Genomic DNA, 144,179 nt, shown 5'->3' with positions numbered 1-144,179 from the left:
GCGGCGCTTACCCAGGCTAGTTTATGTCCCTGTGATAGGGTGAATCGAAAGCTTGCTGCTCTCCCCAATTAAAGCAGGTATTCCGTAATTATTACCACTTCAGTTCCGCATTCTCTTTCGTGTCTGTGGTAGACTGCTTTATTTTTTTCTTTTTTACAAGAGGTGGAGCCCCTTCACGCCCACACTGGTATAATGATCAACTCAATAGATCTACTTCCATCTCTGCATAAGGGTAGGTTTTCATTAAAGTGAGGTAAGCAGGTTGTGGGTAGTGCAATGTTTGCGTACGTCTGGTTAAAGTTTACCATTAATACGCGCTCATCTGGAGATAGGAGCTGCATATCCCCAGACGGGAGCCACGTACGTCATCAGATGTCGAATCAGTGCCATGTATCGGGTGATCAAAAAGTCAGTGTAAATTTGAAAACTTAATAAACCACGGAATAATGTAGAAAGGGAGGTAAAAATTGACACACATTCTTGGAATGACATTTGATTTTATTAGAACCAACAAAAAAAAAACAAAGTTCACAAAATATCCGATCGATGGCTCTGGACAGCAAAACGTCAGTAACTGCTACCATGACGGGTGAGAGGTACGCCTATATGTTACAGAATCGCATCATCGCCAGCCTGGCTGAAAAACATCTCCTGGAGCGTGTGATGTTTATGTAGGATGGCGCTCCACCCCATATTGCTAGACGCGTTAAAGTTCTCTTGCGCGCGTCGTTTGGTGATGATCGTGTGCTCAGCCGCCATGCTTGGCCTCCCAGGTCCCCAGACCTCAGTCCGTGCGATTGTTGGCTTTGGGGTTACCTGAAGTCGCAAGTGTATAGTGATCGACCGACATCTCTAGAGATGCTGAAAGACAACATCCGACGCCAATGCCTCGCCATAACTCCGGACATGCTTTACAGTGCATTATTCCTCGACTGTTACTATTGTAGAGGAATGATGGTGGCCATATTGAGCATTTCCTGTAAAGAGCATCATCTTTGCTTTGTCTTACTTTGTTATGCTAATTATTGCTATTCTGATGAGATGAAGCGCCATCTGTCGGACATTTTTGGGATTTTTTTTTTTTATTTTTTGGATCTAATGAAACCCCATGTCATTCCAAGCATGTGTGTCAGTATGTGTACCTATCTATCTACATTATTCCGTTATTTATTTTCTTTTCAAATTTATACTGAATTTTTGATCACCTGGTATATGGACCTCAACACCCTCCTATTCAGTGTGCTTTCCCTGTTGATCATTGGGTAGAGTTGTCTGAGCCTCGCGCGCGGTGGTGGTGACGTATTCAATGAAGTCCCCCATGTAAGTTTCTCTCGGAAACGTATTAGGTGTTTATCTAGTATTTTCTGTCTACTGTGTTGATGTTTGCGCAGTAGTTTTCGTCTGCGTGTAAACAGAACTGCTTCGCTCTTGTCGACGTTTACTTTAGTAAACCATTGTTCCAATCAAGGCTCGGTAGTTCTGAGTGCCGCCTGTATTCGTGAATTAATGTTCACGGTTTCCAGTCATGCGCGTAGATGAATAACGTCGTGTTTTGTGTTGCTGGGAAGCCGTTAATGTACACATTGAACAAAATGGGCCGCGGTTTAGGATGCCATGAGGCCCAGCTGGTTTCCTAGCGTTGGTATGCTTGATAGAGACTGTCGTTCCAATGTGTTTTTCAACATATTACTCAGAATTTCATAAATTTCGTAAAATACGACCATAAAACGAAAAATTACCTCCAACTTGCTGCTTCACGAAATATTATTTTAAATTAAATGCTCATGAAATGCGCGAATTTTGACAATTTGGTTTCACTCACAATAAAAATAAAAACTTATATTTGCAGTCAATAAAAGATCTTAGAAGTTTTTTTCCCTGACCGGAGGGAGGTATTTAATGTAAAAAATGTTGGTGTAAAACGAGGAATTTGAAACTTCGAGCTCTTGCTAAAGTGGTGCCTACACCCATGAACCATGGACCTTGCGTTGGTGGGGAGGCTTACGTGCCTCAGCGATACAGATGGCCGTACCGTCGGTGCAACCACAACGGAGGGCTATCTGTTGAGAGGCCAGACAAACGTGTGGTTATTGAAGATGGGCAGCAGCCTTTTCAGTAGTTGCAGGGGCAACAGTCTGGATGATTGACTGATCTGGCCTTGTACCACTAAACAAAATGGCCTTGCTGTGCTGGTAATGCAAACGACTGAAAGCAAAGGAAACTACAGCCGTAATTTTTCCCGAGGGCTTGCAGCTTTAGTGTATGGTTAAATGACAATGGCGTCCTCTTGCGTAAAATATTCCAGATGTAAAGTAGTCCCCCATTCGGAAATAGGGGTAATGCAGGAGTAGGTTTAATAATGAATATAAAATAGGAGGGCGGGTAAGCTCCTACAAACAGCATAGTGAACGCATTTTTGTGGCAAAGATAGAAACGAAGCCCATGCCTTCTTCAGTAGTACAAGTACATATGCCAACTAGCTCTGCAGATTCTGAAGAAATTGATTAAATGTATGATGAGATAAAAGAAATTATTCAGGTAGTGAAGGGAGGCGAAAATTTAATAGTCATGGGTGACTGGAATTCGAGAGTAGGAAAAGGGAGAGGAGGAAACATAGTAGGTGAATATGGATTGGGGGAGAGAAATGAAAGCGGAAACCGCCTAGTAGAATTTTGCACACAGCATAACTTAATCATAGCTAACACTTGGTTCAAGAATCATAAAAGAAGGTTGTATACATGGAAGAATCCTGGAGATACCTTCTAGTATCACATAGATTATATAATGGTAATACAGAGATTTAGGAACCAGGTTTTAAATTGTAAGACATTTCGAGGGGCAGATGTGGACTCTGACCACAATCTATTGGTTATGAACTGTATATTAAAACTGAAGAAACTGCAAAAAGGTGAGAATTTAAGGAAAAGGGACCTGCATAAACTGACTAAACCAGAGGTTATACAGAGTTTCAGGGAGAGCATAAGAGAACAATTGACAGGTATGGGGAAAGAAATACAGTAGAAGAAGAATGGGTAGCTCTGAGGAATGAAGTAGTGAAGGCTGAAGGGCATCAAGTAGGTAAAAAGACGAGGGCTAGTAGAAATCCTTGGGTAACAGAAGAAATATTGAATTTAATTGATGAAAGAAGAAAATATAAAAATGCAGTAAATGAAGCAAGCAAAAAGGAATACAAACGTCTCAAAAATGAGATCGACAGGAAGCGCAAAATGGCTAAGCAGGGATGGCTAGAGGAAAAATTTAAGGATGTAGAAGCTTATCTCACGAGGGGTAAGATAGATACAGCCTACAGGAAAATTAAAGATACCTTTGGAGAAAAGAGACCACTTGTATGAATATCAAGAGCTCAGATGGAAACCCAGTTCTAAGCAAAGAAGGGACAGCAGAAAGGTGGAAGGAGTATATAGAGGGTCTATACAAGGGCGATGTACTTGAGGACAATAATATGGAAATGGAAGAGGATGTAGATGGAGATGAAATGAGGATACGATACTGCTTGAAGAGTTTTACAGAGCACTGAAAGACCCGAGTCGAAACAAGACCCCGGTAGTATACAACATTCCACTGGAACTACTGACGGCCTTGGGAGAGCCAGTCGTGACAAAAGCAGGTGTTAACAGATATGAAAATTACCGACTATCAGTTTAATAAGTCACAGCTGCAAAATTCTAACGCGAATTCTTTACAGACGAATGGAAAAACTGGTAGAAGCAGTCCTCGGGGAAGATCAGTTTGGATTCCGCAGAAATGTTGGAACACGTGAGGTAATACTGACACTACGACTTATCTTAAAAATAAATTAAGGAAAGGCAAACCTATATTTCTAGCATTTGTAGACTTAGAGAAAGCTTTTGACAATGTTGACTGGAATACTCTCTTTCAAATTCTAAAGGTGGCAGGGGTAAAATACAGGGAGCGAAAGGCTATTTACAATTTGTACAGAAACCAGATGGCAAGTATAAGCGTCGAGGGGCTTGTAAATGACGCAGTGGTTGGGAAGGGAGTGAGACAGGGTTGTAGCCTGTCCCCGATGTTTTTCAATCTGTGCATTGAGCAAGCAGTAAAGGAAACAAAAGAAAAATTCGGAGTAGTTATTAAAATCCATGGAGATGAAATAAAAACGTTGAGGTTCGCCGATGACATTGTAATTCTGTCAGAGACAGCTAAGGACTAGGAAGAGCAGTTGAACGAAATGACAGTGTCTTGAAAGGAGCATATAAGACGAACATCAATAAAAGCAAAACGAGGATAATGGAATGTAGTCGAATTAAGTCGGGTGATGCTGAGGAATTTGGATTAGGAAATGAGACACTTAAAGTAGTAAAGAAGTTTGCCTATTTGCGGAGCAAAATAACTGATGACGGTCGAAGTAGAGAGGATATAAAATGTAGACTGGCAATGGCAAGGAAAGCGTTTCTGAAGAAGAGAAATTTGTTAACATCGAGTATAGATTTAAGTGTCAGGAAGCCATTTCTGAAAGTATTTGTATGAATTGTAGCCATGTGTGGAAGTGAATCATGGACGATAAATAGTTTGAACAAGAAGAGAATAGAAGCTTTCGAAATGTGGTGCTACAGAAGAATGCTGAAGATTAGATGGGTAGATCACATTACTAATGTGTAGGTACTGAATAGAATTGGGGAGAAGAGGAGTTTGTGGCACAACTTGACAAGAAAAAGGGATCGGTTGGTAAGACATGTTCTGAGGCATCAAGGGATCACAAATTTAACATTGGAGGTCAGCGTGGAGGGTAAAAATCGTAGAGGGAGCCCAACACATGAATACACTAAGCAGATTCAGAAGGACGTAGGTTACAGTAAGTACAGGGAGATGAAGAAGCTTGCACAGGATAGAGTAGCATGGAGAGCTGCATCAAACCAGTCTCAGGACTGAAGACAACAACAACAACTAAAGTGGTGGCTCTAAGCACTATGGGACTTAACATCTGAGGTAATAATTCCCGTAGACTTAGAACTACTTAAACCTAACTAACCTAAGGACATCAAACACATCCATCCCCGAGGCAGGATTCGAACCTGCAACCGTAGCAGCTGCGCGATTCCGGAGATAAGCGCGTAGAACCGCTCGATTCCTAAAGTGGTCCACGAAAGCTTTTCATATTAAGCAGAGAAACAAAAATCAATTGAAAAAGAAATCAACACTGCTTAAGAAAATTTGGAAACAATGCAGAGGCATTACAACTACGGAATTTGGTGTAGCTGCAACATTTATTTCCACAAGTTGTAAAATAGAGAGACATTTTTACATTGCGTGAGAAGCAGTGAAGTAACGTTACGGTTTGACCCAGTAACAGCGTATCAGAATATTCGTGCTGTCCTAAACTGTCTTCTGTTTGGAACAACGAAGAAGAAAAATACTAAAACAATTTGTGTATTTTTAGGGATACAAGATAGTCTTGGCCACTGGCAACGACACAGACCGAGTTCTTGAGCTCATGCAGCGGACTTTCTTCAAGGACGAGCCGGCGCTCGCTGGATGCGGAATAAACCCGAGTAATCTCAGTGAGTCGCTCCAGCGTTATATGGTACGTCTGAATAAATTTAGTCCTAATATTCCAAGTAAACTATTCGTCCAATGATATTATCCTGTGAAACAGCTTTACCCATACTAGTTAGAGAAAAAGTCTTCCAGATCGTATTATGTATTTCGTTTTGAGAGCGTAGTGGTGGCTTTCATTAGCGTTTTATAGAACTGTTCTCTCTCTCTCTCTCTCTTTCTCTAAGCGGCTGATATTGTTAAGGACCGACAACGCAACAGAACTCAGTCAATTGTCAGAAGAGTATCCACGAAACACTGAAGAGTAACGTTCAAAATTCTTATATATTTCTACCTTTAAATGCTGTTTCACGATATAAGAGCTTCTCTGCCTCTCCTTCTACAGCGCCACTGTTACAACTTCGCTCCTGGGGGCAGGAGTAGCGCCATGATGTCACAGCTTCAGTTTCGTTCCCCCTGCTGCGGTGATACATTTAGCCAGAAGGGTAAAAAACTGAGGCTACGAGGTGTTTCAACTGTGAGCGCAGTAGGCACGGCTAGTCGTGAAGTTCCTCCTCTCTCTAGTAGAGGGGAAATGTTGATTTATCGATGAGGAGGACGGATACAGAAACCTGTACGTCAGAAAAGTAATCAGACACGATCAGATAATTGTAATGTACTTCACTATTCACGTCCACAGGCAGCGCATCACAAATAGGCAGAGGGACACTGAGTTAGTAGCCATACTGAATGACAACATACGAGTACCTGCAGCGAAACTTTTAAGCAAACTCTTCCTATAGAAGTCCTAGAAATACACCCCAGAAGTTCACGCGCGATACAATGTTCATAAATTACCGATTTCGAGGTGAACCCTTACCTGCTGCGATGCTGGAGCCGCGAGAAATTTGCTAACTTCCCTTCTTTGTCTGATTGCGAGTGATGCTAGTTGTGGTCGCATATTCTCACATTCTAACCTTTCTAAGACATTTGCGAAGCTCACCCGCCTTAGAAATAATAGATTAGCGTAATATAACTTCTCTGAAATACAGAAATTACAGGACGCTGGTATTCGCTGCAGCAAGAAACGCTTTCCAAGCTACAGAGAAGAGTGACATAGATTAAGACCCTAGTTTGATAGACATACTGTTATGAGCATTTTTTTTGCACCTGTGGAAAGAATGAAAAGCAAAGGAACATTTTTATGCTGCCACAATCTGCATCAAAATTTTCATACATGTTCTGCATGATGAAGTGTAACTGAATTATTAAATGATATTCCATTTTTTTGTTTCATCTGCAAACGGAGCAATGACAAATAACTATATAAGTCCGTATGAACTCTTAATTTCTCTTCTCTTGTCTTCGCAATCTCTACACGATACGTACTCTGGTGATCACAGAATACTTCTATAGTCAGACACATATGCCGGTTTTCCCAAATTTCTCGATATAGTGTTCCGCCAAAAGAATACCGTCTTCCCTTCAGAATTGTCCATTTGAGTTCACGATGCATTTCCGTTAAACTCGTGTGTTGATGGAACCTACCAATAACAAACCTACCATCTTCTCAGAAATAACCAACATTACGTTGTTGACATAGCAGTCAGAGGTCACAGATGAATGGAAAAAAGTCGCTCTAATGAAACAAATTCAGCAGTGCCACAACTCAGAGAATTAGTGATAAAAATCCCCACCGAGTCATAGTGTTTCGGAAATCTGTTAGGAACACTAAATCTCCTCTTGTGAATGGCTTATACAGCTCATTCAACTAATATTTTAACCTTAAATCCTTCCAAAACCGTTTAAAGGAACGCAGTTCCTTTTATCGCCAAAATAAATTATGAGAAAGTCCTCACTACACATCGAATAGGCTCTTTTCAACTTCGTATCAGTCATAGCGATATTGGTATGACCATCGCTTTTGCTAATGGAGGTATAGAAACTTCTTCTGATAACATCGCACTTCTAAACGTGACAAATTTGGCTCATCAAAATCCGATTGCTAGTTTCGGAGTGATTGCAGTATTTACTTCTTAAAAGATACGTGTTTTGAACAGATTGTTGTTTGCTACGGAAGATTGTGATTTTCGTTCCAAGTAAGGAAGGACGTATATATATGCATCTCCACACATACTCCACAGGCTACCGTATGGTGCTTGGCGGAGGGAAGCCTGCAACAGTACTTGTCTTAATGCCTCCTTATGGCCGTAATTTCTCGTATCTTATCTTCACGATCCCTTCGTGAAATGTATTTGACGGCAGTAGGATCATTCTGCAGTCAGCTTCCAATGCCGGTCTTATTAAGTTTTCTCATTAGTGTTTAACGAGAACAACGCCTTCCCTCCAAAGACTCCTATCCGAGTTTCCGAAGCATCCCCGCAACACTTGCCTGTTGTTCGAAGCCACCGGTAACTAACCCAGTAGCCCGCCTCTGAATTGTTTCGATATCTTCCTTTAACCCAGCCTGGTGTGGATCCCAAACACTCAAGCAGTAGTCAAGAATAGGTCGCACTTGTGTCCTATATACGGATTACAGTCCAGATGAACCACATTTTTCAACAGTGCTCCCAATAAACCTACGTTGGCCATACACCTACTCGACCACACTAGTCACATTTTCGTTCCATCTCATAGTGCTAAGCGTCACCCCCAGGAATTTAAACGAGATGACTGTGTGTGTCAGGACACTAGTAGTGCTGTACCCGAACATTACAGGTTTTTGCTTCCAACTCATCGGCATTAACTTACATTTTCCTACATTTAGAGTCAGGTGCTATTCATCACACCAACTAAACTGTTTGTCTATGCCATCTTGCCAAGTCACACATCTTCTACCCCTTCCCGCACACTACATCATTATCAGTAAACAACCGAAGATTCCTGCCCACCCTGCCCACCTGATGATTTGTGAACATAGAAAATGATATCGCTCTAATCACACTTTCCTGGGGCACTCCTGACGATACCATTGTGTGTAATGAATACTTGCTGTCGAGAAAAACGTCACCTGGCATAACAAGGAAACACTGTTGCAACAGCACAATACAGTTATAAGAGGGGTATAGAAGAAACGTAACTTCTACTTCACTCAGTTATGTAGAGTGAAGGTTAGATTGAGAATCATACATGTTACATAAACCTGAGAAACTGGTTGTGATACTCCATTATGGAGCATGGAAAGGAAATGTGAAGAGAACAGTTGAGTAGTATACACATAGGTTCTCACCCAGTAGACGCTGTCATTCCTGAATGACAGTTCAGCAAATGTACAAAAAAAATCATGATTTAAAGGGCACTGGAATACTACACAGAAGGTAAGGAGAAGCCTGCAGAGAACACACCGAAGAATATTATAGCTGAATCAGTGGACAACCTGGGGCAGGTACATTGTCAGGCGGCTCGGTGGCCAAGTAGTGAGGCTGGATGACAAGGTGATGAGGGACAGGAAGAAGTGGCTGTCCAAATTAACACTTTATTTCCAAGTTACACCTTTGTCCTACAGTATAGTAGGGAGGTGATCACGCTGCTGCCCCACACAAGCAGGCTGTTAGTCGGCTGGCAGCTAGTGTCCATTCACCTGGCCGTAATACGTGCTTTGCTGATGTCCACTCTGGGCCGACTCCTTGGCCATGTTGTGTGAACCACAGCACAATGACAGCGGCGAGTACTACAATATTGCAGGAGCAGGCCCGTTTCGATGAATGGCTGCAGCCAGGTGGCCAAAGCGAGTAGCAAGAGGCACACATTCTGTGTTGTTGGAAGCCGACGGCTGCGCCCAGAGTGCAGCAGTCCAGCTGCTACTAGAGTGGACCTGCAGGCCTAATGTGCTGTGGCACCAAACCATTATGTGGACTTACTGCAGGTTTGCCTCCTTATTGTACTGTCAGACCGAGAGTGAATCTGCTACAGAATCAACTGTCACTTGTACCAGATAGCATTGTATATGCTGCTGTTCTGGCACAGTGATCTAGGGTTCAAACACAACCATCAGTGTACATTACATTTGCAGACAGTCCACACAAGCCTTGACAAGGTAGGAAGGGGTTCACGCGTTAGTTAGTTACTGTAGTTGCCATGGTTATGAATGCTGGACTCAATTTGCGATCTTCAAGTGGTGCAGAGCTGTGTCGCTACAGCTGAACATTCCATGGTCTTCCATTCGAAAAGTGCTGCGAATAGTTGTGGAATGGTATCTCTAGTGCGTTTCTAGGATGCCGTGGATGCAGACAGTCGTCAAGCAAATAACAAATGTTTCCCTCTCATAGTGGAAATTGGAATGTGTTTCTTTCAATGGTTCATTCGTTATTTCTCTTCCGCAATGCCTTATAATTGTTTTCACAAAGTTTCATTGCCCTACAATCACCTGTGAATCATGGGTACTCTCCCAAGTACGAAAGTTTACCTGTAACTAACCTGTATAAACACGTCAATTCGACGATTTTTCCCAAAGTTGAGTGACTTGGGAAAAACGTCAATTGTGGATATCCGTATATTTAGGCTGTCCAGGAAACGTTGCACCACGAAATACACCTGATCATTACCTTAGGAATGCTTCCAAGTTAAGGAAATTGGAAATTTGTGGTAAGGTCTTATGGGACCAAACTGGTGAGGTCATCGGTCCCTAAGCTTACACACTATTTAATCTAACTCAAACTAACTTCGCTAAGGACAACACACACACACACATGCCCGAGGGAGGAATCGAACCTCCGACGGAGGAAGGCTTCGCGGACCGACAAGTTGCGGTGTCTTTGTCAGATTGAAGGGGAAGAAGCCACTAGGGGTCACGTCAGGAAAATACGGAAGCTGATGGAAGATATTATAACACAAAGAAACAGTGTTGATCTTTTTCGTGTACCGTGTGGACAGTGTTATCAACACTTGGCACAATTTGAAAAGGGCCTGACTGTGGATCCCCATTTGGCCTCCTGATTGAGTAGTCAAATGTCCATACTTGTGACGCTTTCGGAAGTGACTGAGGGCCAATTGTGGACAGCGTGGGGATACGAGGTAAGAGATAACCGTCGTCTAGGTTCCAGTCGACTATGTCTGACCACCAGACGGCAGAACAGCCGCGTTACCACGCACACAGTAAATACTTCACGTCTGCAAGTGCCTTCTAAAGTCAGGTAATTGCGAAATTACGCAGCATTGGTCGGAGACTAGCAGCAGCCGTGATCGGAAAGCGTGGGCTGCTGACGAATGATGTTGATACGGACCTGCACTACCCTGCTACTCTCGCCTAGTATGGTGGCAACCTGAGATTATGTCCCTTTCTGGCAATAATTTGGACACTCCCTGGGTGTTCTTCCTGGAGCTATGGTGTGGGGAACCATCGGCTATGTCTTCAAGTCAAAGTTGATAGGGTGCCTGAGGGAAATTTGGTGGAGCCGGCCGCGCGGTTCTAGGCGCTTCAGTCTGGAACCGCTACGGTCGTAGGTTTGAATCATGCCTTGGGCATGGATGTGTGTGATGTCCTTTGGTTATTTAGGTTTAAGTAGTTCTAAGTTATAGGGGACTGATAACCACAGATGTTAAGTGTCATAGTGCTCAGAGCCATTTGAACCATTTGAACTGTGGTGGCAGAACAGTGGGTCATGGACATCGTGCATGCTCATGTGCTGCCGATCGTGCGACAGTATTGTGATAACACGTTTCAACAGCAAAATGGTGGTCCAAACATGGCACGTGCCTCTGAGAACTGTTTGCGTGATGCTGACATACTCCCTTACCCAATGAGGTCGCCATAATGGTCTCGACAAAATATGTATGGGATCAGCTCAGAAATCAACTGCCAATATCCACGATGTGAAGGACCTGTTATAACTGCTGGGCGCCAACTTACTTCCCACACGTATGAGCTGAAATGTGCCTGCTTATTTATCACATTAATTTTCCACACATTATATCCTATTTTCTGATGGTCCTGATGCTTATAATTGCTATATGCTCTAATCATTTTCGTTCAATCGATACAACCGCTGCTGGAAACTCTTTGTTTATAGTCACTGTGACTATTTTAAGTCTTTAGCGAGTCGGTTTGCTCTTGTTCAGTAAAAGCCGCTTGTGGCCGCCACCCATGTAGGCTCCGTCATTTGAAGGGAATCAGGTAGTCTTTTCCACTTGGTTACTTTCCTGAAAGTCGATGGAGAAGTCGAAGGGGCTTCGTGCTGTGCTCTGATGGGGAGAAGAATGCTGCCTTTTATCTAATGCGTGTCCGTATGTTGAGTGGCTACTACAACGCATAAGGAAATGGCTGAGATCATTACAGCTTATTTGCTGCGGTGCTGTTCAGTTTTCATCACGAGATTAATTTGGCACTATTCAGCGAAGATTATTCCACGAGCAGATATCCGGTCGTGTTCTTCTGTGCAGTGAAATAAGCGCTTACTGGTCGCTAATCTATAACTGTTTGGATTGGCTGTTGATTCTCTAATACATTATTTTGCCCGTAATATTGTAAATTGAAATTCGTACTCTCTTCTTAAGAACTAAGACTAGTTTTATCGATCAGTTAGAATTACATGTTACAAAGACGATTATGTTCTTCCCGCTCGTGCGTTCAGATCTTGTGATTATGGGTTGAAATATTCCTATCAAGCTGTAAAGTTGTCAGTATGCTTTTACTGACAGTGTATTGACTTCTAACTCACTTCTCTCGGATTCATATGCAAACAAACCTTGTAATTTTTTGTATCTGGGTCACTTAAGTGTGCCACTCGGCTCTGTCGTCACGTTTTAGTTTAAGTGGGCCAGTGTCATGGTTCACAAGCATTCGAAAGAATGGCACTCAATCTCGAGCTGCCACTATACAATGTTAATAATAAGCAACCCCTCTCAGCATGCTGTTTGGTTACGGACGACGAGAAATGAACGTCGAGGTGCGTTGCATTGCTAACTGCTGTTTATGGAGTATTTGCATAGGTGAACTCACGTAGTGATTTTGTATACAAAACTATTCCCTACACCATTTGAGAGTCATCTTAATTGCTCATTTGAATACTATAAGCAGAAAGCTAACAAATGTTCAGTGCGTGCCATCGCCTTTGCTAACTAATGTATCCACTACGTTTCTCGAATTTTTCGGCCGAATCGAATATTTCATCATTTTTCGGACTTGCGATCAGGATATTTTAAATTCATATTCGAATAATTCGGCTAAGAACCTTTAGCCGTTCCCAAGCTGAGTCGTTTGCAAGTTTTTAAATCACTTTACGCTCTGTGGAATAGAAGCGCGAGCGTCAAAGATAACTCTGTTGATAAAAAAAAGTGTCGATCTTAAGTTAAACCTGATGTTTCTTAGTGTAAGACAAAGCAGGCCCAGAATCAACGAAACCACATTGCTTAGGAAATATGCTGTCTATAATTATGGATGACATGAAGGCTTAGAATATGTCCTTTGAGAGTGATTTTACTAAAGGCGGGAATATATGCATTTTTATGTGAGTGTGGTAAAAGTTACACAGGAGTATAAAACAACGTTGATTAAAAACATGCAAGTGACCCACGTTGAGAATGGCTGAGGAGTTCTCAGCCAGCGAAACACCCACCTTCTACAGGACTAAATCATGAGTGGCTCAACATAGTGTTTCTAAAGGCCATTCCATTTGTTACGGTAAAGGTAAGATCCTGGGCAGGTTCATCCAACTGGGATTCAGCGGGCAAGCAAGCTAAGGAAATACAATTAGCAAACAACCAGCTCACCTAAGACTAGGAGTTCCAGTGTGAGATCATGGAAGACCATCATTTTACGTCTGCGAAGTCAAAGGAAATACTGTAAGTATCCGAGCCATCCTTAATTATCAACGACACACCTCCTAAGTAGTCTGGATTAGTTGATTTGCGGTTGTTTTGTTTTATTGTTTGATGTATCAAGTTTACCATAAAACTGAAGGTATTTTATCAACGGCATTATCTCTGTCGCTAGCGCATTTACACCATGTTAATTTATTTAAAAATGGCGTGCGACTCACCTTAAGAATGGCCTGAAGAATTCTCAGCCGATACATCGGAAAGTGAATTAAAAATATCCCGGAAATATGCCAATATTATATAAGTAGGTCCATTTCCTTTGCTTTGTGCTAAATTTATAAAACGATATGTGTCGCGTGTCTATTTCGTTATTCAGTTCACGATTCAGGTAACGTTTCCGATTTGTGAATAAAATTATTCATTCTGCGTATCTTGAAAGTATGAGGGCTGGTTATCACTTCTTTGTGAATGGTCTATAACTTCCTAAGCACAAACGCGTCTTTAATGGTGCACCCAGGCCAGAGAGGGTTGTGACGTCGTACTCATAACTGGGCTCATACTTCCAAGTCCTTTGTAGATTTGGCTCTGCATCGAAATAATTGGAGTAACATCAGATTTGCACTCAAACCGTGAAGTATAATATCGTATCCTTACTGCCTTCTGTGTGTTCCGGTTTCTTATCAGGCACTGTAGATGGTCTGCTCTTCGTTCTGCGTCATTAGGTACTGTTCGACCACACTGGAAGCACGTAAGCTATCTAAACACGATGTCAATAATTGGTGTTTTTCCCTACACCTACACTACTTATCATCCACTACACGCGTTCTTACCATTTAAAAATGGGAAACGGATCTTACGATAGCCTGCAGTATCAGTCGGCTGTATTACTGTATTCTTGTTTGTCTACTGGCATCCTACGTTACAGCGGTAATTCAGTCTACATCTACTTCAGTACTCCGCGAACCACTTGACGGTGTATGGCGGCTGCTACTCCTCGTAACAACAATTGTTCTTCTCTTTCCTGTTCCATTCGAGAGTGGCACATATTGTGAATGATTGTTAATAAGCCTCTGTATTAGCTGAAACTTATTGGATTTTCTGTTTGTGATAATTTTGCGAGAGTTATGGGGGAGAAGGTAATACACTACTGGCCATTACAATTGCTACATGAAGAAGAAATGCAGAACATAAACGGGTATTCATTGGACAAATATATTATAATAGAATTGACATGTGATTACATTTTCACGCAATTTGGGTGCATAGGTTCTGAGAAATCAATACCCAGAATAACCACCTCTAGCCGTAATAATGGCCTTGATACGCCTTGGCATCGAATCAAACAGAGCTTGGATGGCGTGTACAGGTACAGCTGCCCGTGCAGCTTCAACACGATACCACAGTTCGTCAAGAGTAGTGGCTGGCGTACTGTGACGAGCCAGTTGCTCGGCCACCATTGAGCAGACGTTTACAATTGGTGAGAGATCTGGAAAATATGCTGGCAAGGGCACCAGTCGAACATTTTCTGTATCCAGAAAGGCCCGTACAGGACCTGCAACATGCGGTCCTGCATTATCCTACTGAAATGCAGTGTTTCGAAGGGGTCGAATGATGGGTAGAGCCAGGGGGCGCAACAGATCTGAAATGTAACATCCACAGTTCAAAGTGCTGTCAATGCGAACAAGAGGTGACCGAGACGTGTAACCAATGGCACCCCATACCATCACGCTGGGTGATACGCCAGTATGGCGATGACGAATACACGCTTCCAATTTGCGTTCACCGCGATGTCGCCGAACACAGATGCGACCGTCAGGATGCAGTAAAAAGAACCTGGATTCATCCGAAAAAAATAACGTTTTGCCATTCGTTCACTCAGGTTCGTCGTTGAGTACACCATCGCAGGTGCTCCTGTCTGTGATGCTGCGTCAAGGGTAACCGCAGCTACGGTTTCCGAGCTGATAATCCATGCTGCTGCAAACGTCGTCCTACTGTTTGTGCAGATGGTTGTTGTCTTGCAAACGTCCATATCTGTAGATTCTTGGATCTAGACGTGGCTGCACTATCCGTTACAGCCATACGGATAAGATGCCTGTAATCTCGACTGCGAGTGATACGAGGCCTTTGGGATCCAGCACGGCGTTCCGTATTACCCTCCTGAAACCACCGATACCATATTCTGGTAACAGTCATTGGATCTCGACCAACGCGAGTAGCAATGTCGCGATACGATAACCCGCATTCGCGATAGGCTACAATCCGACCTTTATCAAAGTCGGAAACGTGATGGTACGCATTTCTCCTCCTTACACGAGGCATCACAACAACGTTTCACCAGGCAACGTCAGTCAACTGCTGTTTGTGTATGAGAAATCGGTTGGAAACTTTCCTCATGCCAGCACGTTGTAGGTGTCCACAACGGCGTCAACCTTGTGTGAATACTCTGAAAAGCTAATCATTTGCATGTCACAGCATCTTCTTCCTGTCGGTTAAATTTCGCGTCCGTAGCTCGTCATCTTCGTGGTGTAGCAATTTTAATGCCCATTAGTGTATGTCGTTCGACTCTTGCCGGAAACACTCTGTCGAAATTTTAATAGTAAAACGCTTCTTGATGCTCAACGCCTCTCTTGTACAGTCTGCCACTGGAGTTTGTTGAGCATCTCTGCAACTCTCTCGCGCCATCTAAACGATCGAGTGACGAAATGTGAAGGTGTTTGTTGGATCTTTTCAATGTTTCCTACTGTCAATCATGGTAAAGGTCCTATCACGGGCAATACTCGAGAACGGATCGAACAAACGCCTTGCAAGCCACTTCTTTAGTGGATGCATTACATTTCCTTGAAAGGAGGATAAACTAAACATCAGTACATGTAGGATACCAATAATAGAATGTAGTCGAATTAAATCAGGTGATGCTGCAGGAGTTAGATTAGGAAACGAGACTCTAAAAGTAGTAGATGAGTTTTGCTATTTGAGCACCGAAATAACTGATGATGGCCGAAGGGCAGACGATAAAAATTTAGACTAGGTATAACAAGAAAACCATTTCTGAAGAAGATATATTTGTTTACATCGAATTTAAATCTAAATGGTAGAAGGCTTTTTCTGAAGGTATTTGTCTGGAGTGTAGCCACCTACGGAAGTAAAGCACGGGCGACAAACATTTTAGAGAAGAGGAGAATTGAGAATTTCAAATGTGGCGCAAAAGTAAAATGCTGAAGATCAGATGCGCAGGTCGCGGAAATAGTGAGAAGTGGCGAGATAATGCATTTGCGAGACAGCTTGACTAAAAGAAGGGATTGTTTGATAGGACACATTGCAAGACATCATAGTTTTGCTACATCTACATCTACATCATACTCCGCAAGCCACCTAATGGTGGGTGGCGCAGGGTACTTTCGGTACCACTGTCTGATCCCTCCAAACTCGTTCCACTCGCGAATAGTGCTTGGGAAGAATGATTGTCGGTAAGCCTCTGTATTGGTTCTTAATTTCTCGAATTTTCTCCTCGTGGTCAACTTGCGTGATATAGATGGGAGAAATTAATATGTTGTCTGACTACTTCTGAAAAGTTCTGTCATAAAATTTCAGTAGTAAATCTCTCCGTGATGTACAACGTCCCTCTTGTAACTTCCGCCAGTGGACTTCGTTTAGCATCTCCTTATATTGGCATCGGTATATTGGAGAGAAGTGTGTATGAGAGGCTATGGGGGAGGGTAAGGGGTTAAAACAGTAGAGGGAGACCAAGAGATGAAAACAGTAAGCAGATTCAGAAGTACACTACTGGACATTAAAATTACTACACCACGAAGATGACGTGCTACAGGCGCAAAATTTAACCGTCAGGAAGAAGATGCTGAGATATGCAAATGATTAGCTTTTCAGAGCATTCACGGAAGGTTGGCGCCGTTGGAGACACCTACACCGTGGCGACATGAGGAACGTTTCCAATCGATTTCTCACACACAAACAGCAGTTGACCGGCATGGCCTGGTGAAACGTTGTTGTGATGCACGTGTAAGGAGGAGAAATACGTACCATCACGTTTCCGACTTTGATAAAGGGAGGATTGTAGCGTATCGTGATTGCGGTTTATCGTATCGTGACATTTTTGCTCGCATTTGTTGAGATCCAATGATTGTTAGCAGAATACGGAATCGGTGGGTTCAGGAGAGTGATACGGAACGCCGTGCTGGATCCCAGCGGCCTCGTATCACTAGCAGTCGAGATTACTGGCATCAGGCATGGCTGTAACGGATCGTGCAGCCACGTCTCGATCCCTGAGTCAAGAGATCGGGTCCTTTGCAAGACAACAACCATCTGCACGAACAGTTCGACGACGTTTGCAGCAACATGCTCGGAGACAGGAGGACGACGTTTGCAGCAGCATGGGCTATCAGCTCGGAGACCATGGCTCTTTTAGCCTTGGCGCTGCATCATTATTTTTTTCGGATTAATCCAGGTTCTCTTTACAGCATCTTGATGGTCGCATCTGTGTTCGGCGACATCGCGGTGAACTCAAATTGGAAGCATGTATTCGTCATCGCCATACTGGCGTATCACCCAGCGTGATGATATGCGGTGCCATTGGTTACACGTCTCGGTCACCTCTGGTTCGCATTGACAGCACTTTGAACAGTGGACTTTACGTTTCAGATATGTTACAACCCGTGGCTCTACCCTTCATTCGATCCCTGCGAAACACTACATTTCAGCTGGATAATGCACGACCGCATGTTGCAAGTCCTGTACGGTCCTTTCTGGATACAGAAAATGTTTTACTGCTTCCCTGGCCAGCACATTCTCCAGATCTCTCACCAACTGAAAACGTCTGGTCAATAGTGGTCGAGCAACTGGCTCGTCACAATACGCAAGTCACTACTCTTGATGACCTGTAGTATCATGATGAAGCTGCATGGGCAGCTGTACCTGTACACGCCATCTAAGCTGCGTTTGACTCAATGCCCAGGCGTATCAAGGCCGTTATTACGGCCAGAGGTGGTTGTTCTGGGTATTGATTTCTCAGGATCCATGCGCCCAAATTGCGTGAAAATGTAATCCCATGTCAGTTCTAGTATAATATATTTGTCCAATGAATACCAATTTATCATCTGCATTTCTTCTTGGTGTAACAATTTTAATGGCCAGTATTGTATGGAGGTTGCAGTAGACATTCGGAGAGGAAGTGGCTTGCACAAGGTAGAGTAGCATGGAGATCAGTATGAAACCAGTCTTCGGACTGAAGACCACGAATGAAGTATCTCCTATGAGGCTGCATCGTATCTACTTTCCTTACTATTTTTTTATATAGTCATTCTACGTACGACTGCTCTGGATAGATACTCTTATATACTTTCCGGTGGTTACTGTTTCCATCAACATGTCATCAATAGTGTAGTTGTACAGTAGTAGACTTCCTTTCCTATGTATGTGCAATACATTGCATTTATTATGTTTTGGGGTCACCAGCCAGTCCCTACACCAACAATGAATGTTGTGTAAGAACTTCTACATTACGTTACTGTCTTTTCGTGTTCTACCTTCTTACGGACAACAGCGCCACTTGCCCACAGCTTCAAAGAGTATGTGTACCTTCACTCCAGACATGTACATGCACAGAAAAAATTGATTACGTGAAAGGTGATGCGTGCCTCCCTCACTCATGTGACAAGTGTTTAACCTTCGTGCATTGTCAGTCTCCTAACTCGGAATTTATAACAGCTCTGTTCACTCGATGGACTGGTAAGCTATCCATCGACGTTAATCGCGCACGTGCCGCCTCAGCTGAGGTCGGCCACAGAAACGCAGAGCCCCGGGCGCCGCTTGAAGCCTCTGGCGGCAGGCGGGCGGGCTCCTGGCGGTCAAACAGGCGACCAACTGCCGGCGGCTGTGCCGCTTATGTACATACGGCAACTATGCTCCAAGTTCGTGGGCTGCAACTGAGAAGCTCACAGGGCTGGAATTTAGCAGCCAGCCCTCCGGCGAAGCCAACGACTTAGTAGGTACGTGGCTCAGCCCGTAATTACCAGTGGATGGAACCGAGGAACACTCGACGTCTGCAATTTCCCGGTGCCCTGGAGCAAACGGTCGATATGAAAGTAACTTTCCGTCCCCTCTCAGTACAAAGATCACCGTCGTTGTACCATGTGCTTTACATACACGTTTTGTGTTTTGTATCAACACGTTACACGCCATGAGGTATCGATGCTTGCATAGAAACAATCCGTAGACAAAAGAAATTAACAGCTTTATAGTGCAACCAACTGCTTGTACCGTCACACATTAACTACATCTACATCTACATCTACATGACTACTCTGCAATTCACATTTAAGTGCTTGGCAGAGGGTTCATCGAACCACAATCATACTATCTCTCTACTATTCCACTCCCGAACAGCGAGCGGGAAAAACGAACACCTAAACCTTTCTGTTCGAGCTCTGATTTCTCTTATTTTATTTTGATGATCATTCCTACCTATGTAGGTTGGGCTCAACAAAATATTTTCGCGTTCGGAAGAGAAAGTTGGTGACTGAAATTTCATAAAAAGGTCTCGCCGCGACGAAAAACGTCTTTGCTTTAATGACTTACATCCCAACTCGTGTATCATATCTGCCACACACTCTCCCCTATAACGCAATAATACAAAACGAGCTGCCCTTTTTTGCACCCTTTCGATGTCCTCCGTCAATCCCACCTGGTAAGGATCCCACACCGCGCAGCAATATTCTAACAGAAGACGAACGAGTGTAGTGTAAGCTGTCTCTTTAGTGGACTTGTTGCATCTGCTAAGTGTCCTGCCAATGAAACGCAACCTTTGGCTCGCCTTCCCGACAATATTATCTATGTGGTCCTTCCAACTGAAGTTGTTCGTAATTTTAACACCCAGGTACTTAATTGAATTGACAGCCTTGAGAATTGTACTATTTATTGAGTAATCGAATTCCAACGGATTTCTTTTGGAACTCATGTGGATCATCTCACACTTTTCGTTATTTAGCGTCAACTGCCACCTGACACACCATACAGCAATCTTTTCTAAATCGCTTTGCAGCTGATACTGGTCTTCGGATGACCTTACTAGACGGTAAATTACAGCATCTTCTGCGAACAGTCTAAGAGAACTGCTCAGATTGTCACCCAGGTCATTTATATAGATCAGGAACAGTAGAGGTCCCAGGACGCTTCCCTGGGGAACACCTGATATCACCTCAGTTTTACTCGATGATTTGCCGTCTATTACTACGAACTGCGACCTTCCTGACAGGAAATCACGAATCCAGTCGCACAACTGAGACGATACCCCATAGCTCCGCAGCTTGATTAGAAGTCGCTTGTGAGGAACGGTGTCAAAAGCTTTCCGGAAATCTAGAAATACGGAATCAACTTGAGATCCCCTGTCGATAGCGGCCATTACTTCGTGCGAATAAAGAGCTAGCTGCGTTGCACAAGAGCGATGTTTTCTGAAGCCATGCTGATTACGTGTCAATAGATCGTTCCCTTCGAGGTGGTTTATAATGTTTGAATACAGTATATGCTCCAAAACCCTACTGCAAACCGACGTCAATGATATAGGTCTGTAGTTAAATGGATTACTCCTACTACCCTTCTTAAACACTGGTGCGACCTGCGCAATTTTCCAATCTGTAGGTACAGATCTATCGGTGAGCGAGCGGTTGTATATGAGTGCTAAGTAGGGAGCTATAGTATCAGCGTAATCTGAAAGGAACCTAATCGGTATACAATCTGGACCTGAAGACTTGCCCGTATTAAGCGATTTGAGTTGCTTCGCAACCCCTAAGGTATCTACTTCTAAGAAACTCATGCTAGCAGATGTTCGTGTTTCAAATTCTGGAATATTCCATTCGTCTTCCGTGGTGAAGGAATTTCGGAAAACTGCGTTCAATAACTCCGCTTTAGCGGCACAGTCGTCGATAACAGTACCATCGGCACTGCGCAGCGAAGGTATTGACTGCGTCTTGCCGCTTGTGTGTTTTACATACGACCAGAATTTCTTCGGATTTTCTACCAAATTTCGAGACAATGTTTCGTTGTGGAACCTATTAAAGTCATCTCGCATCGAAGTACGTGCCAAATTTCGCGCGTCTGTAAATTTTAGCCCATCTTCGGGATTTCGCGTTCTTCTGAACTTCGCATGCTTTTTCCGTTGCCTCTGCAACAGCGTTCGGACCTTTTTTGTGTACCACGGGGGATCCGTTCCATCTCTTACCAATTTATGAGGTATGAATCTCTCAATTGCTGCTGCTACTATATCTTTGAATTTGAGCCACATCTCGTCTACATTCGCATAGTCAGTTCGGAAGGAATGGAAATTGTCTTTTAGGAAGGCTTCTAGTGGCACTTTATCCGCTTTTTTAAATAAAATTATTTTGCGTTTGTTTCTGATGGGTTTGGAAGAAATGGTATTGAGCCTAGCTACAATGACCTTGTGATCACTAATCCCTGTATCAGTCATGATGCTCTGTATCAGCTCTGGATTGTTTGTGGCCAAGAGGTCAAGTGTGTTTTCGCAACCATTTACAATTCGCGTGGGTTCGTGGACTAACTGCTCGAAATAATTTTCGGAGAATGCATTTAGGACAATCTCGGAAGACGTTTTCTGCCAGCCACCGGTTTTGAACAAGTATTTTTGCCAACATACCGAGGGTAGGTTGAAGTCCCCACCAACTATAACCGTATGAGTGGGGTATTTATTTGTTACGAGACTCAAACTTTCTCTGAACTGTTCCGCAACTGTATCATCGGAGTCTGGGGGTCGGTAGAAGGAGCCAATTATTAACTTAATTCGGCTGTTAAGTATAACCTCCACCCACACCAATTCGCACGGAGTATCTACTTCGACTTCACTACAAGATAAACCACTACTGACAGACACAAACACTCCACCACCAATTCTGCCTAATCTATCTTTCCTGAACACAGTCTGAGACTTCGTAAAAATTTCTGCAGAACTTATTTCAGGCTTTAGCCAGTTTTCTGTACCTATAACGATATCAGCTTCTGTGCTTTCTATTAGCGCTTGAAGCTCAGGGACTTTTCCAGCGCAACTACAACAATTTACAACTATAATTCCGACTGTTCCTTGATCCAAGCACGTCCTGTAATTGCCAAGCACCCTTTGACATTGCAGCCCATCCCGCACTTTCCCGAGGCCTTCTAACCTAAAAAACCACCCAGTCCACGCCACACAGCCTCCGCTACCCGTGTAGCCGCCAGCTGAGTGTAGTGAACTCCTGACCTATTCAGCGGAACCCGAAACCCCACCACCCTATGGCGCAAGTCAAGGAATCTGCAGCCAATACGGTCGCAAAACCGTCTGAGCCTCTGATTCAGACCCTCCACCCGGCTCTGCACCAAAGGTCCGCAGTCGGTTCTGTCAACGATGCTGCAGATGGTGAGCTCTGCCTTCATCTCGTAAGCAAGACCGGCAGCCTTCACCAAATCAGATAGCCGCTGGAATCCAGAGAGAATTTCCTCAGATCCAAAGCGACACACGTCATTAGTGCCGACATGTGCCACCACCTGCAGCTGGCTGCACCCTGTGCTCTTCATGGCATCCGGAAGGACCCTTTCCACATCAGGAATGACTCCTCCCGGAATGCACACGGAGTGCACACTGGATTTCTTCCCCTCCTTAGCCGCCGTATCCCTAAGGGGCCCCATTACGCGCCTAACATTGGAGCTCCCAACTACCAGTAATCCCACCCTCTGCGATTGCCCGGACCTTGAAGGCTGAGAATGATCCTCTGAAACAGGACAGGCAGCTGCATCTGGCTCAGCCAGAGACAGTGCCTGAAACCTGTTTGTCAGACGCGCCGGGGACGCTTTCTGATCAGCCTCCGGGGACGCCTTTCGCTGCCTGCGGACAAGTGGAAGAAGGACTCAAGCTCTGTGGCTTCCGCACAAACTTAAGTATATAATAATTTTTATTATTACAATTTCGCTTGGTTCAACAGCCTAGTCCAGTCTTTCTTTTGTACGCCGCTTCAGCGACTTGCGTGTCCCTAACCCACCCCACTTATCCCTCCTGTGGAAGGAGACCTTATCACGGTATAAGTGTATATTTTTATTTTTATAATTATATATTTTATGATTTTGGTTGGGCTGGCTTTAAATATTGTGGTCTAGAACGAGACTTTTAATTAACTTATAGCGTGATAACACTGCCCCGAAGTACGTACGATATAATATGCGTATTTTTACGCAAACTGTAATTATTAATATGGGTCTCAGGCGCTATTGGTTATTTATGTACCAAATTACACAAAGATTAACTGAGATATTGCGGAATGTAATGCTTTTCAATATATCTTGTTCATGACGTGCAAGGCAAAACTGGAGAGAATCTCGTCTGCCGTTAGGCGGCCAAAATGAAAATAGTGAACTCATTCAGTGCTGCGAATTTTGGTAACTGATTTTGATTTTAACTTCGAAATTAATGAAAGATCAAAATTGAGAAGTCTCTCGCATTTACATTTAATATAATGACTTGAAATTTTGACTATATAATACAGTCATCGTAATGGCCGACTAAATCCTGCTATGGGAGATGAGCTCCCTGCATTAGGGCGAAGTCCTGTAAAAAACTTCCTTAATTATAATTAATGGTTGCGATCGTGATAGGTGACAACTAAGTCAATCATACACACTTTCTAATAACAATTTATATTGAATTTTCCAAAAATACAGATAAAACGTACGTTAATTATCAGACAGCACTACAATGGCGGCCTACCGCTAGACGAAACAAAACAGAAGAGCTAGTTCAATCAAAGCATTGTCTCTGATCTTCATGGCCTATGTTACACAGACATTATACCAAAAAAACTGTGTTTTGTTAATTACATCGATATTTGTGTTTTGATAATAATAATTTACTTTATTTACTATTTGTTATACATCGCGCACACGTACACAGTCTTGAAATAATTTATAGTTCACACGTCTCATAACTAAAACTTCCCTTCCCTTTCTCCAAATGTCCATTTATGTGACGTACCATCACAACCTACAGTTTAACCGTGACTCCTTATAACTATAGTATGTGATTTATTATACAAATTCGTGGTGTCTGTTCTTTCTGCGCCACCCGAACACAGTGTTAACCGGAAATGCGGAGACTGCTCGCCCGACTCACATTCCCACCTGCCGCCCGTTGTGGCCGAGCGGTTCTAGGCGCTTCAGTCCGGAAACGCTCTGCTGCTACGGTCGCAGGTTCGAATCTTGCCTCGGGCATGACTTTATGTGATGTCCTTAGGTTAGTTAGTTTTAAGTAGTTCTAACAATAGAGGACTGATGACCTCAGTTGGTAAGTCCCATAGTGATTAGAGCCATCTGAACCATTCCCACCTAGCACCACCTCTTATCTGCAGTCCCTGTCCATGTCCACCGTGCTAGCTTATTTTACATCCCCGCGAAAGTAGATGTGGATGCATCCATGTCTCAAAGAACAGGTACGTACATGTAACTGGTACGCCTTGATGGGCTGTGAATCCACAACCATCAGCAATTTATTTTAATCTTCCAGTGGGAATCCAAAATAAGCTAGCGAGCACACACGATATGGACTAGGACTGCGAATAAGTGGTAGCGCTAGTCTGCTGGGGAATGTACCAAGACAGTCTGCCCATTTGGGGTTAACACTGTGCCCGAGTGGCGCATTGGTTAACTCAACTGCCTACTAAGCAGGAGATCTCAGGTTCCAGTCCCGATCCGGCACACGTTTCCGCACGTCGCGTCTGATCTCGCATTAAGCCCCAATGAAACTGATATCATGGGTCTCTTCCCTTTCTCCCCCTCCACCTTAAGTTTTCACAACATTTCTCCCATCATTGAGAGTTGGAGACTCGGTTAAAAACGATGACTGAAAATTCCGTTGTATGACCGAGATTTGATCATACGAGCTGACGCTTTTCCATCAGGCGCTTTATCTCTGGACCACCTCTTTGTAATTTGTTAAATTTTTTTTCCCTCCTTCCGACCCCTTACACTCAACTTTCCTACATCGGTAGATTCAGCTGTGTTCCTGTATTATTCTTCTGTCGTTTCTGATTCTGAATCCGCCGCTGTTGCCATTGGGGGTATCATCGATTTAGTTTCGAGGCTTGGATCCGGAGCGACGTCCATGGTGTTGCGATCAACGGCCTCCATCGCGGACATATCCGAATTGGTAGTTGCAAACCGACCGATCTCGAGTGCATTGGCTCTCTGAAGGTCAGGTTGTTTACCATTTCGTACCTCCACACTACTAGTTTGACCTCTGCTTACATCTGCAGCTATATTACTGGGATGGCCATGACTGTCATATAATGGCGGGTAAACACATTCGTTTGAAGCACATGGAACGTACCTTCTGTGTTCAGATTTATTGTACACGGTCTCACGATCATTTCAGGAACTGTATTACTTTGAGAAACTGTTTGCAACCAGTGCACCACTGAATCCTGCTACGAGGGCAGAAAATATAAGTTTGCGTTTAGTTGGGTTGAGTTCAAGACAAGATCAGCGTCTGAGATTGTCTTGTTTAACTGATCCGTTTCAGTACATATGCTGAGAACTGGTATCTGCCCGACATAAATAATGTATGTTTCATAGCCCTCATAATCATTACAGCTGGGATAGGTTTTTCAGCTTCTATTTTGATAGAGTTTATTCCATTTGAGACGGGAAACTGATAGAAATAAGCCCAGATCTAGTTCCGAATTGCACGAAGTTTGCATGAGACTGCAATTATACATCTGTTAATTTGTTTGGAAGTTGCGTGGGGTTTGTAAAGAAACGCACTTTCGTCAACTTGTCTTCGACTAGACTAACAATAAATTTAGCGACATAATGCGTTCCTAACGTTAGTTCATGGTGACCTGTACACTTCTAGATTATTACAGACTCGTGCACTACGTTAGAGTAAATTTTGAAGCAGTAGATCTACTCGTTAGTACTAAGTTGCTCGCTGTATATTTGATCTCCTATTGGTTTCATGTCGGTAGTTACCCATCTCTGAATTTCGACAGCTGTTGGACGCTTGTTATCTGTGGTGAATTCGAGTTACACAGTATTTTTCCTGGGGTAAATATCCATGGCTATTTATACTCAATTCGTTTTCACACATTTAAGTAAGTGTCAAAGTTACCACATTCTGCGTAACGCAGCTATGTAATAGGCGCTACGCGAGAGAGCATCAGTAGCACGTGCCTAGCAAACATTGACTGCAGCGTACACAAGTAAACACCGCGTGACCCACCGCAACGACCGCCGGAGCGGAACTGAGCTCGAAATTCATATAGAGAGATTTTGGTGAGTCAATTTTCTGATATCAAAGAATGTGATGAATATAGCCGTATCTTTTGACTCAATTGACTTAAAAGCCTAAATTAGCATCGGACATAGATTTCAGTTTAATACGTAGAGCCGGTCCTGAGGGGAAAGGTCTTGGCAGCCGGACAGACAGACAGACAGGTACACTGACGGACATGAAAATGATGCTATAAAGTTTACGGCTTTACCGATTGAGGTACGAAACCATAACAGATATGAATCAAAAATATTTTTACGTGTAACTGAAGAGCAGTTTTGTTGATTAATGAACGCATTGTTTTGATTACGTTGGATTTCATTTTGTATGAAACTGTGCTTGCTATCCTCCAAATCTTCCACGGTACTAATACCAATTGTCCTCGTCCCTCACAACCACCTCTAGTCCTCCCTAAGAATTCTTACATCAAATAATAAAGGTCTCAAACTGGCACATACAATTCCGCAGTCAAGAGGACAAACAATGTAATCCGATTCCTGCAGTAGGCTTCTTGATACAGGGTGGAAAGCGCATAACACAGCCTATGCACTTCTCACAGTCCACACTATATGAAACCTTACAGTCTGACATAATGAGTATTCCTGCCCACCGTTGGAACATCTTAATGAATCACTGATTTCGTAGATATCGGGACTGGCACAATTTTTACTGTAGTGTTTTACTTTGTCTTATTCCGGTCACATCAACAGTATTTCTAAATTTTAAACCATACCGTATGTAACAGTTTTGTGAAGTTCTGAATGTTAGGGACGCGTAGTTAAGTGACACGTTAGTCTACACTTTAATTTCTTTCTGACTGTATAACACGTGGCTAAAGTGCTGATATGTCTGAATTTCTTTATCTGCTTACTCGCATTGTGCGAATACACGTCTGCCATTGTTTCTCAATGAACGATCTACTGTAACCAAACTTATATATAGCCCCGCCCCCCCCCCCCCAAAAAAAAAAAAAACCCTGAACACAGACACACACACTTACAGGTCGATAAAAATTCACACAGCGGCGCCAAAGAAACTGGTATAAGCATGCGTATTCAAATACAGATATATGTAATAGGCAAAAGATGGCCATGCCGTCGGCAACGTCTATACAAGACTCAACCGTGGATTTATTTTCAAAGAATATTCGTAAGAATTTACTTTATTTACTAGCGATTCGTCAAGAACATTAACACATTTAATCACAACATGTGAGCGTGGAAGTGTTGCCAGGGAGTAACTGATGAAATCATACTCAAATTGCTTTTAACAAATGGGAATTTTATTCCTAAAAACGTTTTTTTTAAGGAAACACATTTAAAATTATAATCAGAAAGTACACTCTAAATAACAAGTTACAATGTATTCAGAGGCAGAAAGAAATAAAATTTTAACTCTATGAGTTTTCGGGCTGAGAACCTTGCCGCTCCCTTTTGACACGGCCGTAGTCACGACCGCTCACAACAACCTCTGAAAGACTACACTGACGAAAATCTGCAACACACCAGATTATCTTAAACTAAAAGTTTTAACAATTCACACAAGCACAGAACTATGCACCCCGTAGGAGGCACGAAAAAGGTTCAAAACACTAAAATTAAAAATATTAACTTGTCACCGAAGGTGCAACTTGATTTTAACTTCTAAGAAAACTCTTACGGTGGAAGGGTGGCAACTTTATATACTAAAATGACAATTTAAATAAAAGCTCATGAGATTCAATCTTATAAAAAATTATACAGGGTTGTCCAAACAAGTTAACATGCTCTACAGTACACAGATACGGCCTCTCAAGATGATAGGCAAGATCGAAACATATTTCAGGAATTAGGCCGTTACACGCCAAGCAATAAATTCGTTAACACACCAAATCCGACAAACATGACAGATGCAGCTCCGAACGACAGACATACTAGCACTCCGACCGACAATCTGAACGATTTCCAACAGTCAGATCGAACTACACAAACAACAGAGAATATAGGCCGATGTCGAGTAAACCAAGATACCTACACCTTCTAACTCGGCCTCACCATCATCAAGGCATCAAACACCACTCAAGACAAGTTTAAAAGAATGCAGAAAACACAAGTCACAACTGTCAAATCACTACGGAAGAAGGCTGCGGGTTCTAGACAACAACACAAACCACTTGTTATCACTCGCGTGAACGACTGAGGACACAACAATCCACAAATAACGAACAAATCGTAACAGTCGAGATTTAAAAGGTAGTAACTAATTACTCAACTTGAGGATCCTGCTTCGGAGGAAAGCGAAAAATCGCTCTCGCAGCTAGCGACACCAAATGCAACAGCGCGTCCCCGCCGCCAAAAGCCCTGGCCTGGCTTCGCGCAGTGGAGACCACGTCGCTGCTCAGTTTCAACGACCCAACAAGGTCCAACCACATCCCGTCTCGGAAAATGGTGTTCATCCTGAGGATCCAAGACGTCTTCGTCTAAGACGACCGGCCGAGCAAACGACCAACGGCAGCCCGCATCCGTCGACAGCGGTCCCGGTAAATACTAAGACCATACGGATCCGACTGTTGCTTGCTACCAACTCTTCCCGACTGATACTGGTGTCAGTGCTCTGCAGACCACATGTCGCCATCCGACAACCAGCCGAACGATCGACCAACGGCCATCCGTCTGCGTTGACCACGGTCCCGGCGCGTACTTGCACCGTGCGGACCTGCTTACTGCTGGCTGCCAACTCGTCTAACAGCGGAGTAACGACGAACCCGACTCAGTTCACAACCCAACAGCGACTGAGACTTAGAGCCGACTGACTAACCTGCGAGTGTCTGCCTTCCGACTCACTCTGTCGACTCACTGCACCGACTCCCAGACTGACTCCGACTCACTGACTGGCGAGCTGATAGCGCCCCTTAAATGCACGTGAACAGGCAACCTTTCCCCTTTCCCACCAGTTGGAGACGCCAGCTGCGATTGCCACAGCGGATCCACTGCCAGAAACGGAGGGCGACTGCTTCACAGTACGCGCTGGAGCGCACCCTTCAAAACAGCTATTTTTACTACGGCTCAAAGACAACAAGTGTCTGTCCGTTTGGCAGTCTGTCTGAACAAGTCTGCAGGCGACTTGTACGTTCAGAAAGACAGTGCAGAGCTCCAACATTTATAAATTGTGTCAGGGTGATTTGGGAGACAGATCTGGATTCAAAACTGCTTGTAACCCACTTCTTCCATCTCCCTTATCAGCAGACTACCATCCAAATTAACACATCTATAAGCATTATTCCATTACTATGGTCTTCTCGGTGGCGAAATGGAAACCGCAGTGAAAATCCGATGAAGATTTGCACTGATGTGTTGAGCAGTGTCTCTGGTATGCCGTCGATCGGGTCACGTCGCTCATTTCGGTTCTGATCGCACATTGAGCACGTAAAAATGCCTAGAAAATAGTGGCTCCCGCTAAGTATGAATTCCTCCTGAGAGATTTCTCCTGATTTTATGCAACCTTCATGACGTAACTGTCATGATTTTCCTTCTTCATGAGAATTCTCGGCTTCACACTGAAAGAGCAATGAAGACGATCCTACAGAGTTTTCGATAACAGGGGTTTGATCACCCACCATACAGCTCAGACTTTTCTTCCTTTGATTTTCATCGCTTATTGCAAAAAATGCTCGCTAAGAAGACAACATTTTTGCATGGATATTTCCCTGCTGACTGACATATCGAATTGGCAGGAAACATAGATGAATGCCTACCATGATGAGGGTAGCGGAAAGTTGACCAAAGATACGATAAACGTAAAAGTTGGAGCAATTACTATGTAGAGAACCAGCTGGAAGGAAGAGCCCACTTTTGAAAATAAAACATTTTTCATTTCCGCTATGATTTCCATTTCGCGACGGATCGGGCATTAACAAACGAATAGCCCTTGAACAACACTATGTAATGTCTGGATAACAACTACACCAAAGTCACCACTTGAAAATGGCCAACGAGCACTTCTCCGAATTCTCATGTAAATGTTTAAACATTTGTCAGACTAGAAGGTCGATAAAAATTTGCATTGAAGTGACGAAGAAACTGGTATGGGCATGCGTATTCAAATATAGAGTTACACAAATAGGCAAAAGACGGCAGTGCGGTCGACAACGCCTATATAAGATAACAAGTGTCTGGTGAAAAAATCCTTTAAAGGTTTCAGAAGATGAATAATTTCAGTTGTTTTTGAAAAATCCTTCCTACTTACGATTCGGGAATTATGATATGTTCAAATCACCCCTCTCAAACGATATGGGTGTCACAAATAGGTAAGAACTGTGGTATGTACGAGGAGCATTCAGTAAGTAATGAAACACTTCTCTTATCGGCTGACTTCGGTTGAAAAAAATGTGAAATTTTCTGTGGAATATCGTGGAATATTCCCACTTCAGCGTCTATAATTTCATGAAGTACCGATTGGTGGCAGCGGTGTACGTAGTTTTCAAAATTGCATCTGTAACAGTGGTGCGTTCCAAGCAGAGAGCTCGCATTGAGTATCTCTTGGCGGAAAAGCAGAGTATCGCAGATATTCATAGAGGCTTTGAGAATATCTAAGGAGACCAGGCAGTGGACAAAAGCACGGTGAGACGTTGGCTATGACGTCTGTTGTCATCGCAACAAGGTCACCTAATCCTATCCGATCTCCCTCACAAAACACAGAGTCATGCAATGTCGGAACCTGCGGACACTGTCATTCGAGTTCACTGACGGATGTCAGTCAGACACCTCGCTGCTCAACTGGGCGTCTTTGTTGGTAGAGCTGACACACTCGACCACCAATTGAGGTGCTCAGATGTTTGTGCCACTGGGTTCCTCGCCGCCTAACAGAAGATCATAAAGACCGAAGAAGGACAATATGTGCGAAATGTGTTGGGCGTTGCGAGGCTGATCGTGGCAACATTTGGTCTAAAATCGTATCAGGCGATGAAACATGGGCTCATCACTCCGAACCACAAACAATACGGCAAATGATAAAGTTGCGTCTAACCACATCTCAAACAAAGAAAAAGTTCAGAGCTGCATTAACGTTATGGCTACGGTCTTCTGGGACTCTGAAGCAGATATTCAGTTTGATGTCCTGCAATCCTGAAGTGTACTGTGCTGCTCTCAGCAAATCCAAGATGTGACTTCAGCATGTTCGTCGCCAATGAAAATGGAAACGACCTGCTCCTTCTCCATGGCAACACAAGTCCTCACACAAGTCCGCGTACCCGAAAGGAGCTCACAAAACCAGACTGGCAGTTCTTCCTCATCCACTCTATAGCCCAGATTTCGAACCGTCCAGCTTACATCTGTTTGACCAGTGATGGATGCCTACTTGGGAAGTAGTACATGGATGATGGGGAGGTTATTAGAGAAGCAGGACGTTGGTTCCAACATCGACTAGTAGAGTAGAACGATGCGGCAGGCCCTCCCAATAAGGTGGCGTAACGCAGTAGCATTGACTGAAGATTATTTTGAAAAATAGGGTTTTCATTCAAAAGAGCGGTAAATAAGATTATGTATTGAAATCCTGAATACAACCAATCAGCTTTCGGAAAAAAGTGTCGCATTAATTATTAAACGCTCCTAGTAGTTTCATTCTGTGCTCATTGTCATCCCAATTTCCCAATTCCAACCACTCTTGAGAATCGATACCGAAGGACTCACATTGACTATCGTAAATATGAGACTTTTTATGTTTAAACGATTATGGTGCAGAGCCGCTAACATACCGATCGCTCAGATACACGGTTACTAATATTCCATTCCACAGAAACGTAGAAGGCCGTGTCAGACAATAAATGTGCGAGAAAATGTCAGACTGCGTATAGGAAGGTATAGGTTTTCGATCCCTAATCAGTCAGCTGTCGGATTTGTGTCTGTGACTTAGCATTTCTTTCAAGTCTTTTAACGTTTGTTTCGTGTAGAATCAAACCTGCTACTGTAATAGTGGATGAAATGGGTAAGAAAGCGTTTAAGAGACATGCGATCACGTCTTATAGAACGGAAATGGCTGGCGTTAGAACTGTCTGGACTATTGTAGTATCTCTCGGTTGATCTAGGATATACAGGTGCAAGTGTGGGTTAGTAGTAATGCAACCCTGTTTTACCCTCTTTTCAGTCCAAGTCTCTAGCTCTTGAAATTATATTCTTATTATTGCTTGTAGATTCTTCTAAACGCTTTTTAATACCTTTCTTTCCCAATAGTCTATACTTAATTTCTTTGAATTTCAAGCATCTGTTGGCCATATCCTCGGAAATCTACCTTTCTGACTGTCTAATGTGTCGCAGCTACCGGATAATGACCAAATGTTGGAAGAAACTGCGAGAAGCTGTACCAGAAAAGCTTACTCTTAGACCTTTCGTTTCGTGACAATACATATACCGTGTTCGTTTTGGATGTTATAATCAAAATACTTAGAGATTAGTTGTATAACATTACAAAACCGGCATGGTGCAAAGCCAGATATGCATCCCATCCGCTTTTTATATCTGTCGTGCTTCTACCCCAATACTGTTTAAAAACACGTTTTTCATTGATATGTTATGTAACACCGTAACTCACCTACGAGGGTAGCTGTATGTCCATGACGTTACCCTACAGTTAGTAACATGCAACAGACCTGTTTCATTTTTGCATGCTTTCTTGATGATATTAGCCTATATTCATACTGATATTACATTGTCACTCCCATGCAGAAGAAACGATTTGCAACCTTAACGCTATCCCTCACACAGATGGATGTGAAGAATTTACCATATTCAAGTGTTCAACAGAATGTAATGCACCGCATCGTTTTTCTCTACCGAAAACAACTCTACGAATGCGAAACGTTTCGTATGTATACTTGAAGTCTCCTGAGTGTGTGCGCCAAGTTTCCGTCACTTTTCACTGATAGCGTAGCTGCAAGACAGTTACAAACTGGCGTCTGTAGGTGATATAAGTTACAAACAACGTGCTGTAATTGAATGTCTCACTGCAGAAGAAGAAACTGTAGGGAATATTCACAAACGCTCGCGCAAAGTCTATGGTTCATATGTTGTCGACAAAAGTACACGTAGTCTCTGGGCACGGAGTGAGGTCATCAGAAGGCGGTTAGGCAGAGCTCCACCATTTGCAGCGGTCGGGGAGACCATCGACGGCTGTCACAACTGACACACTTGATGTAGACCCTTCAGACTTCCACTTGTTTGGGCCATTAAAGGATACCGTCCGTGGGAGACATGTTGAGGACAATGAGGAAGTTTTAATCTGCCAGGAAGTTTCATATCAGCGCACACTCCGCTGCAGAGTGAAAATCTCATTCTGGAAACATCCCCCAGGCTGTGGCTAAGCCATGTCTCCGCAATATCCTTTCTTTCAGGAGTGCTAGTTCTGCATGGTTCGCAGGAGAGCTTCTGTAAAGTTTGGAAGGTAGGAGACGAGGTACTGGCAGAAGTAAAGCTGTGAGTACCGGGCGTGAGTCGTGCTTCGGTAGCTCAGTTGGTAGAGCACTTCAGTCCGCCTTTAGCCGCGGAGCAGCTCGGACTTGTTTACGTCCCGGCTGCGAACGTTCGCGGAAGAAGCGGTGTTTACACCGTCGTCAATCGCGTTTGTTACTGTTTGAATCGAACGCCATGGCACATAATTTCCGAAAAACCACGATACAGTTCACGTTCTGTAACGAGTATGCACGACCGAAGGCTTTCGAAATCGAACGTTTCTTGAGGGACGAAGTGCAACTTAATTACACGGAGATCATTGGAATTCATTTATCAATCGTGAGCAGCACTCTTTACGTAAAGATGATTGACGACGCAGCATGCGATAGGATCATTGAAGCCGCCAAACGAGGATTCCAGTTCCGACACTCCGATGGTCATATTGGCGAAGTTTTAGTCGCTCATTCTGGCCTGGGCGTGCGTACGATTCGAGTCTTCGAGCTGCCTTTCGAAGTACCAGAATCATTGGTCACTGAATCGCTCCAGCCATATGGCAGAGTTATCAGTCATACGGCCGAACGTTGGGCAAGTTTTAGCACGTATCCAGTGCTCAATGGTGTCCGACAGGTGCGAATTGCCCTTACGAAACATGTGCCATCGTACATCAACATCGGCGGCTGTCTAGCTATTGTCATCTATGATGGACAGCCCCGGACATGCTCCGGGTGTGGTGGTAAAGGACATCTTCGATCTGCGTGTATGCAGAGGAGACTCGTGCAAATCCCTAGCGGAGACCTCCAGAATCCGACTACACCAACGTCACTGCCGATGATTTACGTGGCGGCGCTTCGTGGGGAGGTGACGCCGAGGTCGGAACGCACTATCGAACCGACGCCGCAGTTGATTGAGGCGCCTTCGGACCCCACTGACGAAGGAATGGCTCCGACAAACCTCCAATCCCAGACATTACAGGTGGTGCAAAAAGAGGTTGACAGCGTCACAACAGGCATGGAGGCAGAAGTGGAACGCCCCCAGGGCGTTGTGGCGACGGCGAGACTGCAGGAGATACAAGATTCACCGACACCAGAGGCCGAGGTGAGGGCCCGCAAACAACGCTCGCCAAAGCGCCGCAAGAAGCGCCGACTAAACTCTTCGGAGACGCTATCTTCTCTTCTTGGAAGCCCAGAGGAGACTAACACTATGGACCTGTCTGACTTGGAACCACAAGCTTCCGATGTCGCAGACCATATGAACTCGGACAGTGAAAAGATGTCATGTCGCTCAGACGACGCATCCGCTCAGGGGCCTGCTACCCCTTCTGCGGTGGAGTCTAAAGCTGCGAAAGAACAACAGTTGTCACTCATCAATGCTGCACAGGAAAATTTGGAGCACCACAATGATATCAGCTGGTATGAGCAGGACGATGAAATCACCGATGCGGACCATTCTACTGGTGGGGACTCGCATCCGTCTGCATCTCAAGAAACCTAATACCGCAGGGACTCGTCCGTCGGGCGACCCTCTGCGGATGTGCAAAGGGACTGTCGATACGGTGCAACTTTGTCATTTTAACGTCATGTGGAGATGACAGCTACTCGACCCCAGGCATACAGAATAGGGACAGTGAATGTAAATACCATTAGATCGCCCGTTAAACAGCAGTTGTTTAGGGACATGATATACGCGTCGGATGTGGATATACTGATGGTACAGGAACTCTACATTCCTGAGGTCCAGGAAGTCCATGGCTACATCTCCTACACCTCGCCGCACTCGAACAACGACAGTGGAACGGCAATATTGGTCCGGGACGGGATTCCGGTTCGCGACCTGGCTTATCTACCTTCGGCACGTGGACTGGCGATAACTGTTAATGGAATTCGCATTCTCAATGTTTATGCCCCTTCCTGCACCGACAACAGACGGGCGCGTGCGAGATATTATTCGGAAGAGATTGTGCCCTTATTTACCGGCAGATTCGATCATTTCATTATAGGTGGTGACTTCAATTGTGTTTTAGCCCAAAAAGACCAGACTCCACATTACAATACCTCTCGTGAATTGCATGTGCTATGCCGGGATCTGGAGTTAAGCGACACCTAGGACATGATTCATAGGAACCGTGAGGGATATACTTTTTATACCAGTCACTCAGCGAGCAGACTCGATCGAATAAATGTTTCGGTTGGCCTACAGGATAAGGTGATCGACGCGGAACGATGGCCTGCGGCATTTACTGATCATCTGGCTTACATTTGTACCATAGCACTCCCTAGGCAAAGTGTGTGGAGAAGCCGCGGGACATGGAAGCTCAATTCGTCACTTTTGGCACACACCGAATGTCGTCAGAGAGTCGAGCAGGTATGGGCCACATGTCAACGCCGTCTACCAACATATACCTCCGTGCTTCAATGGTGGCTCGAGTGTACTAAGCCGGCAATAAGAAGAGCGCTCATACAGTATGGTCGGGATAAGACGAGATGGCAAAGAGACACTCTTGATTATTATTACACCATGCTTCGTGAGCTGTCCTTCCAGGTGCCGTCTCCAGAACATCAAGCGGAAGTTCATCGTGTCAAGGCACAAATCCTATCGATCACGCGACGACGACTGGGTGGCATCCCAATACGGGCACGATGTCTCGACACCATCACTGGGGAACGTACCTCGATGCACCATGTGTCGCGGGAACATAAACGTTACCGCCGGTCATTGGTAACAGTGCTCCACGGTTTAGATGGCCGTCAACTGACAACACAACAGGACATTGAAAATGAATTTTTAGAGCATTTCCGCCACCTCTATGCCGGTACACCGACGGACCGTCTCGTGGGGGAAGAGATACTGCAACATCTGCAAACGACACTGACAGAGACGGATAAGGCAGCGCTTATGGAGACACTCACAGAAGACGATATAAAGGTGGCACTCAAAAAAGGAGCGGCCCATAAATCACCAGGGCCAGATGGGATTACGCTAGAGTTTTATCGAGAATTCGTGGACATGATGATGCCACAGTTGGTGTCGATGTACAATGAGGCGATGCGTCCGGACATGCGCCTACCGTCGGATTTTGTAACGGGCTTTCTTCTTCCCATCCCGAAGATGGCGAGGAGTCGCAATGTTAATCAATATCGGCCTCTCACTATGCTAAACACCGATTATAAAATCTTTGCGAGACTACTAGCGTCTCGTCTCAAGCTGGCGATATCCAGGACAATATCCCCTGATCAGGCTTGCCTAGGGGTGCGAAGCAACATCTCCTCGGCGTTAAGTGAATACCGTGACGTTATCGCCCTTGCGGAATCGTGTAAAATGCGAGCAGCGATGATATCTGTGGACTTTGATCGTGCGTTCGATAGGATAAACCATGACTTCTTGGCGTCAGTCATGAGCCGAATGGCGATTCCACCTGTTTTCATCTCCATCGTTATGAGGCTAATACGAGGGGCTACATCGAAGGTGATTGTAAACGGCCGGGAAGCGGGCTCGATTCCCATTAACAGCTCAGTCCGACAAGGGTGCCCACTCTCCATGATGCTGTTTGCGGTAGCGCTTGAGCCGCTGATGTGTGTTATGAGGCGCTCACTTACTGGGATAGTGCTTAATGAGAACTCTCGTTTGCCGCGCATATGCGGACGACATGATCCTCCTTGTCAGATCAGGACATGAAGTGCGTCAGGCTGTTGAACATCTAGACTCTTACGGGAAGGCGGCAGGCAGTGTCGTTAACATGACGAAATCCAAAATTATGCACACTGGAGGGGCTCTGGAAGACGTATCGGGACCGTTTCGGACGGTGGAATCGCTCAGATGTCTGGGGATTACATTTACCCGTTCACTACGGCGGTCGGCGGCGGCGAGTTCTCGGCGGCTTCTGCAGAATGTTCGTCTGACGATACGCAACAACTCACTGAGAGCCTTTGACATGATCCAACGTGTGGCATACACCAACGTTCACATAGCGTCACGACTGCCCCATTTAGCGCAGATCCTACCAATACCGAAGGGTATTGCAGATCGCCTCATGGCTGCCTTTGGTTACTATGTTAGTACTGGGATGTTATTTAAGATCAAATATGATACGTTAACGCTACAGTTCCGGAACGGTGGCCTCAACCTCACAAACGTGAGAAACAAAGCTCTGGCGCTTTAGATGCGAGCGATGATACGAAATTGGCAACAAAAAAGGCATACCATAACGTCAGCTCTGATAGAAGTACTTGTTCCGCCTTCGTACGAACCCCCTATTGCGATGGGCAATATTTCGCCTTCTCTTGCACACATTGCCTCGTTTCTTGTTGATTACAGTTATGTTCGTCTGAAAGTACCTTCGACGAGAATACCCACGACTCGGGAGATCTATAGATGCTTGATGGATCATCATGGCCGCAATATAATGGAATTCAAATACCCGTCGAGAACGTGGAACCACATTTGGTGTGCAGTGCATACTCCGTTACTGTCAACAGCAGCGAGATCGATGTGGTATATTCTTATAAACCGTAAACTTGTGACCAGGAGTCGATTACATACAATTCATATGGTCGATTCTCCTCTTTGCACCAACTGTGGACTGTTAGCAACGGAAGAACATGGTTTAATGTGTGGCGCAGCGAGGGACGTCTGGATGCTGACGCGTCGAATACTGGCCTTCCTTCAGCGCACTAACTACACAGAAATCACATCGGATGTACTTTTTCTACCGGACAAGACCTTTTTTCCCAAACAAAAGACATATGCGGTCAATTGGATCGCTGGACATGCGACGAAATATTTGTTTTCGTACGATATTAAGTCCGTGATGGATTATTGGCTGTATTTACAAGAACAACACGAGCTCATACGGAGTCATACGAAGTACAGGACTTACTTTTGCAATTTTTTAGGAAGTGTTTTTCACAATCCTCCCGATAGCTGGGGGGTCCGCCCGTGACTAGGATTGTCATTTACTTTATTGCTGTTACAAAAAAAATGAATAAATAAATAAATAAATAGAAAATAGGGCGGCCTTTGTGTTGATTTTTTGGTTTCTAAATTGTTTTTGCTGTCTCGATACTTTTCTTCTCCCTAGGACAGCACAATTGTACGAATAAAGAATGTTTGTTTACCCTGCCGTCCTAAAAAAAAAAAAGATGGATAAAGAAAACAAAAAAAAGTTGGTAGAGCACTTGCCCGCGAAAGGCAAAGGTCCCGAGTTCGAGTCTCGGTAGGGCACACAGTTTTAATCTGCCAGGAAGTTTCATATCAGCGCACACTCCGCTGCAGAGTGAAAATCTCATTCTGGAAACATCCCCCAGGCTGTGGCTAAGCCATGTCTCCGCAATATCCTTTCTTCCAGGAGTGCTAGTTCTGCATGGTTCGCAGGAGAGCTTCTGTAAAGTTTGGAAGGTAGGAGACGAGGTACTGGCAGAAGTAAAGCTGTGAGTACCGGGCGTGAGTCGTGCTTCGGTAGTTCAGTTGGTAGAGCACTTGCCCGCGAAAGGCAAAGGTCCCGAGTTCGAGTCTCCGTCGGGCACATAGTTTTAATCTGCCAGGAAGTTTCAATGAGGAAGTGATTCACATACTGAACCACTTGCTCCGCCACAAGGCAAGGACTGTTACCGGCGGGGCATACACGCCTTTGTTTCGCACTGAAGTAGGACCTCAGAACGGGATGGAGATTACGTGGAAAACTAGGGTGTGCAGATAATACATCATTATTTCCTGTGTGTAATTCTCATTATGTCCAATAAAAAACTGCCGAAGAATAAAAAACCAGGGGCATTACTTTCTGGGCAACCTTCGTAGACAGCTGTTAAATGTATCACACTCATTTCAAGAGATTTCGGACTCATTCCACCGAGAAAGGGAAGATTATGTATATCACGTGATACGATGAATCACGATCATGTATAACCGGAATTATAACATATTAGACCTTCTGGTGACAAACAGACCCGAACTATTTGAATCAGTTAATGCAGAACAGGGAATCAGCGATCATAAAGCGGTTATTGCATCGATGATTTCAGCCGTAAATAGAAATATTAAAAAAGGTAGGAAGATTTTTCTGTTTAGCAAAAGTGACAAAAAGCAGATTTCAGAGTACTTGATGGCTCAACACACAAGTTTTGTCTCAAGTACAGATAGTGTTGAGCATCAGTGGACGAAGTTCAAAACCATGGTACAATATGCGTTAGATGAGTATGTGCCAAGCAAGATCGTAAGAGATGGAAAAGAGCCACCGTGGTACAACAACCGAGTTAGAAAACTGCTGCGGAAGCAAAGGGAACTTCACAGCAAACATAAACATAGCCAAAGCCTTGCAGACAAACAAAAATTACGCGAAGCGAAATGTAGTGTGAGGAGGGCTATGCGAGAGGCTTTCAATGAATTCGAAAGTAAAGTTCTATGTACTGACTTGGCAGAAAATCCTAAGAAATTTTGGTCCTATGTCAAAGCGGTAGGTGGATCAAAACAAAATGTCCAGACACTCTGTGACCAAAATGGTAATGAAACAGAGGATGACAGACTAAAGGCCGAATTACTAAATGTCTTCTTCCAAAGCTGTTTCACAGAGGAAGACTGCACTGTGCTTCCTTCTCTAGATTGTCGCACAGTTGACAAAATGGTAGATATCGAAGTAGACGACAGAGGGATAGAGAAACAATTAAAATCGCTCAAAAGAGGAAAGGCCGCTGGTCCTGATGGGATACCAGTTCGATTTTACACAGAGTACGCGAAGGAACTTGCCCCCCTTCTTGCAGCGGTGTACCGTAGGTCTCTAGAAGAGCGAAGCGTTCCAAAGGATTGGAAAAGGGCACAGGTCATCCCCGTTCTCAAGAACGGACGTCGAACAGATGTGCAGAACTATAGACCTATATCTCTAACGTCGATCAGTTGTAGAATTTTGGAACACGTATTATGTTCGAGTATAATGTCTTTTCTGGAGACTAGAAATCTACTCTGGAGGAATCAGCATGGGTTTCGAAAAAGACGATCGTGTGAAACCCAGCTCGCGCTATTCGTCCACGAGACTCAGAGGGCCTTAGACACGGGTTCACAGGTAGATGCCGTGTTTCTTGACTTCCGCAAGGCGTTTGACACAGTTCCCCACAGTCGTTTAATGAACAAAGTAAGAGCATACGGACTATCAGATCAATTGTGTGATTGGATTGAGGAGTTCCTAGATAACAGAACGCAGCACGTCATTCTCAATGGAGAGAAGTCTTCCGAAGTAAGAGTGATTTCAGGTGTGCCGCAGGGGAGTGTCATAGGACCGTTGCTATTCACAATATACATAAATGACCTGGTGGATGACATCGGAAGTTCACTGAGGCTTTTTGCAGATGATGCTGTGGTGTATCGAAAGGTTGCAACAATGGAAAATTGTACTGAAATGCAGGAGGATCTGCAGCGAATTGACGCATGGTGCACGGAATGGCAATTGAATCTCAATGTAGCGAAGTGTAATGTGATGCGAATACATAGAAAGATAGGTCCCTTATCATTTAGCTACAAAATAGCAGGTCAGCAACTGGAAGCAGTTAATTCCATAAATTATCTGGGAGTACGCATTAGGAGTGATTTAAAATGGAATGATCATATAAAGTTGATCGTCGGTAAAGCAGATGCCAGACTGAGATTCATTGGAAGAATCCTAAGGAAATGCAATCCGACAACAAAGGAAGTAGGTTACAGTACGCTTGTTCGCCCAATGCTTGAATACTGCTCAGCAGTGTGGGATCCGCACCAGGTAGGGTTGATAGAAGAGATAGAGAAGATCCAACGGAGAGCAGCGCGCTTCGTTACAGGATCATTTAGTAATTGCGAAAGCGTTACGGAGATGATAGATAAACTCCAGTGGAAGACTCTGCAGGAGAGACGCTCAGTAACTCGGTACGGGCTTTTGTTAAAGTTTCGAGAACATACCTTCACCGAAGAGTCAAGCAGTATATTGCTCCCTCCTACGTATATCTCGCGAAGAGACCATGAGGATAAAATCAGAGAGATTAGAGCCCACACAGAAGCATACCGACAATCCTTCTTTCCACGTACAATACGAGACTGGAATAGAAGGGAGAACCGATAGAGGTACTCAGGGTACCCTCCGCCACACACCGTCAGGTGGCTTGCGGAGTACGGATGTAGATGTAGATGTAGATGTAGATATATTTGCTGAACAGGTGAACCACACAAAATGTTTGTTCCAAGGAGGGGACGAATAAATATGATTATGATTGATCATACCACATGGTATAGGGAGCTTTCATCTATTAGGTCCGTAGGACGGTAGCTTTGCTATGCTCTTGAACGTTCACTCTAACGGGTTATACCTACATGTTGTTTATTACAGTCATAAAAAATCTTTTCGCTGTCTCATCGGAAGTCTACCTGTTGACAGTCGAATGTTTCGCAGTCTTCCCACTATCACTGCCAAGCATAAGATAGGGAGATACCTGGCTAGGGTCATTTGTTGGAAGAAACTACGAGAAGATGCACCTGAAAATTTAAATCTTCGACGTTTCGTTTCATGATAGTACACATACTGTGACGGTTTCGAGTGTAATTTATCGAAGTATGTAAATATTTGTTCTATAACGTTACAAGAAGCACATGCGAATATTACCGATATAAGTACGATTTTCGGTAACTGACTTCTGCTGTCATTACAGTATAACGTATTTGACACTCCAGGCCCGTTGCAGGCCGCTACCTGTTTGATACCGTTGTTGTCATATCGCTATCCTGCTAAGTGGTTCCCTGCGTTATATTCCAGGCACGTCAATGGCATGTTTGTATCCTTGAAAGAGTATTGCGGGAAAGGGAAGCCGCCAGATGAAGAGTAGGATAGCTAGAAATAGGTGATAGGATGTGCTTCTACTTTAGAAATGTTCATGATGAATGTTGCGTGTAGGGTAACGCTAAGCCGAATGTAGACCTGAAATAGCATGCTTCGTCTAAGCGGTTTGCTGTGAAGGAATTTCGCATGTGACTGACTTGGTAGAAATTCATAGCAAAACCTTCTTCTGAATTGTCTAGATGAATTATCTCCATAATGCTTCAACATAGAGTTCCACAAAATGACTATACACGTAATGATATCACGTGCTGGATGGTTTTACTGACATAACGTCAGGTTTCTGATAGTACACTGTCCAGTATTCTTGTCCTCCACATACATTTCACTCTTCCTGGATAGTCTTCACAGATATTGTATGGTCATGCAGTAACACTATTGACATTTGGAAGTTGAATTTTGCAGTTACTTGTGCGGAATTCTGATATAACTGATATCAATCATAGTCTGTTAGCACTGTTTTCAAGTGGGCAAATAGTAGGTTTTCAAAAATTAACACTACATTGATCTCTCGATCTCATGACAATACTATAATGAGACGTCAACGTTGTAGAGAGTAACACCACATTCATCTGGGCACTATGCACAATGTGCGCTATAGACGTAGGAGGTGGTAACGACTCAAACTCCGGAACTTGCTCCTATGTATCATGGAGCTTGTCTGGAACCAGTTCTGCGTGCTGTTCCGACATAATAGACGCGGATTCCGGTTCTGTGGTGATTTCTGATTGTTGAGATACACTTTCTGTATTATGAACACCACGATCTATGTAAGTTACCCAACAGTAGATACAGTATCTCTATATGCTTCTAATAGATCTGTGACGACTGGCTCCTACTTTTCCGTCGTTAAAGTATGTTAGCTCTCATATTACGTATTTTTTAACGTACCTGACGCATGGACAGCTGTAGTATGAAGTGTGCGTCTAAATGACGATCTGAAATTACATTGCAGAAAGAGGTCAACTATTACAACACAGTGTATTCTATTAGTTACATACGCCAACATTAAAGATTTGACAATGTCTCTCAGTCATTCCGCACACAGCATACAAAGGACAATAGCATATGGTTGTTTCAGATCACACCCAAAGATTTCTTTCAACCTTATGTAGGGGATATCCACTTGAGTATACACTCTACTGATATGTTTGCTAACACTCTTGCATCTATAATTTGACAATGTATCCCCTCCTAGACAGATGACGCGTCGATCAACGACTTTTTCCTGCATGGGATGACTTCGTCTTCTGAGATCACCCATCGCTGGTCGCTCTGGTGTTTCGAAAATGACACATACCTCTCGAAAGAGTATGCAGTATGCAAATAGAATAGCTAATTCACATGATACAATTAAAACCATATGGTCAGTTGTGAAAGAAGTGTCTGGTCAGCAGCGCAAGTTCGAAGACATAAAGTCAGTTAGTAGTAAAAATATTTATGTTTCTGACAAATCAGATATATGGACACTATTTAACAATCATTTTCTGAGCATTGCTGGTAAATTAAATAAAAATTTAGTTTCTACAGAGAATCGTATTACTTTCTTGGGAAATGCTTTTCTGAGATTGGTGTCTGAAATTCTCCTCTGTGATACAGACAAGGGGAGACTGAGTCAATAAGGGACAAGGGACTCTCATGGTTATGGTTCAAATGGCTCTGAGCACTATGGGAATTAACTTCTGAGGTCATCAGTCCCCTAGAAGGTAGAACTACTTAAACCTAACTAACCAAAGGATATCACACACATCCATGCCATAGGCAGGACTCGAACCTGCGATTGTAGCGGTCGCGTGGTTCCACACTGTAGCGCTTAGAACCGCTTGGCCACTCTCATGGTTATGATGGAGTGTCTTGCATATTATTAAAGTACTGTGCTGCACCTGTATTTAGTCATATTTGTAATTTTTCCTTTAGGTATAATCAGTTTTCTGAACGATTAAAGTACTCAGTTGTAAAGCCGCTTTATAAAAAGGGAGAAAGAAATAATGTAGTTAATTTAGACCTATTTCTACGCCATCAGTGTTCGTTAAAGTTATCAAAACGTCATTAAAAATCATTTTGAATCACATGATTTGCTATCAAATTTACAGTTCGGGTTTAGAAGTAGTTTAACAACTGAAAATGCTATATTCTCTTTTCTCTGTTAGTTACTGGATGGTTTAAACAAAAGGTTTCGAACGATATGCATGGTTTTTTTTTCATTTAACTAAGGCATTTGATTTTGTTAATCACAAAATATTGCTCCACAAGTTGCATCATTACGAAATACGGGTTGGAGTCCATAATTGGTTCACCTGTTACTTTAGCAACAAACAGAAAAAGGTCATTATTCACGATGTTGAGAATGGCTGTGATGTGAGATCTGAGTGGTGTATGGTCAATGGTGGTTGCTCCAGGGATCAGTGTTGGGGCCACCCCTGTTCCATATTTATATAAATGATATGCCCTCAGTATTACGAATAACTCTAAAATATTTCTGTTTGCTGATGACACTAGCTTGGTAGTAAACGATGTTGTGTGCAACAATGGCTAGGTTTCAAATAGTTCACATCATGACCTAAGTTCATGACCTGTAAAAAAATATCATAAATTTGTTGTAAAATTCGCTGTATGTACTATACTGTGTTCGACGGTTTAGTTTTGGATGGTGAGAGTCACTTCTATCGGTGGTTTCTTACTTACTTCCTGATATTCACTTTCCTTTAACCAGCACTGTTTCTCGAGAACTACATTATTATTCTTCCGCTGAATTCAATTTAAGTGTCCAAAGCATATCTGTCTCACCTTCATACGGGTTGATGTAACAGCTATTGTCTTATATTATACCATTTGTTATCTGTTATTCTTTAAGACTTTCTTACGATTGTACTTCACTCTACACAACAGCATCGTCACCAAGCTATCTTTTAGTGCTACTTACCCTAACTGCTGAATCATATAGTGTATATTGAAATGTATGACATTTGCCGTCCAGTTTAACACACTGTGTTTGTTTAGTTAAATCTCCCTGAGATAATGACGTAAAATGATACAGATAGTACGGTTTCAGAATATCGAAAACTCTTCCTGTACTCTGTACACCAAAGAATATTTACATTAGATGTTCCAGACCACACCATAGGATTTTTACAGCTTTATGAATGATTAACACGGCGAGATTATGTTTACTGATATGTATGACAACTGCTCTTTGTATCAATGGCGGGTAGCATTACAAATATGAAAGCAGGTCAGAGAGTCATGTGAATGAAAGGTTTGTGGACTATATATACCGTGAGTCAGAGGTTGTGTTGGTGTACACAGCTCTCACAACAGTAACATAGGATTCCTTCCAGACAGTAGACTGCTATCCAAAAGAGCAACTCTTTCTAATAGTCATAGCTACCTATTCCACCCCATGTGGTTTGGTAAAAGTGACTGTTATGTAGGATCGACTCTTCCTGCCATCCGCCTAGGTGGCTTCAGTTCATAGGTGAATTTATAAAGTAAACTGACTAAGAAACATACAGTTAAGCTGCTACATCTACATCTACATGGCTATTTTGCAAATCACTCTTAAGTGGCTGGCAGAGGGTTCAACGAACCACCTTCCCACTAATTATTTACAATTCTACTCTCGAGCAGCGCGCGGAAAAAAACGAGCACCTGCGAGCTCTAATTTCCCTTATGTCATTATCAATATCGTCTCTCTCTATGCACGTCGGCGTCAACAAAATAAAAAGCTGGTGATAGTAATTATATGAGAAGATTCCACCGCAAAGAGAAATCAAATCCCAGAATCCTGTCCGTGACGCTCTCTCCCTATTTCTCGATAATACAAAACGTGCTGCCCACCTTTGAACTTCCTCATCTTATGTGGTAAGGATCCCATATTGCCCAGCAGTACTCCAAAAGTATCGTATAATCGAGGTTAACAGGTTTCTTTTTGCTTTCATGTGGATAACTTCACATATTTGTTAGTTAGGGTCAGTTGCCAATTTTGCCACTATACAGATATATTACCTAAATCGTTTAGCAAATTATTTTCTTCCTCCGATGAGTTTAATAGACGATAAAAGTCATCTGAAAACAACCTAAGTCGGCTGCTCCGTGATCAATTATACAGATAAGGAACAGGAGAGAGCCTATAACGTTACCTTGAGGAACGCCAGAAATCACTTCTGTTTTACTGGATGACGTTTGGTCAGTTACTACAACCTGTGCACTCTATGGCAAAAAGTAACGAAACCATTCACATAACTGAGACGATACTCCATCAGCACGCAGTTTTATTACTAGCCACTTTTGAGGTACGGTGTCAAAGGATTTCTGGAAATCTAGAGATACAGAATCAACTTCGTGTGACTGTGTGAGTAAAGAGATGGTTGTGTTTCACAAGAACGATATTTCTATATCTTTGATGGTTATGTGTCAATAGACCTTTCTCTCCGAAGTAATTCCTGATGTTCGGACACAATATATCTTCCTAAATCCTGCTGCATATCGATGTTCGCCACATGGGCATGTAATTTATTGGATTATTCCCATTGACTTTCTTGAGTAGCTTGTGTGACCTGTACAACATCCCAGTCTTTGGGTACGGATACTTCGTCGAGCGAGTGATTGCATCTAATTGTTAAGTACAGAGCTATTGCTTCAGCATACTCTGAAAGGAAGCGAACTGTTTTAAAATCTGGACCACCAGACTTGCGATTATTAAGTGATTTAACATGCCTCACTCCGCCAAGGATATATACCTCTAAGTTACTCATGTTGGCAGCTTTTCTTGATTCGAATTCTCGAATATTGTTTTATTCTTATTTCTTCTTTAGTAAAGGGATTTTGGAGGACTGTGTTTGTAACTCTTCTTTCGCAGCATTACCAACGACAGTTTTTCCATTGTTGTTCGAGCAGAAAAGACCTCGATTGTGTCTTGACGATGGCATACTTCACATACGACCAGAATCTCTTTGGATTTTCAGCCAGGTTTACTCATGGTTTCATTGTGGAAACTATTATAATCATCTCTCAGTAAAATGCGCGCTAAATTTCGAGCTTCTGTAAAAAATTGCCAAACTCGGGGATTTTGTGTTCATTTAAATTCGGCATGTTTCTTCCGCTGTTTCTGCAACAGTGTTCTGAACTGTTTTGTGTACCAATGGGGATCAGCTCTGTCTTTTGTTACTTTATTTGGTATAAATCTTTCTGCTTCTGTCTATAATATTTCTTTGAATTGAAGGGATGGCTTGTATTGTTGATTTAGAGTGAGTGGGGATTTTTTCTAAGGAAGGTGTCAAGCAAATTTTTATCTGCCTCTTTGGTAGCTATATTTTAGTTTTACTTTTGGTGATTTGGTAGTTACGATATTCAGTCTCGCTACAACAACCCTATTTTCACTAATCCTTGTATCAGTTATAATGCTCGTTGCTAAATCAGGATTATTTGTTGCTAAGAGGTAAAGCGTACCACAAACATTTACTATTCTAGTGGCCTCATGAATTAAATGTTCGAAATAATTTTCAAAGGAAGCGTTCAGCACAATTTCTGATAATGTGTTATCCTAACCTCCGGATGCATCAATTGTATCACCTCAGTTGTGATGTCGGTAAAAAGATCCAATTATTATCTTATTCCGGTTGCCAAGAATGACCTCTACCCGTACTGACTCAGATGAACTCTGTGTTTCAGTCTAGCTACAAGATAAAGTACTTCCAACAGCAACAATTACGCCACCGCCATTTGTACTTACTCTATCATTTCTGAACACCGTTAGGTCCTTCGCAAAAATCCCGGCTGAAATTATCTCTCCACAGTAATGATAGGCTTTTGTCGCACTATGAAACAGTGTACATAATGCATTGTATGTCATATGTTTCTGTATAATGGTGACAGTGTAACGATGTTCTACAATGTTTCAATGGGTTATAAGAATATAACTTGGTGAATGTAGAACCACTAAAGTATTTTAGTTATTAAAATGACGCAATACCTACTTTAACGACAATTCAATTAGTACAGTGATTATCCTGCATGTGGGCTAAGTCGAATTCGATAAAACAGCAACCTTACTGAATTTTATAAAGCGCCTCGCTAAAGAAGAAGGTACCGTTACGTCCTACCGTGGCTGACAGGGGCACAGTGGTGGATACAGCTAATAGCGCCCCATAGCCTCTGCGCCGTGCCACAACCCTGCGAAAGTAGGTTCATGGTGACGTTGGCTCTCTGCTAAATGTTGTCAGTCTACCCCTTCGTCGGCTCGCAGCGGCACAGTGGCGGAATAGGCTGACACCGGCACACATCCGTTGTAGCCCTGACACAGGTCGGCGAGTGTGCATGCGGGAACTCGTGGCTGGGATGACGTAGCGAAGGGGGTGGAGTGGAGTGGAAGGCTCTCCTGGTCTTTTAATTACAGCCGCAGTTGTTTCTGCTGGACATGATAGTAACAATCACACAGTTTTAATGTATTCTCCAAAACAACTTGTCTAAACTGTTGCCAGAAGGCAGTTGGTTCAACTTTCTTATGCTCATATATTTTGAACTGGAATAATGTGGTATGCACTGAAGCGCCAAAGAAACTGATATAAGCATCCGTATTCAAATACAGAGATACGTAAGCGGGCAGAATACGGCACTCCGGTCGGCAATGCCTATGTAAGACAACAAGCCTCCGGCGCAGTTGTTAGATCGGTTACTGCTGCTACAATAACAGATTACCAAGATTTAAGTGAGTCTGAACGTGGTGTAATAGTCGGCGCCCGAGCGATGGGACAGAGCATCTTCGAGGTAGCGATGAAGTAGGGATTTTACCGTACGACCATTTCACAAATGTACCGTGAATATCAGGAAACCGGTTAAACATCAAATCTGTGACATAGCAGCAGCCGGAAAAAGTTTACGCAAAAACGGGCCAACGACGAGTGAAGAAAATCGTTCTACGCGACAGAAGGGCAACCCTTCCGCAAACTGCTGCTGATTTCAATGCTGGGCCACAACAATTGTCAGCGTGCGAACCATTCAACGAAACATTATCGATATGGGCTTTCGGAACCGAAGGTGCATCGTGTAACCTTGGTGACTGCACGATACATGGCTTTCCGCGTCGCCTGGGCCCGTCAAGGCCGGCATTAGATGTTGATGACTATAAACATGTTGCCTGATCGGACGAGTCTCTTTGCAAATTGTATCTAGCGAGTGGACGTGTACGGGTTTGGAGATAACCTCATGAGTCCATGGACCCTGCATATCAGCAGGGGACTGTTCATGCTGGTGGACACTTTGAAATGGTGTGGGGCGTATGCAGTTTGAGTTATTTGAGACCCCTGATACCTCTAGATAAGACTCTGACGGGGGACCCGTACATAAGCATCCTGTCTGGTTACCTGCATCCATTCATGTACACTGTACATTCCAATGGACTTGGGCAATTCCAGCAGGGCAATGCGTCACTCCACACCTACAGAACTGCCAGAGAGTGGGTCCAGGAACACTGTTCTGAGCTTAAACACTTCCGCTGGTCATAAAACTCCCCGGACATGAACATTTGTGAGCATATCGGGGATACCTTGCAATGTTCTGTACAGAAGAGATGTTTCTCAAAACAGTAATAATTACGATGTGTGATGTAATTTATAGATAAAATTTCACTGTAGTGAAATGCAATGAAAAAAGAAAAGAAAACTGAAGAACATACTTGATTAATAAGCGACAGAAAATAAAACTGAATTTGGTAAAAAATTACAAAGAATTTACAAAGTAAAACGGTTTTTCCAATCCCCAAAAATACGTAACACAATGGACGCAGAGCAGAAATGAGAAAGAGAAAGAATTAATATGTTCAGGTCTGTACGTATTAAAACTGAAATAGACACAATTAAATTGAGGTAGCCGGCCGCTGTGACCGAGCAGTTGTAGGTGCTTTAGTCCGGAACCGCGCTGCTGCTACGGTCACAGGTTCGAATCCTGCCTCGGTCATGGATGTGTGTGATGTCCTTAGGTTAGTTAGGTTTAAGTAGTTCTAAGTCTAGGGGACTGATGACCTCAGAAGTTAAGTCCCATAGTGCACAGAGCCATTTGAACCATTTTTTGAAATAAGAAAAATAAATTACGATACATTGCCAAAAATATGACAGGATGACGAAATACATTAAGACTAGGATTCTAACACTGCCTTACATCACGTATTTACTGTTAATATAAAAATGTCGCGCTTAGACTCACAGAGGTGACCAAACATGAAAAGTCAAATTTTACCATTTATCAAAGAATCTGGTATGGAGAAATTATTTCATCTCTGATAAGAACACACCATGAAGAAAAGTCAATCATTGTGTGTTGGATCATCACAGCACAGACGTACGACGACTAGGCCAGTCTGTGTGTCTGTGGCCTGATTTATATGTGACGCAGTGGCTTCTCTAGTGCTGAGCTAACTACATCCTGTATCTTTGAACACAAAAGCATTTCATAACCCGTGAGCAGAACATTACCATGAGAATGTGTCAAGACCATTCCTCCAGGCCACGAACGCTACCGCGAAATTATTGGACACATAGGGCATACACAGCCTCTGTATTCATAGAAATGGTCAATTAATGTGTGCAAACACACGGCTTCTGAGAAACCATTACGTTCACCACAGTGTACTACCTTGTGTCAATGTTCACGGGCGACGGCAAAGGGGGTTATTAGGTTTTTCTCGTTTAGGACCGCATATCCGGAGGCACGTGCTTGTTTGAAACTGTCATAGCGTCATTAGAGGTATATCTGGCTCTCCTCGCTTGTGTTCTAGGAAGGCCTTCCACCAGAGTGCACTAAATTCTTCAACAAAGGGAACAGCGACGTAAATGCTTCTCTAAATATATCGTTTCGTTCTCAGTCGTCACCGTGGGGTGTTTTAATAATTTACCAGTGGTTTGAAACGGCTTTAAAATTACTGAATCACCATACATTCTACATTATTAACTAGAATTTCTTATACGCATTGCTGTTCACTGTTCGATGACTGTAATCAAGTGCATCAAAACGTATCACCTAGCTCTTGAAATCTGAACCACTAACATTATTTCATGGCTTGAATTACAGACTCCGCAGATTGTAATAATCTTGTCCTGTATCACAAAGAAACAGTTAACGTTCGTGCTTACTACGAAAACAACCTTTACCATCACTTTCTCACGCTGTTTTGTTGGTTAACAAAACAGCGTTAACATACAAAAGCAGTTACACATTGCGAGACCCTGTGCTCTGCATTAAGGTGTGTACTTCCCTTTACGCAACGTTGTGAGTTATGTTTGGTGAGATAATTTCTTGAATTTCAATTTTCTTGCATTTCTAGCGAGTGATACCCAATTTATCAGTGAATTGAGCAGTTCAATTTTACTGCTTTGGGAGTGCCTTTCCCCTGCTTTATTACACGATTCTACTTGGCACTGTTTTTGTATAACACATTAATTTTACCGGTATGTCCAGATATTGGCGCTGTACCGGAGCTGTAATTTTTGCAGTCCCCTAATAAAAGACCTTACTGCATTAAATTACGAAGGAACTACAGCCGCGTTTTCCGCAACATATGCTCTCTCAGTTCCTTAAAAACATCTCGAAGTTAACTTAGTTTTGGCATCAAGTGGGATAAAAAAAGTTATATTAAAATGCAGCAGTTGTTTTTCCCCGAGAGGTTACAGTGCCGTTTATTTTCTTCCACAGATTTTCTATGTGTCAAGGGGAGAACGTTCGTCCTGATAAGTAAATATCTGTCCATTATCATTTTAGTTTAGTTTATTGGTTATTTATAAGTTTTTGGCCTTTTCACCATACAACCATGTTCAACATACATTTTCAACAAAAACACACTGGGAGTAACAAGGTTAAGATACGGACGGAGCAGATTATATAACAGCCACTTGTGTGTAATTATTCTCGGCCGTATTTATGTGAACCGTGACTGTGTGGGAAAATTAATTTTTTCTAATTTCTGCCTCCACTTTTTAATTTAGTGTTTAGTCTAACATAATACAACGCGTTTCGAACATGTTCTGTTCATCTTCAGGCGTTTACACATACATACATACATACATACATACATACATACAGTGAAATGTTACTTAAAAACAAACAGTCTTGAACTAGATTAATCTAGAACTCTTTGTCCATTGTTTGTTACATCACTGATTTCGATTTCTATCCATCCACTACCCCCCTCCCCCCCAAATGTCACACCAGTTTTAGTTCAATCTAGTTTAAGACAGTTTATTTTTAAGTAATATTTGTCTGCATGTATGTATAAACACCTGAAGATGAACAGAACATGTTCGAAACGCGTTGTATTATGTTAGATTAAACATAAAATAAACATGTGACTGGTAGCAGAAATTAGAAAAAAATTATGAAAATGTGCGTAGAAAGGGCATTTACGGTAGTACCATAATAAGTACTGTTAAAACACCCTGTGGCATCATAAACACTACAGTCGTAGTCTTTCATTAATTGATTATAAATTATTTTCCATATAAGCACATGAGCTTAACATTGGGAACCTGTAGCAAGTATATTAATGCCTTTTGATGAGATAAGTTGTTACTAAAGAATAGATGCCAACTACTCTGATCCCAAGAAAGTACTACTGGACGCTGAATGAGGTGCATTTCCTGCATTAGAGAATTCATTGGCTCTTCTTGGTGAATCCTTAATAGCGTATAAGGAAACAGGAAGTTGCTCATATAGACAACAGCTTCATTTCCACCCCCAATATTATGTCACAAGGAAACCAGGACGGCACATATCGCTTGGAAGTGCCCATGGTCTTTTCTCGCTATTATTAAACTTCAGCTGCTTCTTCCGCTGAAGTCAATTTTGTGAAATCATAGACTTCAACTGCTGCGTAGTGACTGTCCTATAAATGCCTTGATGAGTTCCAGGCTCCTTTCCTTTCAATGACTTAAATTTCCAAATTCCTTTAGTTAACTGACCGGATCTGATTTGGTATATAACCTTAGATAATACATTGTCCTCTGTTTTAGGCAGATGAGTCTTGTGGTTATGCTGGTTGAAATATGGCAACAGTTTTCCCATTATACCTGTCGCCGTCTTGGTGCATGGAAGCTAGGAAAATATACGTGATTGAAACAAAGGACTGTCAGTCTCTGTCTAAAAACTCAATACGGATACCCTTCTTGCTCTTATTTTACATATTCACTTTCAACTGATAAGTAATTACAATAACAGCTCAAAAGCAATTGAACATGGATAAAAGATTAGTTCTTTCATTTCAGTTTCGCAACAATAAAAGAAGACAGTCTGTCGATAAGGCAGTCAATCGCCTTCCAATCGCGGACTTCCACCACGAATTCATACAATGACCAGCCACATGACCGTCTTTGATTTAAGCAGGATAGACTTCACTCGTCAGCAATTTCGTTCGCTGGAATTTATTTGTAAGAAAACACAACGAGAAATGTGTTCTTATGATTTACGATGTTTAATGAAATTATGAAATAAATATTCTTTTCTCTCATTATTAACAGGAGTTGAAGATGGTGAAATGTTAGTGCAGTAGACTACATTTTGTAACACCATACTCTCCGAATAAATCAGCCCATAAACCGTATCTACTTCTCCCCTCTTAGTTGTTCCAAGAAATCTGCTCATAGCTGGTTAAGACGATACCACGAAACACTTGTGCTTCCGTAGAAACTGTTCCCCTGTCAACAGTAAGTGACTAACATAGCAGTCCACTGGATGGACAATGTATAATGGCTGGCCCATGCTAATCGATTGGTTTAGTGAAGCTGCGAGTAAATTACCGGTGGGAAGTTCGTATGGGACCAAACTACTGAGGTCATCGGTTGCTAGGCTTACACACTGCATAATCGTACTTACACCAACTTGCACTAGGGACAACACACACACACACACACACACACACACACACACACACACACGCCCGAAGGAGGACTCGAACCTCTGACGGGGGAGCCGCACGAACCGGGTCAAGGCGCCTCAGACCACGCGGCAGTGATTTAGTAACTAAGCGTGCGAAGAAATGGAAATAGTTTATTAAATTGATATACTGGCCCCGATCAAGTATCTTTAATGGTAGTTGGTTAAGTACCTTTCCCTTCTCCTTCCAAACTCACTTAACACTGTGTAAGTAGGCTGTTTAGGTTTTTATGTTGGTAACGTCACGTAACGCTCTGCATGAAAATCACTGGCTGTGCTATGTGCAGTCTGTAGCTGGTTGGCATTGTTATAATATTCGCTGTTGTAGTGTTGGGCAGTTGGATGTGAACAGCTTGTAGCGTTGCGCAGTTGGAGGTGAGCCACCAGCAGTGGTGGATGTGGGAAGAGAGATGGCGGAGTTTTGAGAGCGGGTGATCTGGACGTGTGTTCATCAGAGACAGTAAATTTGTAAGACTGGATGTCATGAACTGATATATGTATTATGACTTTTAAACACTATTAAGGTAAATACATTGTCTGTTCTCTATCAAAATCTTTCACTTCCCAACTGTGCCTATCAGTAGTTAGTGACTTAAGTAGTTAGAATCTTTTATTTAGCTGGCAGTATTGGCGCTCGCTGTATTGCAGTAGTTCGAGTAACGAAGTAAGTGGTTCATGAAAGGCACAGGTTATTGTTAGTCAGGGCCATTATTTTGTAGCGATTATTGAAAGTCAGACTGCGTTGTGCTAAAAATATTGTGTGTCAGTTTATTGATGATCAGAATAAGTAAAGAGAGGAATGTCTGAGCACGTTCAGTTTTGTTCAGCTGTTTGAATATCGAGTAAGGTAGAAGTTTCCAACACCAGTTTCCCAAAGGGGACGTTTCAACCGGTGTGGTATTGGACGGTTGTGAACACTTTTTGATTAGTAGAGTGCGTTAGTAACCTATCCACATCTGATTCTTTGTATCCGGTCATCTACGTTGTTAGTCATAAGTGTATCCGAGACTTAAGACGGCGAATGCAAAAAAACCAACGCCACACACAGAACTTAGATCAGCACATAGACTGTCTCTTCATGTTTCTATTTTTAATAAGCGTCTTCACGTAGTCGCAGAGCACAGCACTACATGTCATGCACGTCCAGACATGTAGACAAAATTATTATCCCCTCCATATAATCGCACTGAACTGGCTCCCAACTGCAGAGAGACATCCCCCAACCCCCACCTGTGAACATATTTTCAAACCTGCTGTTACTTAGCACAACTTCAACGACCGTACAAACCCTTCTGCCCGCATTGCCGTTCACAATTGTCACTAATGGTGCCCATATAGAGCTCATTTAATGTGGATTAAAAACTTGTATAGATGCTCTCTCCACTGCACGTCTTTATTTTCAGCACGTCGTGTAGTCTTCTTGCTGTTGTCTTCTAAGATCCCAGAGGTACTTACAAATAGCACACTGTAAACTGACGCGACAGAAGCCACGAAACAACGAATTGCACAAACACAGGTGGCAGTAGTACGACGTAGACAAGGCATAAAAGGGCAGTGCATTAGTGGGGCTGTCATTTGCACTCAGATGATTCTTGTGAAAAAGGTCTCCCACGTGATTGTGGCCGCACGACAGGAGTTTGAACAAGGAATGGTAGTTGGGACTATTCCCAACCACCTGCATGGGGCATGTCATTTTGGAAATCTTTAGTAAATTCAATATTACGAGATCCACAGTGTCAATAATGCATCGAGAATACCGAAATTCAGGCGTTGCTTCTCACCATAGACGACGCGGTGGCCGACGGCCTTCAGTTACCGACTGAGAGTAGTGACGTTTGCGTAGAGTTGTCAGTGTTAACATACAAGCAACACGGCGTGAAATAACGCATTCGTTAGGAGAGTGCGCCGAAATTTCACGTTAATGGGCTATGGCAGCAGACGACGGACGCGAATGCCTTTGGTAAGAGCACGACACTGCCTGCAGCGCCTGTCCGGACTCACGACCATATCGATTGTACCCTACACTACTGACAAACCTGGTCAAAAAATCCCGATTTCAGTTGGTAAGAGCTGATGGTATGTTTCCATTTTGGCACAGACCACACGAAGCCATGGATCCAAGTTATCATCAGGGCACTGAGCTGACATGGTTATGCCGGCCGCGGTGGTCTAGCGGTTCTAGGCGCTCAGTCCGGAACCACGGGACTGCTACGGTCGCCGGTTCGAATCCTGCCCCGGGCATGGATGTGTGTGATGTCCTTAGGTTAGTTAGGTTTAAGTAGTTCTAAGTGCTAGGGGGCTGATGACCAAAGATGTTAAGTCCCATAGAGCTCAGAGCCATTTGAACCATTTTTGACATGATTATGTTAATTTACGTGAATTTAATTTCAGCTATTCATATACTTCATGTTCCCAACCAACGTTGGAATTTTTATGGGTCTCGAAGCGCCTTGTGACCGGGCTACGGTTGTTTGCTGTTGGTTTTAAGAACATTCTGGACAATTGCAGCGAATGATTTGGTAACCCAGATCGTCGGACATGAATCTTATCGAACATTTATGGGACATAATGGAAAGGCCCGTTCGTGCACAAAATTCAGCAGTGGCAATACTTCCACAATTATTGGCGGCTGTAGAGGCAGTATGGCTTTATGTTCTGCAGGGGCATGCAACGCATATCGCATCGATATGCTGCGCTACACCGGGCAAAAGAAGGTATCCCATGACTTTTGTCATTTCAGTATGAATCTTACGGTTCAGCAACATGGCCTACTGTAGTGACCAACTGGCCGTTGAGTTTATTACTGCTTCTGTAGAGTGGAAATTGTAGTGGAACATAAATTTTCATTTTTACAAAAATAAAACAGCCAAGGCAGCAGCAATCCCTGAGTGGGAAAGAAGAAGGGAATGCTGGCATTTAGAGAGAATGAAATTAAAAAGAGGTTAAATAATAAGACAGTGTGGTTCTGCAATCTTAACCAATGCATACATCGCTGGAGGAAGTCTTCATCAGTCTTTGATGGCTCTCTTGAGAATGACTGTCAGTTGCACAGTCGAAATATTGTACAGCGACATCACTATGACAACCCAGAACCCCGAAATTCTTTTCAATACAGAGAAGCAGCTACCTTCCCTAGTCCAAAGTACATGTCAGAGACCTTATACTGCACTCAGTAATACGAAAATGCAACATAATTGGCATTTAGCGTGCTGCAGGTATTGCCTGTCTTTGATCAGCGTCAGTGCTCTGAATATTACCTCGTTCTTTTTGTAATGTAGAAGAAAACCTTTTGGGTCTTTGACTGACAGTTCAATAAAAAGAACATCAGATACTGAATGTTTCAGCCAGATTGTTTTGACTATTCAGTTTTTGTTCTCTTCTTTATATTTATAATATCTTGATTTATCTGTTTTGAATGAGCTTTACTTTAAAACTCGCCCTCGCTTCCAAATCATTTTGCAAGGAAAACGCTGGACCCATTTATGACACAAGTTAAACTGTACTAGCGCTTTTCCTCACGATCTCCATATCAATTCACATATGACTACCGAACGCCGAACGAGCCGTGTGAGAACGCACAGTCGAACATACGCCGTTTTATGCTATTAAATCATTCACCAATTGTCGAAATTACTCGCCTGGTTTGAACCATCCTTAAGAAGTATTAAATATTAATGTAATAAGTAAAAGAGACAAAAATGTTCACTGCAGGACACATAAAGCTAATACCGTTAACGCCACCAACAACCTAATAATGTACTCGGTCTGGCGAGAGAAACAGTCAACAAGTTTCACGATGTATGCAATTTCCAGCTGAAGCCACTGAGAGATAATTACATCCCCCGAAGATACAATATTGTGAGAGTTTGGCAGCTAAATTTCACCTACTTTTCCAAGTCTCGTAGACATTTTGTACGTCATTATGAATGGGTGCTTTAGTGAGACCATCTAGTTACTACAGGTGACCTGCGCGTTCTTAAAGTCTGGATTGTATGCGGGCATCCCTCTGGACACATCTGTTGCACTTTGAAGAAGGACATGTCTACAGTATATTAATTATATAGATGTAGAGGGTAGGGTACTTGGTTACCAAGAATTTATGTTAATAATAAATCTCTGAAACCGTCTTGTCTGTTAAAACACGCCAATCTGCAAAAGTGAAAGATGAATCTTCGTGAGGCTTTCGCAGGTAACTTGACTATGACTTGGGCAACTTACAGGTTTTATTTCACCAAAATCGAATCAGGAAAAAAAGAGATCGTTTGTAAAATTTAATCCTAAACCATCATATCTCTCTCTTTTTCTGTTTAAACACCCTAATCTGCGAAATTAATACACAGATTTTCATGGCGTTCTCACTGGTAACTTGGGCATTTACTTAATCGAAATCGAATGAGGGAAAAGAATTTGATTGAATTTTTTTTTATCTGAAGCAGTCGTATCTGTCTATTTCTATGTGTAAACACACTAATCTCATTCGCTGGGTTTCCACACGTACCTTGAGCATAGCTTGGAGTACCGTGTAGGATTCATTTCATCTAAATCGGATCAAGGAATAAAAGGACATCGTGAATTAAAGTATGATGTAAAACTGTCGTATGTGTCTATTTCTCTGTTGGAACACGCTAACCTCTTTCGTGTTGTTTGCACAGGTAACATGAGCATAGCTTAGGACACCGTACAGGCTTTATTTCATCAAAACTGGAACATTGTAAAAAAATACCGTAACTGAAAGCTTTATTCACACTAATGTTATAAATGCGAAAGTTGCTGTTCGTGTTACGTTCTTACGACTAAAACACTGAACTGATTTCGAGGGAATTTGGTACAGAAATACCTTGAAGAACCAGGTTACTTTCGAAAGCGCATAGTAAAAGATACTTACTGATTTGAAAAAAAGACTCTAATTAGGGGAATGTATTTACTCTGAAGAAAGCTATTTACCCTTTGAGAGTTGATCTTTGCCATATGTGTGAAAAGTTTTTTTGGTTGATATGTGCTAAGTAATACGATTCAAAATAATAAATACAGTGCTTACACAATTCTCTATTCAGTTTAATCCATTCTTCGACACTATTTGTTATGTAACCTACACATCATAGAGTGTATAGCTACTTTAACAGCACAACGCATAGCAGTGAGCTCAAGTGTGCGAGACAGATTGATTGTCTTGCTCAAAAAAATGGCTCTGAGCACTATGGGACTTAACTGATGAGGTCATCAGTCCCCTAGAACTTAGAACTACTTAAACCTAACTAACCTAAGCACATCACACACATCCATGCCCAAGGCAAGATTCGAACCTGCGACCATAGTGGTCGCGCGGTTCCAGACTGTAGAGCCTAGAACCGCTCGGCCACTCGGGCCGGCTGTCTTGCTCATCACGAGTTAGTTGGAAGTGAGTGAGTGAGTGAGCGAGTCTACTTTTGTCGATTTCCTCCTCTCTGTGTGACAACAATTTTAGCCATTTTATGCACATTGTTTCTTTTAAAATGTGGAAGGACGCCAATAATCCCACCGTTGAACATCCATAAACACCAAACACACCCACGCACCCACCCACCCACCCACAACCACATCCACTCACACACACACACACACACACACACACAGAGAGAGAGAGAGAGAGAGAGAGAGAAGAGCACACCTGCCCAAAGCCCTCTCCACACACTGTTTGGCAGTGACGCTGTGAATGCTGATGCATCGAATATTGTCACAGACTTTGACGGGAGGGGGTGGGGGTATTGGGTTGCACATCACGAGTTATGCTTGTCCGAACTGGCCGACACATGAGGGCAGCTGATCTTATTACACGTACAGCAGCTGACTTACCGTCACTCACCATAAAAAACTACTGATGTTCAAGTGCAACTGCAGTTTACAACTAGTGTTGAAATAAATATGGTATGGAAGGAAGCCCAAAATATTACAGAATCACCTTCAACATTCACACAGTGTGAGTTCAGCTCCTCATTGGATCGTTGGTGCACTCGACGTCCTGTATCATTTGGAAAGGTGTTAAACCGCAGCTAATGGGACCACACTACACGTCACTAAACAACTGTTCATTTTCGAGTTATATCCTTCACTGAAGATGTGGAGTATCATGTAACATTGTGAGCAATAGACTTTTGCAACCTACCAGATCTCGAATGACATTATCAATTAATTCCATTCGGTATGTTCCGTCGGAAACTAGTTGACGTGAGTCTGCATTCACAGACTGCTGCAGTTCTTGTTCGGTTTCTAACCGATTGTCATTAGGCGTTACTGTCGTCTACATTCGCTGCTGGTCTGGAAATTTTACGACCACTTTTCTCACACCACGATACATGGCTACATGTGGTACATAATTCTTTGTAGGCACGTTGGAGAGTCTGTACTGTTATACAACAAACAGTGTAAATTCGTTTGCCGTGTAATCATGTGTGGAGCCAAAAATTATAGATTCTTTCGGTAACTATGTCTCTACGTCTTGTTGTTGTCGTGGTACTCAGTCCTGAGACTGGTTTGATGAAGCTCTCCATGCTACTCTATCCTGTGCCAGCTTCTTCATCTCCCAGTACCTACTGCAACCTACATCCTTTGGAATATGCTTAGTGTATTCATTTCTTGGTCTCCCTCTACGATTTTTACCTTCCACGCTGCCCTCCAATACTAAATTGGTGATCCCTGGATGCCTCGGAACATGTCCTACCAACCGATCCCTTCTTCTAGTCAGGTTCTGCCACCAACTTCTCTTCTCCCCAATCCTATTCAATACCTCTTCATTGGTTATGTGATCTACCCATCTAATGTTCAGCATTCTTCTGTAGCATCACATTTCGAAAGCTTCTATTCTCTTTTGTCTAAACTATTTATCGTCCATGTTTCACTTCCATACAAACTACGTTTACCCATCTCATTTGATGAATTCCACATAACATTCTGGAACGTGCACACCACTTTCATGAGCTACATCAGCAGTGAAGGATCGCACGACCAAATGGCGCCATTGATGCGAGGTAGTGTTGAAAACTAGTACCTCCGAATTCTTTATGTGGATACTCTTTATTTTTTTTAAAAATAAAACAAACGTTATTAACATTCTTCATCTTTATTCTTCATATCTGCATATTTATTTCTCAACATACACACCCTGGAAACGAACACATTTCTCCCAATGAGAGACCAGTTCGTGATACAACCACTAAAGGACGTTGGATTTCGTTGACGGAGCAAGAGCCCCAGTTCTGCTTCCACCACTTCATCACTACCAAAGTGGAGCACTCGAAGGTGTGTTTTAAGATTTTTATAGAGATGAAAATCGGAAGGGGGCAGTCGGGGCAGCATGGAGCATGATCGGCGACCTTTACAGATGTCTCAGCGTTTCTGTATGATCTGGCATTGTCGTACTAAGGGAGAGGGTCTTCCCTGGGTGAACGAACTCTCCGAATACGAAAGCTGAATACAGCATGCCATTTCTCACGAACCGACATAGTTTACGTTAAACACTGTCATGTTTCGAGCTTCAACTTGGAGCTCCCTAGGGGCAGACAGGTGGAAATGTGTGGACACGAAGAATAAAGATATAGAACGTTACTAACTTTTGTTTTATCTAACAAGCTTTAAGGATATTCACATAAAAATTCGGTTGCATCACTTTTCAACACCCCTCGTACTTACGGATAGGAGGAAACCGTTTTATTTTATGGACAATGTCGGTATTATTTTACGCCTCTATCGACGTTATTTAACCTAATTTTGGTGTTATTTTATGTCAGCTTTAGCGGAAGTTTTTATCAATTTCGGAATTAGTGTGAGTGGCTTATTATTTAAGAAACTTGTAATTTTTATTTTGTTTTCGGTCATTGTTTTTCAGTGTTATGTTGAAAATGACATTACTCCTGTCATTTACTTTCTGTTCATTGTCAACATCGATCAAATTTCCTTAAATTATTAAAATACAAAATCATGTTAAATATAATCAGTTAACGTGAAATTAATTGTACCACTACAAGCTGCTGAATATTTTTCAACAAATCATTGCCTCCCGACATGACGCCACTAATCCATCAATACCTCATCGTAGTGTGGAAGCAGCCGTCCGGGGCAGGAACACGGAAGTAAAACTGCCTCCATCGGTACACCACACATTTGATAGTCCCCACATATTCTGCTGGCATGGCAGTTTGCTTTTCCACAACGTTATGAAGGGATCTGTATCGCTTCAGAATACCTTACATGGTTGAGGTCCACCGTTTGTGCACAAAATGCATTCTTTGCCACGTCAGCATGAACAGAGTTCATTACCATCCTTTGGGTGAATCAGTAACACGGAGCCGCGCGGGTTAGCGTAATGGTCTAGGGAGCTGCAGTCATGGACTGTGCGGCTGGACCCGGCGGAGGCTCGTGTCCTCCCTCGGGCATGGGTGTGTGTGTTTGTCCCTAGGATAATTTAGGTTAAGTAGCGTGTAAGCTTAGGGACTGATGACTTTAGCAGTTAAGTCCGATACGATTTCACACACATGTGTGAACATGTGTCAGCAACATGGAGTTGTAAACATAGACGTAATACGTGGCTGTGAGACCAGTTTGCGGAAGATTTGCACTTCTGTCACGATGAACGATTCTCATCAGTCGTCGTTGGTCCCGTTCTTGCATGATCTATTTCCGGCCCCTACGATGTTAAGAAATTTGATATTTTACCGGATTCCTTATATTCACGGCACACTCGTGAACTGGTCGTAATGGGAAATCCCCACTTCTTCCCTACCTCGGAGATGCTATGTCCCATCGCTCGTGCGCCTACTACAACATCACGTTCAAATTCACTTAAATCTTGATAACCTGCCATTCTAGAAGCACTAACCGATCTAACAACGCGCCAGGCACTTATTGTCTTATATAGACACAGCCGACCGGAGTGCCGCATTCTGCCTGTTGACATATCTCTGTATTTGAATTCGCATGCCCATCTCAGATTCTCATGAGTTTGTAATGGTACTTGAATTACGCAACCATTACGCCACCTCACCAGAACCTCTCGATACCAGCAATATTTTACTCTACTCTGTTTCTGTAATGTAGTTAACATACACTCCTGGAAATTGAAATAAGAACACCGTGAATTCATTGTCCCAGGAAGGGGAAACTTTATTGACACATTCCTGGGGTCAGATACATCACATGATCACACTGACAGAACCACAGGCACATAGACACAGGCAACAGAGCATGCACATTGTCGGCACTAGTACAGTGTATATCCACCTTTCACAGCAAAGCAGGCTGCTATTCTCCCATGGAGACGATCGTAGAGATGCTGGATGTAGTCCTGTGGAACGGCTTGCCATGCCATTTCCACCTGGCGCCTCAGTTGGACCAGCGTTCGTGCTGGACGTGCAGACCGCGTGACCCGACGCTTCATCCAGTCCCAAACATGCTCAATGGGGGACAGATACGGAGATCTTGCTGGCCAGGGTAGTTGACTTACACCTTCTAGAGCACGTTGGGTGGCACGGGATACATGCGGACGTGCATTGTCCTGTTGGAACAGCAAGTTCCCTTGCCGGTCTAGGAATGGTAGAACGATGGGTTCGATGACGGTTTGGATGTACCGTGCACTATTCAGTGTCCCCTCGACGATCACCAGAGGTGTACGGCCAGTGTAGGAGATCGCTCCCCACACCATGATGCCGGGTGTTGGCCCTGTGTGCCTCGGTCGTATGCAGTCCTGATTGTGGCGCTCACTTGCACGGCACCAAACACGCATACGACCATCATTGGCACCAAGGCAGAAGCGACTCTCATCGCTGAAGACGACACGTCTCCATTCGTCCCTCCATTCACGCCTGTCGCGACACCACTGGAGGCAGGCTTCACGATGTTGGGGCGTGAGCGGAAGACGGCCTAACGGTGTGCGGGACCGTAGCCCAGCTTCATGGAGACAGTTACGAATGGTCCTCGCCGATAGCCCAGGAGCAACAGTGTCCCTAATTTGCTGGGAAGTGGCGGTGCGGTCCCCTACGGCACTGCGTACGATCCTACGGTCTTGGCGTGCATCCGTGCGTCGCTGCGGTCCGGTCCCAGGTCGACGGGCACGTGCACCTTCCGCCGAGCACTGTCGACAACATCGATGTACTGTGGAGACCTCACGCCCCACGTGTTGAGCAATTCGGCGGTACGTCCACCCGGCCTCCCGCATGCCCACTATACGCCCTCGCTCAAAGTCCGTCAACTGCACATACGGTTCACGTCCACGCTGTCGCGGCATGGTACCAGTGTTAAAGACTGCGATGGAGCTCCGTATGCCACGGCAAACTGGCTGACACTGACGGCGGCGGTGCCCAAATGCTGCGGAGCTAGCGCCATTCGACGGCCAACACCGCGGTTCCTGGTGTGTCCGCTGTGCCGTGCGTGAGATCATTGCTTGTACAGCCCTCTCGCAGTGTCCGGAGCAAGTATGGTGGGTCTGACACACCGGTGTCAATGTGTTCTTTTTTCCATTTCCAGGAGTGTATTTCTGAGGCAACATTCAGATTTGATTTCATTAATGTAGAGATACTTTGATACCTCAATATATTTATATTTGCAATGATATTATTTGTATGTGTATTCTTTCTTTTGTCACTATGATCTTTGCCGTACTTGTAAGTCTGACTTTTGGGCGCGTAAGCGATTATTAGTTAGTTGTTAGAGAATCGGACCTTTAGAAAGTCAAGTCTTGGACGTCATGTTGGAAAGACGCATATCGTAGTTGGCTTATAAAATGTGAGGAAGATGTTTTCAAGTATGTTTTGTATTGTGAAGTGATGTTTTGTGTGTTACGTGATATTGCAATAAAATCAATTAAAAGGAAATGTAACTTAAATTCGGAGTGCTGATTTTTTTTCATCACTATTGTGCTAACTTTGAAAGATTTAATCTTCAAAATTGGTTTGTGAAGCACATCTACAAAACTTTTGAATATAACAGAATAAAACCTAGGCCTCTTTGCATCCGAGCTTGGAACATCACCACCTAGATTTTCGACGATTGAGCCATGATTTTACGAAACCAACGTGGGAAACACGAAAAGATGAGTGCCTAGTTTATTCATTATTACCTGAAGTGACTTTATTAACTGTGCTCTAATGTCACCTGCCACATAATAACTTTGTTGTTGCCCTAAAATGCAGTATTTAGCAGCGTGAGCAATCTTTGTTGTGGTAGGGTTGTTAGAAGCTTCAGTATATATCCTTTGTTCTTTGCTCGGAAAATCAACTGCCCATTTAAGATTTTTCGGTGGTTTTACAGTTGACAAAAACCACGGATTTCGGCTTTTTTTAGTTTTCGCTTTATAGTTTTCGCCAAATTTTCCTGCCCCGTAGTTGCACTCCGTCTGCAGGGCGGCAAAGCGACGAAAGGTCTCACTTAAGAGTACCGATTAACATTTTGATCTAGGAGCTTCTGAAACCCTTTACAGGTGGGGGACTTGTCGGCTGGCAAGGCGCTGCTTGCTGTGGACGGAACCGACCGCCTGCTGGGCGTCTGCCTTGGCGGGGAGGTGACGAAGGACTCCGGCCAGAAGCTGCTGCAGAAGGCCGATGACTGTGGGGACGAGCGCGCCGCGACGCTCCTGCGCTTCTGGGCGCACCTCGTGCAAGTGTCCAGGCTGCCGGAAGTGCTGGGGGCGTCGCGAGCCTGGGAGGTCGAGAAACTCGCCACGGACCCTGCCGCCCGCGGGCGCGGCATCGCCAAGGTCAGCGAAGCCGTACTGGCCACTAACTCTCCAGTACCTGTAAGCTGCAGGTGAACCTAGTTTTCCATATCTCGTGTGGCGAGCACAGTGGGTTCACATGAAACGCTAGGAATGAGCGCGGAATAGTATGGCACTTGGCGCCCGTCGAAAACATCGGATTGCAACCTGCCCGATGAGAAATGACCGAAAGTGCACCCGGGGATAAACACCGAACGAACAAGCTGATTGCACGGCAATAGACTTGCACACCTCACCCTCGGCAAAAAGGGAACCCTTATACACTGAAGAGCCAAAGACAATGGTACACCTGCCTAATATCCTGTAGGCCCCCCGCGAACACGCAGAAGTGTGGCAACACAACGTGGCGCGGACCCGACTACTGTCTGAAGTACTGCTAGAGGGAACTGACACCGTGAATTCCGCAGGACTCTTCATAAATCCCTAAGAGCACGAGGGAGTGGAAATCTCTTCTGAACAGCAAGTTGCAAGGCATCCTATATATGCTCAATAATGTTCATGTCTGGGGAGTTTGGTTGCCATCGGAAAACTCAAAATAGCGTTCCTGGAGCCACTCTGTGGCAATTCTGGACGTGCTGGTTGTCGCATTGTCTTACTGGACTTAACCAAGTCCGTCGGAATCAACAATGTACATGAATGTATGCAGGTGATCAGACAAGATGGTTACGTACACTTTGTGATCAAAAGTATCCAGATATCTGGCTGAAAATGAGTTACTAGTTCGTGGAGCCCGGTATCGGTGAGGCTGGAATTTAGTATGGTGTTGACCCGCTCTTAGCCTTGATGACAGCTTCCTCTCTCGCAGGCATACTTTTAATCAGGTCCCGGAAGTTTTCATGGGAATGGCAGCCCATTCTTCACGGAGAATTTAACTGAGGATAGGTATCGATGTCGGTCGGTGATGCCTGCCAAGAAGTTGGTGTTCCAGAACATCCCGAAGGTGCTCTATAGGATTCAGATCAGGACTCTGTGGAGGCCGGTGCCTTACAGGAACGTTACTGTCGTGTAACCACTCCGCCACAGGTCGTGTATTATGAACAGGTGTTCGATCGTGTTGAAAGATGCAGTCGTCATCCCCGAATTGCTTTTCAAGAGTGGGAAATGAGAAGGTTCTTAAAACATTAATGTAGGCCTGTGCTGTAATAGTGCCACGAAAAACAACAAGGCGTGCGAGCTCCCTCCATTAAAAACACGACCACAACATAACACCACCGCCTCCGATTTTACTGTTGCCATTACACACGCAGGCAGATGGAGTTCACCGGGCGTTCGACATATCCATATCCTGCCTTCTGATCGCCACATTATATTCCATGATTCGTCACTCCGCACAAAGTTTTTTCACTGTTCAGTCGTCCAATGTTTACGCTCCTTACACCAAGCAAAGCGTGATTTGACATTTACCGGCAACATGTGTGGCTTATGAGCAGCCACTCCACCATGAAATCCTAGTTTTCTCACCCTACCGCCTAAATGTCATAGTAATTGCACTGGATCCTGATGCAGTTTGGAATTTCTGTGTGATGGTCTGGATAAATGTCTGCGTATATTACACAATACGACCCTCTTCAACTCTCAGCGGTCTCTGTCAGTCATCAGAATAGGTGGGCCTGTACGCTTTTGTGCTGTACGTGTCTGTTCACGTTTCGACTTTACAATGACATCGGAAACAGTGGGCCTAGGGTTGTTTAGGAGTATGGAAATCTCTCGTACAGAAATGACACTAGTGACACACAAACACCTGACCACGTTCGAAGACCATGAGTTCCCCAGAACGCCCCATTCTGTTGCTAAACAATGTCTAATGACTTCTGAGGTCGCTGATACGGATTACCTGGCAGTAGGTGACAGCACAATGCACCTAATATGAAATACGTGTGTTTTGGCTGGTTCAAATGGCTCTGTGAACTATGGGACTTAACATCTCAGGTCATCAGTCCCCTAGAACTTAGGACTACTTAAACCTAACTAGCCTAAGGATATCACACACATCCGTGCCCGAGACAGGATTCGAACCTGCGACCATAGCGGTCACGCGGTTCCAGACTGAAGCGCCTAGAACCGCTCGGCCACCATCGGCCGGCCGTGTGTTTTGGGGGTGTCCGGATACTGTTGATCACATAGTGTGCATATCACCTGTCACGGTCGTATTTAGACTATCGGGGGTCCCACTTCCCACCAACTGCACAAGCCGCAGACCATTCCAGAGCCTCCACCAACTTGAACAGTCCCCTGCTGACATACAAAGTCCACGGATTGATGAGGTCTGCTCGAAACAATTTAAACCGAGACTCATCCAGCTAGTATCAATTTTCCAGTCATTAACAGTCCAGTGTTGGTGTTGACTGGCCTACGCGAGGCGTAAAGCTTTGTGTCGTGCAGTCGTGAAGGGTAAACGAATGGGCCTTCGGCTCCGAAAGCCAAATTCTATGATGTTTCGTTAAATGGTTCGCACGCTGACACTTGTTGATAGCCCAACATTAAAATGTACAGCAATATGCGGAAGGATTCCATTTACGTCACGTTGAACGATTCTCTTCCGTCATTCTTGCAAGATCTTTCTTCGGCCGTAACGATGTCTGAGATCTGTTGTTTTACCGGTTTCATGATATTCGTGGTCACTCGTGAAATGGTCTCACGGAAAAATCCCCGCTTCATCGCTACCTCGGAGATGATTTGTACCATCGGTTGCCTGCCGACTACAACATCGCGTTCGATCTCATTTGAATGTTGATAACGTGACATTGTAGCAGCAGTAACCGATCTAACAACTGCGCCAGACGCATGTTGTGTTATACACGCGTTGCCGTCGGCAGCACCGTATTCTGCCAGTTTACATATCTCCGTATTTTAATACGCATGCCTACAATTGATTCTTTGCCGCTTCAGCGTCGGCTCTATCTTTCTCTCACTGTCTGTCTAACTTCTAAAATCCCTTTTCTCTTGAGCGGGTAGATGAAAGAAATCGAAATTTATGTCACATACTATGATGTATGTAGCTTAGCTGTGCAAAATACTGAAGCTTCTAAATCAGTGCAATCAAAAGTAACGTTCAGTTATACCAAATTTTTATACCCACAGGGTCTCTCATCAAAACCTATAGTGTATTTCTCGTTCACCTTGAATCATGACATTTGCTGGGAGCAATCTTTAACAGTGACAGTGAGTTCGTGGGATAGAGTTCCACGCCTGTTGCACTTGGTCGGTCAACATAGGGATGGCTAATGCTGGTTCTGGATGACACTGAGGTTGTGGGCCGATGATGTCCTGCATGTGCTCAATTCCAGACAGATGTGATGATCGAGCAGGCCACTGCAACAATTACAGTCGAGGAGAAAACGAGCGAGACCACTCACATTTTCTTTATGCTAATCCGCACAGCTTTGAAGTCTGCTACACAGCATAACAGGCAAGGCGACAAAGTGCTTCCAACATACTATCCACAGGCGTGTAATTGAAAAACTTTCCGAACTTTGTCATGTTGTTTTCAATCATGTGTAAGACTATTTTAACGCTGAATAGTGTGTTAAACACAACACGTGAATATAAAATATAAATGAAGGAAGAAACGCTAACTAGGGAGCTGTACTAATAAAAATAAATTCCAGCTCATCGAGATAACATAATTGTTTTAGTAAGACAAAGTACTCCAAATCGTTACGAATTAGCAAAATATTACGCGCTTTCGGCCACGAAACGGTCTGTGTCATCGTTCAGACCAGTCACACTGGATAACCGTTGCTGACCTACCATGAAAGTGTACAAATTTATCAGTGCGTGAAGATTCATAACGAAATTCTGTTAATGGTGAAAAGGGTTTCAGCGGGTGCGGTGGCCGAGCGGTTCTAAGCGCTTCAATCACGAACAGCGCGGATGCTTCAGTCACAGGTTGGAATCCTACCTCGGGAATGGATGTGTGTGAGGCCCTTAGCTTAGGTAGGTTTAAGTAGTTCTAGGTCTAGGGGACTGATGACCTAAGCAGTTTGGTCGCACAGTTCTTAGAGCCATTTTTTGACCTTTCGCGTAAATTTACTTTACATAAACTGCCGTATCTTTAGAGTGAGTTGACATAGAAGCCCACTTTTTACACCACCAAGGTCTGTGCAACAGAGCAGCACATCATTTTGCCATTTTCATCTCGAAATTGACGGCTTATTCATATCTGGGGTAATAATAGAGGTCTGTCTGCTAGTGTAGTTAGCTAATGCAAGGGGGGTCTGGTTTGTTTTCGGTTCTAATCTCGATGGAGGAAGATAATCTATCAGTAAAGCCATTTTAAGAAATTCTCGCGCCCCCAGTGCGTTTTATTGCTACTTTCATTCTGAACCAGCGCCTTGTGTGGATGTCAATATGGAACTCTTGTAGAATTTCATATTTGTTACTGCCTACTTTTTCCGCTTCTGTCAATAACTGAATTGACTAAATTATGGCAACGAATGATTTTTAACAGAATTTTGTTATGAATCTTCATTTGCACACTTTCATGGTAGATCAGCAACGGTAATCCAGTGTGACTGGTCTGAATGATGACACAGACCGTTTCGTGGCCGAATGCACGTCTCGTATTTTGCTAATTCGTAACGGTGTGGGGTACTTTGTCTTACTAAAACAGTTGTGTTATCTCGATAAGCTGAAATTAATTTTTATTAACACAGTACATTCTAATTAGAGTTTCTTCTTTCATTTATATCTTATATTTACGTGTTTAACACACTAATCAGCGTTAATACAGTGTTACACATGATTAAAAACAGTCTGACAAAGTTCGGATAGTTTTTCAGTTTCCGCCTGTGCATGGTATGTTGGTAGCACTTCGTCCCCTTGCCTGTTATGCTCTGTAGCAGACTTCAAAGCTGTGCGGATCAGCATAACGCAAAGGTGAGGGATTTCACTCGTTTTGTCCACGACCGTACACAGTCTGTAGACCACGTCGGATTCGAGCAGCTGGTATGTGGGCGACCATTATCCTGTTGGCAAACACTACTGGAAAGCTGTTTACGAATGGCAGCACAACAGATAGAATCACTGAATTGACTAACAAATTTGCGGTCAGGCTACGTGGGATAACCAGAGGTTGGGTGCAAGCCTTCAATTGGCCTCCTTCTAACCAACACAGGGCGGTCACTGGCACCGAGGCAGAACCAGCTTTCATCAGAAAAAAAAAACAGACCTCTACCGTGCCCTCCAACGAGCTCTCGCTTGGTCAACGGCGGTGGCTTGTGGTCAGTGGAATGTACGCTACACGCCGTCTGGCTCCTAGCTGTCCTTGAAGTAACCGATTTTTAACTGTTCGTTGCGTCACTGCAGTGCCAACTGCAGATCAAAACGCTTCCGCAGATGTTGTACGATGCGCCAGAGCCGTACGCCGAACACGATGGTCTTCACTCTCGGTAGTGCCTCGTGGCGGCCCAGAGCCAGGTTTACTTGTCACCGTATATTCTCGTGACCACCGCTGTCAGCAAAGGTGTAAAGTGGCTACATTCCTGACACGTCTTTCTGCAATAATGCAGAATGAACAACCAGGTGCTTGTATTCCTATTACACGACGTCGTTCAAACCCAGGAGTTGTCGATAATGCCGTCGTTGCCGCCTTAAAGGCGTCCTTGACAAACATCATCTCACCACGTCAAATCTCAAAGGCAACTAACGCTCACGAGTGTGTGCATTTAAAGCAAATCTGGTTTGCATCCTCGTAGCGGTGCCACTAGCGCCACTCTTACGCGTCTGGAGGAAATTTTAACGGATAACATCTATCAGATGTAGAAACGCACCTACGGACTTTCGTTTATGTCGCACAACTCATTCTAATTGCTGATAATTTTTTTCCCGACGGTGTATGTTTCACGTACTAGGGTCTATTACTCCTTGGCGTTGTAAAATCTTCAGCTTGTAAGTCAATGAAATCAAAAGATATGGCCATTTATGTCACATATTTTGATACGTGCAAATTCATTCATTAAAACATATAGTCAACGTCCGCCTCATGTGGAGCCATAAAATTTGGAAGAAATAATGCTTCACACTACAGGTAAAGGAAAGAAATACGAAAATTGATAATCTGTATTACGTCACACGAATGAAATATCTAACTCCAAACTTCGAACTTTTTCGTTCTCGAAAGTCTTGGAATCCTCAGAATCGATTTCTTGCCAATATCAATGTCGATAATAGGCAGAAGTCGTTGATCCCGTGATGAGTAAGCTGTCTACATACACAATTAACTTTGTGGACGGAACCTCCAGAACACGAGTCCTACTCGCAAATGGTCAAGGTTTAAATTTATGGTACTTGAAGTTCAGAACTGAAGTATCAGTTATAGAAAGCAGTTCCATGAATCTCTGAAAAATTCTCGAGAAAAACGACTTCGCATTTCTCCAACAGTATTGAATTTCCTAATGTAAGGTAACTATTTCTCGTCAGGTAGCGTGACTTTATAGTAGTTGTAAGCTGTCAGGCAAATCCAACACCCTCCATGAAAACCCTGACCTGACAAGCAAATCCAGTAGTATGTCACATAGCTCCGAATAAATCGTGACAATAACCAAACTAATACGAGTAATGAGGGAGCAAATGGAATACCACAGACTAACACAAGAATGCCTAAATGCATGTCATACCTCCCCACCGTGAGACAGACGCAGTTCCAAGGGGAGAAACGAGAACAGAAGCCGAGAGCAGAACCATGTGAAGCTAGAGGGCCCTATAATAAGGGACGGACACCCACGTCTCCAGCTAACCACCAGGACCACCCCTAGCCCATGTTAAAAGCTAGAGCCCTCCAGAAGAACAGTATAGAACTTACGATAACACTAAAAGGGCCACACCAGCCGCAAGTTTTAGCGTGAGACATTTTCGCGTCTCTGTTACGTTGCAAACCTAAAAAACATTGCCTCACCACTAAATGTAACCGCCAGGACCACCCCCCAGCCCATGTTAAAAGATAGAGCCCTCCAGAAGAACAGTATAGATCTTACGATAACACTAAAAGGGCCACACCAGCTGCAAATTTTAGCGTGAGACTTTTTCGCGTCTCTGTTACGTTGAAAACTTTAAAAACATTGCCCCACCACGAACAGTATAACGTTTCTCATTGGCTAGACAGAGTTTTTGTAGGCGGAGCTTAAGGTTAACATTGAGACCCTGATTGGTCAGATGAAGACACAGCCAGATAGTTTTTTCTAAAACCAACTTCGGTTAATTGTAGTAAGGAGAAGTTAGGAAAGAGTTGCTTCCGACGCGGCGAGATGCATGGAACTGCGCTGGCCGCCGCTCCCTGACGAACACCGACAAGGAATTGAGCGCACGCGATGCCGCATTTTTGAGTGCATAAGGCTTCACTCCGAACTGCAAAAGTGTCATCTGTTACATCCCCTTTTTACGTAATACTAGTGTAGACCGTCAATTAAATCTCATGCTATTCACATTTGCTACGTAAGTTAAAATCTGAAATACAATTATTTCTCTGTTATATAATTATTGAGAAGCCACATCAGCCACTGTAATTTACCACAAGTTAGATAACTAATTAAAGATAATTGAGAGTCACTGTAGACAATTTTGATAGTTTTCTCTTTTGTGAAACTTGTAGAACTTGGAAACCCATTCAGGGAATATTCTTTCACATTTTTGTTGAACGCAGTTGGTTTTTAGCACCTGTATTAAAATAATTCCTTTTATCAATAGTGCAATTTATAAACAATATTTTGAGAGAAGAGAAAAATTTCCAATGGTAAACTTAACTGCTTTTTCGATGTTATTTTACCAGCTAACTAAAAATATGAAAGCCTTGAACGCTTTTCACTAAATTTAGTTAGTATTAAGATTCTTTTACAGGGGGCGCAGTGGAGCTGATGCTGAAAACATTAAGTGTTTGGTTATATCATCGCTAGTCACACTGAACTCTTCTGAACTCTACATGTCATGTGTTGTCTGGCGTCTCCTTACCCGCAATAGGTCCCAGGTTCAACCTAGTCAATTCCCCACAAAACACGCTCAGAGCATCGTTGCGCGAAAGGGGTAGGGAGACAGGACTTAGAACAAGCGGAAACCACGCAGAAAGTTATAGAATAGCGATCCTGCCAGGATGGTAAAATACCATGATTGAAGGTCGACCACATGCCTACCTATCTCAGAAAAATATGTTGTTGAAAAATTTTTTTAAATTTTTTTTTCTTAAAGTTATACATAGTCGAAAACAGTAGCTGCAGCGATAGATAGCGAGAAAGTATTCCATAGAAAGTGAGACATTCTAGCAGAGACAATAGCGTAGTTAATTTATGAATTTTAATATTGTTAGACTTAAGTTTTCTCTCCAATGCTAGCGCACAGGTGGCAGATATATCGTTGACAAGTTGGTCCCAACAAGTAAGTGAATTGATTGTCAAGTCGTGTGTGCAAAAAGTTTATGAAACGCGTGAGGTCGTATGAGCGCATGTTGATGCGAAGTAGGGCGCGTGAATTGCTTTAAAAACAGAAAATAAGGGATTCGGAAATATTAGCAATGGCAGATCGAGACCTTGACCGAAATGAGGTAGAGACCCAGCATGAAGATGGACAGAGAATAGAGGACAGTACAACAGAGGATGCAGTATCGCGAGAAATAGGACAGATAACGCACCATAATGAGGATAATGTACGTCAAGGCACAGTAAACCTAGGTCAGCATACGACAGAGGAGCAGGAATGTAGAGAGACAGCCGATGAGGATTCTAACTTGCGTCTTGAAGATGTAGAACCCATAGTACAAGTAATCAGAGCTCCCTCACCACAGGGTACAAGGAATTCGAGCAGAAACGTATCACTCCACAATTCAATGCAATCGGTTGGAAACCAACACTTGGCTGAAAAGACAGAGCGTAGGACGTCTGAATACAACGCAATAGGACCCACCAATCTGGCAGAATTATTACAATTAATGACGGAAACCATGAGAATACAAAATAAAGAAATAGCGAACCAAATTAAAATTCAGAATTCAGAAATGACGAAACAAAATGCAGAAACCACGAGACAAATGCGTGCGATTAAAGAAGAAAACAAAAAACATCAGTTACACCTAAGTCATATTGAAGACGAGGCAAAAGAATCTCGAGAAGTGATAAGAAACTTAGTAACGGGTCACAATCAATTGTGAACAGACATTGACAAGGTACAAGCGGACGTACAAACATTGGTTAATGACACTCAGGACGAGATCAAAACATTACCTAACAACACCCAGGAAGAAGTCAAGAAACTAGAGAAACAGATAAACGTAATTACTAGACAAGCAGCAGGTACAGAGCGTGAAATTGGCTCAGTACTTGAATGTGTCCAATCAAAATCAACCGCTTCCAGTGTACTTAAATTAGCTATTAGCATTCCCTTCCTTAATCATTTATCCTCAGACCCAAAATTATCTACATGTATTGGTACCTTCTGTACTCCGTCAATTTCTGTAAAATGAACTACACTCCTGCGCACAAAACAATGTGCTGCGTCTAATTCGTCATTTACTTCCAAAGGTTCCACTATGCATAGTGCGTTTGTGGGTGAGGCAGTATGAATGTCTACCCAAAGTATTTTTCCCGTACCGACCGGTAGTGTATCCCGCGAATCTACCTTCAAGGAAATAGCGTGCAGTTTTGGTAATTCCTCATTCCGGAGTAAGGGATCTTGCAGCTGAATTTCCTTGGCAACGGTTTCACTTAGTCGAAACACGGTTCAACTAAGTTCCACGGTTTGTTGCCCGAGGTTGATTATGGCGTGATGTTTGTGCAGGAAATCTAACCCTAGGATAGCATCGTACTCGTCGCTCAACCTCGATACTACCTCCATAACTTCTTGGAATTTTACTCCATTTATGTGAAAGGACAGTGACGTACAGCCTTCTGAACGTATGTATTTCTTATTTACTGTACATTTGTTACTAACAACTGACACAAAAGCTGCGGTGTCCACCAATAGCCTACTTTCTTTACCATTAATGATGCCTGATAACCAGCATTCCGCCTTTGCATGCGCTTTGATAGCATGGAATTTTACTGGGAACGCCGGGTGGCGATTCCAGGGGTCCCTGATTCGTTTAACTGTCCCCTATTCTCTGATCTCCTTACTCTTCTACATTCCCGAAATGTGTGACCTATTCTGTGGCAAATTGTGCACTGTGGCTGCCTGCAATTTTTTGAAATGTGTCCCTGTCCGTCGAATCGAAAACAGTGAACTCCTGTGGCGAATACATTTTTCTTTTCTTTGTATTTTGTCACGTCATCGATTTCCTCGAAAGCGGTAGCAATGCTAAGTGCTTCGTTTAAGGTTTTCGAAAATTCTGCACGGACACGGCGTAAAAATTCGGGTGGCAAACCACGTAAAAAAGTATCTAAAGCTCTATTTTCAGCTTCCATCAAAATGTACTTATTCGCTTCGTCGCTCGCGGTCAACTGGTATGTGTGACTATTAACTTTCCGGATCCTATCCACAAAACTTTCAAGTGTTTCATTATGTCTCTGAGCCACGGTGTTTAGTTGTTCTCTGTAAAAACGGCAACTGTTCTGTTTTTTTTATATCTTTTTAACAAGCCTTGTTTCAATTCCTCAAATGTTAATACATTCCGCAATTCCTCTTGATATAAGACGTGTGTCTTTGCTTCTCCAATTAATCGTAATTTTTTCATTTCTAGTAGCTGTTCATCCGTCCAATACCCTAGTTTAGATGCTGCTAATAAATCTGCAAAAAATGCTTCTATGTCCTCACCCGGCTTGCCAGAAAATGGGGTCACTAACGTTGCTGCTGATGGGTCTAACATGGTTGGGGTTGCTTTGGAAGATGAACTACTCTGGGATAATCTGTTTAGCAAGTCATTGTTATCTTGTTTTAACTGAGCAACTTGATTAACTAAGATTTGTATAGCTTCGGTTGCGGAAACTTCTTGTACCTGACTGTTTGCCATTGTACTATTTTCCTGTTTACACAAGTACAATACAAACCAATATTTAACTTTACTACAGATATCACTACCAAGTATTTGATTTAGTTCAAGAAATAATGAGTACGTGTCTATGTCATTACCAAGAGGGAAAAACAAAATACAATATCAATTACTACTTGAAAAGAATAATAGTAACTCACATGAGTTTCGCTAAAAACAAAAAGAACGAAAGAGCAAAAGAAATATCGTTAGCCATTTTGCACTCACCAAAAACTGAATTAAAGTCTGTTGATTGTAGATGGTTGCTAGCTATATTGTGCCTGTGGCTGATACTGGTGTTGATGACTTCTTGCGCCGTGGTCCTCGAATCAATATAGCCGCTACCGACGTTTAGTTACCGGATAGATCCAAGTTCTTTCTGCCAATATATTTATGTCCTACACCCGAAAGAGCCAAGGTATTCTGACACCAAAAATGTAGAATCTATTTTTTTATTTATTTCTTGTTATTCTTATTAATTGTCAGGCATGGAGAGCTGGGCTACATGGGTTCTTCCTTTGGCTCAGAGGATGAGGTACAACAAAATATCCCTTACTCCAAGAGTTATTTATTGACAAACATTTCCTTGACAACAGTGCATTCAGCGGACTTCAACCGGTTTACTTTACTCGCTTGGTTCAGTGCTTCCGTAGCAACACGCCGCAGTGGCCTCGGTGCTGGCGGCGGTGGGAGATGCTAACGTAGACTGCAAGGAATGCCACAGAAATAGCAGCTGACGACGGCCGCACGTTGCGAGCGCTGCTTACGCGGCAAGACTGTGTGCCGGCGAGTGGACTGGCTTGCAATTCCGGGCGGCTGGCCGGCCACTGCGATGACGAAAGTTGCCCCGTGCTAGAAGCGAACCCGTGTTCTCAGATTCGGCGGCTCTGGGCGGCGTCCATTGAACTGGAGTTCTTCCCAATTCACGATGACTTTACTGGTTCGGCCGCATCCCTTCGTCCGAACCAGTCACCTGGGTTATTCACTATACGTCTCCCTCTGTTGCTATAGGTGAGACTTCGACTTTCATGACTTGACTCGGAACGAAGACTCGACTTCTGTGACTTACTGGCGAAGGGACAACATCTTCTTCTTTCTTCGCAAGTCGTGGTAACTAGACGCTGCTATTAGGTTCGAAGCTGTTCTAGACGCTGCTATCAGGTCCGATGGTGTCCTATGACCTCCTTAGCTGCCGCTTCTTCTTCATGCGTACCGTCGGGAGTAAATCAGCACGCCCAGCAACCGTCACGAGGCTTCCGGAACATGACAAGCGTACTCCATAAGTTGATCAGCACTTCCAGCAGACTTCTAGCAGACTCCCAGCAGACTTCAGAAGAAGCTGCAAACTTCGAGAGGGAGCTGCCTCTTTCCGGGGTATTTATTTCGTGTTCCTGCTGACGGCGTGACGTTTGTAGCACAGTGACTGACCTCTGTGGTTCGATGCTAGAAGGTTCCCTCGTGTATCGTACACGTGACTTATGCTGGCTCCTGATCCGTCTGCCCTGCTTTCCAGCGGGGCGGGCAATGTCCTCCGGACGACGGCCCCAGTAGACTGCTGACTGCTTGGTTCGCATACTCGATCGGACGATTACCTCTCCGCGGTCCTGCTCCACTTCCGTGTATCTGCTAGCGTGCTTGAGTCCCTGTAACTTCCTTCACCAAGTCTTTACTTAATTTTATAACTAATATTTACACATACGATCACTACACCTATTACAAGTGTGTTACACAAACGTATCACAAAAGCAGCGCTGAAAATATATGATAACCGCATAGTCAAAATAGAAGCGCAAACGAAGCAACAATTTCAGAAATTGCGAACAGAGTTGTTGCAAACCATTGAAGAGCGTAGTGAACAAGACAGAACAAGCACTAAGTCCGCAACCACATCCGTATCTGTAACAACGACGGAAAAACAAGCAATTAACGAAGATATCATGCATTTTCGATTCCAGTCACAGGCGGAAAATAACATACGTCAAATCAGACAGCCTGCACCACAACAAACACGTTTCGAAATTCTTGATGAACAAACGGCACCACAAACACATGCAGAACCACAAATGTATGTGTCAAGACAGCTTGGATCGTGCAATGAAGCGGCAAGGTTAGCCAGACAAGATACCGAACCAATACCTGACAATGGAAAGCCAGGTCGCGAAGAGTACAGTGCAATGCATTCAGTTACACGTTCACAACCGATGGAAGATAATTATTGCGCACCACTCTAACGATACTACGCAAGGGTACTCGAAAGTTACAGTGGACAATATCCAATGGACCTACCACAACCGGAAAGAACGACGGGAGAAATGATCAGAAACAAAGGTGGCGAAGAATCGCGAATTTCATATGGAACTGTGACAAAGTACGGCAACGATTATTTCCTCACAGTCAGAAAACTTCCACACTTTCGTGAAGGAAACTCATTACATCCACGAACTTTTATTGATCAATTCCGAGTAGGATTACAAGAACACTGGACGCTAGCACACAAATTAGACTTTATATGTGCACACTTGTCAGGAGCAGTCGCAAAAACCATGCAGAATGTTGCAGCGACATGCCGATCGTACGAAGATTTCAGAGAGAAGTTTCTCTCACGATATTGGTCCAGCGAAGCACAGAACAGAGTGAAGTACGAATTATTACAGAACCCATATTTTCGAATTAATAGTAAAGAAAAATCAATGCTTAGATGTACCATACAGTGACGGAGAGTTGATTAAATTATGCGCGATGAGTTTCACTGCGTTCCCTCTTCAAAAGAATCTCTAAACTGGGTAGAGAACCGCAACACGACAATTGTTTATCATGTTAGTGATTTTCTTGTATTATTGTCTATGTCTTCGCCTGTGGATAAATGTGCCTTATCTTACTCATCCCTAGGCACCTGTTTACACTTTTATACAGTTCGCACCGATATGCTATGATCTCACTTACGAGTCTCTTTCCTAACTTCTTGATAACAACTGCACACACTATATAAGTTTCCTCTGATTTGATGCATCAGCGCTCTTGTTAACGTTTCCTTTGCGGATGCATACGTTATAACAAATCTAAGACTACTATTCAACTTTTCTATCATTTTACTTGTTTTCTCCAGTTCATATCGCTTTTCAGTATTATCCCTTCTTAATAGTAAACGTTTGAGAGGCTCTGTACGTTTGCCTATCATCTCGCAATAAGATATTGTTGGGATACATAATCTTGATTTGATCTTGTCTTCATCCACAGTTAAACAATGTACCCATTACTTACACTACACTGTCCAATCATATTAATGTGACCACCTCTCAAAAGAATGAAGAACTAATTTTGCAGCGTGGACTGCTGAGACACGTCTAGAAAGGGAGTCAGTGAGGTTCTGGAAGCCATGATGACTCCAAGGTCGTGGCAAGCTGTACTCGGTTGAGGCTCGACGGTGCGAGCAGCCCGATCGAGATGGTCCAGCAGATTCTTGACAGGGTTTCAATCCGGGGAGTTTAGTGAAGTGGGTAGTTCGAACCATGCACGTGCACTGGGAGCTGTGTGGTGCGTTGCATTGTACTGCTGGTAGGTGTTACCGTGCCGAGGAGAAACACACTGAATGTAGGAACGGACATGGTCCCTAAGGCAAGATCCAAACTTGTGTCCGAAGGAGCACAAAACGTGATTCATCTGAAAATCCCACCTGTCGCCACTCAGTGGACGTCTTCACAGGGGTGAAAATTACTACGACTGCCCCTGAACATTAATCACCATAGAGGCCTGAACCTGGCCTCTGCTGCGGAGGGCCAGCGCAGCAACGTACACTTAACGGTCGTTGAGGAGACACTGTTGATAACCCCTTGGTTCATCTTGGCGGTCAGTTACTCAACAGTTGTACATCTATTTGCCCTTGCACATTACTGCAGGCGTCGTTCACCCGCGTTATCTACAGAGCGTGGTGCGTCCCAGTTACCTCAGCGTCATTTTTCCATGCAAGATATACTTTAACCATGGCGGTACGCGAAGTTACTAACGTAGCCCGACCTCTAAATGCTTCCACCCTTGGCCCGAAAGCCAATGGTCATGTCCTTTAGGTCCTCAGGATAAATGTCCCCGCTTACGACAACGTCTACATTCTTTACAGGTGTAACACCCCCCGGCCGGCCGATGTGGCCATGCGATTCTAGGCGCTTCAGTCTGGACCCGTGACCGCTACGGTCGCAGGTTCGAATCCTGCCTCGGGCATGGATGTGTGTGATGTCCTTAGGTTAGTTAGGTTTAAGTAGTTCTAAGTTCTAGGGGACTGATGACAACAGATGTTAAGTCCCATAGTGCTCAGAGCCATTTGAACCATTTTTTGACACCCCACCCCCTCTCCCTCCAGATACGTTTTATGTGCCCTGTACTGCAAGTACTAAGAAAAAGAGAGCAGAAGAAAAACGCTGTATCATTGTTGTACACTACTCTATTGGTTCAAATCTCGAGATTTAATCGCCAACTCGCTGCATTTACTTTCAGGAAAAATAACTCATGTGGAATATCTTGCTTTATTCACACACGATATATACGGTCCAATCACATTAAGGGGACCATCGCATACATTCAACGTCAACTTGCAGTAACCACTCACAAGCGGCAGGGGGCACCACTAGCAGTGGAGGGCAAGTAATGATTGCCACCCCATGTCGCGTATCATATCCGTAACTTCCTCTCTCTCCAACTTCGCTGTAATACAAAACGAAATGTCCTTCTTTGAAATTTTCCTGTGTTATCCCTCAGTCCTACCTGGTAAGGATCTAATATTACTCTGGAATACTGTAATCGTAGGTGGACAAGTATAGTGTAGGGAGTTTCGTTAGTAGACCTGTTTCATCTTCTAAACGTTCTGCCAGTAGAACACAGACTTTGGTTTGCCTTAATCACAACACTATGTATGTGATCGTTCCAGTTTATGTTGGCCGTAATTACAATTCCCAGATATTTAGTTAAATTGACAGGCTTTAGAGTTTTGTGATCTATGGCGTAACAGAAATGTAACGGAGTCTGTGGATAACCTCACACGCTTCATTAGTTTGAGTCAGTTGCCACTTTTAGAACAATAAAAATGTCGTTTATAAATCTTTTTATAATTGATGTCGATGATGCAATGATTATACAAGACCATAATGTCAGCATTGTCAAAAAAAAATCTAAGAGGGTCACTCACATTGTCTTCTATATCGTTTACACTGATTCGGAAGAACAGAAGGCCTGCAACAATTCTTCGGGGAACGCCAGATATTACTTCTACTTTTGCTGATAACTTGCCTCAGTTATGACGACCTGTGACCTTTGCCACAGGAAATCACGGATCCAGTCGCACAACTGAATCGATAGTCCGTAAGCAGGCATTTTGATTACAAGTCGCTTGTGAGAACCGACATCAAAATCCTTTTCTAAATCTAGAAACATGGATCATTCAGAGATCCTCTATCGATGTCGCTCATTACTTCGGGAGAATAAAGAGCTAATTGTGTTTTACAAGAAAGATATATTCTGAATCCTTGCTCACTTGGTGTCAACGGATCGTCTTCCTCGAGGTGATTTACAATGTTTCGACATAGAATATGTCTCGAATTCCCACTGCGAATCGACGTCAGTGATATGGAGCTGTAATTTATCAGATTGCTATAATCGATAACGATAGAAGCTCAGTGTTGGTATAACCCGTGCCGTTTTACAGTCTTTAGGTACGGATCCTTCGTAGAGAAAACAGCTGTATATGATTGCTAAGTGTGGAGCTCTTTGCATCAGCATACTCTGAAATCAACCTAGCTGGTATACAGTCTGGACCGTTGGCCTAGCCTTTATTAAGTGAGCAGTTTCGCTACAGTGAGTATATCCTCATCTAAGTTACTCATGTTGGCAACTGTTCTTGATTCGAATTCAGGAAAATGTACTTCGCCTTCTTTCGTGAAAAAAATTCTGAAAATCTTGTTCTCTAACGTTGCTGTACTGGTACTATCATCAGTAACATTACCATAGCTATCATGAAGAGAAATTAACGATTGTATCTTGACGCTTGTGTACCTCAGAAACCACTACAATCTGTTTTGATATTCTGCCAGATTTCGAAATATTGTTTCTTTGTGGAAAGTATTAAACGTATATCGCACTGAAGTTCGCGCTAAATTTCTAGTTGTGTGGAGACTTGGGGTTCTTTAAATGTGGCACGCATTTTTCGTTGCTTGTGCATCAGCGTCCTGGCGGTAGTCACTATAATGACTCACTGTACGTCTCTGCTCCGCTTAGATACAGTCTCACCGCGTCACGTACCATAACGCCTCCAGGGAGGATTCAGTCTCACGTGGGCAACAGTATTATGTCTTCGTTCATCACTGTACTTCGTAAGTGACTGTCAAGGGCGAAAAATAATCTTACTGCTATTGAGTACATTTTTTTGTTTTTTCACAACTATAGTCGTAATGTAGATTTCACACATGATTGGATATCTCTAATACAAACACAAAAAAGAATGAACCGTAATAACAGAAGATAAATTACACTGTGTATGAGATTTTTCCAGTCTCCTAAACTGATCAGCCAATGGAGCCAGTCATGTGGGATAAGGGAAGTAAAACTTATTTTTAACGTTCAGTTAAAAACGGAATCATTAGAGGATAATTATAAGAACGGATTAGCAATGATGAAGAAGGGAGTCGACTGTGACCTTTCCGAAGGAAACATACTGGCACTTACTTAACCACTAAAAATTAAAATTAGAATTGTTGATCGAAATTTAGATCTTCGCTTCTACTGAAATGGAGTCCACTTCCTCAAACATTTGCTCATGCTCCTGACCCTAGATATTTCAATTGTATTACCTGTCTAACATGTACGTCTTGTCAGTATAATTATGTTCGCAATAGCTTCTCAACAGTTGGACACGGCCAGTGACTAAAACAAATAACAATACCCTAAGCTGTTGTCATATTACGATATGCTCAGCTAGACAGATAAAATTAACTGTGTGCTTGTGGAGTAAGTGGTACTGTGTAGTTAAAATAATTTGTATCCATTTTAGATATATGGATTTGGAGAGAGCCTTAACCTTCAAAATAATTATACGCAATTCATAGCACCTGGTAGGGGGACACTGCAGGAGCCTCCACGAAGATTGCGTTCACCACTCGAACATCAAGCAATCGGGCGTCCCCCGGAAACGACCTAGTCGGCAAATCCTGCAAACACCGGAGCACCAAAACCAAAGATGACAAAACAACTCTCCGAAGAGACTCAAAAAAGGCCTTTATCAAGACCATCACTAGTGACAACTTCCTGCAATATTGAAGGCTTATCTGTAAATAAAGAAATTTTATTATCTGACATGTGCAAACTATACAACTGTGATGTTTTAGTGTTACAAGAAACACACAGAGCACCAACTAGCCATAGACCAAAAATACAAGATGTGAAATTAGTTCTTGAGAGACCACATGAAAGGTACGGAAGTGCTATATTTGTGAAATCGAACTTAGACTTATGCTCCTGTGCCCTGACCTGCGAAGAAAAAATAGAAATTTTAACTATTGAGCTACATTCATGTACTGTAACATCCGTGCACAAACCACCCAGTACGAGGTTCAGATTTACGGAGCCTGGAAATTTCAATTCAAAGAACATTAAAGTTGTACTAGGAGATTTTAACTGACACGGTCTCGCATGGGGTTATAAAGAGACAAATGACGATGGCGAAATGCTGGAGATCTGGGCAGACCAGGCTAAACTAAAATTGATACATGACCCAAAATTGCCTGCATCATTTAACAGCGGAAGATGGAAACGAGGATATAATCCAGATAACATCTTTGTCTCCGAAAAGGTATCCCTGCAAACTGTAAAGCAAATCGAGGACCCAATTCCGAGATCGCAACATAGAGCAATAACTTGCTGCATTACTGCAGTAATCAAATCAGATGTAATGCCCTTCAAGAGACGCTTCAATTTCAAAAAAGCTCATTGGGTACTTTTCACAGAGGACCTTGATAAGGAGATCTTGGAAATTAAACCAGAGATACAATCTAATAAAACTTTTATAGACCTTGTCAAGAAAATCTCTCGACGGCGCATAGCTAGAGGGTGCCGCACACAGTATATCGCTGGACTCAATGGTAGCAGCAAGGAAGCTCTGAAAAAGTATGAAGAACTGTACAATAAGGACGCCTTCTCAGAGGAAATGATCCAGGCAGGTGAGGTACTGATGCCTGGTACCTCCAAAGCGAGAAAGGAAAAGTGGTGTAATCTCCTACAAGTGACGGACATGAAGCACAGCAGTAGGAAGGCATGGAAACTAGTCAAAAGTCTCAATAACGACCCAACAGAACCACAACCAAATTACAGTGAAGTTACACCTGATCAGATAGCTCACCAACTACTCATGAACCGAAAAACTAAAAGGAAGATCAGGAATGGCAAAATTAAAAGAAAACTGAACGAAGAGATTAGCTTCCTAGCTCGCCCGTTCTTCATTCAGGAGCTACAAGATGCCATCAACGATTTGAAAAACAATAAGGCCGCTGGCCTCGATGATCTGAGATCTGAGCAAATGAAACATTTTGGACCGGGAGTACAAGCATGGGTCCTAGATCTAATGCATAATTGTATTACAACAATGCAAATTCCTAAACTGTGGAGGAAAGCTCGGGTTATTGCGTTACTAAAACCAGGGAAACACCAAGCTGAAGCTAAAACTTTTCGGCCTGTCTCACTGCTTTGTCATTTATTTTAAGTGCTGGAGCGAATGATCCTCAAACGCATAGCTGATTATGTGGACAAAGGCCTCATTAACTAACAAGCCGGATTTCTACCAGGAAAATCATGCTGTGGCCAAATCCTTAATCTCACACAGTACATCGAAGACGGCTATCAGACAGGAGAAGTAACTGGGGTCGCATTCCTGGATCTCAGTGCTGCATATGACACAGTTAACCTTAAGTTGCTTACCCAGAAAGTGTATAATGTCACTAAGGACTACACCCTTTCTATGTTCGTAAAATGCATGCTATAGAACAGACGCTACTATGTAACCTTACAATCTAAAAACAGCCGGTGGAGGACACAGAAAAATGGACTTGCACAGGGTAGTGTCTTGGCTCCAATATTATTTAACATCTACACCAATGATCTTCCCATCAGCCACCAGACACGAATGGTCGTATGTGCTGATGATGCAGCAGTGGTCACACAGGATAAAACATTTGAACAAGTGGAGTAGAATCTCACAGGAGCCTGAACAGAACTTGCTACCTATTACGAAGGCAATAATCTCAAACAAAACCCTAGTAAATCTCAAGTATCCGCCATCCATCTTAGGAACAAACAAGCCAAACGGAAACTCCGAGTCATGTGGCAAGGGGAAGAGCTGAAACATACAAACAGCCCAAAATACCTGGGAGTAACATTGGACAGAGCACTTACTTTTAAGCAGCACTGTCACAACACAAAAAAAGGTCTGTGCCAGGAACAACATACTGCGGAAGCTCAACCACATGTTTTGCGCACCACGGGTCTGGTGCTGAGTATCTCAGGAGCGGAATTTGCAGCGCCAGTTTGGAGGAACTCTGCTCACACTAAGCAAGTTGGCGTCGCCGAACGAAACTGTACGTATTGCCACAGGATGCCTCAAACCAACTCCCACAGACATCATTTATCCCATCATATGCATAGCACCATCCACTATCCGCAGACAAATAGCCGTCGAGATGGAAAGATCAAAACAAATGAATGATCCTCGACACCCGATGCATATGCACCGAAAACAACGTGTCCGGCTGAAATCCCGCTGGAGTTTCATTGAAACTACTGAAGAGCTCGCCACCAAGCCCGTCGCAAGGCGGCTATCTCTTTGGGAAGAAATGGTGCCACACTCCACAATGGAACTACTTGAAGAGGGATCTTCAGGATTTCAACTTGGAAGTCATTAAACTGGCTGCGTACTGGAGTAAATGGGTGCAAATCAAACCTATTTAAATGGGGTTACAGTGATAGCGATAGGTGTGAATGCTGAGCAATACAGGACTTGAACCACCTACTGATTGGCCCAGATATGTCTATAACATGCACTAAAGATGATGTTTTGAAAGTCAATGACAAGGCAAACTACGTTGCTAATTACTGGGAAGGGAAGATATAATTGGTGCATCCGGATACGGAAGAAGAAGCACCTGGTGCGAATTAATTTGTTATTTTATGGTAATGGATAACATAGCTATTAGGGAAGTATTAAAAAAATTGTATGTTTAAGGCTCAGGCTGTAACGATGTAGTCACAGCAAATATTACCTCCACCTATAAACGTGGAATCCACAGAAATTAACGTTGTAGTGCTGCCAATTCACTGCCCTATATAAATGTACGAAGATCCGTTAAGTGGTTTTCAACTTCTACAGCCATTAGTCCTGTGCCCCGTCTGTCATTTGAGAGGCATTTCCTAAAGCCAAGTTAGTTGGAAGCTGTTTTGCCTCTCATTTCCTGTCCATGGCGTTTCTGTACAGTTACTCTCTTATTCTGTAACGTTTGTGTTTCGCCATGATACTTCTATGCGATCACGGTGACATCACACAACGCGCTAAAGGACTCATCTAACGTTTTCTCTGGATGTAAAGTGTTTTCCAAGTATCACAGGCGTAATAGTATGTCTTTCCGTGTGTTCTGTCGAGTTGTTTCGATTTTATGCGCAACAGCTCTACCGTCTTCTTCAGGTGCTGTGAGTTTTGCTGTTACGTGTACTCGCTGCCAGGACTTCAACCACACTGTGAACTACTGGTGGTCTCAAGCCGCTATTTATACCGCTGTTCGATTCCCGACCCCACTACGACCTTTGATGCTCTTTTGCATCGCACGATATTCCGGGAAACGCTAATTTCCTCAACGTTTTCTTCTCTGCCACAAGTGGTGGTGTGCACGATTTTAATAAAATGACTGCCGAACCCCAAGCTATATCAAAATTGAAACCATCATCCTTGTTTGTTCGATTTTCTTACATTCTTATTTTGATAGACTCTTTAATTATGCTGCACAAGAAACTTGGCGTAACTGGTCTCATCGTATTTCATTTCGTGATTATATTCGGGGCAGTGCTCCGTGACAGCTCATCTACTTGCTTCTATCAGTCGAGTAAGAATCTAATGTTCCTCACATCCCTCCTCGATGCAATACACAACCAGCTTTCAATGCTTAGGTCGACTTTGACAATATGAACAATGTATGTCATCTTATTTGAAGGGAAGTGGCCGCTACACTATTAATGACATATTTCTGGAAATTGTAAATATTGTAAAGTGTATAGGAGTAACCGTCCATAATGACCTGAAGTGGAAAGGCCACGTAAAACAGTGGTAGGAAAAACAGATTTCAGACTGAGATTCACTCGAAGATTCTCAATGAAACCAATTCTCCACAAAGGAAGATGCTTACAAGGCACTTCGTTGGCTGATTCGGGAGTGCTGCTCATCAGTCTGGGACACATACACGCTAGATTAAGAGATGAGGTAGAGGACAGCTAACAAAGAGTGGCACGCTTGATCACGGAAACGTGTATTCGCCGGGAGAGTGTTACAGATATGCTCAACTAACTATGTCATACACTACAAGAGAGGCATTGTGCTTCACACAAATGTTCTCTATTTAGTTCTGAGACAGCAGCTTCCAGGAGTAGTTGGCAACGTATTTCCTCCTGCTTGACCAAAACGAGAAAAGACCAGAAATTTGAGGTAATGCGGAGGTCTATTGACAATTATTCCACCCACATTCCATGCGGGAATGGAGCAGGGGATGATGGAACAGTTAACGTACTGGAAGTACTCTCAGCCACACAGCATAAGGTGTGGGTGCAGAGAATACATATAGCTGTAGATGTACGACAATGTTGCGAGCAGGGATCACTAATTTAGGCTTAGAGGAAACGGAATAAATATCTGTTTCCTACTGAAGTCTATCTTATACATTTTCCTGTTCCTGGAACTATTCTCCTCGACCCTATGTTAGAGAAACTCTTCATTAATTCCTAGAAAAAAATTCACAGCTCACTGTACCTAGGGTAAATTACCGCAGATTCCGTTTCATCCCTCATCGCAAGTAATAGTTACTGTTCAGAGGTAAGGTACATGAATAGAGGGACGATAGTTTTGGTGATTCTGAATAAAAAAACTTCATATGGATAAATGCAATGTTCCGAACGGTTTCCGAGATAGAGCAGATGTAATATCGCTTTTGTACGATTTCTTGAATGACTCGAAATCCGCACCCTCCAGCGAAAATATATCGCAGTAAAAATTTAACAAAATTAAACTACATTCAGTTTCCTACTAAACCAGGACCTATTCATGTTTCTCTAGGACTTACAGTTTGCTCAAAGACAGCGCGAAGATACTGAAAATCTGCTGCTACACGGATGCGCTGTAGCTTAGGTACTCTTTGTAGCCCTACTTGAAGTTGTTTCCCAATCTGATAGAACAAAAGTGTCCCGTATCAAATTATTTCTCTACACTACTCTCGTACGTTGTAAACAATAACAGTGATGTTTTGTAACACGGAAAATAAGTAAGAAAGTGCTATTACACATGTTCTATCCCGCAAACCATTCGCAATAAGGCACATGTTGTTCCGAATCACTGATGCTGTCACCCCTCAAAGCCTGTACCTTTCCTCCTGACTCACCCTGTACTTAGTCTTGTAAATACCTACATTCGCACGGAATGATGTAAAGGCTATGAACAGCCCAAGTGGAAATGAGTTTTAAGGATGTGGTGCAGAAATTACATCACACAACAAGAAACTGAGGGTGCGGAGTAAGAGATGAGTGAAAGGTAGGCCTCTGAGACAGATTCTTTGAAAGGTGAAAGGGAAATTATAAAAAAGAAAAAAAGAGAATTTTATATATAAATGTGCAAAATGTATTGTCAATACAATTTTTTGATTCTGTTAAAAGTTTCGACTGACGAGAATAATCCCTGTCCTCTACTGTCTTTCTGTGTTTGGCCTGGTATTAACATGATTGAACTTGTTGCCCTATTAAAGGAATTGCACAACACGATCAGACTAAATACTGACAAAAAGGATGTCGCGGAGCTATTGCAACAAAAGTAACCAATTCCCAAATGAATCTGCCAGCTTTTGAATACCGCATAATGGGAGGGAATTCATCCTTTTTATTGAATTAGGATCCTGTGCTACACCGAGCTGCGATATCACCATATCCAGAACGGAAGGGAAAGCGACGGCTGCTGACTTTATGACTATGGCTTCCGCACCGTCGGCAGATCCCCGTTGCAGCTCTGAAACCTGCCTAGCCGGCCGGAGTGGCTGAGCGGTTCTCGGCGCTTCAGTCCGAACCCACGCGACCGCTACAGTCGCAGGTTTGAATCCTGCCTCTGGCATGGATGTGTGTGATGTCCGTAGGTTAGTTAGGTTTAAGTAGTTCTAAGTTTTAGGGGACTGATGACCTCAGAAGTTAAGTCCCATAATGCTCAGAGCCATTTGAGCCCAAACCTGCCTTATCAGTTGGATTGATGTTGTCTGCGATACTCCTCTTTGTGAACTGCTCTGGTATCGTACCGTGTGCGAGTAAGATCAGCTGCTTGGCCAAGGGCCAGATGAAGACAGAGTCTCAGTACATGTAAAGTTCACTTCTTATATCCAGGTGCTCTTAGAGATTCTTAATTTCCCCACTCTGCTCACAAAGTGACGAATATACAGCTCACAGAGACGCCCAGATATATCTGCTCAATGATAAATCAGAGTCTAAGTGCCTCTCCCTTGTGCACAAAATGGCGCACTCCTCTCTGCTCACGGAGAAGACTCAGACGCCACTGCACATTGCACAAAAACTAACAGCTCCGTTTCTGCAAAAGAACAGCAGGAGGACCGTAGTTTCCAGTCTAAACAGAGGGCTCGCCTCTAAACAAGTGCCCCCTTCCTGCTTCGAGTCATACAACCTTTCACCACTCCGTACTAGTCTATATTTCAACTGAGTGGAAATTCCCAGCAAAACTCCCACTCCTGCCTGGATTCTAGAAGAGCCAGTGCCTGTTTTTTTTTTTTTTTTTTTTTTTTTTTTTTTTTAAATTCAAGCAGTGGGCGTTGGACTGCGGCTGAGTTCGAGTCGTTTCGCCGTAACAGGCTTCGCGTCTCATTCCACCTTCTGCAGAGTCTCACGGATGGAGCTCGTATAGTGTACTACTAATGGATATCATACATCCGGCAGGCCTTTGTCCCCGCTGTGCCTTTGACTCAGGAAAGCGGCCGCCCCCAACGACACCACACTGAAAAAGCCTCTGCAAAAGCGTTGTTCCATGCCTGTCACACACCGCGGCGTGGCCCACTAGTTCACAATGCCTACCCTCGTTTCCAGTGGTTTCTCAGGAAAAACGTTGCGGTGTGTTCTGACTACCAGTTATCCCGTGAGCATGCAATAAAGGTGATTACTAACCTCACGCTCACTACCTGCATGTGGAAATGTTGTAAATAGCTCGTACTCGATCTCTTACCGGAATTCATATCTGTTGTAACTACTTCACAAAATCCACTGCCTGATATCTTACACTACAAAGCGTTTACTCGTACTGGTTCTGAATTGCGCTCTCATGTGCCGTTCACCAGCCTTCTTCCCACATATTGTCCACTGCTCGTGGTATAGTAGCTATGGTTGTTGCCTCTATACCACGGGGTCCCGGGGTTCGATTTCCGGACGGGTTTGGGATTTTCTCTGCATGGGTACAGGGTGTTAATGTTGTACTCATCATTTCAACATCATCCGTGAAAGGGGCTAGATTAGACTGTGTAAAGAATGGGGTCTTTGTACGGGCTCTGATGACCGCGCAGTTGAGCGCTCACTAACCAAACAAACCACACATCATCACGATCTTCCCACATATTTATGTATCACGCACATCCTACCATAAAAGAATGATGGTTGGGCAGTAGTTCCCACAGGTTCCAGATCTGGTCCATCTGTAATGAGTAAAGTGTCTTAGTTTTCTAGTAAACGAAGTCAAACATTATGAAATGACTCTCTTGCTTGAAATGTGTGTCATCGAACTGCAAGTTGCTCTGGCAATGCCAGAGTTATTCGTCACGGAGCTCCCACCGTCACGTAGAGCAGTACCGTTTCCTTTCTTGCAGTAAACACAATACCTCTGGAATCTTAATTAGTGTCTTTCAGAGTCCTAAAACTGGTATGCTGTGCTGTGCTATTCACACAGTACTAGTGGATCGATGTGACCTAGTCCGTGACTATTGTTGGGGGCAAGATTTAGGTGAGCGTCACCAGGGATTACAGTGTCTTCATTTCGGCATCCAGTTGCCATGATACTTACAGTAGTTTACGACGTATTGCACTTTGCTGGAAAGTCGACTGTAACCAGTACGTATGTACTGCGGATCGAGGCCATACACCCGTAAATTAGGGTGAATGGAATTTTTGTTCTCAGCAGGTCTCTGGACAGGACTGTACCACACATTGCTGCTAGCCAACAAATCTACATCTATTTATACACTCTCGCGAAGTGCATGGCGGAAGTCATCTCCCATTTTACCTACATACAAATTTCTTTCTTATTACAATCGTCTATGAAGAACTGAAAGAACTGAAAGAACGACTGTTCTAATGTGTCTGTGCGTGCTGTAATTAATCTGAACTTGTCTTCACGATCCCTACTGGAGCGATATGTATGGGGTTGTACTACATACCTGGAATCATCGTTTAAATACGGTTATGAAGTTAGCTTTCATGAAATACTTTACGTCGTCTTCAAGGGTGCGCATTGGCACCCATACCCATTGCCAAGAGATGCGGAGGCGTGCGCCCACTTCCCCCAAGCTTTCTGGGAAATGAAGAAAAAGTGTAGTTTGGTGTTTTTCATTTAAGAAATTTGTCGGTATTAGGTACAAGTAGTTCAACACTAGAATATTTTTATGTAGCGTTTTTTTACATGCATGTTTCATTTTTTTTATATGGGTTCAAGTGTTCTCAAGGCGCAGTGTACAGCGAAAAAAGCGCGAAACACAACACACTCGACCAGTTGTCCTCTCTGCCCTGTGTTACCTAAGCCCACGCCGACTCTAACACAATAATGCGTAAGTTCACTGTTAACTTGCCTAAACCGAACTTTTTCAATAAAGGGCTATAGTTCCCAACGTGTAGCCTGGATTTAGTTTAGAAAAATTAGTCATTACAGATAACTTTTAAAGTAGTGTAAATAAATTGGTCAAAAGTGTAAATACATTATGGCTTATCTGTAGAGTTCCTAAGTTTTTCTGTTTAGTTAGACGGGCTCAAAATGTTTACAGTTTTTTACGTGAGCATACATCATTATACATAATGCATATTACTGATTCTAATAAAAACGGCTCCAAATCCTTCAGCTGGTTTACAGTGGCAGATTAGAGATCCTTTGAACGAAGTTATTATTGATTATTTATTGTGAAGTTAAGTTTCCTGGAATTTACTTCAGATATCGGTATAAGGAATTTATTTAATCAGAAAGGTTGCCACAGTGTTCTTCCACCATGTATACTGAGTCTTATGATATCACTGCTCCTGCCGTTACTGAGTGGAATAAGATCAACCAATCAATTTCACTTTTTACAGTCAACAAGCCGTATGATCTATATTCGTCAACAGTTAGTCGCATGTTTGATTTAAACGATTGCATAAACCATTCAGTGCCAGACGAAGTCAATTATCTGTTGCTAACGAATCCATGTTCCGTAAATTAGTCTCATGATTTTAAGAAAAGTTTGTTACAAAGATACTCATGGCTAATATACACGCCCAAGTTGAAAGGAGGGCTTCGTTAGTTTGGTACTCTTTTCAGTCCACTTTTAAAAAGAGGAATATTAGCGGCATTTGCCATAAAGACTCAACAAGATTAGAAGCACGTTAATGACGATGTTCGAATAATGAGAAGTGCAGTTGGCATCTCGAATGTACAAGAAACGCAAAAGTTTTCGTGAGTCCGTAGAAATGATAAAGAAAAACGTGGTCGAACAGTTAAACAGTAGAATCAGAGAGCTTGTAAATACCAACAGAAGAAAGACTGAAATCAGTTTTTGGTGCTTTAATATTTTGTGGCACTCATGACATATTCATTAGCGGAAAGAATTAGAGTGAAGGAAATTTTCAAGATTTACTTTCCTTTAGAGAAAGCGCGGGTGACACATTGTTAGAAGAACATTTACAAAATCCCACTGGTAAAACAAAATATACATCGCACAGTGTTAAAAACAACTTATTAAGTGCATGTGGTTCGGTGTTACAACACGAGATTGTTAACGAAGTTAAGAGGTCATCAGCGTTTTAATTACTGGCTGATGAATCGGCTGATACTAGTGGAAAATAACCACTATCGGCGGGAGTACGATTTGTAGACGAGAAATTGAACTTTGAAGTAAAGGAAGAATTTTTTGGTGTTGAAGAGCTAAGTACATTGGATGCTGAGGGAATTTCTTCATCCGTTTTCAGATTTGCCGAAAATTCGGCTCTTCATATGAGTAGGTTACTTTGCTGGGATTTCATGACTGTTCGATCATGAAACTTGAGTCCGGCCTGTGATCAGAGAAAAGTATTCTTGAGCTGTTTTTTTCACTGTGCATTGTACAGACTTAACTTAGTTTTCAATGTCCTTAACAGTGTCCAGGAAATTCATAACACTGTCGGAACAATAAAAGAATTTTTTAGGCTCTCCAGAGAAAGTGTACTGCTTAGGGTAACAGTATGTAGCATTACATTGTTCTGTGAAACTAGGTGGTCACAGGAATATTCATCAGTATTCAAAGAAAGCCTCTTGGCGATGAAAGACAGTCTGTCAATTTATTGCAAAGGATCAAGACACTGGATCATGTGCCAGCCAACTAGATAGCGCAAGATCGCCAGCTATATTTATTATTTGTCTACACATTATATCGAGGAATTGTTCGTTTCTATATCAAAGAAAAATAAACTTCAGTATAATGATACTGATCTCCACGCTGCCTACAGGTACTCGAACACTGACCTGCTAGCCAATTTTCAAAATCACACAGTAAACAATGACGGATTCACAAACATTTTCGAGGCCATAAAATAAGATTGTAAGAAACTGGATACAGATAGAAAATTCCCAAAATGGACTGTAAGGCAGACACACAGACGCAATGTGAGTCGGCCGCTGTGGCCGAGAGTTTCTGGGCGCTTCAGTTTGGGACCGCGCGACGGCTACGGTCGCAGGTTCGAATCCTGCCTCGGGCATAAATGTGTGTGATTTCCTTGGGTTAGTTAGATTTAAGTAGTTTGGAGAGAACAACGCTGTATGGCATACTTGCAGAAACTATAGATTGTCAACAGTAAGGAGACTGCTTATGTTCTAGCAAAACTATACTTCCCTCAGAATGTACAATAGAGTGTTTCTTCAGCACAATGGGTAGAGTGAAGACGGACGTGCCCCAGAAATACAATTGGCGTGGACTGTCTTTTAGGCTTCTATTTTCTTAGTGTTCTTAGGCGATTGATGCCTAGATGGAGGCAGATATTGGCGGTCAAGAACTGTCATATTGTATACGAAATTTGTTCCCAACCATCTGCAGAAGTTTTCCTAAATCTTTGGCAGTCGTCGGAAGCAGTTTCTGGCTCCCACTCCACACCCTATGTTTAAGGTGCCTAGAACATCATGTGTGTTTCATTCTTGAATAAACTCACCAATACACTATTATGCATAATTTCAGTGTCCTGACAGAATACAGCTGTATGTCTTAAGGCACGCCTACATTTAATGAATTCGAACATAAGGAGTTCCATCAGAAGGCGATGGCATCCTTTTCACAGCTCGTTCGGCTTTAATTCATCATTTACACGGAATATTTATAAATTGATCTACATAAATCTCCCTTGTTTATCATTCTAATTATCAATCAAAATCCCTACAGCACTCCTGCGATTAGAGAGAGAGAGAGAGAGAGAGAGAGAGAGAGACAGAAAGACAGAGATGTAATTGCTACCACCCTCCCACACGTTTTGCCCTTCGCCCCGCTACGAATTTTCATATGGGCGCCCTTGAGAGTGTGCTAGTTCAGTTGTTTCAAAATCTCTGGAACTTTGCCGTAAGTCACACAAACCTGTGACCATTCGTGCTGCTTTTCTCTTTATATGATCAACACCCCTTCTCAGACGTATTTGGTAGGGGTCCTACACACTATGATTGTAGTATGGGTTAAGCGAGTGATTTGTAAGCAATCTCATTTGTAGACAGCTTGTATTTCTGTAGCATTCTGCCAATAAACAGATGACTTCTAACTAATTTACCAACCAGTGAACCTATGTAATTATTGCGGTTCATGTCCCTACAACGAGTTTCGCCCAGATACTCATATGAGTTTACCCATAATAAATGTGAATCGTTGATACTGGAGTCGTAAGATACGGCGTATTTTCGTTTTCTGAAGAGCACAGTTTTACATTTCTGAATATCAAAAGCCAACTGCACATATGGCCACCATTTTGAAATCTTTTGAAGATACTACTGAGTATTCGTGCAGTTTCTTTCACTCTCTACTTCACTCTAGATAACTACATTATCTGAGAAAACTTTGAGGTTACTATTAATGCTGTCCGCAACGTTTCTCTCATTGTCCGGCCACCTTTCTAACCCCCCTTCAACCCTCATCTCTCTGTGTATGTATCCGTTTCTTTGTCTGAGATGTCCTTGCGTGAGGGAAGAGTGTATCTCAGTGAAACGTGAACTTCTCACGTCCTCATCTGTGAAAGTCCTGTTGCGGTGGAACTGGAAGAGTCCGCGTGAACCACTGTACACGCATAAGTATTAGAATTAAATACACTTGCTGACTTGGAAAGAGTTCGCTCCTGACGCGAGTATTGTAGAAACGTTTACTGGCCGTGAGCATGAAAATCGACAGGATGAAACAGGAATACGCGCGGTAACATCGCATTTGGTCGTCACGTGATCGTGTGCGGCGACGAGGGTGACAGTCCGTCGCAGTGGTCATTCAGGCACTGGTATTTTCACGTTGCACATCAAAAGGAATGACTTGTCAATGACATCTGTCGCCGTCTTCTGTCGCGTGCTGTGGGAGCAGACAGATGCACGTCGCAGCCAATTAACCGCTAACGTCGCTGAACAATAATAATCGGTAACCAGCCATACAGCTTGGAACCATTTCCTCAAGTTTTCGAGGCACACATATTACCGCCCGAGGCAGAAACTTGGCCTCGCCACTCGTTACAAGGCAGAGTGATTATCAGTGGCATAGGAAAACCATTGGAAAGTGTGCGAGGCGTGGAAATAGTTTCCCTCGACGACTGAAGGGAAAACCACATCATTCGATGCATGTTACTAATGAAAAGGTTACCATACTGTCAGGATGTTTACAGGGAATGAAATGAAGCCCCTGGCACTTCCGGCACCACCTACCACCGGCAAACGTTGCTTCTACCTGTTGTCCGTTAACGTGTATCTGTCTATTCATTCTGCAGCACTTCGTAAGCCTTTTGTATCGTCACCGCGACTTTCGCCGACTTGTGTCAGTATTATTGGACTAGCACTTAAGGTGTTAGTAGAATATGGACTCGGTGGGTTCAGGAGGGTACTACGGAGCGCCTTGCTGGATTCCAACGGCCTCGTATCACTAGCAGTCCAGATGACAGGCATCTTATCCGCATGGCTGTAAAGGATCGTGCAGCCACGTCTAGACCCATGAATCAACAGATATGGACGTTTGCAAGACAACAACCATCTGCACGAACAGTTCGACGACGTTTGCAGCAGCTGGGACTATCAGCTCGGAGACTATGGCTGCCGTTACCCTTAACGCTGTATCCCACAGGAGAGCCTGCAATGGTGTACTCAACGACGAACCTGGGTGCATGAATGGCAAAACGTCATTTTTTCGGATGAATCCTTGTTCTGTTTACAGCATCATGATGGTCGCATCCGTGTTTGGCGACATCGCACAGAACGCAAATTGGAAGCGTATATTGGTCATCGCCACACTGGCGTATCACCCGGCGTGTTGGTACGGGGTGCCATTGGTTACACGTCTCGGTCACTTGTTGTTCGCATTGACGGCACTTTGAACAGTGAACGTTACACTTCAGATATTTTACGATCCGTGGCTTTAACCTTTATTCGATCCCTGCGAAACACTACATTTCAGTAGGATAATGCAGGACCGCATGTTGCAGGTCCTGTACGGGCCTTTCTGCATACAGAAATGTTCGACTGCTGCCCTGGCCAGAACATTCTGCAGATATCTCATCAATTGAAAACGTCTGGTCAATGGTGGCCGAGCAACTGGCTCATGAAAATACGCCAGTCACTACTCCTGATGAACTGTGGTATCGTGTTGAAGCTGCATGGGCAGCTGTACCTGTACACGTCATCCAAGCTCTGTTTGATCAATGCCCAGGCGTATCAAGGCCGTTATTACGGCCAAAGGCTGTTGTTCTGCGTACTGATTTCTCAGGATCTATGCATTCAAATTGCGTGAAAATGTAATCACATATCAGTTCTAGTATAATATATTTGTCCAATGAATACTCGTTTATCATGTGCATTTGTTCTTTGTGTAGCAACTTTAATGGCCAGTAGAGTATTTAGCTGTGACAAACCTCAGAGTAACATCAGATTGTGCAGTGGGCACTGTGCTAGATGACGTGTGGGCTTTTATTTTAACTTGTGAAAATGTGGCTCAGTTAATATGACATCAATAAATCGTAGATTCTCCAAAATAATGAATGTGAGAAACTTAAGCTATGAATTTAGGCAACTCACAGTGAATTCAGTTTATTATATCAAATTAAATAGCGGTAATTTGAGAAACATTGAAAGTATCAAGCAGTTAACTTGACAACTAAACCTGAAATTTCCCTGTGATTGCTGAAATGTTAGTATTAAAATATAGACAGTGATATAGAATGGTATGCATTTGTATCTGTGGCCGGAATCGAAAGCATTGTGATTGTAATGGTCTGCAAACAAGGCTTTAGATTGAAGCCTCAAAATGACTGAAGCTCTGTAGTAAAGATTTGTTTGTCCCTACAGCTTGTCACGCACTTACCCCTAGATCTTACTACGGTTACCTACCCGTGGAGGCTCTAGTAGCTGCAAAATCAGTCGCTGATTTCAGACCAACAACCAGCGTCTGCAGCTAAGTGAAACTCTGCCTGAAATATGTCGAAGAACCCCAGTTCATTTAATCACATAGGCGCCTGACTGCCCGGCTAGTGGAATGTGGAGAGGAAGTCTTGCAGTGAAGCAGTGTGCGGTTATAATTAAGCCTTCCCTATGTGACACGTTATAACACCGAAACTAATTACTGTACGATAACCAAACGTGGTAGCATTAATTTCAACGACACGGGGAAGAGAAATAACGCAGAATTAGTTCAACTGAAACAGTTTTAATGTGATGCTACGGTACGTTATACCATTACATACCGGTACCATTACTGCTACAAAAGGGGCGCCCATCAGGGTCCAGAAGAGAATAAAAGCGCAAGGTTGCATTCTGCACAGCAGAACGAAGCATGTCCGTAGGTACGCTCGCTACCTCCCTTTACATGCTACGCTTCAGATCAGCACATGTGTGAATGTTCCCCTGATAACCCCTGTCCTTCAGGTGGACCCACAACCAGAAATGACAGGGAGTGAGGTCAGACGACCGTGCTGGACAATTATTTGGAAACGATTGGCTGATAATGCGATCGTTTCCAAATATGTTTTGGTGAAGTAGGGGAAATTCACGAGTGCCGTGTATTGAGGCCCCCATCTTGCATGAAAACTGTTGAGTTCAATGCGTCTCTCTGATATAGGGTGGGTATGACACGCTGGCGAAGCATATCGCAGTCACTCTGGCCAGTCACACTGCACATCTTGTCCTTGACTGCCAAATTTGTCAAAAAAGAATGCGCCAATGATGAACGTAGCTGTGAAGCCACAGCACACAGTGACACGTTCACCATATAGAGGAACTTCATGCACAATAACTGAAGGTGAAGATCTTCACACTTGGCAGTTGTGTGTGTTCACCTCAACCCTCACAGAAAAATGATCTACCTCTGTCCATAAGATGGTCCAGGTGAAGCCACTGTCAACTTCAATCCTTGCGAGAGCGAAGTCATCACTTTGTTGTTTGTCCTGTGGTGTAAGCTACTGTACTATATGGATCTTCTGCGGATACCATTTGAGAATGGTCCGAAGCACCTCCCGTACGGTAGGCCACAGTATGTTCAACTGTCGTGACACAGCACGTGCACTGCCTGCGCGCAGCGTTGTCAACGATAGCAACAGCGGATTCATCAATCACCTGTGGTGCAACCGGTCGTCCGCCTCTTCTCGGAACGACGCCCAGTTTCCCAGTTGATTCGAATTTCTTCATCATGCTCCGCACAGCAGGTGGAGAAAGAGGACCCTTCCGTAATCGTGTCAGCCGGCGATATTCTCAAAGTGCAGTTGCAGCATCACTGTTGTTTTAATAATAGAGCTTCACCAATAATGCCCCACTCCTTTTGTCCAAGCTCAAGTAGACACGTCAATAAGTGCAGTGCGACTCGTCAGGTATGTGAGACTATGAATCACGACGACGGAGCACGGAAACTGGTGGCCATAGTTGGAACTGAACTGTGGCGTTGTGACGCATATTAATCATGGACCGCGTACTCTGGACATTAAGGCCACCAAGTTTGGGCATGGTACGGTAATTAGTTTCCATGTTATAACGTTTTCAATAAGAAGAGTTTAATTATAACCGCACGGCAGTCTTGTGAGGAAGTCTGACGATGAAGTGATTTTGTTCCATTTGCTTCTGAGTAAGAAGACTGGCTTTCCTGTTCTCTACAACATTTTTTGATTGATTGAGTTATAGATTCTGAGCACTGACCAGCTAAAAGATGCCTTAAGGAAACTGGCCTCTTCTCCACTTCTGACTTCAGGCTGTTAACCAGTAAAGATTTTCTTAACACTTGGTGCCGAAAAACTGCTTTTGTTTCCTCTCTCTCTCTGCCATTTTCTGCGGCCAATGAAGTGCGTTCTCGGCAGCACAGCTGTGTCACCTCATGTCCTAATTCATTCATGTTAGCCGGTGCTCACAAAGGAGGCTTTACTGAGGGTTCTTACTCCACATTTGCATCTTTTACTTCGGTGGGCTGTTTATTTAGAAGGAAGCCCTGTTTTCTACGATTTGCTCAAAAAACGTCTTTCTGGACCATGCTAAAAGCAGCACTTATCGTCCTTCCACATTCTAGTTGTAAACCAGTTTTTGCTGGTTTTCTTACAGGAGATGCTATTGTTACTTCAGGGACAGATGCCCTGCGGTGACTCCTCAAAGGAATGCTGGTTATGCAAGTGGAGTTGACCTGTACGGCACATGGGCTGGTCCCTTCTGGAAACTCGTCCGGGGATGGGCGGTACCTGTCAGCGTATGTGACCTTGGGCACCTGTTCGCTTGCAGCAAAGTTTAATAAGTTTCCAAAGCAGCTTCTTATTTAGGTTAAACCATGCGATACAGTACAAGGATGTAAACTACAGATATTAGCTAGTGGGAATCACTGATACTGATATACGAGGGGCAATCAGTAAGCAATGCAACACAGGTCTTTTACTGACAGCAGGTTGGTTTTAAAGAGGATTCCTGTACACCATATTACTACTCACTCTTTTGGCTGCAGCACACTATATTTGACAGAACTTACGTTCAATGCGACGGCCTGACGGCGTCTTACTAGGAGATCCAGTATGTCCGCATGGTCGACATAGGAGACGACGTCTTGCTGCATCAATACCTTCCCATCATCCACCTACCGCATTCTGCGAACATCCTTCATTGGGGCTAACAAATGGAAGTCGGAAGGTGTGAGAGCCGGGCTGTAGGTTGGATGAAGAAGAAGAGTCTAATGAAGTTTTGTGAGATCCTCTCGACTGTGCAGAATTGTGTGGGGCCTTTCGTTGTCATGGAGAAGCAGAAGCTCGTTTGCATTTTTTGCCGACGAGCACGCAGATTCCAGCTTTGCACAACTTACAATCGTGTGCGTCCGGCTGGCAGGTGAGAGATCGGTCAACTTGCTCTTGTTGCGATGACGACAGACGCCTCGCCCAGCGACTCACCGCTTTTTTGTTCACGGCCATTTTTCCGTAGACGACCTGCAACCTGCTATAAAAAACTGAGATACTCTGGTTTTCCGTCAAAAGATTCTCAATGACAGCTCTCTGCTTGGAGTGCAGCACCGTTACAGACGCTATATTGAATCCCCCAACCTATCGGAACTTCATGAAACTAAAGGGGTTGAAGAGTGAATATTCCACGACGTCCCACAACAACTTCGCATCTTTAAGCGAAACTGGCCTAGAAAAGAAAAGTATTGTACTACCGATTTTATGTTCGTTACAGGACAGTTTTGGGAAGAATGGTCGCAAAACAGCTGCTCATAATACTTCAGACAACATATATATTTTAATTATTTATTTCAAGTTTCTGCTACCAGTCACTTTTTATTTTATGCGTCATTTGTCCTTCTTCAGGCTTTTAAACAGCAGAAGACATCACTGATTTCGATTTCTAGCCATACACTGCCTCCCCCCTCCTTCCCCCCAAATGCCACAACAGCAGCTACAGTTAAATAAAAATTGCACAAAGTATTCTAGATGAATCTAGTTTAACACCGTTTATTTTTAAGTAATATTTCTCTATGTATGTACGTATCTATAAACGCCTGAAGATGAACAAAAGATGTTCGAAACGCGTTGCATTATTTTAGATTAAGCATAAAATAAAAGTGACTGGTAGCAGATACTTGAAATAAATAATTATCCCACACAGTCACGGTTCACAAACATATCCATTATGGCTGAAAATAAATATACATTTTATTTTTCGCAGCAAAACTATCAGTATTTGTTGTCCCAGTTATTAAAGCGTCCAGAAACAAATTGAGCTTTTGAGAGATGGTCTCGAGGCCTCACGCAAACAAACGTGCTTAATGCAGCCGCTGATGCGATTAACCACGTGCAGCCCTGCGCAGTATTCATAGCCCTAGATTGGACAGTATGCTACCTGTACCCTCCCACCCTCCCCCTCTCTCTCCCTCCATCTCTGTTTCTCTCTGTTACTCCACCCATCTCTCTCTCTCTCTCTCTCTCTCTCTCTCTCTTTGTCTCTCTCTCTCTCTCTCTCTCTCTCTCTCTCCCTCTTACCCGCTTTATGAATATTCTGCGTCGAGAGATTACCGATAAACCACATCGTCTGTGGCCAGGCGCACTGGAGGTCTGGAACCAAGCCGGAGATAGCAACGCCTGTTTTTGTTCCCTTTCCGTGGGAGAGATTAATTTAAGAGGACGAATACCCAACGTGATGTAGTGCTCACGCCGTCGTCCGGTTTGTTTTACCATGCATGTTACAGCATTCAGTGCCGTTACATTTTCATAAGGATTCGTCGAGCTGGGCCAGTAGTCCTAAGGACGTGAATATTGCATACAATTGGAGTGGAACGAGCTTGTCCGGAGAAAATGGGAAGGGGGTGGGGTGGAGGGGAGGGTTTGCATAGGAGAGGAAGCACCGCACTTGGTTTGAGGAGAACATCAAACATTCCACTGGGTGCCGTCGCCTGACAGACACCAATCGACAGGCGCACCAGCACGTGCGTTTACCGGCCGATTTCCGTCGCTACAGTCTCGTATGGGCAGCTGGCTACAACAGCGATGGATAGTGGGTGGCCGTCGCGCCTGCATTATAAACATTTCAGCGTGGAGCGGACGCGCGAAATAATGGCGTGCGCCCAGTGTCTGTTTCCTGATAATGACCGGCGGATTGCCGGCGCACGCCACGTGGTGTAGAATTAATTAATGCCGCTCTAATCATGACCGGCGAACACGGTTGCCGGCCGGGTTGCCTGCGTGAAGGGGTGAATGTCGGGTGCCGCGCCAGTGGGCGCAGTATTGTTAATGTCATTGTCACTGGCGCCAGCGCGCCACCGCCCTGTGTGCGCGAGCAATCAAACTGACATTAAAACAACAAACAGCGCCGCGGTGTCTGTAATGACCCCGTCTGTTACAGAGACGCCGCAGCCGCATTCGGTTTGCCGCTCACGCCGACAACTCCAGTTGTTCACCGTCAAGCCTACAGCTAATTCTCCTCCTCGTTCTATCGACCGCTTACAGCGGTGAATGATCTCCGGCTTTGAGCTCGCTGGTGTAAATGACTAAGAGCGGAGTTTGTACTTTAACAGATTCTGTTTTCTGAATTGTATACCTACATGTACCTGCAACGAATTTTTGTCTAAGATCCAAAATTATGGTGCACTATGAAGAATCGTAATGCATATCACATCAAGGTCTTCGTCTTTGATAAACTTTTATGTACCTCTGCGCCTCTTAACCTAGTAGTCGTAGCACTGGTAGTAGCAGTAGCAGTAGTAGTAGTAGTAGTAGTAGTAGTAGTAGCAGTAGTACTAACAGCAGGTTTATTCATGTTGGCTCTAAAATTATAAACAGATAAATGTCGGATATTCAACTTGGAGACTTGTATTGCATTTTTCGATTTCAGCCTTCGATGAAGCAAACAGGAGGAAAAATGGTAAGTTAAGCGCCTCGTGGGATACCTGCACCCTCCTCCACCATTTAATTAAAATATTGAACGCATTAAACCAAATATCTGATATAACAGAAGGACAAAAAATACTAAATTAACGACCAGTCAGAGTATAAGACATGCGAGCAGCATTTCATCAACATTTTTTGACATATACACTGACCATATCATTAAAGAATGGGGAAACAGCGGTACGCCCAAATATAAAAACAAATAGTGATATATCAATAAATGTATTGCCATGTAAATAGAAGGGGGGAGGGGGAAGAAATTAAAGGAAAGGGAATAAACTAATGATAACAGCTACAGTGGCACTTTATGCGGAATCAGTGGCGACGAGTGAAAATGTGCGAGACACTGGGACTGAAATCTGGGATCTCCTATTTATTAGCTCTGTGCGTTAACCACTGCGCCACCCGAACACAGTATTTATCGCAGCTGTGCACGCATTCATATAACTGATATGCCTCAGTGGCCAGCGAATCCATAATCTTAAAAGAGGATGCACATTTACGTTCGAGCCGCGCGGGGTTAGCCGAGCGGTTTAGGGCGCTGCAGTCATGGACTGTGCGGCTGATCCCGGTGGAGGTTCGAGTCCTCCCTCGGGCATGGGTATGTGAGTTTGTCCTTAGGATAATTTAGGTTAAGTAGTGTGTAAGCTTAGGGACTGATGACCTCAGCAGTTAAGTCCCATAACATTTCACACACATAATTTTTTACTTTCGACCTCCAGCTGGAATGTAAAATTAACGAGCGTGGCGGAGATGTACGGGAACTGCAGATTGGTGACGCTAGGAGGAAATGTGAGTCGGCTGGAGAGCTAGCTGAGATAGTCGACTCATGCGACATACACTATGTGCGGGTGGCGCGGTGGTTACCGGCGCTGTCTGACAAGCAAGAGATCCTTGCTTCGAGTTACGGTGTTGTACACGTTTTCACTATTCGGCGTTGATTCCACCCAAACTCCGGACGCAGCTGATATAAGTAGTTCCTTTCCTTTCTTTTCCGTACCCCTTCAATTTACATTATATGTATCACAGTTGCGGGACCAGCACACAATAAACATTCATGTAAAACTATGACTGAATGAGATTTTCACTGTGCAGCGGAATGTGCACTGACATGAAACTTCCTGGCAGATTAAAATCGTGTGCCGGACTGAGACTCGAACTCGGGACCTTTGCCTTTCGTTGGAAAGTGCTCTACCAACTTTTTTGTGTTGATCTCCCTTTGTTCGTTATTGTTCTGTTTGTTCGGGGCGGACGTCCCATGACGCTTGTTCAAGTTAATCGTTCATCCATTAACTCAGTTTTTTATTACAGAGGCCAGCCAACCCTCTGACCGAACACGCTGAGTTACCGTGCCGGCATCCGATGTGCCACCCAAGCGCGACTCATGACCCGTCCTCACAGCTTCAGTTCTGCCAGTACCTTGTCTCCTACCTTCCATACTTCACAGAAGCTCTTCTGCGAACCTTGCAGAACTAGCACTGCTAGAAGAAAGGATGTTGCGGAGACATTGCTTAGCCACAGCCTAGGGGATCTTTCCAGAATGAGATTTTCACTCTGCATCGGAGCGTGCGCTGATATGAATCTTCCTGGTAGATTAAAGCTGTGTGCTCGACCGAGACACGAATTCGGGACCTTTGCCTTTCCAGATAGAGCACTTGACCGTGTAATGCAAAGGTCCCGAGTTCGAGTCTTGGTCTGGCACACAGTTTTAATCTGCCAGAAGTTTCAAATCTTTGACTGTTCGCTAATGGCATTACAGCCATACGAAAAAGAGATGACATGAAAGGATACGTGTACACACTCGAATAAATTGTCAAACAGTAATACTTAGAAATCTCGGTACCTAAAACTACAGTAATGGCTGTTCGTGGGAAGTACCCAGCCCACTGAAACATAATTACTGACATGAAACCTACAGACTAAAATTCCGATTTGTGCTAACTGAAAACATATGTAAATTACAATAAAGATCAAGATATAGAAACTATTGAGATACAGAAACTCATACTCAATGTTCTCAACGTTCGCCACAATGAATGAAGGTGGATTACCAAAACAGATAATGGTTTATAAGCCACAAGGAAGAACAGGTCCTCGAAGAAGTAGGATGAAAATGTGAAGTCGGAGCAAGTATTATGCCTAGCTCATGAAATTCAGATGGAGGGTAAAATTTATCCGTGGGGACTGTTAGAACAATAGAACGAGACTGTGCATTTCATGTTATTACAAAATAAAAATAATTTAAATGTTCAGGAATCTCCATACTTGGAGGTCTAGTTTGAAACGTATGGGACTGATTACCGTTCGTGGCCATGTAGTAGGAACCGTCAGGGCCTTTGCTTGAAGTAATTTATGTAAATCACCTAAACACTAAATGAAGATAGTCGAATTAAGACTGGAGCCCCTCATCTTTGCGAATACAAGGCCAGCCTGTTTGAAAGAGCACTATTTCTTTCCGTTTATCCCTCTGGCATAACGTTACATCATTTTACAAATATATTATACAGTAATGTAAAAGGCTATTGTTACAGTGCTCATTCACTTCTCGCTACTAATCACTGCAATCAATGCACACACTACAAAACATTATTTCATAATGTAATATTTTCCGCTCACGTCCTGACCATAACGACGATATTTGGTTTCCATTAAATGTACCGCAACTTCTCATTTCCTAGTCTGTAAAGCTAGTCAGTATCAATCTGCAATGATGTTGGTCGCGTGCTCAGAAAGATGATAACAGACATTTAAGAATTTGATTTTTTGGTAAAGAAGAAAATAAAATAAAAATGATGTGAAAGTGATACGTAAAATGATAGAAAGAAACAAAGTTTCTGGAATACCCGATTCACAGTATACAAAATGAAAATTTTTTAAACTGACAAATATCTGGGAATTTTCACGGGACACCGAAACAAATATTTATCTCAATGTCATTTTTTAGTGAGAAATATTAAACCAATTAAGTAAGTTTTCTCTGGATGAAAAGTAATTAAGATAACAATCTCTTTGGGTGGCATTGGGCAATGAAAGCACTTTTTCCCTTGTGTTTTTCGGTGATGACAAAAAAGCTAAGCAAACAAGTTCTAATTCTTTATTACTAAAAGACAACAACATTGACGTAACACAGTTACTTCTATTACGCTAGAGGTCCAAAATTGCCTCCACTGCCTTATAAGCAGAGGTTACGCCGATGGATCATGTTCTGTTTACCACAGTCATAAGCTGCTGATTTAACAGGAGTTTTGTAAACAAGGTTGCACATCTCTCCTCTTACAGAAAGGTCCAGAGGAGTCAAATCAGAGGGTAGAGTAAGCGATGGTACAGGACCATCACTGTCAATCTATTTTTCTGGAACTGTCGGGCCGGCCGGAGTGGCCGAGCGGCTCTAGGCACTCTAGTCTGGAGCCGCACGATCGCTACGGTCGCAGGTTCAAATCCTGCCTCGGGCATGGATGTGTGTGATGTCCTTAGGTTAGTTAGGTTCAAGTAGTTTTACGTTCTAGGGGACTGATGACCTAAGAAGTTAAGTTCAAATGGCTCTGACCACTATGGGACTTAACATCTGTGGTCATCAGTCCCCTAGAACTTAGAACTAGTTAAACCTAACTAACCTAAGGACATCACACACATCCATGCCCGAGGCAGGATTCGAACCTGCGACCGTAGCAGTCGCGCGGTTCCGGACTGAGCGCCTAGAACCGCTAGACCACCGCGGCCGGCAGAAGTTAAGTACATAGTGCTCAGAGCCATTTGAAACATTTTTCAAACTGTTGGTTAAAGAATCGGCGCTCCGTCATGCTGGAACCACATACGCTGACTTCCAGCGTGGCGAACGTCATCCAGCTTAGTGTCATGCCCACTCGTCTAATACAGGGTGCCTAGGAAACCTGCTCTCTCTGATCGCTAGACAACAATTCAAGCAAACCGTATTAATAAATTTTTATTGCCGTAAGATAAATGACAGTACTTAACGTCGAGACGTTGTGATGTTGTATTGCAAGCAATGGGCGACAGATAAAATAAGAAAAGCTCTTCAACTCGTAATACGAGTGAAACAATGCAGTTCCAAGTTGCTGCTGTAGAGCTCGTACTACGGGTAGTCTTCAAATGGTCTGCTGCCAGGCGGCGAGGCACTTACATACTCTTCTCCAAGAGGCCACTGCTGGCAATGCTCTGGCGAGGAAATTGAAATAATGGCCTAGGTAGGAGATACTGCCTACTTCACCAAGGAAACCTGCCCACGCGTTCATATACACTCCTGGAAATTGATATAAGAACACCGTGAATTCATTGTCCCAGGAAGAGGAAACTTTATTGACACATTCCTGGGGTCAGATACATCACATGATCACACTGACAGAACCACAGGCACATAGACACAGGCAACAGAGCATGCACAATGTCGGCACTAGTACAGTGTATATCCACCTTTCGCAGCAATGCAGGCTGCTATTCTCCCATGGAAAAGATCGTAGAGATGCTGGATGTAGTCCTGTGGAACGGCTTGCCATGCCATTTCCACCTGGCGCCTCAGTTGGACCAGCGTTCGTGCTGGACGTGCAGACCGCGTGAGACGACGCTTCACCCAGTCCCAAACATGCTCAATGGGGGACAGATACGGAGATCTTGCTGGCCAGGGTAGTTGACTTACACCTTCTAGAGCACGTTGGGTGGCACGGGATACATGCGGACGTGCATTGCCCTGTTGGAACAGCAAGTTCCCTTGCCGGTCTAGGAATGGTAGAACGATGGGTTCGATGACGGTTTGGATGTACCGTGCACTATTTAGTGTCCCCTCGACGATCACCAGAGGTGTACGGCCAGTGTAGGAGATCGCTCCCCACACCATGATGCCGGGTGTTGGCCCTGTGTGCCTCGGTCGTATGCAGTCCTGATTGTGGCGCTGACCTGCACGGCGCCAAACACGCATACGACCACCATTGGCACCAAGGCAGAAGCGACTCTCATCGCTGAAGACGACACGTCTCCATTCGTCCCTCCATTCACGCCTGTCGCGACACCACTGGAGGCGGGCTGCACGATGTTGGGGCGTGAGCGGAAGACGGCCTAACGGTGTGCGGGACCGTAGCCCAGCTTCATGGAGACGGTTGCGAATGGTCCTCGCCGATACCCCAGGAGCAACAGTGTCCCTAATTTGCTGGGAAGTGGCGGTGCGGTCCCCTACGGCACTGCGTACGATCCTACGGTCTTGGCGTGCATCCGTGCGTCGCTGCGGTCCGGTCACACGTCGACGGGCACGTGCACCTTCCGCCGACCACTGGCGACAACATCGATGTACTGTGGAGACCTCACGCCCACGTGTTGAGCAATTCGGCGGTACGTCCACCGGGCCTCCCGCATGCCCACTATATGCCCTCGCTCAAAGTCCGTCAACTGCACAAACGGTTCACGTCCACGCTGTCGCGGCATGCTACCAGTGTTAAAGACTGCGATGGAGCTCCGTATGCCACGGCAAACTGGCTGACACTGACGGCGGCGGTGAACAAATGCTGCGCAGCTAGCGCCATTCGACGGCCAACACCGCGGTTCCTGGTGTGTCCGCTGTGCCGTGCGTGTGGTCATTGCTTGTACAGCCCTCTCGCAGTGTCCGGAGCAAGTATGGTGGGTCTGACACACCGGTGTCAATGTGTTCTTTTTTCCATTTCCAGGAGTGTAGAATGAGCGCGAGTAAATGTGGCATGTGGACAAACCTAGCTTGAAACACGAGAATTGTAGATGTTGAAGACCCCATCACACTCGACCTGTGCTTTATCTGTAAATAGCACAGGGGTGAAATTTCAAATGGTTCAAATGGTTCTGAGCACTATGGGACTTATCATTTGTGGTCATCAGTCCCCTAGAACTTAGAACTACTTAAACCTAACTAACCTAAGGACATCAGACACATCCATGCCCGAGGCAGGATTCGAACCTGCGACAGTAGCAGTCGCGCGGTTCCGAACTGAGCGCCTGAACCGCTAGACCACCGCGGCCGGCAGGGGTGGAAGTGCAGGATGCATTTCACACTGTTGTTGTGTACCACATGGTACACACTATACAATGATGAGGAGAGGGGCTGCTGAGTGGTGTGGAACTGTTGTCGTAGGAAATCTTGTCAGCAGCAGAAATGATTAGTGAACAAATTAACACAGTGAACAGAACATTTCCGTAGCTTGTAATTCCCCAAGCTACGAAGACTCATTAGAAAAATATAGAAAGAAACAGAGTCCATTTTTCACAATGTCAAAAAGGATGAGGCTCGCTGCACTAAGCACGAACGATGGTGTCGTAGCGAAGGGGCTCCAAGTGCAAGTGCAGCGTGTCTCTGTCATCGGCCCTCCTATACTGCAGCAGGAAAGTGCGTTTGCGACGCCTAGTCAGTGGGGGCGTGGGTCCACGGGCATGTTCCATTGGGTCCCTCAGATCCCACAGGACCGCTATCAGTGTATGACAGAAACTTGCAATTCCGTTGCCATCTTAAAGACGACCGTGGGGTAGTATCGACACGAGATAACACAGCTGTTCTAGGTATCAACGTGGAAAGTGTGATCCGAGTCGATAATGAATTGTTTCCAGGTTTTGCACACACTGTATGACAAATAGATTAACAGCCGTGCGGAGTGGCCGTGCGGTAAGAGGCGCCGTTTTACGGACTGCGTGGTCCTTCCCGCCGGAGGTTCGAGTCCTTCCTCGGGCACGGGTGTATGTGTTGTTCTTAGCACAGGTCAGTTTAAGTAGTGTGTAAGTCTAGGGACCGATGACCTCAGCAGTTTGGTCCCTTAGGAATTCACATGCATTACCAACTGCCCACGATGTGATTAAAATATCCTCACTGGTAATTACGAAATTAAGATTTGCGTTGGTGTCCTGGGTGACTTCCCAGAGGTTGTTGGTTTAAGTAATTGTCACCATGCAGATAACACATTGAAACTCAAACATGTCATGAAAATGAAAGACTAATAAATTCACGATAATTTACTTCTGCATTACATCTTTTTATAGAGAACGGCGTAGCTCTTGATGCACATCGAATGTTTTAACCGAGCGGAGTTCTTTCGACTGTAGCAGCCTCCTCTGGGCAGAAATGTGACTATGGGGCACCTCTGTCCGACAGGAGCTGACAGTGCAGAGCCTTGCGTTGGCGCTCCAGAAGGGGTTCCCCACAGTGTGCGTATTCTGCACCAGCGAGTTCAGCGGCCGCCTCTGCCGCTCTCTAAAAATGCGCCACCTCGTGGACTTCCCGTACTCGGAGTACCGCGACCAACATGGCCGCCAGCTCATCTCGCCCCCGCCCCCGCACGAGCGCGTCAGCATCTACGGCGACGAACTGCGGGCCGGCCACACATCGATGGCCAACAAAAGCAAGCCGAAGGTATCCACCGCAAACAGATAATGTATGGAAGGCCACCGGTGCATATCCTACGAGTCTCGAAATCCTTTAAGCATTCCTGTCTCACGTACCGGAGGTTTGCCGGAAAAGGAAATACGATGTACATCATATCGTATTATACCTACACCTAGATGCTGTTGCCACGTTAAAATGAACCATTAAATTACTAAAGTCTTGGGTAGCGACTATTTTTTAAGAAATCACTGGATCCACGGAAATTATATGTATATATTTCATTATGAACCTCACAGGTATCGCTTAATAGATTAATTCACTAATATTTGCAGCATCAGTAATCCATTGTGAACGCACACCGATATTCTGAGTAAATATATGTACTTCACAGTTACGAATCTAGAAATAACTTTTATGGGGCAATATTTAATTGTTTTTTACGTTAAGAAATATATATTGCTGAAAGTATAACGGAAAACAGGACAAAATCAAGAGCAAAAATGCACGAATAACTGGAAAATGTATGTGCAGACAACAGAAACGAGGGGGAATCACAACCACTGACTGCGCTATAAACCATTAATATGAAATACGTAAGGCTCATCAAGGATTAGTTTAACGTATCTCTTTTACTTATTTCGACCTGTAAGACTTACATTGACGAACCAAAATATTATGAGCACCTGTTTAATAATGTATTGGTCCACGTTTGGAGAGCAATAAAGGAGATATTTGGAATGGCATCGATCAGAGAAGTCCTTGATACGTCTCAGGAGGTATGTGGCACGACGTAGACACCAAGCAGTTCACGTAAATTACGGACCTCTTTCTCTTGAAAGCTGACCGGGCACCCGAAGCGTGCAAAATGTGTTTCATTGAGCTTAGATAACGCAAATCTGGGTGCCAAGAAATCAAGGCGAGTTCACTATCATATTTCTTTAACGATTTCGGCTTTATGACACGGGCAGTCAACATACTGGATTACTCCCCCGGGGAAGACACCAAGAATGCAGGGACGCAGGTTGTCGCCAGCAATATTCATGCTGCCCTGTTACTACGTCAGGTCCCATGGAAGCTAATGTGAATTTCCCCCGCCGGCCGCTGTGGCCGAACGGTTCTAGGCGCTACAGTTGCTGGTTCGTGGTAGTAGTGGTGGTGGTGGTGGTGGTTAGTGTTTAACGTCCCGTCGACAACGAGGTCATTAGAGACGGAGCGCAAGCTCGGGGTAGGGAAGGATTGGGAAGGAAATCGGCCGTACCCTTTCATGGGAACCATCCCGGCATTTGTCTGAAACGATTTAGGGAAATCACGGAAAACCTAAATCAGGATGGCCGGAGACGGGATTGAACCCTCGTCCTCCCGAATGCGAGTCCAGTGTGCTAACCACTGCGCCACCTCGCTCGGTCGCTGGTTCGAATCCTGCCTCGGGCATGGATGTGAGTGATGTCCTTAGGTTAGTTAGGTTTAAGTAGTTCTAAGTTCTAGGGCACCGATAACCTCAGATGTTAAGTCGCTAAGTGCTCAGATCCATTTGAACCAATTTGTTTTAATTTCCCCCGTAGCATAGTACTGTCTCCACAGTCAAGAGTCCGTGGCACGGTGCATGTAACAAGCAGCCGTTCACGTGAGTAAGGGTGTACCTGTGTAAGAAGGCCGACATCTTGTGACAGAAGAACGTGCTTCATCTGACCAGGCAAGACGTTTCTGTTGACCCTCTGTCAAATCTCAATGCTACCAAACCCACTAGAATCATAAATGGCTTTGTCGTTGGATCAACATGGGAACATGTCGGGGTCGTCTGCTGTGGAACCCCATGGTCAACAATATGCAATGAACAGCGTGGTCCTAAACACTTGTACCGTCATCATCATTGTACCGTGTTATCAAATAACTACCTATCCCTAAAAACGACGTCAAATTTATTCACAGATGTCTGCATTGTTTAAGGCACATCTACGCTTAAGTTCTGTAAACCACTCTCAAGTGAGTGTCAGACGCTATTTCCGCTTGTGCCAACTGTTATAGTTGTCTCTCACTCCATTCACACATGAAGTACAAGAAGAATCAGTGCTACGCGCGCTGTAGTTAGTCTAATATTCGGGAATACTGTGGAACCAGTACACTAGAAATTAAAAATTTTAAGGCTTTAGTGGCCACTTGTTGATAAACTGCCTGTAGGCTTATGTCTCGAGTTCTTCGACCGACGCTACTCTGCCGATTCGTCGCTAGCACAAGTGGCTGAAATTGCCAAAATTTCACCCTCCATTGATAGTGGCGGATTATCCGGAACCAGTCATGGAGGGATAAGCTTTGAGAATGCCACCCACTTTTGCTGGCGAAACGTCTGCAAAATCGTAAAGGAAATGTCGACCGAAGACCGAGGCACAGAAGCCAACAGGTTATTTGTCACATACGGCGTTGTAGGATTTTCCTGGGTTCTACGCTTAAAGTAGATTTTAGAAGCTTTCTAAACAAGATTTCACTGCATAGTTTGCTTCTGTATTCTGGAGTCTGCATGTTCAGTTTCTTTTTCATTTCAGTGGCACTGTTCTGTCGGTCAAACAAAGCTATTGCAGTAGATGATGCCCTTCTTTGAATAAGCTCAATATCGCCTGTTAGTCCCATATGAGGTGCAACTCACACACACGTGCCACACAATAGGGCCATATTCTATGTTGGGCTGCATGAGTATTATATATGCTATCACCCTTGTTGACTCATTACACTGTGCTAGCACCATACAATACGAAGTGAGGTATGGCATTTGGTTCACCTACGACTCAGCCTATGTAATCATTCTATTTCATATCTCTATAAGTTGTTACTGCCAGATATTAGCAAGAGTTAACTGATTCCCACTATCAATCATAGATAATGTGTTCATAGTGTCTTTGCATACTACGTTTTCTCGTTTTGTGGGAATCAAAATTTTATATTCCTGAACATACAAGGCAAGTTGTCAATTATATCACGAACTTGAAATCTGACTGAACATTTGTCAGATTTTTTCCAGACAGTACCTTATTGTAGCTAACAGAATGACCTGCGAGAAGTCTAAGGTTACTATTAACATTGCCTACGAGATCGTTAATGTAAAGCCAACGTGCCACGATACTTCCATGGGCCACACATGATGTTACTTCTATTCCTCTCGAAGACTCTCCTTCCAGGGCAACATGCTGCGTCCTCCCCTCAAAGGAATCTTTATTCCACAGATAAGTAATTGTACTTTCTATGCCAAGCGTATGTGTGATATTGTGATACTGAGACAAATGCCTTTCTGAAGACAAAGACACAGAATGGACCTGAGAGCTTTTATTTATGAATTTCAGGATGTCATTTGAGGAAACCACGAGTTGAGTTTCACACGGACGATATTTTTGGAGTCTGTGCTGGTTGACAAAGAGGATACCATTATGTTCGAGATACTTTTGAGCTCAGAATATAGTCTAAGATTTTACAACAAATAGATGTCAAGGACAATGGACAGTAATTTTGTGGATCACTTCTGCTGCCCATCCTAGGAGTGTAACTTGTGCTTTCTTCCAGCCACAGTACACAGTTTTTTTTCGATGATCTTCTGTGTATTATGGTTTAAAGAGGGAGAACATAGGAATATATTCGTTGTGGACTCTGTTAATGACTCCATCGGGCTCTGGAGCTCAGTTCAGTTTTAATGATTTCAGGTGTTTCTGAATGTCATTGACAGTTATATACATTTTACTGACCTTTGAAGGGGTAAGAAAAATAATTTGGGCAATATTCTTGCGTTTGCCTAAAGAAACAGTTGAAAATAGAGTTAAGCATCTCCCTCTTTACTATAACACCCTCAGTTTCAGTTCCAGTCACATACATAAATGTCTGGACACTTACTTTGGAGCCACTAAGAGCCTTTACAAACGAACACAATTACATCGGGTTTTGTGCGATGTCTTTCGATAATATTCTGTAACAGCAGTCGTTGAAGACTTTTGCATTGCCCTTCTGACAGCCAGAAGTGTTTCTTCCAGAATCTTTCCATGCTTTGTTTTACACATATTACACAGTAGTCTTTGTTTTTTTAGAAGTTGCTTTAGCCTGAATGTATAATGCGGAATATCTCTCGAAGCGTGAACTGTTGAACTAGGTACGTAACTATCCAGCGCATGGCCAACTATTCATATAAACCCGAGACATATTTCCATGACATATTCCTGTCCTTAGCTAAGAATTTCAAGTCCCCCACTGAGATACGACACTAGAGTCACTTTATCTTACTGACTGAACAAATAAATCTTTCTACTTGCTTTAGTTGTCCTGTGTACTTCAGTGATCATTGTTTCCTACAACAACTTCATGGTCACCGACATTAGTTTCACCGTGGATATCCTCAGAGAGGTTGTGTCTATTTTTTGCCTTTAGGGCCAATATAATTCCTTCATGAGTGGGATTCTGAACATTTTGGTCCAACTACTTTTCAGAGAAAACATTGAGTAGTGCTCTGCGCAGCAAGTCTTGTCACGACCACTACTAACTGAAATATATGAGTGAGGAACTTACGTATTAGTGAAGTGAGGTTATCTCTAAGGTTTTAGATCACATCAGGCAGTGGGTCAAGTGGTCAATAGGAGGACCCAATTACAAAGCGCTACAGTCGGGAACCGCGGGACCGCTACGGTCGCAGGTTCGAATCCCTCCTCGGGCATGGATGTATGTGATGTCCTTATGTTAGTTAGGTTTAAATAGTTTTAAGTTCTAGGCGACTGATGACCGCAGAAGTTAAGTCGCATAGTGCTCAGAGCCATTTGAACCACTTGAACTCAATTACAAGCTTGTGCCCACCCCAGGTACAGGTCCTTAGAGTCCAGCATAAAACTTCGATTTTTTGTTCCGACGGATTTTTACGAGGGGCGTTGAATAACTAACACAATACATTTTTTTCTCGGCCTGTTTTGGCTGAAAAAATTCGGAATCTACTGTGACACATCGGGAGGCCACTTCGCCTCCTATAGTTTCATGAACTTCTGGTAGGGGGCGGAGCTATAAGAAGCCTTCAACATTTCGTCTCTAATTGAGGTGCGTACCAAGCAGAGAGCTGTCTTTTGTTTTCTTTTGGTGGAGCATATCAGATATTTATGATTACATAATGTGTAAGAAGACATGGCAGTAGAGAAATGCACGGTCAGTCGTTGGGCAAGGCGTCTGTTATCACTCCGACAAGGTCGCCCAATCCCGTCCGATCTCCAGCGTGCAGGCCTGCAGGCCGTCACACAAAGCACAGACTCCCGCAACGTTGGAATGTGCGAATATTCTCATTCTAGGTGACCGACAGATCCCAGTCAAACATTTCACGGCTCAACTGGCTGTGTCTGTTGTTAGTGCTGACACACTCGTGCACCAGTTGGGGTACTCAGAGGTATGTGCCCGCTGTATTCCTCGCCGCCTGACAGAATACCGTAAACAGCAACGAAACACCGTCTGTGCGGAATTACATGCACGCTACGATGGCGATTGTGAGAAGTATTAAGCGAACAACATCACAGGCGGTGAAACATATGTTCATCACTTCGAACCGGAAACATAACAGCAATCCGTGGAGTTCCACCACACCACATACTCTCCAAAGAAAAAGGTCAAATTCGGACCCTCGGCCAGTAAAGTCATGTCGACAGCAGTACCACGATGTGCATGATGAGGAGTTTATTGATGCAGCAAGACATTAGCTCTTAAATCGACCAGTAGAGTGGTACCACGGGCGTACAGGGTGTCACTTCCGCCCCGGTAGCTGAGTGGTCAGCGTGACTGATTGCCGTCCTACGGGCCCGGGTTCAATTCCCAGCTGGGTCGGGGATTTTCTCGGTTCAGGGACTGGCTGTTGTGCTGTCTTCATCATCTTTTCAGTGCGGCTCTCGCAGCCGAGCGAAGCGGACGTGCGGTGTGTGCTCTCCGCTGGCAGAGAGGGCCCGCGCGCCTTGTTTACTTTCTTCGGCCGACACTAACGTGACGCCGTAGCGCTCCAAGACCATGGCAAACCAGTACAGAAGATCAACCTTGAAATTCACATTTCGGAACGACTTTACCCGACCAAAGGCGCTCGAAGTCGAACGTTTTTTAAAAGAGGAAGCCAAGATCCCGGCTGCCGACATTGTCGGCATTCACTTTTCGATCGTCAGTAGCACGGTCTATGTAAAGCTCATAAACGAAACTACTTGCGACAAGGTGTTTCGAGAGATGAAAAAGAACTCCGCTTCTGCCACGCAGATGGAAATGTTGGCAACGTCGAGGTCGGCCATGCCGCAATGGGACTGCGGACTATACGCATCTTCGAACTTCCATTTGAACTCCCGGCGGCAGAAGTTGTAGCGGCGCTCCGCCCCTACGGCACGGTACACGAACACGTGGCTGAAAAATGGACCCAGTTTAAGACGTATCCAGTACTCAATGGAGTACGCCAAGTGCGCATAGATCTCCAACGACACGTGCCATCCTATCTACAGATAGGTGGATGCCGGGCCATAGTTATTTATGACGGCCAACCGAAGACGTGCTCCGGATGCGGTAAGGAAGGTCACCTTCGTTCCGAGTGCCTCCAGCGTCGGATCACACAACTCCCACCGAAGGACGTTGCACCACCAGCGGCGAAGACTATTCTACCCGTTACTTACGCGGCGGCGCTCACGACGTTCTCCACACAACAGACACGGCCGACCGCTTCAGCGGTACAAGAATCACTTTCCACGGACAAAGACCTGGATGATCCGCCGACCTGGCCAGTGGTGGAAAATAGCACTACGACTCTGGAGCTACCGAACGCGACAGACATTGACGCCAGTAAGATGGCAATTGATTCCCTTATTGTACCGACCGAAGCGTTTGTTCCGGCGGAGCATGAGTCAGTGCCGTCTTCTGACAATGAAGGCCACGTACGGAAACAGCGATCACCGAAACGCCGAAAGCGGCGTCGTCGGACCGTGTCGGAACACAGCGGTTCGCATTCGGCCGGGGAAGAACGACTGACCACTCAAGAAGCCAGCCGCGAAGCTGAAGCTGTTTCCACTGACTCCAACCTTGCAGAACAGATAGAAAAACGTGCAGCTTTCGACCATCGGCCCATTGACAGAAACATTGAGCAGCGGGAAGGTACCAGTGCAGGTAGCGAAGTCGCCCGGTCCCTTACTATCAAACATTCTGAGGCTATGGACCATGAACAGACATCCGCGCCCGCTGCATGGGCCGAGGACGTTGAGACACAAGATCACGACCCGCGGCCAGCTGAGGCGCCGCCGGATCATGCAGCATAAGCAGCACAAGGAGGACCGCGTTCGGCGGGGGGTGACATCACTTCCGATGTACGCTTCTCTCCACCTTCACCATGGATAACCTCGCCCAAACAACTCGTTGCCAAGCTTACCGCCTGGCGACAATGAATATCAACATGATCAGTTCTCCTGTCAAGATCCAACTTTTGAAAGAAACCATACGAGCCACGGGGGTTGACTTTGCTTTCCTACAAGAAGCGAAAACGACGGCACTCCCGCACTTTTACGAGTACACCACACATGTGACGCCCGGTAGCCCTGCAGATACCGGAGTGGCAATATTAGTGCGTGAAGGTATTGAAGTTACCGACGTCACGTTTCTTCCCTCCGCTCGAGGAATAGCATTTACGGCACTCAACACCCGATTCATTAATGTTTACGCGCCGTCGGGTACCACAAGACGTCACGACCGCGCCAGATTCTACTCCACAGATGTCGCTCCCCTTTTCCTAGGACGATACGACCACAGCGTCTTCGCCGGCGATTTTAATTGTGTACTTCACCCCAAGGACCAAATCCCACATTACACGCCTTGTCCGGAACTGGGTGCGATGATCCAAGAACTTCACCGCATATATGTGACACAAGATCTCACACAAGGTGTGGTGGACGCCGAACTATGGCCTCAAGCCTATTCCGATCACAGTGCCTATATCTGCACTATACACCTACGCCCCCAACAAGTCTGGCGCAGCAATGGCTTTTGGAAGCTCAACATAACTCATCTCCAGGACCTGGATTGCCGTCGGCAAGTTGCAGCAACGTGGACTGACTGTGAACGCCGCCACCCTCGATACGCCTCGACCCTGGAGTGGTGGCTCCTCTGTGCCAAACCAGCAATCCGTAGGACACTTATGCAATATGGCAAGGACGTGACTGCGTGGCATCGACAGACCATCGATTTTTACTACGCGACTCTCAGGGACCTCGACGCCTTACCCCCTTCCCTGGAGAGACAACATGATCAAAGCAGAATCAAGGCTCACATACTATCATTGACGAAGCGCCGACTAGAAGGTGCAGTCGTCCGCTCGCGACGGCACGACCGAACGTTTGCGGAGGAACCCACTATGCATCACGTTGTGGCGGATAAGCGCCGACAACGCCAACACTTAATCACACAACTCAGGACACACGACGGTCGCTTATGTACGACCCAAGCAACCATAGTAAAGGCGGTGGAGGATCATTTTCGTCATCTTTACAAGGAAAGAATCGTCGATGACGAGGCCACTACTGAAGTGTTACAGCAGGTAACACGTACTATCGACGAGGCTACCGTGAATGCGCTAACAGAGGAAATCTCACTCTAAGAAGTCGAAGACGCCGTGGACAAAGCTGCGGCCAATAAGTCTCCTGGACCTGATGGATTGCCCATCGAATTCTACCGGACTTTCCGTGACATCATGATGCCTCGCTGGGTTATAATGTTCCGCGAACTTACGTCTCCAGACTGTGTTGTGCCGCCAGCGTTTGTAGAAGGACTTCTCATACCGGTACATAAGCCAGGTGGAGGGCTATCGATTAACGACTATCGGCCGCTTACAATGCTGAACGCCGATTACAAGATTTTCACCAGGATTATGGCGAGCCGTATTAAGACGACTTTGCCGATGATCCTCGCTCCTGAACAGACGTCGCAGGGGGGAGAAGCCAACATACACATGGCCACCGGTGACTGCAGGGATTTAATAGCAATCGCTTCTGCGGGCTGTCTGAGAGCGGCGATCGTCTCCGTAGATTTCAACCGCGCCTTTGATAGAGTGCACCACAACTTCCTCCTACGAGTGATGGACTGTATGGGATTCCCCCCGGGCCTCATCGACACCCTACGGCGTCTTTGGAACGCAGCCAGCTCACACGTCCAGGTCAATGGAAGGACGGTAGGACCAGTACCCATTAAGAGGTCTCTACGACAGGGTTGTCCCCTTTCTACCTACCTTTATGCCATCGCACTCGAGCCACTCCTAGGGGGCCTTAACCACCGCCTATCTGGCATCACGCTGCGGGACGTCACCTTTCGCTATAGAACATACGCTGACGACCTGCTACTGCTGGTTCGTTCCAATGACGAAGTTCAAAGCGTACTAACCTGGATTGAGCGATACGGACAGGCCGCAGGCAGTCTTCTGAACATCAACAAGTCGGCAGCGTTGGATATTGGGCGAGGTCTCGGACCGGAAGCCCTCGCTCCCCTCCCACCAGTTTCTGATCTGCGATATTTGGGAATCACGTTCAAGAAAGATGTACGTAAAACAGCTGCAGCAAACTACCGACGGTTATTACAGATCATACGCGCAATGGTGCGACAGAACCTGCTCCGGGACTTGAACCAGCTACAACGTGTTGAATACCTGAACCTCTACGTGGCATCAAAACTCAATCACGTGGCACAAGTCCTCCCACTACCGCTGCAGATAGGTCGCCGGCTTCAAGCGGCCTTCAGTTACTACGTTTGCGCAGGTCATATCTTTAAAGTACGATACGACACTCTTACCCTCCCAGTGCACAAAGGAGGGCTGGGATTGGTCAACGTCAGGGCGAGAGCAGCTAGCCTTTACATGAGCAACATGAGGAAACGATGGAAAAGTCAATATACATCTCTCACGGGTCGTTTACTACAGGTTCTGATGCCAGTCTCTAACGTCCCGCCGGTGTCGGTTGCGCACGTCGCACCACAGCTCTCCCATGTGTCGACCTTCATTCTTGATTACAGCTATGTCAGCTCGAACCTCTCCGCCACGCGTCCACCAAAGGCGAACGATTTTTACACCAACCTTCTGCGTGCTGTTCCCCATAACGTGATGGAAAACAAGTACCCTACGGTTCACTGGCCAAGAGTGTGGAAAACGATACACCACAACTTTCTGTCCTCCACGGTGCGTTCGAAGTGGTATCAGATCGCCAACAAAAAATATGCCACACTACAGCGACTTCACACTATTGGACTGGCAGACTCCCCTTATTGCCCAGATTGTAACCTTTTGGATACTGATGAACATCGTTTTACTTGCGCATCATCGCCCGGAGTTTGGCGACTAACACAGAAGATATTGGCTTGTTACCTCCGGGTCACACCTGATATGATTGACCCTCAGACCCTACTCTGTCCCGATGGAACTTACTTTCCGGCTGCAAAATATCATGCGTTCACATGGTTCAAAGGACTTACAGTCGCCTACATCTTTCGCGACGGAGAGAAAGAGCAGCTTGATTACTGGTGGTTCCTGCAAAATGCTCACAATGCCCTCGAACGCACACCGAAATACCGTACGCTCTTCGCAAATTATTTACGCAGCGTTTTCGTTAACCCCCCACTCAGCTGGGGAGTGCCGAGCTGCGGTTAATGTTCTGTGCCGCATCACACAAACGGCTGAACGTTCTGCCTTGTCAGCCATGAGCGAAGGAAGAGACAAGCTGCTGCAAGGATGCTGTTTTCCTTGAGGCACTAGCGAAGCTGAATGCCTCCGTTGCAGATGCCCTTCAAAGCGCAATTGGAGATATCAGATAACGATGACGAGGCTCCAAGTGGAACCAGTTACATTATTGAAGAACCTTTTAGTTGGAATTACATCAGTGATTTATGTTTTTATTTCTGGATTACTCTTTTATGCCACCTTTGTTGTTGTAACACTTACTTGTAACACTTACTTACTAGAATTCACATGTAACAAAAAAAAAGTGGCAAAGGATAGCCTTAACCTTGATTTCCCATATTTCCCCTGATATATAGGCAGCTCTCTGGGGTGGGTTTACTCAGGAGCCAACGCCTGAAGTGGATCAGATTTTTTTGTTATAGGATGAAAAGTGGCGGTGGCACTTAGGGGTTTTTTTTAGTTCCATTTTCCTAAGGGGCTTTTAAGGGAAATTACTTTATAGAGAAAAAAAAATAAAAATAAAAAAATAAAAAAAAGTAAAAAAACAAAAAAATAAAAAAACAAAAAAAAGATGGTGGAGCACTTGCCCGCGAAGGTAAAAAAAAAGAAAAAGAAAAAAAAGATTGGTCAGCGTGACTGATTGCCGTCCTACGGGCCCGGGTTCAATTCCCGGCTGGGTCAGGGATTTTCTCGGTTCAGGGACTGGCTGTTGTGCTGTCTTCATCATCTTTTCATCCCCATCCGGCGTGCAGGGCGCCCAATTTGGTGTCGAATGTAATAAGACCTGCACCAAGGTGGCCGGACCTGCACCGTAAGGGACCTTCCGACTAGTGACGCCAGCAGCTCATTTCCATTTCACAGGGCCTCACAGTAATGTGGCGGAAGGAAGTCGCATTGAACAAATATTATGTCGAAAAATAAGCCCTTATAGGGAAAAGAGTGGGGATTAATATGGTGTTTTGGAATCCTGCATAAAACCTACCTGCTTACAGAAAAATATGTGTTGTACAACTTACGAAACGTCCTTATAATTTCTTATTTGCTGCGACAATTACACCACCTCAATTTCCGCTCTGCTTGTTCTTCCGATATATGCTTCAAATTTTCTCAACATCTCACTACTGTTACTTTCTGTTCCTAATCAGCTTTCTGTGCATAGTATTATGTGATCCGTACTCATTTTCAGGCGCACATCAAACTGTAGCACTTTGATGCCAATGCTACAGCACTTAACCACTATGGTTTTAATACTCTCGTCTGTAGGGGACATTTCCATGGATCTTACTCTGATATCTAATAGTCTCTTACAGCCGAAGTTATGTGGAATCGATGGAGAATCGCTTTCTGTAAAACACCTTTGTGTGCACCGCACTCTCAGTTGGCTATCTGGGTAGCAGTCTCTTATGTGTACTGCACACTTGACGCATTTGTGGGGACGCTTCAGTTTCCACTATTGCGGCATAACTCTTAGAGTTCCGGTCTAGCTTGTCACAAAACATGCCCAGACTCTGACTCACGCCTTCCACTTGGCTCAGAAACAGGGAGCCACGATCAGGGACAACGCTGAACATACGAGCTTTTTTGAAACTTTGAGAGAAAACCTGGTCTTCTAAAACTTCTCTCTCAGTTGCCGGAAAGTTCCAAGTGTGATTTCCGAGTCCAGAGGACGGGCATCGTCTGTTACAACGAGCGCAGCAATCTGCAGCTGATTGCCCCTGTTCGCTCAGTATTTGCCGGAATAGCTTCTTCAGTATGCTGAATAAGACGCTCAGGCATACACACTGAATACTGCAATCTACTGAAGACCTCGTTAAGGCATACGCACTGAGTGGTGCAATGTGCTGAATGACACGCTAAGGCATAGTCATTGAGTGTGCATCCTGTTTCTTCCCCTCTTTAGCTGAGATTTCCATGAAGGGTACAATTATTTGACGCACGTTTGAACTGCCAACAATTAGTAAACTCCTATCTTTTTTGGTTTTCCTCCACTCCACACGTTACACAATAGGTGAAGTAATTCCATGCGCCTCAGGTGCAGTTTCAGTGGAAGGCTGCACCACTTAAGCCAGAATGCCACGATGATTCTTTCAGAGCTGCCCTTAATCCTAGCTTTTACGACGTCTCTAATGACTTCGTTATCGACAGGTCATTAGACACCAATCCTCCTTCCCTCCATTGAACCTGATGGTTACAGGGATGAGTGTAACATGCCGAGCTCTTCCAGATCCCTGTCTCACCTGTACACAGTGCCTAGACCTACATTTGACTAATAACTCGCAGTCATTTTGACGAGCAGTGTGCCAGGGTTGGCGCTGTGTACTGGGGTTGGCAATACGTCCGCCTCCTGGACTCCTGATATCGCTGATGAGGCAATTTGTTCATCAGAGAGTGGAAAGGAGGTTGGACCGGTCGGTTACGGCGCGGTGACCGGGAAGTGTTGCCCATGCGTTGGAAGCTCGTTTCGCACCTTGTCGGAGGAGTGATGCTGCAGCTCTGGGCTTCATGTGTTTGTTGTGGCGGCCCTAGTCCAGCAGATCGTAAGAAGGAAGGGAATGAATGTACACTATGCAGTAATAGCCGTGCTCTTCCTACACTCCATGTTACAGTTGCTGTTATTTGAGACATTCTGCGAGGAACAGCAGCGAGTTGTATCGAGATCACTGGAGAGCGTTTGGGCTATGTGAAGTTCTGTCAGCGTAGCTTTTGGAAGGCATTATTTGCTAAATAGTTTTGGAAGCCAAGTCAACTCATGTTATCCAACTGTTCTGTAATGCGTGTGGATCTCAACGCCGTTATTACCGTATCAACACTCATGTTCATAAATTAAGGATAATGCTGACAGATTGTGAAAAAACGCTCTCTCTCGGAGTAAGACCATGCGGGGCATTTGACCTGCGGTCTTCGCACGGTGGCGCTAGCAGCAGTCCACATATGCAGAGGTGTGTTGGTCCATCTCAGAGTAAGGTGCAGCGAGTAAGTGTGCAGACGTTCTCAGAAGTGCTAATGACGACTGCATGTTGAAAATGGCTCAAAGAACACATATTGATGACGCTATGAGGGGTAGAATACTAGGGCGACTGGAGGCTGCTCAAACACAGCAGGTCGTAGTACAGGTCGTCCGGGTGCCACAAAGTGTGATTTCAAGGTTATGGCAACGAGTCCAGCGGACAGGAAACGTGTCCAGGTGCTACAGTACGGGACGTCCACAGTGTACAACACCACAAGAAGACCAATATCTCACCATCAGTGTCCGCAAACGGCCACGGACTACTGCTGCTAGCCTTGCTCGGGACCTTACCGCAGCCACTCGAGCAGCTGTCTCCAGACACATAGTCTATAGACGACTGAACAGACGTGGTGTATTCGCCTGGAGATCTGCAAGGTGCATTCCACTGAACCCTGGATACAGGAGAGTCCGTAAAGCCTGGTGTCAAGAACACAGTACATGATCATTGGAAAAGTGGTCCCAGGTTATGTTAATGCACGAGCCCAGGTATAGTCTGAAGAGTGATTCACGTCGGGTTTTCATCCGTCGTGAACCAGGAACCAGATACCAACCTCTTAATGTCCCTGAAAGAGACCTGTATGCAGGTCGTGGTTTGATGGCGTGGGGTGGGATTATTATTGGTGCATGTACATCCCTCCATGTCTTTGACAATGGAACAGTAACAGATGAGGTGTATCGGGACGTCATTTTGCACCAGTATTTCCGGCTTTTCAGTGGTACAATGTGTCCCACGTTCCTCCTGATGGATGATGACGCACGGCCCCACCGAGCTGCCATCGTGGAGGGGTATCTTGAAACAAGATACGAAGCGAATGGAGTGGCCTGCCTGTTCTCCAGACCTAAATCACATCGAGTACGTCTGGGAAACTCTCGGTCGACGTATCGCTGCATGTCTTCAAACCCCTAGGACACTTCAGGAGCTCCGACAGGCACTGGTGCAAGAATGGGAGGCTATAGCCCAGCAGCTGTTCGACCACGTGAACCTGAGTATGCCAACCCGTTGTGCAGCTTGTGTACTTGTGCATGGTGATCATATCCCATATTGATGTCGGGGTACATGCGCAGAAAACATGGCGTTTTGTAGCACATGTGCTTCGGGACAGTTTTCTGAACTTCTCAGCAATATCGTGGACTTACAGATGTGTCGTTTGTTTTCCCTATGCGCCTATGCTATTTGCGCCACTTTTGTGTAGTCCACGTTGTGTGGTACCACATTCTGCAGTTATCCTTAATTTATGGGCGTGAGTGTAGAAGCAGAAGTGAACTCCTTTGATATTAATACTTGTCATTTCTGCGCATTAATAATAGTCTGTTTCAGGTTTTTACTAATTACGCATTTGAGTTTGAAGTTACCTTGTACTAAAGATATACCTCAAGTGGGAAGCAGTGTGGTGTGACACAGTACGCAGCTAACCAGGGAAGCTATATCTGGCATATGTTTCATTACTTAAAAGTCTGGCGTAGACCTATGTATTACAAAACATGCTGTGCATCTAAAAGCTCATTTGACTAGGGTATTTTTCGAAGTTGGAATTTCGTCTGTTTACTGCAAAAGGTTTTAAACTTTACTTTAACCTGGTTATTAACGTCTATATTTTAAGTGTGGTGTCACCACCAGACACCACACTTGCTAGGTGGTAGCCTTTAAATCGGTCGCGGTCCGTTAGTATACGTCGGACCCGCGTGTCGCCACTATCAGTGATTGCAGACCAAGCGCCGCCACATGGCGGGTCTAGTCTAGAGAGATTCCCGAGCACTCGCCCCAGTTGTACAGCCAAGTTTGCTAGCGATGGTTCACTGTCTACGTACGCTCTCATTTGCAGAGACGACAGTTTATCGTAGCCTTCAGCTATGTCATTAGGTACGACCTCGCAAGGCGCCATATTCAGTTACTATTGATATTGATATTGTGAATCATGTACCTTTACGAACGATGTTCATCATTAATGGATTAAAGTTAAGTATCAAACTAATTACGTCCGCTTTCTCAATTCTAATTCCTTGTCATGTTTCAGACCTCACGTCAGTATAGTTCTTGCCTCCTCACGCCAGCCTGCGTGAGCTAAAACACTTGCATTTCGGCGTCCACTAGTCACACGGTGTTGGCTCTTCTGCGAACACAACATTAAGTTACGGTTGTAATGATGGAGTTGGTTTTCTTAGTAACCTTACGTAAAAAATGACTGACAGATTTTCTGCTCAGAATTTAAGGGTAATTATGTTCTGTCCTAGTTCCAAGATTGTTGGTGTAATTGAATAAAGATATAAGGAGACTATGTTAGTAGGAAGTTACGATTTCCAGAATGATGTCATTGTGACAAGTGATTACAATCATGAGATTAGATTCTCACAGAACCTTATGTTCTAGAAAATTAGTTACACCTGTGTGATAACGTATTGGGTATGGAAGCGTAGAGAAATGCAGCTTTAACTGGAAGCAGTACTTCGTCGCCCAGACTGTAAAACTAATTGTCTCAATAAAGTATTCCTGGTAAAATACCTGCGTGGAATATTATATGTAAGCACATTTCTTTAGTTCCATTTTAGCCAGACGCTCTTGTGCATCTTTTTAATCAGAGCTGAAAATTTCTTTTAACTTGGAAGTCACATTTTTCCTTAGCGGGACATGTCATGAAACTAATGAAACTAAATTTAGAAACTGTTGTAATAACTACTTTGTTAAAGATGTAACCCCAAGCTCAATGAATTGGTCCACTTACAAACCTAACGGACCAATTATACCTCTCCAGCGGTGATAGATCTTGTACTTACACAATCCTACATCATACAGAGTACACAGTATCAGTAGGAGAGGATAATGTTTTAGGTATCTATGGTCTCTCTGGTAGATGTGGCTCGGTACCACTCTTAAAACAAACCGCAGCTTCCAATCGTTTGACAATAATAACGGTGATTTCCAGGTGCTTACGACGGACAGTCAGTTCGCAAGGTTGCAAGAGGCTACAAGTATGAGAATTACCGCAGTCAACGTAACAGTTCATGCATTACTGATATGAATAACACACAGACGAATGGAAACGAAATTTGAGGATCTGTTAGACGACGATTGGTCTGGCCTTAGGGAAGGTAAAGGCGTCAGAGAGGCAGTTATGCCGTTGCGGTTGATAATGGAAACAGAACTGAAGAAAAATAAAAAAAGATGTTCATGGAATTTGTCAACCAGGAGAAAGCGTTCGTCAGGGTAAAATGGTACAAGATGTTCGAAATCCTGAGAAGAATAGGGGTGAGTTGTAGGGAAAGACGGTAGTATACAATATATACCATAACCAAGAGGGAACAATGAGACTGGAAGACCAAGAACAAAGTGCTCCGATTGAAAACGGTGGAAGGCAGGATTGTAGTCCTCAGTTCCTACTGTCTAATTCTATGAGTGTGTGGGTTTTATTTTGTCAAGTTGCGCAATGGATTGATCCAACAAGTACCCTTTGGCTCCTGCAAGAAACAGTTTCCACCTCACACTACTACAGAAGTCAGACAGACGCTCCTAATGTACCAACAAGAACTGCTTTAAAACATTCAGCAACTAATGTCTTCTGGAGTCGTCCACTGTAAGGAAAAGACACAAAAAACATTCTATATTCTTAGGTAACTAGTGGATTGCTTGTGTACAGGAGTATTGCTAGTTAGTGTAAGAAAAACATTAACATAAGAAAAATATTATTTATTACAAAAAGGTCTGAGAATTCAAGTGAAACTTTTTCTTATAAAATAATAATAAATTTCTGGGTTCTTTTCGGAACAGCAGATTGCCTCTTATGGATACGAATGCTATTATTTTACAAAGTATGAAAGGCTCTTTTCTCCCTTTTCTGTAAGAATGTTATTTACTCGGAAGAATGGCTGAGAGCAGCGCCTACACAACTTGAATAACTTTTCTAGGTACGGTCAAGGATGTCACGTGAGAAATATAGTGGAATGTACTGTTAGGGAGGACAGATGGGGCTCGCGTATGCTGTAGCATACAATACCGTGAGATGTGATGACTGCGGACTGCTGCCTGCATCGCTAGCTGCTGACAAATAACACAACTATCTCTTTCTATCTGGATTGACCTTCGCCAATCAATCTCTCCCTAAGCCTTGATGAAGTCAAGGACCTCTATCCGCCCCTAGTCTAACTATTGGCGTGGTACACCGGTCAGATAACCAGTCCACCGCGATGCCACTCAATACTCGCTGGCAGGCGTTTAACTAGTACTCTGTCCGTGTTCACACCGCAAAATAAGTGTGGCGGCGAACACAGTTAACATCGCTCAATCGCGAGCAACTCTATAATATAGAGTGTCACTCCGATTCGCTAACGACAGAGGTGCTCTCCCAGTGAAGACTTTGTTCCTTGCTCTTTGCGAACACGTATGAGCAAACTCGCTCTTGTTTCGTGTTCCTACTCCAAGAGTGAAGACGGAACGGCCCCTTTTTCTGGAAAAGTTGCAAGGGTACATGAATCGCTGCTTTCCCTCATTCCTCTGACTCTTTGCGTCAGAAATATTCCGCCAATCAACATTCCTCTTTTAAACAGGAGAATGATGTTTCGTTTAAGTCGACCAATGTGGAAATCTGCAGCAACTCCATTAGGCGTATACTGTCGTCCTGTGAGAACTTCGTAACTATGCAGTGGGTCCATCAAAAATGCGTCTTCTGGGCGCTCTCATAAAATGTAGCGGAATTTGCTGTTAATTCGAACATGGGGGTCGTTATCCCCTCGCTCTGGCAAAAGCTGTATAGTCTCTGAGCGGTTGCTTTCGCCGAAGTAGGTATGTTGTTGACCCAGCCCTCTTAAGGGACGGTCTTCCCACCTGGTTGGTTATCTCTTTAGAACGTAAATTCCTGTGGCCGTCATATAGTGTAGGCCAGCCTCGACTTACTCAAACCCTGTGCGCACTTGCGATTTACTTATTAGATTTGCATATCGCTTGCATAAATTCACACAATTGACTCTACCTTATCGAGTTTGGGTTCGAAGGAAGCGTCTTTATGTGCAGAATACGATTGTGAGGATCGAATATGTGAGAAATGAAGGTCAGGAGACCACACCACCTTACATAATCTATACAATAAAGAGAGTGAGATGAAAACTCACGCTGAAACGATATCAATGATAAAATTCACTGGTGACATCGTTGTCCTTAGTGAAAGTCAAGAAAAATTAAACAATCTGTTGAAAGGAACGAACAATCTAATGAATAAAGAATATGGATTGACAGCAAACAGAAGAAAGACGAAAATAATGAGAAGTAGCAGAAATGAGAACACCGAGAAACTTTACATCGGAATTGGAGGTGACGATTTAGACAACATCAAGGAATTGTGGTGCTTAGACAGCTTCAAAAGTTCTCGGAAAGGAATAGAAAAATAGTACTTACATCACTGAAACTGTTTTTATTTTTCAATGTAGTCTCTTTGTAGATTAATGCACTTGGTCCAACAATGTTCCAGTGCCTTGATCCCATCTCTAAATTGAGTTTCTTCCAGCCCTGCAAAATGGTTGCCAACTCCGGCTATCAGTTATTCATTTAAAGTGAAGATTCATTTGTCCACCAAGAAAAATTTTCAGTTTTGAGAAGGGACAAGTCTGACGGAGCCATATCAGGTGAATAAGGCGGATGTGGCTATGATTCGTACCTTAATTCGTGTAATTTGGCCATGGAGACTGCATGCGTCCAGCGTTATGAGTCGTGGCACCCATCTTGCAGATAATTTTTTTCATTTATAATCCTTCAGCTAAAATGTGATATACCCTTTTAGAAGATATCTGGCAAGCGTGAGAAATTTCACGCACTTTTCGTCGGAGATCCTACATGACCATTATGTGTACTTTTGCGAAGATTTCTTGAGTAGTGACACATCTTGGCCGACCATTCCACTGATCATCATCTAAGCTCTCCTGACCAAACTTAAATTCATTTGTCCACTTGGCAACAGTTGAATATGAAAGAGCAGAGTCCCACAGTGTATTCTGGAAATCGGTATGAATGTCCTTTGCCTTCATACCTTTCTTTACTAAGTACTCAATCACTGCTCGAATCTCAAGTTTTTACTTCTTCGCAAATGACAACGCGGGAACAACAACAGAGTCACGTGACCGTTGCAGCTCTCTTCCAAGAGCACTGAAGTGGCACGTATTTACAGGCAACGGTCCAGTGAATATCATATGAACAACTAGTTGCTCTACCGCAGACCTACAGGGTAAAAATTGTAGAGGAAGGCTGAAACTGGAATACATCCACCAAATAAAAGAGGACTTAGGTTTGCACAGGATAGGAATTCGTGGCGGGCCACTTTAAACCAGCCAGAACACTGACGACTAAAGAAAGAACTAATAATCCCATTTCCGAGAACAGTAAACAGAGTGGGGCTTCTCTCTAGCTGGTGCACTATTTTTCAGAACAGGAATCAAATAACATTAAACTTTACTTTCTGATTATCTTTTAAATTACGCTTAAATTATGCTACAAATAGCTCCAGTTGCCTTAAAAACTGAATCGAATAAAGCAATTACATGTCATGACAACTGAAAAACTTAGTATGAAATTTACTGCTTATCTGAAAAAGTTTTTGTGGTTGAGGACACTAAGAAATTCCCCGTTACCCTTAATTTACGTTAAATGCTGACAATATACACTCTTGTTAAACAAGTAAACAAAAATGACTCGATATATTAGTTACGTTCAGCAAATGTCGATTTACAACGAAGTAAGTTAGGCAAAACACTCACAATTTATAAAAATCCTGCAATATACCTATTGAAACATCCCCTCTGAAAAATTTTACAAGACTGTGCTTAAGCTGACACACAATATTTTTTAGCGCAACGCAATCTGACTTTCAATAATCCCTACAAAAGAATGGCCCTGACTAACATTAAACTATAACTTTCACAAATCACTTACCTCACAAAAATCTTCGTTACTCGAACTACTGCAATATAGCGAGCGCCACTACCGCCAGCTAGATAAAAGATTGAAACTATGGAAGGCACTAACTACTGATAGGCACAGTTAGCAAATGAAAGATTTTAATAGAGAACAGACATTGTATTTACCTCAACAGTGTTCAAAAGTCATAATGTATATAGCAGTTCATGACATCCAGTCTTACAAATTTCAAACCTCCTCCATCTCTCTCCCCACATGCACCACTGCTGGCGGCTCACCTCCAACTGCGCAACGCTACGCGCTGTTAACATCCAACTGCCCACCACTACAATGGCAGGTATTACAACAATGCCAACCTGCCACTGACTGCACACAGCACAGCCAGTGATTTTCATACAGAGCGCTACGTGGTGTTACCCTTAAAAAAACCTAAACAGCCTACTTACACTATATACGTTTATTTGCGTAAAAATACACTGAAAAAGACTATGAAACTGGGGAACGGTTATATCTGAGCGAGGATTCAGTTGCCATAAGCTTCATAAAAGCGCAAATTGTGTTTATAATTGCAGATATAGTGAGAGTGTTTTACGGTAGTCACAGATCTTCGAGAATATGCAAATATTACGAGAACATTAGTGTTGAAACAGTGATGAATTATCCAGAAACGACACGAAAAGCAAAATACCGTTGTTGTTGTTGTTGTTGTTGTTGTGGTCTTCAGTGGATTGTAAATGAATATCCAAGAAGGGATTGTACCTACAGAGTCCACAAAGATTCTGCAAGTAACTTTCCAAGAAGGGACTGTAATTAAAACTTCCAGTCAAACAGGTACCGGATAGCTCGAGAACTGTCATTCGTCGACGTCAGAAATACTCCTTTTAACATGTAGTATGATACAATACTTATATTCGTAAGTTCTCCTTCCAGGTTGCCACTGCCAGTCAATTTACGACCGAGTCCTAATCCATGGAAGGGCAAAAATGGTTCACATGAAATGCCAGAATGTGAATGAAATGAACACTTACATACAGCGCATTTTACCATAAACATTCTCACAAAATTATTGCCATCATTGCTATGTATGCCTGCAAAATAGCACAGACTCTTTTGGACCGACGATTAAAAAATCCGTGGACAAGTACGCGCAAAATGCGAACTATGGGAATGCCGTGATTATTCCAGAAAAGTCTGAGAAACTTCCACCAGCCTTATATAAAAATGATTTTGACTAATGTAATGAACCCTACGTTCAAGAGAACATCTGTAAATTAACTTGTGGGAAGAACAAACACATCCACAACCATACAACGAGATTTTTCGAGATGAGAAAGGATTGCAATCGTGTAGTACTCAAGTGATTCCTCCGAAATTCATTTCGCTAGTGGAGCCCTGCGGTGTCTATATGGTCACGTGAAAATGTGAAAATATTCAAACCTGTTTTTATTTCCTCTGTGGCGGAAAAGAAATTAAATTCCAAGAAAAACGCATAAATATACCTTCCATTATTCACCACAAGCTATACTCGCCAACATCTGGCGTGGTATGCTAACAGTTGTGCAATGAGAGAGAACCGTTTATGAATGGAAACCGAGTTTGTTTCTCTTCAGAAACGTTAAAACAAACAGGTAGCCTTAAAAATGCGGCATTTATAATGTGTGCTAGTTGCCGAGAAAATTACTCCTTCTCCAGTTTTTACTACGAATATCACGAATTCCTCGTGAACGCCTTTCAATCTCTTCCTGGAAATTTATTTGCAATGACACAGTTTCCTATGCTTTCCTTTTAAAGATATTTATGAAAATATTGATAAATACAGCATACTGAGCATTGTTTCAGTTCATTTGCATTGTACGCAACATAAAAAATAAATATTCTTTTCCCTCCACGGACTCTAACCTGCAATCCTCGGATTACTGAGCTCCACACCTCCCCTGCCCGCAGCTCGTAGTCTAGTGGCTATCGTTCCTACCTCTTGATGACGGGGTACCGGGTTCGATTCCCGGCCAGCTTGGGGATTTTCTCTGCCCGGGGACTGCGTGTTTGTGTTACTATCGTTCCATCATCATTCAAGAAAGTGGCTAGATTGAACTGTGTACATGTTGGGAATGTTTACGGGCGCTGATGACACCGCCATTGAGAGCCCCACAAACGAAACATCATCATCATCATCATCATCCCACCTTCCGTTGCGTCGAGCTGTGGTAACATAAGTGACTTATGCTTCACCCGATTCAGCCAAAAAGGCTATTTTTTTCCAAACACTCGGTCATCTGGAGCTCCCACTTCCTTCACTTTCACTTCTGGCCAAGCCCTGCGGATACCATAACTCGGGACCGAATCGGTACAGGCGAATTGGCGAGCTCCCGTTGTTGGCTGAATTTACGACTCCTTCTACACTGGCTTGCGAAAGATGAACACGGCAGTGTCCGTTTCTTACAGTCAAAATTTCGAAAAATGTGGAACAACAGAATACGACTTCCACTTTGGGTGGCTAGTAATGGAATCCATCTGTTAAACACGATGTACACATCACTAAAAATTTTGCCTAAAACAGTGTCTAATTCATCAATTTACTACCTGACAACGCCGGAATTGTCTGAGGGTTCATTTTGCCAATTTTCTATTAGAAAAGTTTAGTTCCTGTACTATGGGTGCAGCTGCATCTCGTATCTACAACACGATATTTTTAATGTGTGTATGGAATTGTCTCTATATGGACAACTACTGCTTTCGCATAAAGCAGTTAAAAGCTGCCAAATACGCTGCCAGGTATCACAGATTTCCTTCCGGTGATCCGACTGTAGGAGCGTCTTAGTAGTAAAGAACAAATATATTAGGATTTCATGAATAATGTGACATTTTTCAGGCATCTCAGTGTTTATGGCGTCATATAGTTATGAGCAAAGAAGTAATAAATTAAAATGTCATGTAGGATGGGATAATGTTTCGCCCATCACAGCGTTTAAGACGTCGTATCTCCTGAATTATTTGTGACGCAATGATATAATCTTGTAGGAACATTTAGCGGCTTATGTGGATATTGTCCACAAAATTTGTTGCAAATAAAGTTACCAAAACAGAAGTAATAAATTGAACCGTTATGCAAGACGTGGCCGTTTTTCTTACATCTCATTATTTATGACGTCATATCTGCTGAATCGTAATTGGTAAGTGGTTCTTACACCCACAGCGATGGTTACCTGACAGTAAGGGATATTTGTACGAAGACTGGTTCAAATCTGTTCCCTGATTTAGGAGGAGGTGTGGAACGTGCATACTCACATACGTACACACATACGTTTTTTTTTTTTTTATATAATTTGCATGGATGCTGCAGCTCAGTCTTTTGTGCGACAGTAAAATGTTTCAGTGGAGCATAAGAGAAAATAAAGCAGAGATAAATTTTCTTTTCAGCTTGTTAATGCCCGAAACACACTTTAGTTCTGACATAATACATCTGAACTTTAAACATTTCTGGCAATATCTTTGGGGGACATCTGATAATATAAATTCAAGTTGGCCCAGAATTTGGTATTCTTTTCATTCATCTGACATTCTGTTTCCTGTTGCATTGAAAGAGATTGGCCATGTAGTGCAAGGCTCTATAGCCTGTGCAAACAGAAAGTTGCTGTCCACCAACCACTTTAGTGAGAAATCGTTGACTGAAAAAGGTAGCAAAGATAAAAAAATAACAAAGAGAAAATGTAGTGTAGATGGTGTTGTAGTTTACCCATTCTAATTGGAAACTAAGTGTATGGCGAAGTAGGTGAGTGCTGTTTAATTCCATTGAATAAAGGACGAAAGTACTGGGAAGGTGCTGTAATCACGACGACGAAAGTATTTACAGCATATCGTGTAGTAACTGTCAAAAGTTTGTTGACAAAATGTAAACTTAAGTGCCAGTGTGTTGACATACAGTAGTACAGTTTGAAACTTCCCCTTAGAAAAATTAATGAATTACTGTGCTAATAAGCCACTTACGTTATTTGATTTTCAAACAGCTGAGCAAAACTGAACGTACTTAGACATTTCTCTCTCTACTTATTCCGAGCCCGACGCGGTGGTCTCGTGGTTCTAGGCGCGCAGTCCGGAACCGTGCGATTGCTACGGTCGCAGGTTCGATTCCTGCCTCGGGCATGGATGTGTGTGATGTCCTTATGTTAGTTAGCTTTAAGTAGTTCTAAGTTCTAGGGGACTGATGACCACAGCAGTTGAGTCACATGGTACTCGGAGTTTTGCACCATTTTTTACTTATTCTGATCATCACTATACTGACAAAAAATATTTTTAGCGCAATCCAATCTGACTTTCAATAATCCCTACAAAAGAATGGCCCTGACTAACAATGACCTATACCTTTCATGAATCACTTACCTCACAAAAATCTTCGTTACTCAAACCACTGCGATACGGCGACCACCAATACTGCCAGCTAAATAAAAGATTCTAACTATTGAAGGCATGAACTACTGACAGCCATAGTTACCAAATGAAAGATTTTGATACATAGAAAACATTGTATTTACCTTAATAGTGTTCAAAAGTCATATATATACACTCCTGGAAATGGAAAAAAGAACACATTGACACCGGTGTGTCAGACCCACCATACTTGCTCCGCACACTGCGAGAGGGCTGTACAAGCAATGATCACACGCACGGCACAGCGGACACACCAGGAACCGCGGTGTTGGCCGTCGAATGGCGCTAGCTGCGCAGCATTTGTGCACCGCCGCCGTCAGTGTCAGCCAGTTTGCCGTGGCATACGGAGCTCCATCGCAGTCCTTAACACTGGTAGCATGCCGCGACAGCGTGGACGTGAACCGTATGTGGAGTTGACGGACTTTGAGCGAGGACGTATAGTGGGCATGCGGGAGGCCGGGTGGACGTACCGCCGAATTGCTCAACACGTGGGGCGTGAGGTCTCCACAGTACATCGATGTTGTCGCCAGTGGTCGGCGGAAGGTGCACGTGCCCGTCGACCTGTGACCGGACCGCAACGACGCACGGATGCACGCCAAGACCGTAGGATCCTACGCAGTGCCGTAGGGGTCCGCACCGCCACTTCCCAGCAAATTAGGGACACTGTTGCTCCTGGGGTATCGGCGAGGACCATTCGCAACCGTCTCCATGAAGCTGGGCTACGGTCCCGCACACCGTTAGGCCGTCTTCCGCTCACGCCCCAACATCGTGCAGCCCGCCTCCAGTGGTGTCGCGACAGGCGTGAATGGAGGGACGAATGGAGACGTGTCGTCTTCAGCGATGAGAGTCGCTTCTGCCTTGGTGCCAATGATGGTAGTATGCGTGTTTGGCGACGTGCAGGTAAGCGCCACAATCAGAACTGCATACGACCAAGGCACACAGGACCAACAATCTGTTTGTGACATCCAGTCTTTTAAATTTACTGTCTCTGATGGACACACGTCCAGATCATCCGCTCTCAAAACTCCGCCATTTCTCTCCCCACATCCACCACTCACCTCCAACTGCGCAACTACGCGCTGTTAACAGCCAACTGCCTAACACTACAATGGCCAATTCCAACAATGCAAACCAGCCACAGACTTCACACGGCACAGCCAGTGATTTTTATACATAGCGCTATATGGCGTTACCAACATAAAAACCTGAACAGCCTACTTAAAAGTTTATGAGCCTCTGGCTAACAATGAACGGAGTACAGGTGTGCCGATAATGGACACGATGTATGTAATAGCTTAGTGTTCAGTTCTTAGTTAGAGCGTTTGCGTAGGCGCTACGGAAGCAGATTCTGCTGGGTAGGCGCTGGAATAATAAACGGCGTACACACGACCAGCCACCTGCTGTCTGCAGGAGCGGAGACAAAGGGCCCAACTGCCCGCTGCGCTAAGCTCGCCTTTGCACACAAATTACTGTGCAAACAGACCTACCCCCTCTCAAGTGCCTCTACTGCCCAGAACATGGTTCAGGTCGCTTGTTTCCAACGCAACGCATTATTGATCATATACTTCTACAACTGTAAAATCTTATAAAAAAGTTTTCTATTGGGCGTCCCTTGCTATTATAGTTATACAGATGGGTCTTAAAGTCTATATCAGTTCCTAAGAAATAATTGATTTATTTGTATAATACCTAATTATAGTTCCTTTTTGTGATGACATGAGAGTATTTTAATTTTATTTCTTTCAATTTAATCGAGAAGAATGGCGACGACAGAGAACATGAGGTGGTTTTAATGGCCATTTACGTGGTTTACCTTATTGGGAGATGACAACGTAATTCGCTCTGATATTTCAGAATCCAGTACTAACAGCAGCAAATATCTGTTTATATGCCAAATAGTTCCTAAGAACCTGGAAACTTTACGCGATGACAGACGCAATTCTGACGTTGCGGTTGAGAATGAACACAAGATTTAAAAAAAATCAAGACATATTCACAGAATTTATCGTCTTGGAAAAAGCACTGGATGATGTAAAATGGTGCAAGCTGTTCGAAATTCTGAGAAAAACTGAGGTAAACCCTGTAGGAAAAGGCGAATAATATACAATATACCAAGAACCTAAAGGGAACAATAAGAGTGAGAGACGAAGAACGAAGTGCTCGGATTAAAAAGGGTGTAAAACAGGGGTGTAGCATTTCGAGCCTACTGCTCAATGTATACAGCGAAGAAGCAGTTAAGGAAATAAAAGAACGATTCAAGGTGAAAGGATATCAGTGACACGATTTACTGATGTGACATTGGTATCCTCAGTGAAAATGAAGAAGAATTACAGAATATAGTGAATCGGATGAACAGTCTAGTGATTACAGAATATGGACTGAGAGTAAATCGAAATAAGATGGAAGTAATGAGAAGCAGCAGAAATAAGAATAGCGAGAAGCTTAACATCAAGACTGTTGATTAGTAAGTAGATGAATTTAAGGAATTCTGTTATCTAAGCACCAGAATAATACACTCCTGGAAATTGAAATAAGAACACCGTGAATTCATTGTCCCAGGAAGGGGAAACTTTATTGACACATTCCTGGGGTCAGGTACATCACATGATCACACTGACATAAGTACAGGCACATAGACACAGGCAACACAGCATGCACAATGTCGGCACTAGTACAGTGTATATCCACCTTTCGCAGCAATGCAGGCTGCTATTCTCCCATGGAGACGATCGTAGAGATGCTGGATGTAGTCCTGTGGAACGGCTTGCCATACCATTTCCACCAGGCGCCTCAGTTGGACCAGAGTTCGTGCTGGACGTGCAGACCGCGTGAGACGACGCTTCATCCAGTCCCAAACATGCTCAATGGGGGACAGATCCTGAGATCTTGCTGGCCAGGGTAGTTGACTTACACCTTCTAGAGCACGTTGGGTGGCACGTGATACGTGCGGACGTGCATTGTCCTGTTGGAACAGCAAGTTCCCTTGCCGTTCTAGGAATGGTAGAACGATGGGTTCGATGACGGTTTGGATGTACCGTGCACTATTCAGTGTCCCCTCGACGATCACCAGAGGTGTACGGTCAGTGTAGGAGATCGCTCCCCACACCATGATGCCGGGTGTTTGCCCTGTGTGCCTCGGTCGTATGCAGTCCTGATTGTGGCGCTGACCTGCACGGCGCCAAACACGCATACGACCATCATTGGCACCAAGGAAGAAGCGACTCTCATCGCTGAAGACGACACGTCTCCATTCCTCCCTCCATTCACGCCTGTCGCGACACCACTGGAGGCGGGCTGCACGATGTTGGGGCGTGAGCGGAAGACGGCCTAACGGTGTGCGGGACCGTAGCCCAGCTTCATGGAGACGGTTGCGAATGGTCCTCGCCGATACCCCAGGAACAACGGTGTCCCTAATTTGCTGGGAAGTGGGGGTGCGGTCCCCTACGGCACTGCGTAGGATCCTACGGTCTTGGCGTGCATCCGTGCGTCGCTGCGGTCCGGTCCCAGGTCGACGGGCACGTGCACCTTCCGCCGACCACTGGCGACAACATCGATGTACTGTGGAGACCTCACGCCCCACGTGTTGAGCAATTCGGCGGTACGTCCACCCGGCCTCCCGCATGCCCACTATACGTCCTCGCTCAAAGTCCGTCAACTGCACATACGGTTCACGTCCACGCTGTCGCGGCATGCTACCAGTGTTAAAGACTGCGATGGAGCTCCGTATGCCACGGCAAACTGGCTGACACCGACGGCGGAGCTGCGCAAATGCTGCGCAGCTAGCGCCATTCGACGGCCAACACCGCGGTTCCTGGTGTGTCCGCTGTGCTGTGCGTGTGATCATTGGTTGTACTGCCCTTTCGCAGTGTCCGGAGCAAGTATGGTGGGTCTGACACACCGGTGTCAATGTGTTCTTTTTTCCATTTCCAGGAGTGTATATGAAGGTTGGAGCAGCGAGGATATAAAAGGCAGACTAGCTGTGGCGAAAAGAGCATTCTTGGCCAACAAAAGTCTATTATGTAGTGTCTACCATAGGTCTTAATTTGAAGCACAAATTTCTGAACGTTTAAATGTGGAGCACATAATTGTATTGTATCGAAACATGGAATATGGGAAAACCGGAACAGAAGGGAATCGAAGCATTCGAGATGTAGTGTTACGGAAGAATGCAGAAAATTTGGCGGACTGACAAGGTGAGGAATGAGGAGGTCCTCCGGAGATTCAGAGAGGCAAAGAATATACGGAATTTAGTGACAAAAAGAAGAGACAGGGTGGTAGAAGTCTGTTATGTCACGGAATAGCTTCCATGGTACGAGAGGAAGGGAGCTGTAGAGAGTAAAAACTTTAGAGAAAGACAGAGATTCGAACATACCCAGCCAATAGTTAAGGACGTAGTTTGCAAGTGCTACTCTGAGACGAAGAAGTTAGCACAGGCGAGGAATTGCTGGTGATCCCCATCAAACCAGTAAGAAAAAGAATCACACGTATCTGAAAACACACATTTCTAATAAAATGTAGTTCTCTTTTATGCTCCTCCAAATGAAATCAATTTTTAATCCAGAAAATTTAGCGATATAAACCTCTTCTGTATGATTGTCGCCATTTTATAGATATAATCTGGGAGGGGGGGGGGGGGACCTCGAACAACATAACAGGACCATAGTATCGCTTTACAATGTCTATTAAAATTAGAACTGGCTATATCTCATTTTATTAATATCCAAAAATATTCCAGCCAGTGCTCTTCCTAAACTTTTACTTCATTTGCTGTCCATTACAATGTTAACTTTTTTCTTTTTTGGGTTATCAGTCTTCTGACTAGTTTTGATGTTTTTATATGGCCCACCACTAATTCCTGTCCTGAGCCAACCTCTTCATCTTCGACTACCACTTGCAACTTCTGCTCTCAATTATTTGCTGCGTGTACTCCAATCTCTACCTTCCTCTACACTTTTTGCCCGCTACAGCTTCCTCTAGTACAATGGAAGTAATTCCCTGATATCTTAACGTATGTTGTATCGTCCTATCCCTTTACCTTGTCAGTGTCTTCGACATATTCCTTCCCTCTCCGACTCTACGCAGAACCTCCTCATTCCTCAGTTCCTGAGTGTACCTAATTTTCAATGTTCGTCTGCATCACAGCATCTAAAATGCTTCGATTCTTTTCTCTTCTGCTTTTCCCACGGTCCATGTTTCACTAACACAGAAAGCTGTACTCCAGACGTCCATTCAAAGAAATTTCTTTCTCATATTAAGACCTATGTTTGGTACTAGTAGACTTCTCTTTACCAGGAATGTCTTTCTTGCCATTGTTAATCTGCGTTTGATGTCCTCTTTTCTCTGTCCGCGGCGATTTTGCTACCTAGGTAACAGAATTCCTTAACTGCATCTACTTCGTGACCAACAATCCTGATGTTAAGTTTCTCGCAAGTCTCATTTCTGCTACTTCTCATTACTTTTGCCTTCCCTCAATTTCATTTCAATCCATATCCCGTACTAATTACATTGTTCATCCCGTTCAGCAGATTATGTAATTCTTCTTCGCTTTCTCTCAGGCTAGCAATATCATCAGCGAATCGTATCATAGATATCCTTTCACTTTGTATTTTAATTCCACTCCTGAATCTTACTATTATTTCTGTCATTGCTTCTTCATTGTACAGACTGAACAGTAGGAGTGAAAGACTACATCACTGTCTTACACCCTTTCCAATCCGAGCACTTCGTTCTTGGTTGTCCAGTCTTATTACTCCCCCTTTGTTGTATATTACCCGTTTCTCGCTATAGCTTACCCATATTTTTCACAGAATTTCAAACATTTTGCCCCGTTTTACATTGTTTGATGCTTTTATCAATGCGAAAAATCCAATGGCGTGTCTTTAATCTTGGTTCCCTTGCAAGCTTGCTACTCTCTTTTAGAATCTGAACTTTAATAAAAATGGCAAGGTAATATTAATCATAGCACAGGGAGAAATTGTGTACTAAATGACAATAGATTTATTCATCCTTAACATCACAGAACAACAAAAATTACGAAAGAAACGTCACACAAGCTTCTTTATTTGACAATCGCTTTCACGAACATGGGATCTATGGTGGACACAGTGATCAACTGGGGATAGACACACGACACTAACCGGAACACTAATACCTGTAGCTTTATCTGTCTTCATACACGTGAATCCAAGTTATGGCACAAGAACTACGCCACCATCAATCATCAATACTATTTAAAACAAAGAAAATAATGGTTCGAAAGAACAGGGTGCTGAGAAACATATACTGGAGCCCTACGCCGTAGCAGTGAGTACTGCTGGTCGGGCGTCACACCACGGTGCGTTCGGCGACTGAAGTCATGGACGGCCGCAATCTGTTGTTAAAGGCGCGCGCCCGAAAAATGCAAGTATGCGGTCTCGCGTTCAGGTAATTTGGAACACAGGTACTTCCCACTGACTCTGTGGAACCCTGGTGGAATCTAATGTGCAGTAGGACCCATTTGCTGGTCTGCCAAACCAATTTGACTCCGTGCCATGACTATGCATGACGAAATATGTCAAATGTATAAGCTGCCGACTCAAGACAGATAAGTATACCCACGCATCACTCGTTGTGTGAGTGATGCTAGAAGCAGTACCTCTGATGGCTCAGAAGGTGACTGGCACCGGCTCTAAGTTGCACAGTTCTTTACTAGTGAAGTGCCAGTACAACTGTGACATTCTCTTTCTGCCCACTTTCCTCGTCATCTCGGTAGCAAATGCCTATTGAAATCTTAGACCTCCTCACTTTAGCACAAGCC

General features: G+C 43.9%; 1 protein-coding gene across 1 annotated transcript; it reads left to right on the top strand.

The window, feature by feature from the left end:
- Positions 1-35,586: 35,586 nt before the first annotated feature.
- On the top strand, positions 35,587-133,536 carry LOC126282374 (arylalkylamine N-acetyltransferase-like 2). Its single transcript, XM_049982032.1, has 4 exons — positions 35,587-35,631; positions 66,207-66,482; positions 112,151-112,408; positions 133,531-133,536. Exons 1-4 carry the CDS (start codon positions 35,587-35,589, stop codon positions 133,534-133,536), a joined length of 585 nt encoding a protein of 194 aa, XP_049837989.1.
- Positions 133,537-144,179: the final 10,643 nt, after the last annotated feature.

The sequence above is a fragment of the Schistocerca gregaria genome, chromosome 7 (genome assembly GCF_023897955.1).
Source record: "Schistocerca gregaria isolate iqSchGreg1 chromosome 7, iqSchGreg1.2, whole genome shotgun sequence".
Lineage (NCBI taxonomy): Eukaryota > Metazoa > Arthropoda > Insecta > Orthoptera > Acrididae > Schistocerca > Schistocerca gregaria.
Note: the sequence above shows the minus strand (reverse complement) of the source record. Positions and strands in the feature narration are given on the sequence as shown.

Bases quoted from the DNA above. Each gene is read 5' to 3' on its own strand.
- LOC126282374 (XM_049982032.1), top strand. From the start codon at position 35,587: ATGACAGCTACTCGACCCCAGGCATACAGAATAGGGACAGTGAAT. The intron at 35,632-66,206 runs GTAAATACCATT...AACCCTTTACAG, and splicing joins ACAGAATAGGGACAGTGAAT to GTGGGGGACTTGTCGGCTGG. The intron at 66,483-112,150 runs GTCAGCGAAGCC...TCTGTCCGACAG, and splicing joins GCGGGCGCGGCATCGCCAAG to GAGCTGACAGTGCAGAGCCT.